Genomic DNA, 144,179 nt, shown 5'->3' with positions numbered 1-144,179 from the left:
ACTTGGGCTAGAAGTCCAGGCAGTAAACTCCAGCCACCAGCAACAGGAGCTCTGGGCTCTGAGGCTCCTGGTGGCTTTAGGCAGAAAGCCTGTTACACACGGGGCCTGGGGCCAGCCCTGTGTCTATGTTTAGGGAGCAGGGAGAGGACTAGGGTAGAGGCAGGCATGTGAAGGCAAGGGAATGGCCACGGAGGCTGCACAGGCGTGTCATTTTCTCTAGTCTCATCAATGACTCTACATGCTCCACGGCTTCCCATCATCATCATCATCATCATCATCATCAAAGTACCATGTGTGAATCACTTCCCATTTGTTCAGTTACCTCACACAAAACTCTGTAAGTCAGGAATTGTTATTATTCCCAGAAGGGGAAACTGAGGCTCAGTGAGGGTAAGTGACTTGCCAAAGGTCATACACCTAAGAAGTGGCAGAGCCACACTCTGGATCGAGGACTGATGGATCCCAAACTCTAGTAGTCGCTTGGAGGGTTAGGAGCACAGACTGTGGAAACAGATGCGCTACTTGTGTGACTGTGGACAAGTCTGTGATTCAGTTTTCTCACCTGTGAAATGGGGATGATGGTGATAAGAGAGCTACCTCATAGGGAAGTACTGAGTATCAAGTGAGCGACTGTAAAATATAACTTCAGGAGGAGGGTTGCTCGATTTAGCAAATCAAATATAGGATGCCCAGGTAAATCTGAATGTCAGTTAAACAGTGGATAATATTTGAATTTATTTGTTTATTTATTTTTTTTTGAGATGGAGTCTTGCTCTGTCGCCCAGGCTGGAGTGCAGTTGTGCGATCTTGGCTCACTGCAACCTCTGCCCGCTGGGTTCAAGCAATTCTCCTGCCTCAGCCTCCCTAGTAGCTGGGATCACAGACATGTGCTACCATGTCTAGCTAATTTTTATTTATTTATTTATTTATTTATTTTTTTTTGAGACGGAGTCTCGCTCTGTCGCCCAGGCTGGAGTGCAGTGGCGCGATCTCGGCTCACTGCAAGCTCTACCTCCCGGGTTCACGCCATTCTCCCGCCTCAGCCTCCGAGTAGCTGGGACTACAGGCACCCGCCACCACGCCCGGCTAGTTTTTTGTATTTTTAGTAGAGACGGGGTTTCACCATGTTAGCCAGGATGGTCTCGATCTCCTGACCTCGTGATCCACCCGCCTCGGCCTCCCAAAGTGCTGGGATTACAGGCTTGAGCCACCGCGCCCGGCCTAATTTTTCTATTTTTAATAGAAACAGGGTTTTGCCGTGTTGGCCAGGCTGGTCTTGTACTCCTGGTCTCGGGTGATCTGCCCACCTCGGCCTCCCAAAGTGCTGGGATTACAGGTGTGAGCCACTGTGCCTAGCCTATTTTATTTCTTTTTTAGACAGAGTCTCACTCTATTGCCTGGGGTGGAGTGTGACGGTGCAATCACGGCTCACTGCAGCCTCAATCTCCTGGGCTCAAGCGATTCTCCCACCTCAGTGTCCTGAGTAGCTGGGACTACCAGTGTGTGCCAGCATGCCCACCTAATTTTTGTATTTTTTTGTAGAATTAGGGTCTCGCCATGTTACCTAGGCTGGTCTCAAACCCCTGGACTCAACTGATCCTCCTGCCTCGGTGTTCCCAAAGCGTTGGAATTTCACGCATGAGCCACCATGCTCAACCAGATATTTTAGAAAAAAGTCTTACATTGTGTGGGGCATACCTGTGGTAAATATTATTTACGGATTAGCTGAAATTCAAATTTAACTGAGCATCTTTTCTTTTATGTGGCAACTGTGCTGAGGGGACTTCTCGAGGCAGCCTCCACCCATGCGCCTGGCTCGGGTGCAGGGCTGTAGCAGGGCCGTTTCTTCACTGTCGTCTCTGCCTCCAGGCTTCTGTTCCTGCAGTTTCATGCCCCCCTACCCCATGCCCTCTCCTGGCCTCTGGAGCCCTTCCTCACTTCTGGCCTCCTCTTTGTGATCTCCGGTAGTCTTCATGGTGAGTTCTTCCCTGACGGACTGCGCCTTGAGACTGGCTCACATAATTTAGTCCCTGATTATGCAGGTCATGTCCATTTGCTGTTTTTTTCAGGTGAGATACTCTACTCTCCCTAACTAGGCTCTAGTGCCTTTCAGGCAGGGACTGTATCCTCTGGGACCTGAGTGTGGATCGGTTTCAGTAAATCCCTGCTGCTTGAGTGGTTGTAGGAATGGAACCATTCCTCTTCCGGGAGCTGGCTAATGAGAGAGCCACTTTGGTTTTCTTCGTATGCTGTTGTGCTGCCAGAGCAAGCCAGCAAAGGCTTGACATCTGCAGGTCGCTCGCAGTCAGCCTCCTGTTGCCCAGCCCACAGCCTGTTTCACTTCTCTTTCTCACATAGGGGGGCGGCTTGGGCCGCAGCTTGTTTTTTCTCAGCCAACAAAGTAGCACCCAGAGTGAAAGGGAGCGCACCTCCCTTCAACTACAATAAGGAACTGACAACTGGCACAGAGACCCTTAGTATAGAACAGGAGGAGGGACACTGACAGGCACCTTTGTCACACCTCATCTCAGGTGGCATCACGGCTGTGCTGAGCAGCAGGGCCTGCCTGGCTCCTCTGCCTTGTCCCCTGGCCAGGTCGAGCCCTTGGATGGATACACTGACCTCTGATACTCCTTCCTTCCTACTCTTGTCCTGTCCCTTGCCTTGGCCAGGCAAGGGCCCGTGCAGAGCCATGGCTCCAGGCTGCCTTCGCCTGCACTTGTGCCGCTTTGCTGAAGCCTAATGTCTCGAGCTAGGGAGACACTCTCTGAGACCCACTGTTCTAAAGGTTCTGGGTCAACAGTTGGTGGTGATTCTGAGTGCTCCGTGGCCCTCAGATCCTGAATTTTCAGCAATCTAGAAAGACGAGGAATCCCAAGCCAGGATGATGCTCCTCTGCAGCCCCATTTATTATGCTGGCATCCCTGTGCCAGGTAGGATGTTAGATATGGGCTTTACAGGTGCAACTGGTAATCCTCTCTGGGGAGGCCCTGATTTTATCATGAGCAAGTGCATTGTGGGGGATACATAGAGTGGAAGAGCAAGTCTTTCCCTCAATGCCTTTATCATCTAATGTGAAACAAGTGCTTGCTTTGACAGCACATATACTAAAAAATTGGAATGATACAGAGAAGATTAGCATGGCCACTGTGCAAGAATGACATGCAAATTCATGAAGCATTCCATTAAAAAATTAAACTAATGTGAAACAAAATGCGAACAGGCAACCACTGCTCCTTTGTTATGTAAATGACCTATCCTCAGTACTGGGTTCTGTGGGTGCTCATTCCCCCAGTTGCTGGAGACATGGGTGGCTGATGGCTGCTCTTAGTTGAGTCCCTTTCCAGGAATTGCCCTCCTTGCTCAAGGTCACCCCTTTCCTGCAGGACAGCCCATGTTAAGGACTGGTCAATGCCCAGGTGTGGTCTGCTAGCTCCAATTCAGGGCAGCTCTGAAGGGCCATCCCAGCTCCAGAGCTCCCTGTGGGATCCTGGGATCGACTGAGGCTCCTCCCTCTGCTCCACCTTTTCCCTTCACTCCCCATCAGTGACAGATCCTGGGGCCATGCTCTGTATCCAGTCTCATCTCAGAATCTGTTTCCTCTGGGAACTCAAGAAATCTATTTGTCCCTAAATCTGGGGACACTAGTGCAGAGGATCAATGCTTCTGGAAGTCCGTGGAGTGTTCACATGGAGAAAGAAGCAAATCTGGCAGTAAAGGAGTCTGACTTCTTTTCCCACCCTCTCTGCACTGGCTCCCTGCTCCTGGAACCCAGGGAGTCCACTCAGAGGGCCTGCAGCTTTGACCCCGCCTATCTGCTCATCCCCCTTCCACCCATACTTGGTATTTCCACACCAACTCATGCCCCTTCACATCCTTCCTTGTCCTAACTAATGTCTAAGCTGTGACCTTTTGTCATTCCCATAAAAGTCACTGGGTAGATACCATCTTCAAGAAGAGATAAAAAGAGGCCAGGTGCCATGGCTTATACCTGTAATCCCAGCACTTTGGAAGGCCGAGGTGGCAGGACTACTTGAGCTCAGGAGTTCAAGACCATCCTGGGCAATATAGCGAGACCCTGTCTCCACTAAAAGTTAAATAGCTGAGTGTGGTGGCTCACACCTGTGGTCCCAGCTACTCAGGAGGCGGAGGCTGGAGGATGATCACTTGAGCCCAGGAGGTTGAGGCTGCAGTAAGCTGTGATTGTGCCACTGCACTCTAGCCTGGTGACACAGTGAGACCCTGTCTTGAAAACAAAAGCAAGGCCACGTATGGTGGCTCACGCCTGTAATCCCAGCACTCTGGCAGGCTAAGGCAGGCAGATCACCTAAGATCAGGAGTTCGACATCAGCCTGGCCAACGTGAGAAAACCCCACCTCTACTAAAAATATAGAAAATTAGCCGGGTGTGGTAGTGCACACCTGTAATCCCAGCTACTTGGGAGGCTGAGGTATGAGAATCACTTGAACCTAGGAGGTGGAGTTTGCATTGAGCTGAGATCGTGCCAATGTACTCCAGCCTGGGTGACACAGTGAGACTCTGTCTCAAAAACAAAAACAAAACAACAACAAAAAAAGAGATAAAAATAAAAGAACGTCTGGAAGAAAAATGACACTGAAACTCTGTATTGAATCTTGGTAGTGATCCCGATTAAGATGCTGTGGGAGTTAATTACAAGCAAAGAACCTCTTTAAGGTTAAACATGAAGTGCTCTAAGGAGTTCTGGATGTAAGAACCATTGTCCTTAATAAGAATGGCTGGTAGGTCTAATATAGGGAACTCACTGAAGGTAATCAGGGTAATTCTTAGTTATTCTAATGGCATAATTCCATTTGGTTGGGCAAATAGTAGGCATGCAACATATACTGAGAGAGGAAATGGGTGGGCGAGGCTGAACATTTATGTCAGGTGTTTCTTAATGAATAACACAGATGGTATCAGCTAATTTTGAGATTGTAAAGTTATTCCTACCATGTTCGGGTGAGACTTTTGCAAGCAGTGGCTTCTAACCACTTCCAAGTCCCCTAAGTCCTACAGAATATGAAAAATAAGGGTCTCTTTGGAAGATGTATGTTAGCTCAAATGTGCCCTGAAAGTTCCTGACCCTCCCAGTAATTAGTTTCTTCTCCCTTTGGAAGGGCACTATCCCTGAGCACCCTCCTCTCTCAAGCTCGGGCACGGATCAGTTTGCTCGCCTCTCTACAAGGCTCTCTCCACCCAGTGAACTCCACCAGGGCAGAGACCACGTGTCTTTATGTCCCTGACCACAGGGCCTGGCACCCTGGAGGTACTTCATAAATATTTATTGAGTGACCAAATAAATTACATGGCATGGGAATAATGGCGATTAATTTTAATTAGGATAAAACGACATTCTTCCAAAATTCTTGAAAGTGATCAAAATGAAACAGAAAGGCAGGCATCTATGCCAGTGGCAGCACACAAAACAAGACTGATTAGACAAGTGGAAAAAAAGATGTTTTCTGTGAATCTGGGTTCATTTTATTCTCATCATCTTTTCTGGAAACTGGGGCTTTCTGTATCTTTTTGACAGAGTGGAGGGCACTGAGTACAAAGAGCATAATGACTTTCTTTGTTTTACCGTAAGACTGACTTCTTCCCCCAGCTTTTAGATTTTGCCTGATTCTGATAAATAGGCAAAAACTGACAACTTAGATTCCCTCAACATCTTAGCTGTAGCTCCATTTACAAGAATTCAAAATGTATAACAGTAAGTCAACAGTAAACTCAACTGATTGATTTAGAGTTAATGCTTAGGTAAGACAGGTTTTTACATTCATTATATAACATCTTCTAGGAGTAAGTTATATACCTTTTAGTGTTTCCAAATATCAAAGTAATTTCAAAAGGGCATTCATGTGTATTTCACATTTAATATATTTTATTCCCCATGTTTCTCACTTCCCTTTCCCCCCCCCCCAGAAATGTCTGCTTCATCATGGCTTCAACTTTTTGTAACAGTTGAAAACTCTGGCCCGCATAATTTCTTTAAATAAAATCAAATATGCAAAGAAAAAGTTCTGGAAAAGAAAATAATAATAGCTAACATTTACTAACATTATCGAGATTTACTGAGTACCAGAGATAGTCTAAATATTTCATTCCTTTCTTTTTTTTCTTTTCTTTTTTTTTTTTTTCAGATGGAGTCTTGCTCTGTCTTGCAGTGTTGCAATCTCGGCTCACTCACTGCAACCTCCACCTCACAGGTTCAAGTGATCCTCCTGCCTCAGCCTCCCGAGTAGCTGGGACTACAGGTGCACACCACCACACCCGGCTAAGTTTTTTTGTATTTTTAGTAGAGACGGGGTTTCACCATGTTGGCCAGGCTGGTCTTGAACTCCTGACCTCAAGTGATCTGACAACCTTGGCCTCCCAAAGTGCTGGGATTACAGATGTGAGCCACTGCGTCCCGCTGTCACTCCTTACCTCATTGAATCTTCACAACAACTTCATGAGGTAGATGCTATTAAATTCAGCCCCACCTTGCAGGTGAGGCTCTTGCCCAAGGTCATGCTGGTATTAGGTGGTGGAGCTGGGATGAGAACTGTAGTCTGTAACACGGAGCCTGTGTACTTAAATACCCCAGGATCCTACCTGCCTCCCATGAGATAAGAGGGGGACACAGGAGTTCTTGCTTTAGCTCTGTCAGTGAGGACTCAGATCTTATTGCCTGTAAGATTTTCTATTGTGTTTGGCTGAGGCTGTTTGATCTGAGGCTGCTTGGCTGTGTTCATCCTCTGTGTTCAATGTAAAAGAAGAATCTGCTGCTTTCTCTTCTCTCTTTCTTTCTCTTTTCTGTATTTTGTTGCTTATATATTTTTGGGCTTTTTTATTGGATTCTCATCAAAAGAATATTCTACTTCTGCTTGGTAGACACTTGAACTTCTTTCCATCCCCTGCCCTCCCCTGCTACTCAGAGAGTGCCACCAAAAGCAATCAAGAGGTCAGAGGTCAATGGCAGGAATCAAAAGACACCAGCTTGGTCACCTAAACAATAGTTGTAGGTCAGATAATTGAAAACTGAAAGGGTAATAAAAACTTCTGCATCTGTGAACCAATTAATTAGGCCCCTGCGTGCCAAACATCTCAGATTTGGTGTGGGCAGAGCTGACAAAATGCTTTGCTAAGGTAAAACCATCACAGAGAGACAGAGCTTTCCAGAAAAAGACTTGGCATCTCAGAGACCGTCTATTATCCTGTTCATGTATCCCATTCACGATTCCAACCGATATTCGTGGTCTGCCTGCTGTGAGCAGGGCACAAGGAGGAGGGAGCAAAAGGCATTTTACCCATGAAGTCAGGGGACTTTAAAGACGGCCCTTTCTCCACTGGGGTAAATGGAGCATGACCTCAATGAGGCTGGGTGCCTACACCCTGTCACCTGTTTTCCCTCTTTCCATCAGCCATTCAAACTCGACTTGCTCAGCACGCAATCAGACACCCTCTCTACCTGCCTTTCCTGGACACAGAGTAAATTCTGTTCTGGAAAGAGAGGCTTTGTGCCCTGCCAACTCAGGGCAACCCACACGCCAAAAGTTAATCAGGTTTGGGCTCTGTATTTAGACTTTGGTTGTCCAAACTCCTTAAGTAACTTCCCGCCGAGGGGTTTCCTTATTAAGCAGCTGTCTCTACCTGCTAAACAGCCATTTGTTTCCTGCCTAAGAGTTAAGGGGACTCAGCGTTCCTGTGCATGATACCTGACTCTTTAGCACCAATTCACCGGTATTCATTCAACGGTGTTTGCTGAGTAAATAATAATAATAAATATATTCATATGTGTATTCATAAGAAGAGCAATGTACTTATAAAGAGAGGAAGATCATACAGCAAAAGATGGAAGGTTATGTGTGAACTGTTTTTTTTCTTTGTATTTCTCTGTAGTTAAAAAGTTTTCTGTGCTAGATTAATTTTAAAATTAGAAATAAAAATGTTATTTTATTTTATTTTTTGAGACAGGGTCTTGTCACCCAGGCTGGAGTGCAGTAATGTGATCATGGCTCACTGAAGCCTCAAACTCCTGGGCTCAGGTGATCCTCCCGCCTCACGCTCCCAAGTAGCTGGGACTGCAGGTGTGCACCACGACACCCAGTTAAAATGCTATTTTATAGTGTTATTGATCACTTAGATGAACAAAGCATGCTTCATAGTATTATGTAGAGATATACTTCTGCTTCTAGCCATAATTGAGAAGCAGGGACCAGATTTTCCCTCCCACCTAAAACAATTTAAAAACCAGACAAAATATATGAAAGAACTGTTTTCAGACATTGTACAACAGGCAATGCAGGACCATGAAAACTGAAAGAATGGAAACATATGAGGGGAAGCATGCAATCCCCCAGGATTACTACCTGGAGAGAGTTTTCGGTTCTTATTGCAGGGAGGAGGAACCCAAATGGAGCCCATTGTTGTCCTTGAGTTGAGGGAGAAGACTTCAGGGTTTGGGAAAGCCAAGGTGGCTGGAATTTGCAGGGTGGAGTAATGGAGAGGAGACAATGTCATGCACACACACGTACAGAGAGAAAGAAAGAAAACTGAAGATCTGAAGAGGGCTCCTCATGAGTTCTTCATCTGAGTATTAATCGGTGATTGTTTAAGAGGAAACAACCAGAGACTGGGAAAAGAATTACTCAAAAAGGACAGCAGGAACACCCACCAGAGCCCACACAGAGCTGGGAATAGTTTCTGCTCTTGCCAGCCAGAGTAGAAATACAGGCCACTGAGTAGAGTTCTCAAAAAGGTATTATCTCAGTGCAGGGATCCAATCAGGTCCAGCTGAGATAAAACTGTCCTGAGCCCCTTGAACAAAGCTTCAAATCCAGCCTTGAAAGGATCAAACTCTTTCTAAGTCATTTAACTGCATCCCATAGCAAAGTGCAAAAATATTTAAAGAAACACAAAAACTCCAGCACCCAAGAAGGTAAAACTGACAATGTCTAGCATCCAAGCAAAAATTACCAGGTAAGCAAAAAAGCAGGAAAAGATGACCCATCATGAGGAGAAAAACCAATCAATAGAAACAGACTCAGAAATGACACAGATGATGCAATGTGTAGACAAGAATATTAAAACAGCTATTATACTCCCAGTGTTCAAGACCGTAGAGAAAAATATGAGCTTGATAAAGTAGACATGGAAGCTATAAAAATGACCCAAATTGAACTTTCAGAGATGAAAAACATAATGTCTGGGATGAAATGATTATGCAAGAATAGAAAAATTAATTAAGATTTTCTGTCCTTAAGGGCCAAAAACAATCCAGTAGCACAGACACATTACCCATAAAAATGAGCATAAGAAGAGAAGCACCAGGAGAGAAGTGTCACTAACTCTTCCAGCTGAAGAGAAGTTAAATAGGGCTTCATGGAGAAGATAGCATTTGAGTTTGACCTTAAGGGCTTTCAATCAACAGAGACAAGGAGCAGTGTGGGCATTTCCTATGGACAGATTCACATAGGCAAAGCACAGAAAGGGAGAAACCCCCAGCAGGTCAATTGGACTAGGAGGTGAAGAGATTCATGTCTAGAAGCAGTGGGAGAGCAGGTTGAAAAATAATGCTAGCCACCATTTATTGAGCAATTACAATATTCCAGGCATTGCTCTAACTGCTTTATCTGCATATGCTTGCCTATCCTTGGCAATGTTATTGTTCAGCCTCATTTTGCAGCTAAGGAAATTGAGGCCCGGAGAAGTTAGATAATTTGCTCAAAAACACACTACTAGAAAGTGCAGTCTGGCTCTAGAGTTCAAGCCTGAGCTCTTAGGCACTATATTCTTCCTCCAGTGCTGCTGATCAAATAGGTTTGGGCCGGATTTATTTATAATTTTTTGTTGTTTTTGTTGTTGTTGCTGCTTCTGCTGGGGAAGCTTGAATACTAGGCTAAGGAAGTAAATTTTATTCTGGGAGGATGGGGTCCCACTGAAGTGTCATGGGTAGGGCACAGTAGATCTGTGAGGTGCTTTGGGAGAGTTCTTTGAGCTCAGTTGGAGGAGGGAAAGTCTCAAACTCAGGGAAACAATGCTGTGGGGTGGGGACTGCAAGAATCCAGGTGAATGGCAGGGAAGGCCAGAGCTAGAGGAGTGTAAGGGATGGGAGAAAGGGGATGGATGGGAAAGCGATTTTAAAGAAAGAATTCATCTTCTGCATGTGACTGGGATGAGGGTGTTGCCCAGGTCAGCAAGGCCTACATATAAATCAAAAAAAATGGAAGGTTGATGCTCTGTGACTGGAAGAAGACAGATGCTTGCCAGGGGATTCAGGAAGTGGAGCAGCCTCGGTTAGGGGCAAAGATGAAGACTCTGAGGCTGGCAGGAAGAGTTTGACGGGCTGAGGGCAAAGCTCTGGGGGCAGTGGGAATGGAGCTGGGAAGTGGGGGATTTGGGTGTCATCAGCAGCACTAAGTAGAGGCTTTGAGGGTAGAGGAGGAGGTCTGCAGTGTTGAGAAAGTGGAAATAAAAAGGAATCAGGAAAGATGTGACAAAGGGGAAGACAATGCAGTGAAAGGGCTGTGCAGACATTAGCTGGCAGAATTACAGGGGAAACCAGGGGTGCCTTGTCAGGGGAAGAATTCTCAAAGAGAATGAATGGTTGCTGTCACTATCCAGTGCTGCAGAGAGGAGTCAAAGGAAGCCAGGCACAAGGCCCCACAAGGCCATTGGTGCCATCTGGGGAGCCATCTCAGTGATGTCCCTAGTGGTGAAGGATTGGAGAGTGATGGAGAATAAGAAAACTGGAAGCACCAAAATTCCTCCGGGAAGAAATGAGGAGGCTAGGTCTGTTCCTTTAGGAGTAACAGGCTCAGAGACAGCTTATTTCGAATTTATTTTGTTTTTATTGTCATTTTCTCGAGGGCATTCATCCAGCTATTACTGCCATTGGACACTCTACTGGGCAATGCACGGGCAACCCTGAGCTTGTAGGAAGAGGCAGACAGGAGTCTGGCCAGAATTGTTGGTTCACGCCTGTCATCCCAGCATGTTGGGAGGCAGAGACGGGAGGATCACTTGAGATCAGGAGTTCAAGACCAGCCTGGGCAACATAGCGAGACCCCCATCTCTAAAAAAAAAAAACAACAGAGTCTCACTCTGTCACCTGGGCTGGAGTACAATGGCACCATCTTGGCTCACTGCAACTTCTGCCTCCCATGTTCAAGCAATTATCTTGCCTCAGTCTCCTGAGTAGCTGGGATTACAGGTGTCTGCCAGCATGCCCGGCTAATTTTTGTATTTCTGGTAGAGATGGGGTTTCACCATATTGGCCAGGCTGGTCTCGAACTCCTGACCTCCAGTGAACTGCCCACCTCCGCCTCCCAAAGTGTTGGAATTACACGCGTGAGCCACTGCACCTGGCCAACATTGGTTTTTCAATTAGCAGGGCATGGTGGTGCATGCCTGTAGTCCTCAGCCTGGGCAAGAGAGCAAGACCCTGTCTCAAAAAAAAAAAAAAAAAAAAGGAGTTCATGGGGAGCAGGAGATAAAAGGAACACAAGCAAGGGAAAGGGATATGAGATAGAGAGGGAGGGAGTTGTAAACCACAGGAGGGCTAGAGTGTTGCGTCTGAGAATAGAAAAGTCTGCAGGACAGGGTGCTTGGAGTGGATGAGGAAGGGCCTCCATTGGTCCTGTGGGCTGTGAGGGTCTCTAGGAAGCCTTTCCCGCCCACTAGACTCGCCCTAGGACTGTTGATGGAGTCCTCAGCACTGCTCGCTGGATGTATGGCTGTGCTCTGCGTGAATGAATGACGTCACCCATTCAGCCCAGCCTGCTCCACACGTGCTGTTTGTTGTTCTCGGGAGAGAGGGCGGTATCCAGCCCTAAGGTATTCCAGGGTGCAGGGAAAAGGCATGTCTGGGGCTGGAAAGAACTTGTCATTGCAAAATTTTCCTTGGGACGTGGAATTAAAAACTTTTGTCACTGACAAGGGTTTGCTCCTAATTTTCCAGAATGACTCAAATGTTTGCTTCAGACAATGACAGAGTGTATCTTGCTTGAATCATTGGATTTCTGTTATTTTTGTAAGATGTGGGTGGGCAATATGACTCAGTATTTTTCCAAGAGATGTGAAAATTATATTGCCTATTTTGGATCATTTCATACTGAGACCTGGAACATTTTTCTCAAATTTTAAATCTTGGAGCTTGGGGAATTTTTGTTTTTGCTTTGTCTTTCCGTCATATCAGATCTTTTCCAGATACAATTTTAAAGGAAAATTATTTAGCAATAGCTCTAAGTTATGAAGTATATTTTGAATGATACTTTATTTTTACTCAGTTAAAATAAAAGATGTGTTAAAGCTGGTGGTGTGTTTGCCATCCTAACAGCGAAAATATTAGAGAACGTGGGATTAGCTGGAGACTTGAAAGTCATCTAATTCAAAACTTTATCTGCTGTGTGAATGAATATCCTGAGACTAGTTTTCCAGCTTCTGCTTGGACAAACTGAGTTCCTTTTGAATGCATCAGATGATGGAGAGCTTGTTCATGCCAAATTAAAATCTGCCTCCCTGCAGCTTCCAAACCTGGGTTCCAGTCCTGACCCCTGGTCTATGTAAACCCCTATAGAATCATTCTGTAGCCGAATGATCATTTTTGAAATACAGCTGTATTTTCTTCTTGATAAGTCAGCAAGGATTCTTTTCCAGCAGTTTGTTTTGGGGCTTGTTTTTGTTTGCCATTAGTGCTAGGACAAGAGACTGGGGCTTCATGTCTCTGAGAAGGATAGGGCCCATAGGAAAAAGAAAGATGAGGCCAGGCATGGTGTCTCACACCTGTAATTCTAGCACTTTGGAAGGCTGAGGTGGGTGGATCACTTGAGGTTAGGAGTTGGACACCAGCCTAGGCAAAATGGTGAAACCTCATCTCTATTATTAATATAAATACAAAAAATTAGTCGGGCGTGGTGGCACAGGCCTGTAATCCCAGCTACTTAGGCGTCTGAGGCAGGAGAATCGCTTGAACCCAGGAGGTGGAGGCTGCAGTGAGCCAAGATCGCACCACTGCACTCCAGCCTGGGTGACAGAGTGAGAATCCACTTCAAAAAAAAAAAAAAAAAAAAAAAGAAAAGAAAAAAAGATGAGTCTAAGGGTATAATTCTTTTCTGATAGGTTTTAGTTGATAATGGTATTGTGGTTATATTCAGAAAAGAGTTCTTATCGGGCCAGGCACAGTGACTCACGCCTGTCATCTCAGCACTTTGGGAGGCCGAAGCAGGTGGGTCACATGAGGTCAGGAATTCGAGACCAGCCTGGCCAACATGGTGAAACCCTGTCTCTACTAAAAATACAAGAGTAGCTGGGTGTGGTGGCAGACACCTGTAATCCCAGCTACTCATGAGTCTGAGGCAAGAGAAATGCTTGAACTCAGGAGGCAGAGGCTGAAGTGAGCCGAGATCGCACTACTGCACGCCAGCCTGGGAGACAGAGCAAGACTATTTAAAAAAAGAAAAAAAGAAAGAAAGATGAGCCCAAGGGTGTAATTCTTTTCCGATAAGAAGCCTGGAAGGGAAAATGCAAGGTCCTTGCTCTGCACATTTATTGGTTTATGGAGCCTGCCAGAGTGAGCATAGAGAAGCCACCCACCCTACTTTTCCCCCAACCCTTGGGCTCAACCCCAGGTAGGAGTCATTGAGGGGCAGTGGAAACAGCCAGAGAGTTCTAGAGCAGAGGCAGAGGTACCACCAAGCTAATGAAGCTTAGGTTTCAGGGCCTCTCACTTGCTGGGGCTTCTTCCACTGTTCTAGGAGGGGTCCTAGCAATGAGGTTATATAATCTCATTAAAAAAAAATTCAAAAGGCAGCTAAAATGGCTCTCTCCTTCCAGTCTGACTTACTCTCTGTCACATTTATTCTCCTCTTAGTGCTGAACAAGTGACCATAGGCACTGTGGGCATCCAGCTAAGGAAATTCGAGTTGGGTTTCATTTTGTTTGGGTTTTGTGGAATGTATTTGTATAGATTGTCATCAAATCTGTGTATAGTTATGTTATGGCTAGCTGTCCTGGAGCAGGAATGACTACAAGGCAATGGTACACTAGCAAATGTTTCACAACCAGATCTATAGTGTTTGCTAATTTCCATGGTGTAAATACTCCCACTGTGGCCTATTCCAAGCTGTCCATGGCCACTGAATATGAAGTTGGGAAGAGCAGCACACCGGGGTATATAGTATTTCACCACATGAATCCAGTAGAATGTAAATAACCCCAGGAGCACAGTGACAGTAAAATGTAGTGAAATAATTGGGAAGAGACGAGTTTTGAGTATTTGTTATCTTCATTTTTAGTATTATTTAATTTTAACTTTACAAAATTTAATTAATAATGGCTATGTTTAACAACTGCCTCCAAAAATTCCTGAAAAGCTAACAATGGACCTTCATGAGCTAGAACGAGCCAGCTCTGGCACACCTCTGTAAGCCAGGACCCCTCCTCCGCTGTGGGATTCGATTCACCCGTGACATGAAAGTGGAGGGCAAGAGTTTGTAATTAGAGTTAGCAATGAGTCATTAGAAATAAAGTATGTGAACAATGAAGCAGAAGCAAGTTTTTAAATGTACAGAGCCAGAAGCTCACCTGTGCGAAATCCTTTCAGGCATCAGGTATGTACATTTGTACACAGAGGGTTTGATTCTCATTGGTGCCTAATCAAATGGAAGTTCTTGCCCATCAAGATTTTGCTTGATAATTAATTCTAGTGTATAGAATTACAAAATGTCCTATATATGAAGCCTTTTTTCTACTCCCAGCACAGATTATTTTTTAAATTTTGTCAGTGGTGTCTTAGTTATTACTATGGTTTGGATGACTGTCGCCTCTAAACGTCATGTTGAAATTTGACCACCAGTGTTGGAGATGGAGCCTGATTGGAGGCATTTGGGTTATGGGGCGGATCCCTCAGGAATAGATTAACACCCTTTCTGGATGGGGGAGTGAGTGAGTTCTTTTTTTTTTTTTTTTTTTTTTTTTTTTTTTTTTTTTTTTTGAGACGGAGTCTCGCTCTGTAGCCCAGGCTGGAGTGCAGTGGCCGGATCTCAGCTCACTGCAAGCTCCGCCTCCCGGGTTCACACCATTCTCCGGCCTCAGCCTCCCGAGTAGCTGGGACTACAGGCGCTGCCACCTCGCCCGGCTATTTTTTGTATTTCTTAGTAGAGACGGGGTTTCACCGTGTTAGCCAGGATGGTCTCGATCTCCTGACCTCGTGATCCGCCCATCTCGGCCTCCCAAAGTGCTGGGATTACAGGCTTGAGCCACCGCGCCCGGCCAAGTGAGTTCTTGCTCTATTAGTACCTACAAGAGCTGGTTGTTCAAAAAGAGCTTGGCACCTCCCCACCCACTCTTTCCAGCGTCCTCTCTCAGCATGTGATCTCTGCACACAACGGCTCCCCTTCACCTTCTGCCATGAGTGGAAGCAGCACGAGGCATGCTTCTTGTACAGCCTGTAGAACTGTAAGCCAAAGAAACCTCTTTTCTTTATAAATTACCCAGCTTCAGTTATTCCTCTGTAGCAACACAAATGAACTAAGACAGTTATCTATTGCTGCATTACAAATTACTCCAAAATTTAGTGGTTTGAAACCACAAATATTTATTATCTCACAGTTTCCTTGGGTCAGGAGTCTGGGCATGGCTTAGCTGAGTCTTCCAGCTCGGGGGCTCTTGCAAAGCTGCCGTCACATGTTTGCTGGGGCTGTCGTTGGCTTGACGTGGGGAGTGGGGTTCTTATCCAAGCTCACTCGTGGTTGTTGGCAGGATTCAGTTCCTTACGGGTTGTTGGACTGAGGGCCTCAGTTCCTCACTGGCTGTTGGCAGGATCCTTCATTTCCTTGCCATGTGGGCCTCTCCACAGGACATCTCACAGTTGCCAGCTTCTATCAAAGTGAGAAAGTAAAAGAGGAAGAGAGAGAAAGCAAGAGGGAAGCCACAGTCTTTTTGCAACCTAATCTCTTGCCAACTTATTCAGAATAAAACCACAGTCCTTCAAAAGGCCAAAAAGCCTACATGACCTGCCCATCCCCTTCCCTGTCTGACATCATCCCTTGTAATACTTCTCTTCGCCTTCTCCATTCCGGCCACTCTGGCCTCTTTGCTGTTCCTGGAACTCACCAGGCACACTCCTGCCCCAGGACCCTTGCACTTGCTATTCTGTCTGCAATACTCCCTCCAGATATCCATGTGGCCACTCCTTCATCACTTCCTTACCTTTAGTCATTTAGTCACGTTCTTGGTGATGCTTTCCCTGGTCACCCAGTTTTTAACTACAACATGTCATTCCGCCACCCTGGGCACTCCTTTGACCCTTTCCCTAACTGAAATATCTTTAGGACTTAACCACCCAGGATGTCAGCTTTCTGAGCTAGGATGAGAGTTCTATGAGAACTGTTTTTTGTTTTGTTTTCTTTGTTAAACTTTATGGCTACACCACCAGCTCCTAGAAGAGGGCCTAGGATGTGGTAGCGATTAATTCCTTTGATCTGCCAGTTTAGCAACCAGGAGATCATGAAAGAAAGTCCAGTTCATCCCGCCATACTGTATTCTACTGATCCCTCTCTCTCTTACTTTCTTTCTTGCTCAACTTAGTTTTAGTTTTAGAAAGAATGTGTGCACACAGAAAAATTAAAATGATGCAGAGAGGTATAAAATGCAAAAGAAACTTCACACTCCCCTCCCCAGATTCTTCCCTTAGTCCTACTTCCCAGAAGCTTCTGTTTTCAAGATTTCCTGTTTTATTTTTTTTGGTGGTTATTATAGAAACTGAAAGTTGCTTATACCTTTCTTTCTTGATTTATCAGTGCAGAATGTGTCTATTAATTCCCTGCTATGAAAATGAAGAATTTAGGCCAGTTGCGGTGGCTCACGCCTGTAATCCCAACACTTTGGGAGGCCACGGATGGGGGATCACTTGAGCTCAGGAGTTGAAGATCAGCCTGGGTAACATGGGTCAAAAAAAAAAATTAGTCTGGCGTGTTGGTGCATGCCTGTGGTCCTAGTTACTTGGGAGGCTGAGGTGGGAGGATTGCTTGAGTCAGGGAGGCAGAGGTTGCAGTGAGCTGAGATCATGCTACTGTACTCCAGCCTGGACAACAGAGTGAGACCCTGTCAAAAGAAAGAAAGAGGCCAGGCACAGTGGCTCATGCCTGTAATCCCAGCACTTTGGGAGGCTGAGGCAGGCGGATCATGAGGTCAGGAGATCGAGACCATCCTGGCTAACACGATGAAACCCCATCTCTAATAAAAATATAAAAAATTAGCCGGGCATAGTGGCAGGTGCCTGTAGTCCCAGCTACTCGGGAGGCTGAGGCAGGAGAATGGCGTGAATCCAGGAGGCGGAGCTTGCAGTGAGCCAAAATTGCGCCACTGCACTCCAGCCTGGGCAACAGACCAAGACTCCGTCTCAAAAAAAAAGAAAGAGAGAGGAAGGAAGGAAGGAAGGAAGGAAGGAAGGAAGGAAGGAAGGAAGGAAAAAAGGAAGGAAATTTAATGCATCTGTAATCACTCATTTTCCCTAATCAGTTTTTATTAGATATTTTGGTTCTTCTTTAGTTCTTCTATGGTATATTTTACAACTTCAAATAAAATACTAAGATCTTTATTTCTTAGTTTATCAAATTCTGGCAGTTCCTATTAACTCTCTCCTAAGGTAAATGAAGCAGTTTGCATACTTTTATTTATTTTCCCTTTCACCTGCCATTTCTTTATTAGACTTTTTTTTTTACATTATCAAGGTTTATAATATTTACATTCTGTTCTGTAACCATAATTATATTTTCCTGTGATTTGACTATAGATTGATTCTAAGAATAAAAATAATCTTAAAAGCTATTATAATATTATAATTATTTAAATATTAGTCACCATTGAACCAATAATGACTGATTCTACAGAGAAAAATGTAATCCAGTGTCATTAAAACTTAGAAGTGTAAGGAAAAATCACTTAAACATTAATACCTAAATAGCTCCCATTTTCCTCTTATCTTTTTTATTTCTAGGTCATTTTCAGGTACCACTGCTTCTGGTATTTCATGCCACATCCTTTCTTGGAGTCCTTATTCATCTTTCCAGAATGCCGAAATAATTTTTCAAGTAAATTTTCTAAATCCTTCAAGTCTAAAAATGTCTCTCTTTACTCCCTTGCCTTGATGGATGGTTTGTCTGAGTATAGAATTCTAGCTTCAAAGTCTTTGCTTCTCAGAACTTGGAAGCAGGGCTGCCTTCATTGGCATGAGAGCTGTGCGCTCCAAGAAAGAATGTGGCATGAAATACAACAGACACTGGTGGCTGAGAATGACCTAAAAATAAAGGGGCAAAAGAAAATAAGTGGCCCCATTCTTAGAAGGGCCCCATGCTTAGTTTAATGCCCTGTTGTTATCATTTTGAACTACTTAATAATTTTTGAAGAAGGGGTCCCACATTTTCATTTTCATGGAGCCCTACAACTTATAAAGTAGCCCTGTATTTATTTATTTATTTATTTATTTAGAGACAGAGTCTCGCTGTGTTGCCTAGGCTGAAGTGCAGAGGCACGATCTCGGCTCACTGCAACCTCTGCCTCCCAGGTTCAAGTGATCCTCCCTGCCCCCCTTGTAGCTGGGATTACAGGCAGGCGCCACCATGCCTGGCTAATTATTTTTTTTAGTAGAGATGGGGTTTCACCATGTTGGCCAGGCTGGTCTCGAACTCCTGACCTCAGGTGATCCACCTGTCTCGGCCTCCCAAAGTGTTGGAATTACAGGCGTGAGCCACCTGTTTCAAACACAGCCTAAAGTAGCCCTATTTGAAAGACATTCAAGCATCTAGCAAGGTCTGAAATAGATAACATGCTTTCTCCTGGAAACTTTTGATATGCATACACATAGATATTTTTAATCTTTAGGATTCTCAATTTTCACTAAGATGTCCCTAGCTATGGGGCTTATTACACTGTTCTTGCCATTCAGTGGGCCCTTTTACTCTGAAACTATTCATTTCATTCTTAAGCTTAGGTATTTTTCCCCCTGATCTTACTTCTTTGATATTTTATTTCCCTTCTCTGTTTTCTTTCCTTGTAGAATTAAAAGATAAATGTTGGACTTCCTTCATCTTTTATTGTCTCAATTTTTCTCTCATATCTTCCATTTCCTTGCTTTTTTGAGTTATGTTCTGGAAGATGTCCTTGGTTTTATTTTCCAAATCACTAATTTGGTCTCTAGCTTTGTTTATTCATTATTCAGCTCATTTGCTTTTTAAAAAATAAATTTGGCAGTCATATTGTTTAGGTTCCTCAAACTTTATGGGGAATGATCAAGTCTTCTTTTTCATAACAGCTTGTTCTTGTTGCTTGAAATTTGTGCTTAAGTTTCTCTGAGGTTGTTCATTATAATTATGAAAACAAAACAAAACAAAACAATTACTTCTCTTACTTTCCTGGATCATGTATCTTCCAGGGTGAGCTATTTCTTATTGTGTCTGTTTTTGAGGTTAGTTCTTTTTTATACTGCTGATTTTCCTCACATGTCTTTTTTTGTACTTTCGTGTTTATGATGTAAGTTTCTGCTTGTTAGTATGTAGCTGGGTTAGGCTTTTGCTGCAGTTTATCAACATGATTCTTCCCTGAATGGGAGCTCTGATTGTGGGATTTAGGTAAGTGGGTGAAGAGCATTTACAGGCATTTTGCCAGTGTACTACCTGGGAAGCCAGCCAGCAGGTTAGGGAACTCCTCAATTATCAAAGTAAGAAGGGATTTATTCTAGGAGAATAGAACCTTAGTCTATTTCTATCCTTGTCTTTTACTCCTCCTTCTTCTCTTCCTTTTTCATCTACTTCGTGTCTGTCATGGAGCCCTGGAGTTACCTTAAGCCCTGCTGTATTTCTCTTCCAGCTCTCAGCATCTTTAGGAGCTCCCCTCAGACACGTTACCCACTTTCTGTAGAGAGCAGTTCAAGCCTCCGCCTAGACCAGTGTTTTCAGTGTGATCCCAGACCAGTGGCATCAGCACGACCTGGGAACTTAGCAATGTGAATTCTCTGCCTCTCTGGGCCCTCCTGGAACTCTTAGGGTGGGGCTTAACAATCTGGGTTTGAATAAGCCCAAGAACAAGACCAGTGGCTTGAGAACTGGCCCTGGACAGAGCCCACTGCAGCTATAGCAACTCTGTTTCCGAGGTGTAGAGGGGAAGTACACTTGTTGTGGATGGTTCTAGAAGAGCTGTTTAGTGAGCTACCCTGGTGCTTGCCCTGTGGCTCACCCTTTGCCTTTAAGTTCATTGGCTGGAGCTTGATGTTTCTCTGAGGCTTTCTTTTCTTTTCTTGTTTTTTTTTTTTTTTTTTTTTTTTGAGACAGGACATCATTCTGTTGCCCAGGCTGGAGTGCAGTGGCATGAACACGGCTTGTGGCAGCCTCGACCTCCCGGGCTAAAGTGATCCTCCTGCCTCAGCCTCCCAGGGAGCTGGAACCATAGGCACGCTTCACCATGTCCAGCTAATTTTTAAATTTTTTGTAGAGACAGGCATCTCACTATGTTCCCCTGGCTCGTCTTGAACTCCTGGGTTCAAGTGATCCTCCCACCTCAACCTCCCAAAGTGCTGGGACTACAGGTGTGAGCCACTGTGCCCAGCCCTCTGAGGCTTTCTTGAGAAGACTCACAATTATTTTGGTGTGGTTTCTCTTTCTTTCTTTTTAATTGTTCAAATTCCATCTGCTTTTTTAAAAGCAGCAACTTAACCATAATAATATAAGGATATAATTAATAAATTCAATAGTACAAAATGGCTTATAATGAAAAAAGCAGTCTCTGCTTGCACACTGAACCCTTGCCCAGCCTCCCCACCCCCCTGCCACCCAGACTGACTCCCCAGTGGCACCTACTTTGAACTCCTTTAGCCATTTTCTTGTTATTTAACTCCATATTGCTCGATGAACTATTTATATGGCTCTTTCTCAATGTCTCAGTCTTGGACATTACCTACTGACTTCCAGTGATCGTTATTGAAGATTTCACTCTTTCATGCCCTCTTCTTTTTCCATCCTTCTCGATACAGTTATATTACATTTTTTTTTTGCGTGTGGTTTAGATTTATAGCCAGATTTTAAATGGGATTCACTAACAGAACCCATAATGTGCTGTGATTGTTTCCTTTCTCTTACAACTTTAATTAGTCCTAAAGTTAAAATTGACTTTTTAAAATTTGCTTATTTTTCTAAGGACTTCTTCATTAATATCCCCCAAATGCTCCTATATATCTGTCACACTGTTGTTAGTTATTTTTTCTAATGTTAAAAAGACTGTTTCAAACAATTTATCAGTATCATCATCATCATCATCATCATCATCATTTTGAGATGGGATTTTGCTCTGTCGCTCAGGCTGGAGTACAGTGGCGTGATCATGGCTCACTGTAGCCTCAAACTCCTGGGCTCAAGCAGTCCTTCTGCCTCGGCTTTGCGAAGCACTGGGATTACAGACATGAGCCACCACACTCTGCCTGTTTCATTATTTTTTTAATCCCTGGAGACCCTCCTTTTGGAGCCTTCCATCCTCTCCAATCTGAGATATTATTCTCTAGGTCTCTGCTCAGCTCTCGTCCTGGGGTTTCTTTTTAGCATTCTCCCATGTTTCATGGATCTTTGCAGGAAGTATTTAAGCAGCTCAGCATAAAATCGCCCTTCCTAGAATTGTACTACTAATTCCTGACCTTCTGTCCTAATCTCTGTGAGTAGGTCATTGTTTTGATATGTACAAGACAATTTACACCTAGTACCTAACTTTGTTCTTTTCTTAAAAAAAAAAAAACAAAAAAAACAGCTGTGCTGAGGTATACTCGATACACAATAAACTGCATGTAATGAGTTGGACAAGGCAATGAGTTTGGACATATGCATATTCCCATGAAACCATCACCACAATGAGGGTAATAGACATCTCCATCACCTCCAAAACTTTCCTTGTGTCCATTTGTCCTTGTGTCTTCTTGCCCAGGGAAGGTCATCCTACCCCTAACTTCTAGCTCCAGGATGGGGACTCTCATTCCTGCTCACAGACTTCCTTGAGCCCAGTGGGCACCTCAGATTCTTGAATTTATTGTCCCTTGGATTCCACGTCACTGTGCCCTCTTCAGTATATAGAGGAAAAATATAGACTGTGAAGTCACCCAGACCTGGGGTCAAATCTCACCTGCTCCTCTTACTAGCTGAATAACTAGGCAAACGAAGTCTTATTTTCCACATTAGAGAAACCAGGGATCATAATACCACTTGCATGAAGACTGTTGTAAGGATTAAATGGGACAATATATACTAAGCAGCTTGGAGAGTTCCTGGCACAGGAACTCTGTTTTCCATTCTCTATTATATTGTCTCCGATCCCATTGCCAACACAGCTTTTTCTGCGTTGTCATCTGGTTTTACCATTTCCTTTGGACAATGTTTATTTGTTTGTTTGTTTATTTATTTATTTATTGACAGGCTTACCCTTCTCCATGCATCCGCCCCTGGGTCTGATTCTCCAGCCCCAACTGCCTCCACCTCTCCCATACTTTGATACTTCCCTTTGGCCTCATTCAAGAACTTGGTCTAATTTTTTTTTTTTTTTTTTTTTTTTTTTTTACAGAGTCTCGCTCTGTCGCCCAGGCTGGAGTGCAGTGGCGCTATCTCGGCTCACTGCAACCTCTACGTCCCAGGTTGAAGCGATTCTCCTGCCTCAGTCTCCTGAGTAGCTGGGATTGCAGGTGCTTACCACCACATCCGGCTGATTTTTGTATTTTTAGTAGAGACGGGGTTTCACCATGTTGGCCAAACTGGTCTTGAACTCCTCACCTCAAGTGATCCGCCCGCCTTGCCCTCCCAAAGTGCTGAGATACAGATGTGAGCCACCCTACGCGGCCTGGTCTAATTTCAAACAGAACTTTTCTAGTCTGCCTAATCCTGCTACAAATAAGTGGGTCAAATCAATACTCAGTCACATGTCCATCTTTTTTGGTAGAGAGTATTTTCTAGCTCAAAGACGTCCACTGATAAGAGAGATGAAAACAAAATAGAAATGGAGCAATTTTGCTTTATCATCCACCAGTATCACACCATCTGCCCCAAGCATCATGCCTACACCTCTCTTGCTCTTTCTTCTCTTTCTAAATATAGATTAAAGAGTCCTTTTAGTTGTCCTTAACTTATTTTGGCAAGGCCCGGCTCATCCTAGGCTTTAATCTTCCTGACACCTTTTCTACAAGTCTGTGCTGCAATTCTGCGTTTGTTCTTGATAGAATGTCCCTTTCTCTAAGTCCTCTGAAAATCTTGGCTCTTCAGAGCTCCCTGTGTACCTCATGCTTAACCCTTTGCTCACTGTTTTACTAATCATTTTCTTTTTGTGTGTGTGTGACGGAGTCTGGCTCTGTCGCCTAGGCTGGAGAGCAGTGGCGCAATCTCGGCTCACTGCACGCTCCGCCTCCCGGGTTCACGTCATTCTCCTGCCTCAGCCTCCCGAGTAGCTGGGACTACAGGCGCCACCACCACGCCCGACTACTTTTTTTTTTTTTTTGTATTTTTAGTAGAGACGGGGTTTCACCGTGTTAGCCAGGATGATCTCGATCTCCCTGACCTCGTGATCCGCCCGTCTCGGCCTCCCCAAAGTGCTGGGCACGGTGGCTCATGCCTGTAATCTCCGTCTCAAAAAAATAAAATAATAAAAAAAATTAAAAAGCAGGAATGATTTTTGCCTTTTGTTTTCTTTTCCTTCCTCACTCCCTCCTTCCCTCTCTTCCTTCCTTCCTTCTTTCCTTCCTTCCCCTCCCCTCCCTCCCCTTGCTTCCTCCTTTTTCTTTCTTTCCATTTTGTTTCTTTTCTTTCCTTCCTTCCTTTTTCTCTTTCTTTCGCTTTCTTGCTTTCTTGCTCCTTCCTTCCTTCTTTCCTTCACTTTCCTCTCTTTCCTTCCTTTCCTTTCTTCTGTGTGTGTGTGTGTGTGTGTGTGTGTGTGTGTGTTTCTTTTTTGAGACGGAGTCTCACTCTGTCGCCCAGGCTGGAGTGCCGTGTTGCAAAGTTGGCTCACTGCAACCTCCACCTCCTCCACCATGCTCGGTTAATTTTTGTATTTTTAGTAGAGATGAGGTTTCACCATGTTGGCCGGGCTGGTCTTGGATTCTTGAACTTAAGTGATCTGCCATGCCTTTCATTTTCTCCATGACATCCAGCATCGTGCCTTACCTGAAACAGACCTCCATAAAATCCTATGAATCCAGTTTATCTATGTTACTACATGATAAAGTTGTCCTTTTCAATGTAATTGTTAAAATATCTTTAAACTTATTCTTTCTCAAACATATGGAAATACAAACTTCTTTCTCATAACTACCCCTGAATAATAGGGCTGACTATATATTAATGATGATTTTTAAGTACTTAAGCAAAAGATAGTTGGGAATTCTGAATTCTATCTCCTATATTATGAAGAAATATATTAATATTTAGTGGTATTTTACAGCTTTTGTGCAAATTAGAAAAAAAGTGAAAACTTTGAATTCCTATTGGTTTAATTTCTTAATTAGAACCTATAAAGGAATAAATCTTTGAGGCAATAAAATGAAGAGATAGGACTCACAATTTAATTAAATCTAAAGATTTATTAGGCCATAAATTAGTTATCCATGGGTAAAAAGCTTTATAAGACATATATGAGGATTTTAAAGACAATGTGCAATATCTGAAGTTATTACGTATATATTTAGTGCTGCAGTTTTCAAGTCACAAAAGAATTACTTGGCTGGGCACAGTGGCTTATATGTGTAATCCCAGCAATTTTTGAGGCTGAGACAGGAGGATCACTTGAGGCCAGTAGTTCAAGACCAGCCTGGGCAACATAGGGAGACCACCGTCTCTACAAAAAAAAAAAAAAAAAAAAAAAAAAAAAAAGCTGAGCGTGGTGGTGTGAGCCTGTAGTTCCAGCTACTACTACTGTGGAGGCTGAGGTGGGAAGATTGCACCACTGCACTCCAGCCTGAGCAACAGAGCAACACCTTGTCTCTAAAATAAAATAAAATAAAATAAAAAAAGAAAAGAAAAAAAGAATTATTCATCGTTTGGATTCAATATGAAAGATATTCTTTGAATTTTAAAAATATTGGCCGGGAGCAGTGGCTGATGCCTGTAATCCCAGCACTTTCGGAGGCTGAGGCAGGTGGATCACCTGAGGTCAAGAGTTCGAGACCTGCCTGGCCAACATGGCGAAACCCCATCTCTACTAGAAATACAAAAATTAGCCAGGTGTGGTGGTGCATGCCTGTAATCCCAGCTACTTGGGAGGTTGAGGCAGGAGAATCACTTGAACCTGGAAGGTGGAGGTTGCAGTGAGCCAAGATTGTGCCACACTCTAGCGTGGGTGTTGCTGTGAGACTCTGTCTCAAAAAAAAATTGTTTATTGATCATAAGGAGTGACTGTTGATTACCATCAATCAGAAACACGGATGAATCACCCCCAAAATAAGAATGGAAAAAAATTTATTAGAACATGCCCAGAATTTTCCATTATAGTATTTATCAACTTTTTCTTTATACTTATAATACTGCTAAACAGACTGCCTTCAGTGTTTAATAAATGTCTGTGGTTGTTGATATAGTAGGGTTTTTTCCACTGTCTCTCATTCAATCCCCTTTGAAGATACATATCTCAGCCTTATTTATTGATAAGTACTACCTTGATAATTTTGTTTGCCTCTTATAATGTGAAAAACCAAACATCTAACATTAAATAAATCAACAGAAGAATCTACTTGAATTGAGAGTAATATTTTCCTACATTTCTTGAAAGGTAAAATTTTTCCTATTTCATAAAGGGAGGTGATGAAGGACACAGAATTTCTTTCAATGTTTTGTCCTTTAGGACATCCTTTAGGACGAAACATTTTCTGATTAGCCCCAGTCTGGATTAGGTGTCCCTCCTCCATGCAGCTGCAGCTCTTTGTGTTTCTCTCCACCACGGTACTGAGTATATTAGGTTGCAGTTTCATATGTAATTGTCTATCTCTTTTGCAGAATGGGAGCCCTTGGAGAACAGAGAATGTGTCTTTGATCCCTGTGTGCTTAGCAACTATCATATGTTTATAGTGGACAATAATGACAAATGAATGGATGGATGAATGCATTTTACTTTTAAATTTAGCCAACCCCTCAGGCTAATAACAGATACACACACACACACACACACACACACACACACACACACACAGAGACATAATTTTCTGGATTTAATCATTATTAAACGATATGTTATTTACCCTACCAGGAGTTTTTGTTTTTGTTTTTGAGATGGAGTCTTGGTCTATCACCCAGGATGGAGTGCGGTGGCAGGATCTCGGCTCACTGCAACCTCCGCCTCCCAGGTTTGGCGATTCTCTTGCCTCAGCCTCCTGAGTAGTTGGGATTACAGGTGTGCACCACCACACCCAGCTAATTTTTGTATTTTTAGTAGAGATGGGGTTTCACCGTGTTGGTCAGGCTCGTCTTGAACTCCTGACCTCGTGATCTGCCCACCTCGGTCTCCCAAAGTGTTGGGATCACAGGCGTGAGTCACCACGCCCAACCTCCCACCAGGAATATCTTCCCAAGCTACAGTGAAGTGCCGCAGAATTCAAAATGGGAAACCACGACTAGGGCCCACATAACTATTTTTGAGTAACTGGGTTGGCATTTGAAACCCAGAGACTTTGTAGATAATGTATGGAATGGTGTTTTGATAGACCAAGGCAATATATAAATTCAAAGCATTTATGACCATGTGACAACTTTAAGTGCTAGATCCCTGATAGGTAAAACTTAAAAAAAAATTGAATAGCCTTTATGTTTAGAACAGTTTTACATTGACAGAAAAGAACATAGCACAGATGCACGTACCCAGTTGCCCCTATTATTAGTGTCTTACATTAGTCTGATATATTAATATTTGTTATGATTAATAAACTGATATTGATACATGTTCATAACTAAAGCCCATAATTTATTCAGATTCTCTTAGTTGTAACCTAATGTCCATTCTTTTTCCAGGATCCCAACTAGGACACCACATCACACTTGTCTTGTCTCCTTAGGTTCTTCTTGGCTGTGACAATTTCTCAGATTTGTCTTGTTTTTCACGACCTTGATAGTTTGAGGAATACTGATTGGATATTTTGAGAATGTCCCTCTGTGGAAATTTGTCCAGTTTTTTTCATGGATAGATTGGGGTAAATGTGGAACTTTTTATAGGAAGACAGTAGTTCTCAAATTTTTTCTGCTTCCACACTGATCACAAGTGTAGCGTACTCCCATGAGTAACATGTCTCATTAGATTAGGGATAGAGGGATGAGAGCACAGCCCTCAGAGGATTTAGGAGACTCTCTGGGTATGTATATATTAGTCTAAAAAAGTACCCTTTCCATCTCCATTTAGAAGAACTAGCCAGGCGTGGTGGCTCACACCTGTAATCCTAGCACTTTGGGTGGCTGAGGCAGGTGGATCACTTGAGGTTAGGAGTTCAAGACCAGCCTGGCCAACATGGTGAAACCCCATCTCTACTAAAAATACAAAAATTAGCCGGGCGTGGTGGTGAGCACCTGTAATCCCAGCTACTTGGGAGGTTGAGGCAGGAGAATTGCTTGAATCTGGGAGGCGGAGGTTGCAGTGAGCCGAGATTGCGCCACTGCACCACAGCCTGGGGGACAGAGAATCCCTTTAAAGAAAAAAAATTTACATCCTTATTTCATGATCCATTTAGGTTATAAAACTTAACAAAATAGTGGCTCCATAACATTTTGATCTCTGGAAGACATGCAACTTTAGAATATAACAAGAAAATAAACTATTGAGGTATTCAAAATAGGAAATAATCAATTATGAAAATATGATTTATTAAACTTCTGGCCAGACTCAAGAAAAAGTCTATATTTTTAAAATTTTTATTATGAAAAATGTCAAATAGTACAATAAACATCCACAGACATATAATTAGATTTAACAATTGTGAATATTGTTTGCTTCATTCATCTTTCTCCTCATCGTCTTCTTTTTTTTGCTGAATCTTTTAAAGCAAGTGCTGACATCATTTAAAAGCTTCAGCACGAGTCTTCTAAAAATGTCATTCTTCTACAAACCATGATAATGTATCATGCCAAAGAAAATCAGTGTTTCCTTAATTTCACCTAACATCCAGATTATATTAAAATTTCAAAATTATCCCTCAAACTGTCTTTTATAGCTGATATTTTAGAATCAGGATCCATCAAGCTTCATGAATTGTATTATTTAGTTACGTTTCTTAAGACTTTGATCTAGAAAAATGTTCCTCCCCTCTCTTGCCCTCTCTCTTTCTTTCTTCCGTGTTTTTTTTTTTTTTTTTTTTTTTTTGAGACCAGGTCTTGCTCTGTTGCCCAGGCTGGAGTGCAGTGGTGTGATCTTGGCTCACTGCAACCTCCTCCTCCTGGGTTCAAGCGACTCTCCTGCCTCAGCCTCCCGAGTTGCTGGGACTACAGGCATGCACCACCACACCTGGCTAATTTTTGTATTTTTAGTAGAGAAGGGGTTTCAGCAAGTTAGCCAGGCTGGTCTTGATCTCCTGACCTCGTGATCTACCTGCCTCAGCCTCCCAAAGTGCTGGGATTACAGGTGTGAGCCACCACGCTGGCCATCTCATTCCAGCTTTGACCTCCCAGGCTTGATCCGCCTGCCTCTGCCTTCTGAGTAGCTGGGATGACAGGTGCGTGCCATCATGCCTGGCTAATTTTTATTTTTTGTGGGGATGGGGTTTCACCATGTTGCCCAGGCTACACTCTTTGTTTTAAAAATGACAACTTTTATATAAACTAAGCTAGTGGTTTTGTGAAATGTTTCATATTTTGGATGAGTCTTATTTCCTTGTGGTATCATGCAACTTGTTGCTGCTCTATCTCCTGAATTTCCTGTCAACTGGAAATTAAGTCTTAAGGTTTAATTGTATTCAGGTTAAACATTTTTGGCAAGGATACTTTCTAAGTGATGTTATGTACTTTATACTATATCCTTTGTAATGCCTGGCTACATTGTGATTCACTGTCCTTACTAATGTCATTTATCTGCTTTGCTTTCCTTTATACTTTCTCGCCACTTTCATTAACATTTGCGCTTTGAATGTGTTCAACATGACAGTCCTCTTTAATAACATCTTAACCTCGGTCTGTCAGTTTAGAATTTCCCCGGCTCCTGGGGTAGAAGCAAAGAAAATCAGGCTGTGAACAAAGCTGCTAAGCTGTGTGTGTTGGGTCCTGCTTCCCTGACTGGACTCCACTCTTCTTCCTCCCAGCACCATGATGCAGTCTTTCAAGATCTACTCTCCATAGGCAATCTTTTCCACTCAGACATTATCCTTTTCCCTCCAGCGCAGTAAAATCAAAATTTCCCTGTCTTCCTACCACAACTTTAGCCAGGCTAGTTAGTTTGTGTAGTTAATCCCTGTTTTGTTAATCTGATGAACAGGTTACGGGGAGGATCAAGTACTATGTAAGAACAAATCACTCTCATTTAATGCATGTCAGTGGTTTAATGTAGCATTCCCAAAGTATATTCCCAAAATATGTTTTTTTTTTTCTTTTTTTTTGAGATGGAGTCTTACTCTGTCGCCCAGGCTGGAGTGCAGTGGTACGACGTCGGCTCACTGCAACCTCTGCCTACCAGGTTCAGGCGATTCTTCCACCTCAGACTCCCGAGTAGCTGGGATTGCAGGCACCTGCCATCATGCCCGGCTAATTTTTGTATTTTTGTGGAGATGGGGTTTCACCATGTTGGCCATGGCTGGTCTTGAACTTTTGACCTCAGGTGATCCATTCGCCTCGGTTTCCCAAGGTGTTGGGATTACAGGCGTGAGCCATTGCGCTTGGCCAGTATGTTTGTTTTCTAAGGAAGAGAACAGTAGATGCGGTTGTGGAGATAGACCAGTATAATTAGTAGTAGGAAGAATTGTTAGTTTGGAGCAAACATTCCTTGTCAGAGAAATGAGGTTATATGAACGAGTGGAGTGTTAAAAACAAACAGAACAGCCTAGATTTGATGTGAAAATTAAGACAGATTTGTGAGTATTGGAGAAACCATAAAGGGGAAAGGGAAAGGGAGTCCGACAGTCATTGGCAACTGATGCTGGCATGTAGCTGGGTGTCTTTAAGATATTTTTCCTTTTGAAATTCTATCCCTCACTTGTTTTTGAGATAATATTCTCCTAGTCTTCTCTCCTACTTCTTCAGCTGCTCTTCTCTATTATTATTAATGAACAAGTAGCAAAATAATTATTCATAATTAGTTAGTAGCTATATGGCTTATCATATACTAAGAATTGTGCAAAGTATGTTACTTTAATGCACCCAGCCCTGTGAAGCAGATATGCTTACCATTCCCATTAAAATGAGAAAACTAAAATCCAAGTGTTAATAAGTTGTCACAGAGAGAGTAGGTTGTGAATCCAAAGCCATGAGCTTAATTACGATGTATGGGGCTTGCCACTAAAATGTTGGCATTATCCAGAGTTCTAGCCTTAATCCCTTTCTTCCCAAGATCAAATCTTTGTGTTTACAATTTCTAGAACCTTTCCTTACAGATTTGTATGCCTTAGAGTGTTTTTATTCTTTACTGATCTCTTCATGTACTTTTAAAACTAGCCGCATTTCCAAACTGGAGATTAATTAAATAGACTGGGCAGAAATGCACAGAAGTGATGCTAGTATTCTCACCAAATCCTATCAGGTGGCACGTGATCTTGATTTGTCCCATTATTGATGGCACTTGATCATTTAAGATAGTATCTGCCAAGCTTCTTAACACTGAGAAGTTACTCTAGTTCCCTTTGTAATTAGGAAGAATTTTGTTGGGAGATACTTTGAAACTATGAAAATATTCCAATGCTTATCAAACTTTCAATTTATGTATTTCTTTACACAGGTATAGTTTCCTATATTATTCAATGGGTTATAGTACACAATTTATTTTAACGTTGAAGTACAGTTTGTCCTCGATTTGGCTGGTGTCCTTTAGACATGCCTCATTATTCTTTGAGCATGTCCTTATATTCTGATACTACAAGCTCCAGGCTCATCCTGTACTTTCTCTTCTCCAGTACTGGAATCAACTATTCTGCCAAGAAGAAAAATGAAGTGGAGATTGGTATTTAGAAGCCAAGACCTGGGCTAGCTGTTCTCATTGTTTTCCGGTGTCACTACTCCCAGATCTTCTCAGTGGACAGGGTATGTACATGTACACCTATATCTATTTCTACAAATAGTGATAGATTGATACCTCCATTACTAGTCCACCACCAAAGTTTCCTCTTTTCTTATTTGTAATTCTCTTCCTGAACATTGAGAAACCTGGCTCCCATTTTCCTTAACATATCGCCAATCATGTGTTGCATAATGACATTTCCATCAATGATGGACTGCATATTATGATGGTGCCCCATAAGATTATGATGTGATATTTTTACTATCCCTTTAATTTACTGGGAAATTTAGAAACACAATTTCTTACCACTGTGTTATAAATCCCTATGGAATTCAGCACAGTAGCATGCTATACAGCTCTGTAGCCTAGGAGTATGGGCTACATCATCTAGCCTAGGTGTGTAGTTAGCTATACCAAACAGGGTTGTAAGTACAGTCTATGGTGTTCACACGATGAAATTGCCTAACAATGCATTTCTCAGACTCACCTCTGCTGTTAAGCAACAGGACTGTATTTTTTTTTTTTTTTTTTTTTTTTGAGACGGAGTCTCGCTCTGTAGCCCAGGCTGGAGTGCAGTGGCGTGATCTTGGCTCACTGCAAGCTCCCTCTCCCGGTTTTGAGTGCTTCTCCTGCCTCAGCCTCCCAAGTAGCTAGGAATACAGGCACATGCCACCACAACCAGCTAATTTTTTGTATTTTTAGTAGGGACAGGGTTTCACTGTGTTGGCCAGGATGGTCTCAATCTCCTGACCTCGTGATCCGCCCGCCTGGGCCTCCCAAAGTGCTGGGATTACAGGCATGAGCCACCACGCCCGGCCAACACGACTGTATTTGATCAGTCCTCTTGTACACAACTGTATCAGTTTGTTCTTTCGTTGCTATAAAGAAATATCTAGGCCAGGTGTAGTGGCTCACACCTGTAATCCCAACACTTTGGGAGGCTGAGGCGGGTGGATCACCTGAGGTCAGGAGATTGAGACCAGCCTGGCCAACATGGTGAAACCCTGTCCCTGCTAAAAATGCAAAAATTTGCCAGGTGTGGTGGTGCACCTCTGTAATCCCAGATACTTGGGAGGCTGAGGCAAAATAATTCCTTGAACCCGGAAGGCAGAGGTTGCAGTGAGCCAAGATCGCACCACTATACCCCAGCCTGGGCAACAGTGAGACTGTGTCTCAAAAAAAAAAAAAAAAAAAAGAAAAGAAAAAAAGAAATATCTGAGGCCGAGTGCGGTGGCACACGACTGTAATCCCAGCACTTTGGGAGGCTGAGGCAGGATCACCTGAGGTCAGGAGTTCAAGACCAGCCTGAGCAACATGGTGAAACCCCTCTGTACCACAATTACAAAAATTAGACGGGCATGGTGGTAGGTGCCTGTAATCCCAGCTACTCAGGAGGCTGAGGCACAAGAATTGCTTGAACCTGGGAGGTAGAGGTTGCAGTGAGCTGAGATCGCACCACTGCACTCCAGCCTGAACGACAGAGCCAGACTCTGTCTCAAAAAAAAGACAGAAAAAGAAATATGAGACTGTGTAATTTGTAAAGGAAATGAGCTTAATTGGCTCGTGGAGGGCAGGCTGTACAGGAAGCATAATGCTGGCATCTGCTTGGCTTCTGGGGAGGCCTCAGGAAACTTATAATCATGGCTGAGGACAAACTGCATCACATGGCCGGGGCAGGAGCAAGAGAGGGAGGAGGTACCACATATTTTTCAATGACCAGATTTCTTGAGAAGTCACTCATTACCAGAGGGACAATACCAAGTGGATGGTATTAAACATTTCATGAGAAATCCACCCCCATGATCCAGTCACCTCCCACCAGTCCCCACCTCCATCCAACATTGGGGATTACAATTCAACATGAGATTTGGGTGGGGACACAGATCCAAATCTCTCATTGTTGCTGCTGCCTCCTCCTCTGCTTGGCTGCCTTCTTCACGCCCCTGCCTAGTCCCTCCATGTTAACATAGCAAGGCCAGGTGGCCCCCAGAGGACATCCCACACCAGGCTGCTTTGGTGCTCTTTAGCCAGACTCCAATAAGATAGCTTTGCCTGCCTTCTCTTCACTGCTGTATTGTCTCAACAACACACACCTTCTACAAAGTACATTTAAAAACACATCGTCTTTTTGCTCTTTATAAAACCTCTGTGAGGTAATTAAGGCATTACTATCCATAATTTTTATTTCAACAGATCATCAGGGATCTAGTTCAGGAGAAATGAAGTGACTGGCCCGAGGTCACACAGCTTCTAGAAAGCAGGACCTGAGTGCATGGGTCTTTCCACTCCAGCAATATGTGATGCCTATGCCAACATTACAGTAACTTCTTTTTTCTCCAGTAGAAATATGTTTCAAGCTTACTCAGTGTGTGGTCAACTATGATTTCCAGCCTTTCCTTTTCCTGCTATGTATGTGCCAAACAGTGATGTGATAGAAAAACGAATGGTTGCAGAACTGAGAAATTTAAAAACTTCGGTTACAGCTCTAATATATGAGACTTCAGGCAAGTTACTAGCTTTCCTCAGCTATAAAAAGGAGATTAGGCAGGACGCGGTGGCTCACGACTGTAGTCCCAACACTTTGGGAGGCCGAGACGGGCAGATCACTTGAGGTCAGGAGTTCAAGAACAGCCTGGCCAACATGGTGAAACCCCGTCTCTATTAAAAATACAAAAATGACCTTGGCGCGGTGGCACGTGCCTGTAATCCCAGCTACTTGGGACGCTGAGGCAGGAGGATCCCTTGAACCCGGGAGGTGGAAGTTGCAGTGAGCTGAGATCGCAGCACTGCACTCCAGCCTGGGCAACAAGAGCAAAACTCTGTCTCAAAAAAAGAAAGAAAGAAAGAAAGAAATAAAAAGAAAAACAAAAAAGAAAAGGATAATTAGATCAGCGACTCTTTGCCTGGCGGTGGGTGACAGACCAACACTTCTTCCTCCCCTAACAAAAATTACCTAGGGAGCTGTGAGAGCTTTCCCCACTGACAGAAATGCCAGCAGAAATTCAGCTGCAAATACTCAATTCATTAATCCTTAACATCACTTCCAATCCACATAGCTGTGATTCCAACGCAATCTTTTCTATTCAGTATTTGTCAGCTGTTTTTATTCTTCAGTTTATCACCTTACATTTGGCTCTCAATTTCATCCATTCAAAAATTACTGATGGCCCATTATGTGCGAAGTACCCTGCGCTCCGCTTTTTGTGGTATCCCTCTTCCGAGCGAGAAGTCGCTTAGAATTTTACCCCTATCTTCCCCACTTGGGAATCGGAAGGGTTCATAGCTAAGTCTTGTTATTTATAAGCACGCCGGTTCTTCTCCATCCCTCTCTCCACCAACCCCATTTCAAGGTTGGTCCCTCCCAACGGACGACAGTGATGAATTCCTCTTGGGGACAGCCCTCCCGCAACTAACAGTGGCTCCATCAACGCTCTGGTTTCCTTGCTGCTCGGTGGAAATCCGGGTGGGACGTTTTCCAAAGTTTGAGTGGATTCCACGGCACGTTCCTCCCCTCGGAAAGGCACAACCGGCTCGGCGTGTCAGCTCGGCGGGACCCACGCCGGTGCCGGGCCGCAGCTCCGGTTCTCGCTGGGCGGCTGCAGAGGGCTGAGCGATTCTCCTAGCGTCGCGAGGCGACCCGGGCAGGAGGAAACTTGCTCGCTTCCCCTCTTCGGGACGCGGCGCCTCGTCTGCCCTTGTGCACTCCGCAGGAACTTCCCCCGGCCTCTGCTCTCGCTCCGAAATAACCGAGCCGGCTCCTCGCACGCTCCCGCCGTCCTCCTCCGGCTGCGGCCGCGCGCCCGCCACCGCCACCACCGCCACCACCGCGCGTGTCCTCACGGGGCCTCGGCTCCCTCCGCCTCCGCAGCCGCCTGCGTGCCCTTCAACGGCTCCCTCCGCCCGGCCGTCGCGGAGAGGAGCGGGGAGCGCGCGCCGGCGCCAGAGACGTGCGCGAGACGCACGGCCCCGCGCCGAGCGCCGGAAGCAGCCGGGCCTGGGCCTCGCGCGTCGCGCGCGCCCCCTCCTCCCCCTCCGCCAGCCGCCGCGGCCTCGCGCGCGCGCACTAAAGCGCCGCCGCCGCCGCCGCCGCCGCCGCGGCTGCTGCAGGAGGCGGCGCTGGCTGGCGGCTGCGCTCGCTCCAGTCGGCGAGCGGAGCAGCGAGCGAGCGTGTGTGTGTTTTTTAAAGATGGCCGGAGCGGCGGCGGCGGTGGCCGCGGGAGCAGCAGCTGGAGCCGCCGCGGCAGCCGTGTCGGTGGCGGCTCTGGGCCGGGCCTCGGCGCCTCCGCCGCCCCCGCCCGTGTACTGTGTGTGCCGGCAGCCGTACGACGTGAACCGCTTCATGATCGAGTGCGATATCTGCAAGGACTGGTTCCACGGCAGGTAAATAAACCCCCTCCAGCCCCGCAGCCGCCACCGCCGGCCACCGACCAACCGCCGTCGCCGCCAGCCGCCCGCTACTCCCTCGGGCCGGGCCGCCGCGCCGCGCCCAGCTTTCAGGGGTCCCAGCGCCTAGCCCCCCGGCCGGGCAACGGGGCGCGCGGGGCCCCGGGCTCGCCGGGCGGGCTCCAGAGGGGAGCCGGGGGGCTCGCCCGGCCCGGGCGAAGAGTCGCCACAACAAACACGAACAAAGAGGGCCGGCGGAGAAGTTGGCAGGGGGAGCCTGGGGCGAGGGGACGCGGCCGGGCGGGCGCGGCGGGGGCGTCGGGCTGAGCGCCGGCCCGGCCCGCAGCCCCTCGCCAGCCCGGGCCGCCGCCGCCCCGCCCCACCGCGCCCGGGGCTCCGGCCCGGAGTCGCCGGCCGCCCCGCCGCTCTGCCCGGCTGGCCGACGCGCCTGCCTTCCTTCCGGGCGGCGATGGGCTCGCCCCGGCCCCGCGTCTCCTCCGCGCCGCGGGTCCCTGTCGCGCCCCCTTTCCCGTCTTTATCAAACTTCCTGGGCCGGTGGGACGGGGGCAGCGGCGGGCCCGAGAGGCGACCGCGCCAGCCAGCTCGGCGGGGCTCCGCGGAGTAAACAGAGCAACAGATGAGGTACTCGCTTTCGGGGACTTGAAAGGTACTGGGGAAGTTGGGGCCGGGCCCCCGGCGGGCGGCAGGTTGACCCGGGTCGTGGCCCTGGGCCCCCGCACACACCTGGGTCGCCGGGACTGGGGCAGATGGAGTGGGCGGCGGGGGCCCGAAGGGAACGCTTCTCCGGACCCCCTGCGTCGCCCTCGCGCCGCGGCTTAAACTTTACAAAGAGTGCAGTTGTCGCTCGAAGCCGGCGACACCGGGACCGCCTGCGGCTGTGCCCTGGGCGCCGGTGCCGGCGAACTTGAGTCGGCCGGGCGGACGCTGCCGGGCCGGCTGGCGGCGGCAGCGACAGCGGCGGACGCTGCCCTCTGATTCAGCCGCCGCCGCCGCCGCCGCGCTCCGGGTTTGACGTTTGAGAGCTCGGGCCGCCTCCGCAGCCAGGCCGCCGACTCGTGTGTTTTGTAATCAAAGTGTGAGGCTAATAAAGGGCGGCGCCACAGCCTCTTGACTCCGGCGTGGGAGGGATTCACAGGCATTTAAACAAAGAAACTAGTTGGGGTTGGGCTCCGAAAGTCCTTATTTGGGTGTTGTGGCAAAGCCTGCGGTCACCTTTAGTTGAAGCCGGTTTCCCGGGCCGCGTTTGGTGGTGTCTCTTGGCGAGAGCACGCTCACGAGTAATAGCAGATATGGTGACTGTGATTGTAGGAAGTGTCTTTTGATTGACAGCAGGACATTTAAATACAGCCTCCGCTTCCCCCTCCCCAATTTTATAGAAACACTACACGACCAGGCCAGATGCCTTAGTCTCCCTCTACTGGTCCAGGAAGAGAAAACCATGTAAATCACAATGTTCTTTGCAGTGTTTAGTGCTAGGTGTAGCTAAGTTTTACTTAATTTTCAAGTACAGTTTTCTTTAATCAGTTTTCAGGCTAGCCGGTTCTCACAACAGAAAACAAGACACAACAAATTATCACTTTAAAAGAAAGGCAGCGTCCTCGTTTTGTATAATCTTTAGCAGTCTTGTATATCCAATTCTATTTCCACATCCTGTTTCCATAACATATTTTACGCAACTAGAATAAAGATTATCCGAACATTTAAGTTCTATGTAGAACAAAATCAGAATCCCTGGTGATTATGTAAATGCTTATGTTTTTTCAAAGAACTATTTTTTGAAATTTGAGCGTTTTAAACTGCGTAAAAATTTTGTCTCGCCAGGCGCGGTGGCTCACGCCTGTAATCGCAGCACTTTGGGAGGCCGAGGCGGGTGGATCACGAGGTCAGGAGATCGAGACCATCCTGGCCAACATGGTGAAACCTGTGGCCAACATGGTGAAACCCGTCTCTACTAAAAATACAAAAATTAGCTGGGCGTGGTGGTGCGTGCCTGTAATCCCAGCTACTTGGGAGGCTGAGGCAGGAGAATCTCTTGAACCCGGGAGTGGGAGGTTGCAGTGAGCAGAGACTGCACCACTGCACTCCAGCCTGGCGACAGAGTGAGACTCCGTCTCAAAAGAAAAAAAAAAAGAAATTTGTCTCATTATGCAATGCAGATTTGATAGGCTACCGAATTTTAGACTAGAATTGTATTTATCTTAATTTAGGTCACTTGACACTATAACCATGAAAAGTCCCAGGTATTTGATGGAGAATTTTGTAATACATTTAAGTATACACTTGTAAATAGGGAAATTAAAGAGGAAATACAGAGGGCTTACCGGAAGAAGGGAGGGCAAGGCCAAAACAAATATGCCCTCTCTGCTTTGACACATAAATTCGTGTAACTTCATATCTGTGGAAGTGAGTCTAAAATAGGTTTTTTTGAGCCCAGGGTCTTTTTGACCATCAGTCCTTGAAACTTTTATGTGGTTCAGATGTCAAAAGTTAGAAAATTTAGCTATATTGTCCTACCCTACAAAAGCAGTATCTTTTTAATAAGTTTAATTCTTTTTTTTTTTTTTTTTGAGACGGAGCATTCATTGCTCTGTTGCCCAGGCTGTAGTGCAGTGGTGCAGTCTCTGTTCACTGCAAACTCCATCTCCCGGGTTCAGGTGTTTCTTCTGCCTCAGCCTCCCGAGTAGCTGTGATTACAGGTGCCTGCCACCACGCCTGGCTAATTTTTTTATTTTTAGTAGGGACAGGATTTCACCATGTTGGCCAGGCTGGTTTTGAACTCTTGACCTCAGGTGATCCGCCCCCCTCGGCCTCCCAAAGTGCTGGGATATCAGGTGTGAGCCACCATGCCAGGCCTACTAAGTTTAATTCTTAAGTATTGGTAATTTGGACTCTGAATGTTTTTCCCGTGGTATTTACTCTGATGTTTACTGTACCATGAAATGAGTGATTATTTTTTGGAACACAGCAAAATGTTCCTTTATATTAATTATTAAACAAATATCATTTGCTTCCGTGAGAATTGACCCCTAAAGGACTAAGATGTATCTTTACCATGCTTAGATTTCATTGAACCAGAGGTGGTCCATCTGTAGAGGAGCAAGGAAGAGTGGGAGGTTGGATACAGAGAATTGCCATTGCCTGGGTAATTTCTTGTTAACTTTATTTCTTCAAGTAGAAGGACTTTTTAAACTTGAGGAATCAGTGAATTTTGATATATATAAATTTTAGTTTACTCTGCCTGGCATTTCTGACATAAGGAAATCTGAAAAGTTGTTGCCCTAATTTCTTGTGACAGGGAAGGAAGGCCTGTCCTTGATGCTATTCTGTCAGGCTGCAGGGTGGATGGAACCAGCATCTTCCAGGTCTGATGCTGTCAAACTTTAGCTGCATACCAATTCCCATCTGTCCATCTGCCTAAGCCTTTTTGCAAGTGAGAAAAGAACACTTGCCAGGCAGGGTACAATGTGTAATTGAACTCTAGGTGCAGTGAGTTGAAGAATTAACAGGATTTAGCTGGGAATGTTCTGTCTAACCTAGAGATACAGTTCTTTCTCCCTGAGTTCTTGGTGGAAGTACCACCGGGAACATCTTTCCTGACAAGGCCCCGCTCCGTTATCTCCAGGCTGGATGTCTTTCTGTAATACTTTTATATCGTCATATGCAAAACTGTCTCACTGCCCTAATTGAATTGTATTAGAGTTTCTGTTTTCTTCCTGTTAGAATGTAAACAGCGTTGTTTATTAGTCTTTAATCACATTTTTTGAGTTGATAAAAGCAATATATTATAGAAAAATTGGAAAGTACAGAAAACTATAAAGAATACGAAAGTACGCATGTCTTCCAGTGATTACCACTATTTTATTAATAACGTGGTATGTGTATATGTATATTCTTTTTAAAAAATGAAATTTGAATTATTTCTGTGCATTCCATGTTACCTTTTTTTGTTAAAGTATACTTTTTCCTGTATCTTTAATGTTCTTTGAAAACTTTTTTAGTGGCTACATTGTGTTTGATTTCACAGAAGTACAATATATTTGAAAATAATTCCCCTGTTATTTACTTTGTTTACTACTTTTTCTTGTGTTTACTAATGATGATAAGATTGACATCCTAAACAAATTATTGTGGTCATTTAATTATTTCCTTAGAATAAATAAAACAAGTTAATACATATAAAACAGAAGAAGACCTGCCATGTACAATTTCTAAATAAGAAATTTCCTTGAATTAGTAATATTGGTCAAAGGGTATAGATGCTTATAGGCTTCTTGTGCCTGTTGCCAAACTGTCCTCCAGAAAGGTTATGCTGATTTATACTCTCGCCTGCAGTGCCCGCTTTCTAGTTCCCTGCATCCTCCCAATCTAAGGTATTATTAACCAGCCCTTACCAAAACAAGCAAAAACTGTTAAACTGTAGATGAGTCAGGATTACCACCAAAAGACGTACCCCAAACCTGTTCATGGCAGCATTTTTCATATTGTCTCCAGACTGTAACAACCTAAATGTCATCAGCAGTAGATTGGATACATTATAGTATAGTCATAAAATGGAATACCAAGCTATTAAAAAGAATGCACTATGGATGCACACAACATGAATGGATCTCACACATAATAAAGTTGAACACAGAAGCCCAGTACAAAAGAGCATACTGTTTGGCTCTGTTTATGTGAAGTTCAAGTACAGGCATAATTGGGGCTAGGAGTCAGAATAGGGTTTACCTTTTTGGGTGGGTATTGACTGAGAGGGAGTTTCTGAGGTGCAGGACATATATATATATATATATACACACACACACACATATATATATAGGTTTTTTTTTTTTTTTTTAAACCGAATCTTGTTCTGTTTCCAGGCTAGAGTGCAATGGCGCAATCTCGGCTTACTGCAACCTCCACCTCCGGGTTCAAATGATTCTCCTGCCTCAGCCTCCCAAGTAGCTGGGATTACAGGCGCTTGCCACCACGCCCGGCTAATTTTTTTTTTGTATTTTTAGTAGAGATGGGGTTTCACCATGTTAGCCAGAATGGTCTCCATCTCCTGACCTCGTGATCCATCCACCTCGGCCTCCCAAAGTGCTGGGATTACAGGTGTGAGCCACCGCGCCCCGCCATATTCTTTATCTTGCTCTTGGGTGGCGGTTGTATGAATGTGTACAGATGTAAAGATTTTGTTGAACTGCTTGTGCACTGAAGTCTTTTGTTGTTGTTGCGGGATGGGAGTCTCAGTATGTTGCCAACCCAGGCTGGTCTTGAACTCCTGAGTTCAAGCAATCCTCCTGCCTCAGCCTCTCGGGTAGCTGGGATTACAGATGTGCCATGCACCCTAAAAATTTGCCAATTTGTTAACTGACACAGTATTTTAAGATTTGTTTCTTGTTTCTGTCTTGAATGAGATTGCCTCTTGTGTTTAGTCATTGGGTATGATGTTGACTTGGCCAAGAGTTTGTAGTGTACCAGGTGCTAGGAATATAGTATATTTGTGCTAGAAATATAGCAATGAGCAAAACAAAGTCCTTGCTCTCTTGTGACTTACATTCTCGAAGGCAAAGAGAGATAAATATCGAATCTCACTTATCAAATGTTTTACAAAGTGCTTGGCACTGTTCTAATTAATTAGATGTTTGATTAACTCATTGAAATCTCACAGTCACCTTGTTGAGTAAGTGCTATTATTATCATCCCCATTTTACAGATGAGGAATCTGAGAGTTTTAGGGAGTTCAGTAACTTTCCCAGGATGGAAAAGCTGGAAGGTGAGAGAGCTAGCATCTGAGCTCAGGCATGCTGACTCCAGAGCTCATGCTGTCAAGCGGGTAGGTGGTACTGAGTCTCCTCTTCCTCCTTGGCTGCAGCCAGCTTCAGGAGGAGAATTAGATGTGACTTGTCTGTCTCTATCTCAGGGGTGCATAGGTGGGACAGTTGTGACAGGGTTCTGAAGAGAGATGCCTGTAAACATCTTCCGTTTTTTAAGTCAAAATTATTTTCTTTAATGTAAATATGTAAAATATTATTATAACTGCCTTGGGGACACAGTATTTATAAAATATTTATTTGAAAAGTTTTATAATTTAACTCTGCTTTTATCCTTGTTATAAATGGATTTTTTTTATTAGAGTGTATTTTGACTTCTTAAAATTGGTTAGGGATAGGAAATATTTTACAAATTCGTTTAATATACATTTCCCCATCATGATTAGTGTCATAAGCTTATTAAGTGAACATGTATCTTCCCATAAGAAAACAAAAAGCTCGTTTATTGACTTCTCAATTTCATTGTTTTGATATGATAGTTTATTATAGAATAATGAGTATTCGTGTGTTTCACTTATAAGAGTTTTATAATTTATACACAGTTTTGCTGTTTGAACCAAAAATGTTGTGATTATGGGAGGCTTATCTCAGGCTACTTGGAGGCACAGGACATAGTTCTCTCATAAACTTTTTAAAAACCATTAGTTAGGCTGGGTGCAGTGGCTCACGCTAATCCCAGCACTTTGGGAGGCTGAGGCGGGTGGATCACAAGGTAGGAGTTTGAGACCAGCCTGACCAACATGGTGAAACCCTGTCTCTACTAAAAATTCAAAAATTAGCTGGGCGTAGTGGCGTGCGCCTGTAATCCCAGCTACCCGGGAGGCTGAGGCAGGAGAGTCGCTTGAAACCGGGAGGCGGAGGTTGCAGTGAGCTGAGATCACGTCACTGCACTCCAGACTGGGCAACAGAGCGAGACTTCATCTCAGAAAACAAAACAAAACAAAACAAGACAAAAACCCATTAGTTTGGGGTATATTTCTGCTTGGAATGCTCTCCTGTTCTGTATTTTTAGGTATGAAATCTAGTTTTCTGATCATCCAAGGGGAGGAATGCTTTTATATTTAAAGATTTGAAGTGGAGGCTTATGAGTAAGAATAGAACAGGTATAGAATTTGGTTATAAAGTGAGCGTTGGTTGATTTGAGCAATTTAAATTTTGAGATAATTTGTGCAGCCTTTGAACAGCCAGTGCTAATCTTAACTACCACCAAGTTTCTGGTCTTTTTTGAAAATTATATTTTATTACTGTAGTGATTATTTTTTCCATTAATGAAAAGATGATTTTTCCCATTAATTGTAGGTTGAATTAATGGTAACTTGTATGATTTTGGTGTCTATATGTGTGAGCCCTGTTTCCTTTTTATTGGAGAATAGTGTCAGAAACCAAGGTCTGGCATTAGTGAGCTCATTGTTTCTAGGCCTTCTCAGAGGACAGAGCTAGGAAATACACTAATTGCACACATGCACACACATTGGTCTTTGTTTCTGTCTGTATATATTATGAACTGTAAGTTTCATAATGATATCTTTGAATCTAATATAACACCACAGGAGTCATTTTAGCTTTCCCCTTTCCTTACTTGTAACTTTTTTGTGCAACAGTGAGAAACTTAGCTGTCATTATCTACAACATATTTGTTCAGCCCTGTAAAGTACTCTAAGAATTTGCTAACCTATATTTTTGTGAGAAACAAATTTGCTAGCTAGATTAGGTATTCGTGTATATAGTACTTCTTTTATGCCTTTGGCCTTACAGTATCTAGTCAAAATACTGTTTTTCAAAGTTACTTAGGTCAGTTCTTTTCACCGGACTTTAATGTATGTCATTTACTGACAGGTTCATTTGCTACTACTTGTATTATATTTTGATGCCTCCTACATCCGGTTTTTTTTTTTTTTTTTTTTTTTTTGAGATAGAGGCTTGCTCTGTTGCCCAGACTGGAGTGCAGTGGTGTGATCGTGGCTCACTGCAGCCTCAGCCTCCCAGGCTCAGGTGAGGTGATCCTTCTGTCTCAGCCTCCTCAGTAGCTGGGATTATAGGCATGTGCCACTGTGCCCGGCTAATTTTTGTATTTTTTTTTTGTAGAAACGGAGTTTCACCATGTTGGCCAGGCTGGTCTTGAACTCCTGACCTCAGGTGATCTGCCCACCTTGGCCTCCCAAAGTGCTGGGATTACAGGCATGAGCCACCACGCCCGGCCTCGTATTGTTGAGATACAGCTTCAGGTTAGATTGCTAAAAGTAGGATTGCTTAGTCAAAAGATAAACGTATATGTTGTTTTATTAGGATTGCTAGATTTCTCTCTAGAATAGTTGGACCAGTTTGCATTCCCACCAACAGTGTGAGAGTGCCTTTTTCTCTAGATCCTTGTAATCAAGATGTGTTGTCATGTTTTTAATCTTTGTCAATCCAGTAAATGGAAAATGGTATCCATGTTTTAATCTGCATTTGTCTAATTATAAATGAGTTTGAACCTTTTTTTTTCTTAGTTTTAGGACCATATTCTTTCAAGAATCATCTGGTTACATTTTTTTTTTTTCCTGATTCTATCAAGCTTTTAGTCCTTTGTCCCTCAATATTTAAGCACTCTTTACATATTAGGGATACTAGCCATTCGTGGCAAATGTTCTAAATATTCTCTTCCAGCTTTCAGTTGTCTTTTGGTTTTGTTTATGGTAATTTTTTTGCCATGCAAAAATTTTTTTAAGAAATATGTAGTCATATTTATTAGTCTTTTATTGGTTCTGGATTTCGAGTCATAATTAGCAATCCTTTTCCACCTCAAGGTAAAGATAATTTTTTCCTGTGTTTTTTTTCTAATACTGGTATGATTTTATTTTTTAAGTTTCTAAATGGATCACTAATCCATTTGGATTTTATTTTTGTATATAATATGAAATAGAAATATAATTTTTTCTAAATAAAAACAAATTGTCCAGTTGTCCCAGTACTATTTATTGAAATGTCCATATTTGTCCCAGTGACTTAAGATGCCAAAACATATGTATATATAATAGTCGTTATGTCAAAGATTCTATATATACTTAGGTCTGTTTCTGCACTTTGTTTTATTCCACTGGTTGATTTGTTCATTCATGTGCCAGCACCACAGTGTTTTAATTACAGAGGCTTTTATAGTATGGTGTAAGTCTGATAAGACCTGTCCCATCCTTGTAGTTTATTGTATTTGTTTTCAGTGTTTTTCTGGTTATTCTTGCAGGTTTATTTTTTTATATGAACTTTAGTGTCAACCTGATTTCATTCAAAAGCATTGTTGGGATTTTTATTAGGGTTACATTAAACTTATGAGAGCTGATGTGTTTATAATATTGAGTCCTTCTCTCTGAGAATAGTATTACCTCTTTTATTTATATCTACTTTCGTGTCAGGTGTGTTTTGAATTTTTCTTTGTACAGATTTTACACATTTTAAAGATTATTCCTAAGTAATTTTCTTTTTTTTTTTTTTTTTGAGACGGAGTCTTGTTCTGTCACCCAGGCTGGAGTGCAGTGGCCAGATCTCGGCTCACTGCAAGCTCCGCCTCCTGGGTTCACGCCATTCTCCTGCCTCAGCCTCCCGAGTAGCTGGGACTACAGGCACCTGCCACCTCGCCCGGCTAGTTTTTTGTAATTTTTAGTAGAGACGGGGTTTCACCGTGTTAGCCAGGATGGTCTCGATCTCCTGACCTCGTGATCCGCCCGTCTCGGCCTCCCAAAGTGCTGGGATTACAGGCTTGAGCCACCGCGCCCGGCCCTAAGTAATTTTCTTTCTTAGTATTATAAATGAGATTTTCTTTACCATTTATTTGCTATTGGTTGTTTGTGTATATGAAGACTGTTTTTTTAAATGTTACTTTTATATCCTACTACTTTGCTGAAAAAATTATTTGAGTTGTATTATCATTTAGGGAACTGATATATAATATGCAAATAGAGAATTTCAGTACTTCTTTGCCCACTCTTATGCCTCTATTTGATTTCACTTATATAATTGCACAGGCTTATACCTCTAGTATAGTGTTGAATAGTGGTAGATAGTGGGTATACTTGCTTTATTCCTGATTTTAGTAGAAATGCCTCTAATATTTCCTCATTAAGGAAGATACTAGCTTTAGGACTAATTTGTCATATTAAGACAGTATTCCTCCAGGTGCAGTGGCTTATGCCTATAACCCCAGCACTTTTGGAGGCCCAAGGTGGGTGGATGGCATGAGTCCAGGAGTTTGAGACTAGCCTGGGCAACATGATGAGCCGCTGTCTCTACAAAAAATACAAAAATTAGCTGGGCATGGTGGGGTGTGCCTGTAGTCCCAGCTACTTGGAAGGCTGAGGCGGGAGGATTGCTTGAGCTTGGGAGGTTGAGGCTGCAGTGAGCCATGATGCCACCAATGCACTCCAGCCTGGGTGACACAGTGAGACTCTGCCTCAAAAAAAAAAAAGGAAAAAAGTATTCCTCAATTTTATTTAAGTAGTTTTATCATGAATGGATGTTGAGTTTTATCAAAGGCTCCTTTGGCATCTGTGGAGAGAATCGTATAGTTTTCTTCCTTAGATCTATTAATATGCATATACAGTAGCGTCCCCTCCTTATCTGAGGGAGACATGTGTTCCAAGACCCCCAATAGATGCCTGAAACTGTGGATAGTACTGAACTCTAAATATACCATGTTTTTGCCTTTACATGCATACCCATGACAAAGTTTAACTTATTAATGAGGCACACGGTAAGAAATTAACAACAATAACTGAATACAATAGAACATTACAACAGTGTGCTGTAATGAAACTTATATAGTGTGGTGGTAACTTTTGCAGTTTAAGGTGCAGCAGCAAAACTAGCATGAATTTCTTTTGCCTTCTTCACAATTTTATAGATAGAATCGTTCTTACCATAGATCTTAGGAACTCAACATACTGTTTTTTTGTTGTTGGTTTTTTTTTTTCCCCTTTCCTTAAATCAAGAACTTTTACTTTTACTTTTCACTTAAAGGAAGCACTTTATGGTTTCTCTTTGGCATATCTGCATTGCCAGCATCACACCAGCTTCACTGCTCTTGCGCTTCGGTGCCATTATTAAGTAAAATAACGGTTACCTGAACATAAGCATTGATACCCCGACAGTTGATCTCATAACTCAGAGACTTGTGGGCAGGTAGTAAAACAGTCTGGATACACAAGCAGAGGGATGATTCACATCTTAGATGGGATGGTGCAAGATTTCATCATGATGCTCAGGATGGCAGGCAGTTTGAAACCTAAGAATCGTCTATTTCTGGAATATTTCATTTAATGTTTTTGGACCTTGGCTGACCAATGGTACCTGAAACCTTGGAAAGTGAAACCACAGATAAGGAGGGGACTACTGTAACATACTTTTAAGTGTAGCTTAGCAACTATGAAGAACAACCTGGTGGGAAAATAGCCCTAACTACTTGGTTTACTATTGGATAATTAAGTTGTATCTTAAGGATGCTTTGTAGCTATATTTTAAAATATTATTCTGTTTTTAAACTTTAAAAAACACCACTGGCTGGGGTAGTTTTTAGAATAAAAGAAAATCAGCAAATATAAGTGACATAGAGTAACAAACACTGAACAGGTAAATGTATATAATAGGAGTCTCTAGAGCATTAATGATCCAGGAATTTCCCCAAAGCAGCATTTTCTAACCTGTGTTTTGTGAACCCCAGGGATATAAAGTATCCTGAGGTTCACTTATTTTAATTTGTCTTTTAAAAAGATGGTGAGTATTTTCCTTTTAAAATCAATTAGTTTGAGAACTTCTGAGGGTATATGAGTAAGCATACATGGCATTGTTGGTGGAAATCAGTCACCTGATTGATCTATCATTCAGTCGAATGTTGCCAGCCACCATGGTCTTCTCGACTTTTAATTTTTCTTAAAAAGAAAATACCAAACATATGTAGAAGTAGACCGAATAGTATCCTGTGCTTCCAGGTTCCATAAGCCTGCTTCAGTGAGTGTCAGTTCACTGCAAGTTTCATTACTACCCCGTTACCTAGCTACTTTGAAGCAAATTCCTGATGCTATATCATTATATCTATGAGTATTTCAGCATGTAAATCTAAAAGATAAGGCCTCAATTTAAAAAACCTATAATACCTTTATTACAATTAAAAATAGTTGACAATTTCTTAATAACATCAATATCTACTATCCACATTTCTAGTTGTCTCAAAAATGTCGTAACTTTTTTCACTATTTGTTTGAATCAAGATCTAAATAAGGTTCACACATGTGATTAGTTGCTCTATCTTGTAAGTTTCTTAATACATAGCAGTGATTCTCAACTAGATGAGATTTTGTCTCCCAGGGAACACTAGTCAATGTCTAGAGACATTTTTGATTTGGAAGTAGCAGAGTAGTTGCTACTGGCAGCTAGTAGGTAGAGGACAGGGATGCTACTAAACATTCTGCACTGATTAGCCCCACAGAAAGAATGATCTAGTCTAGAATCTCTATAGTGCTGTTGTTGAGAAACCCTGATCTATAGGTTTTTCTTTCAGGTCTTTAACCCTCTCCCCGCCCTTGCAAACTCTTTGTTGCACAAAGTGGTTGTTTATCCTAAAAATTTCCACTTTCTGGATTTTGCTGTTTACATGCCTGAAGAATCTTTTTGCTCCTCTCTTTCCTGTAAATTGGTAGTTGACTCTAGAGAAGCTTGATCAGATTCAGGTCCCCTTAAACCCCCAAAAATTTCATAGGAGAGTGGTGCAGACTTCTATCAGGAACCTAAGCAGAAGGCATAAAATGTCTGGTTGTTTCTCTTTTTGATATATTGGCTGCCATTGATCAATGCCAGTATCCATTCATAGCAGTTGCAGAATGATACCTTTATCATTATAATTATAAAATTTTATAACTGATAATTACAAAATTTCATTTTCATTTGTTACCTGTAGTACTTCTATAAAGAGAAAATTTTCTTTTATCTAGTCTTTGGTTATCTAGTTGTACAGTGTAGGAGAGGCAAAATTAAATGTTTGATTCTTTTCCATTATCACTGACTTTTTAAGTTAATTGATTAATTAACATCCTCATTGTTAAAGGATGAGAACTATTATTTAAAGCAATATAATTTAATGTGTAATATTGAGCAATATAGAGAAGTTGAAAGACAAATATATAGAAAGATCCATGTCTCCTTTGACCATACAAACTGCCATTAAAAAAACAAAACAAAGACTATCTGGTAAGAGGGCCAGGCACTGCCGCTCACACCTGTAATCCCAGTGCTTTGGGAGACCGAGGCAGGAGGATCACCTGAGGACAGGAGTTTGAGACTAGCTTGGGAAACATAGCAAGACCCCCATCTCTACAAAAAATAAATTAGCTGGGTGTGGTGGCATGTATCTGTAGTCCTAGCTACCCGGGAAGCTGAGGCTTGAGTGCAGGAATGTGAGGCTTCAGTGTGCTAAGATTGTGTGATCTTGCCACTGTACTCTAGCCTGGGTGATAGAGCAAGACTGTCTCTTAAAAAAGACCTGGCGCCGGGTGTGGTGGCTCACACCTGTAATCCCAGCACTTTGAGAGGCTGAGGCAGGCGGATCATGAGGTCGGGAGATTGAGACCATCCTGGCTAACACAGTGAGACCCCGTCTCTACTAAAAATACAAAAAATTAGTCAGGCGTGATGGTGAGCACCTGTAGTCCCAGGTACTTGAGAGGCTGACGCAGGAGAATGGCGTGAAGCCAGGAGGAGGAGCTTGCAGTGAGCGGAGATCATGCCACTGCACTCCAGCCTGGGCGACAGAGTGAGACTTTGTCTCAAAAAAAAAAAAAAAAAAAAAAAAAAAAGACTTGGCAAGAAATTCAAGCAATATAGAAAGGTTTAAAAAAAAAAAGCAAAAATCTTACTTTTTGTTTATTAAAATATCCTGGATATCTCAGAGAGCTTCTCGTATCAGCTTGTACAGATATCTCATTCTTTTTAATGGCTGCATAGAATTCCATTCTGTGGATTTACCATAGTTTAACTGGTCCTCTCTTGATGGATTCTTGAGTTGGTTTCTCTTTTGTTCTTACTACTTAACAATGCTGCAGGATATATATTTTTGTGTGTATGTTTATCTTTATTCTTGGTGAGCATTTGGGTATCCTTATGGTAAGTTTCTAGCATTATCCATTTTGAAATTGTTTTTATCTGTAGTCATATTTTAAAATTCATGTTCTGTTGATCAAAGACAAGTGTAAAGAATACTGATAATGAAATAGAAGTTTGAGCTTAAATATATTATACAAATTTAAGATTCTTATTTATTGGGGCTGTAAGTTGCATTCATCTTAACACAAAAATCAGTGTCAGAGAAAATAAAGTGATCTTATGTCCAATTTATATTTTTTTATGGGGAAGAGGGATAAAACACTCTCAGAATGTTTTGTTAACATCCTCTTCCTTTATAATTTAGAAATGCCATTTTTACTTGAGCACAAAACATAGGAATTTCAAACATCTAATATGGACTCCTGTTTATCAGTTAGTAATCTTTTTTTTTTTTTTTTGAGACGGAGTTTCGCTCTTTTTGCCCAGGCGGGAGTGCAATGGCATGATCTTGGCTCACCACAACCTCCGCCTCCTGGGTTCAAGCGATTGTTCTGCCTCAGCCTCCTGAGTAGCTGGGATTACAGGCACGCACCACCACACCCGGCTAATTTTGTATTTTTAGTAGAGACGGGATTTCTCCATGTTGGTCAGACTGGTCACAAACTCCCAATCTCAGGTAATCCACCCACCTCGGCCTCCCAAAGTGCTGGGATTACAGGCTTGAGCCACTGCGCCCAGCCTATCAGTTAGTAATTTTAAGTTTGACTTGTGCGGTAAAATCATGAAGTTGTGAAAGCTGGGGGATCTTACACCGTTATAGATGATTTGGTATTTTTAATGTGCAAAAACTGTTGTCAGGTGAGTATTCAGTATTTCACAAAGAAACTGGAATGTCCAGTGTGGACCTTTTGATGAATACAGTATCCCTTGAATACTTTAATATTAATAAATATTAAATGACTCACGCCTGTAATCCTAGCACTCTGGGAGGTTGAGATGGGTGGATCGTGAGGTCAGGAGATTGAGACTATCCTGGCCAACATGGTGAAACCCCATCTCTGCTAAAAATACAAAAAATTAGCTAGGCGTGGTGGCATGCCCCAGCTACTCGGGAGGCTGAGGCAGGAGAATCGCTGGAACCCAGGAGGCGGAGGTTGCAGTGAGCCAAGATCGTGCCACTGTACTCCAGCCTGGGTGACAGAGCAAGACTCCGTCTCCCCTGCAAAAAAAACAGAAAAACGAAACTAAAAAAGAAAATAAAATGGTCCTGGAGATGTGACCTGGAGATATTTCCGTTGTCTGGAACCCTACAGAATAGTTTAAAAAAAAAAAAAAAAAAGGTCAGAACATGAAACAGTTTTGATAGCATTTTAACTGACCTGGTCAGTGATGGTGTGGGACCACTGGTATCCTTGAAACAGGGGCTTTCTGGCCACTTTCCCTCAATGGCTTTGGAAACTCTGTGGGGACCACATGGGAGCTTTCCCCTCCAAGGACTGGGTTTGTGGGTTCATGGGTTTTTCCTCTTCTGTGTGAACTGCTAGAGTGCCTCACCTGTCACATACGCTACAGTGTAGACGTGTGGTTAGTCTTTACTACTTTTTGAAGGAATCATGGGGCGTAAACTATATGCAGATTATAGGAATTTTAGTCTTTTTACGTAATCTAACTTGTCACAGGTCTGATTCATATTCCTCTCTTACATTCTTCCTATTTCGGTACTTTTTTAAAGGCTAACTTTGTGTGCCTGGTGTTTTGAGTCACTTTCTTTTTTGTGCTAGCCTGTCCTTATTTTCTTTATATCAAAGGATCAGAGTTTTCTTTAGAGCCCATGGTGACTGGGTGAACACAGTCCCTTCTGTTTGGTTCAGGGACATTTTCCCTCATACCTGCTTTTCCAACCATCCAAATGCCAAGTAGTTAGCGCTGGACTCTACTGCCTTAATTTTTCTCTTCTTATCTTTGGCTTTGTGGGCATCCAGCCTGTAGTAGGAGAGGTCATACCCCAATCTGAACTTGATTTCTCAGTTTTCTCATTCTTTATCCCTTAAGCAATTGATTATTCTCCAAAGCTCCAAAGTCTCACACTGCTCTCACTCAGGATCACCTGTTGGTGCCACCCATCTCTTCAGGAGTGTTACCACCTCAGCCCCAGGGGAACTGCTACTTGATTTACCATGGTATTACATCCTGATAAGCCCATCATAAAGTTGAAAAATCCTAAATCGAACCATTGTAAATTGGAGACTGTCTGTGCTGTGCTTATCTCTTGCGGGTCTGCAGTGTGTTTTGTTTTGCAGCCCTACCCCTCACCCCAGGGCAGCTGCTGATTCAGTCACCACCTCAGACCTTCTGAGAAGACAGAACAAAGAAAGACCCTGATACAAGCTTCTTCTGACTTCAAGTAATGTTAGGATATGAGTCACTTTTCTTCTCTTTCCTTTCCTTCCTCTCCACTGCATCAATGATTTTTTAGTTTCGTTTGCCACCATCACGTGTCGGGCTTTCATTGGCCACTATCACAGTTTCTACCATATCAGTGTAACACTTTTGATACTTAATATTTTCTTTAAAACTGCTTTAAATGGATTTTCGTTTTAAAAATTTACTTGCCTTAAACAGAGGTATCTGCTAAATCGTGTTAGTGATGCTCACGCTACATTTTAATAGGTATAAGAAAATATATATTTATTGAAATAAAAAATATTATCTAAAACGTGCGCCTGTAAGATTGTCAGAAGGGTAATGATGATTGTTGATAGGCTAGTAGACACAGAGAAAGGGTACAGGTTTTTTTTAATGGAAGTCAAGGATTGAAGAACTTAAATAAGCAAATGAGAATGGCTATACAAAGCAGGAGGCTCAGCAGAATTTGTCCCACTGCCAGGACAAACTTCCCTGGCCTTCAATTTCCCATAAAGCTGCCCTGTTGGCAGTGATAGTGCTGATTGCATCTGGATCCCATCAGGTCCAGCCATTATTGTGGTTACACAGGTCCTGAGGTCCTCTTGATTCCTCCCTGTTTTCCTGGTGACATTGCCTATTCCAGGGATGTGAGAAACTGCCCACAGCCTCAGGACGTTCCTCAGTATGAATAGCAAGATTGGGTGAATTGATGATCAACTTCTCAGGAATCTCATCTTCCTAGCAGGCCTCAAGCCTGCTTGAAGTCTGTTCCTCCAGATATGCATAACGCTACACTTTGGGCCAAAGTTTGCCTTAGTGTTGAAACGTGTGTTCAAATTTAGGAAATTCCTGGAAACAATTTCAAGAAGAAAAGGCAACTGCTAAGTCGTGTAGATTGTGGTCTTTGGTGTAGTTGGAAATTATCTTTAGGTGTATTAGATCCCATCTACTCATCCATTCAAGGACCTGGCTTCAACAGTTGTATCCCTACCTCATCATTTTTTTTGTTAGCATGCTAATTGTATGCATATATCCTTTATTTTAATTTTTAATTTTTATTTTTTTTTCGAGATGGAGTCTTGCTCTGTTGCCCAGGCTGGAGTGCAGTGGCATGAACTCGGCTCACCGCAATCTCTGCCTCCCGGGTTCAAGCGATTCTCCTGCCTCAACCTCCGGAGTAGTTGGGATTACAGGTGTGTGCCACCACGCCTGGCTAATTTTTTTTTGTATTTTTAGTAGAGACAGGGTTTCATCATGTTGGCCAGGCCAGTCTTAAACTCCCGACCTCAAGTGATAACGCCCACCTTGGCCTCCCCACGTGTGGGATTACAGGCATGAGTCACCAAGCCTGGCCTGTATCTTTTATTAAAAAAACAAAAACAAAAACCCTTTTCTTCACATCCCTTTTCAGCTGCAGCCCTGTTTCTTTGCTACCTTTATAGCAAAATTAATCAAGTTGTTCCTACTTGCTGTTTCCAGTTTTTTGGTTTTTTTCCTCTCCTAGGAAATGAGAGCGGTCCCATTTTCTCTTTTACTCAATCCAATCAGGCTTTCATTGTTACCACTCTATTGAAACAGTTCTTTTCAAAGTTATCAGTGAGCATCACCTAACTTGGCGTCTGGGGAACCCCTGTGCTGATTTTCCTTCTGCTTTGCTACCCCTCCTTCTCAGTTCTTAGTGCAATTCCTTCTCGTCTCCCTGATCTTTTACTGCTGGGTACCCCACGGTAACTCAGTAGTTTTTCCAGCACTCATCTGTTTTCTTTCGTAGCTCTCTCCCCTGAACTCTAGTCTTGAATATAAATTGTCAACTTCAGGTCTCCACTTGGATGAATAGTAGGTTGGCCAACTTTGAGTGTATGCAGAATCAAACCCCACAACTCCCTCCCTTCTTGATCATCACTGCTGCTCCTATAGTCCTCTTCATTTCACTTAACGGCAGTCCTTCATGTTGTTCAGGGCAGAATCTTTGGAGTCATCCTTGATTCTTCTCTCATAATCTGCACTAAATTCTTTGGCCAAATCCTGTTCGCTTACTTTCAGAATGTCACTACTACTGGTTGCCTTCATCACTATCCTTTTGTAAGATGGGCTTATTGAAGTAGCCTCCTACTGGTCCCCCTCCATCTGCCCTCCAGAAACCGGAGTGGTGCTTTTAACATGTAAGTCAATACTTAAATGAACTTTAGTGGAACACTTGTCCTCTTAAGGAAAAAGTCTCTGAAAATTCCCTGCTCATTGCCACAATTTCTTCCTTCCTTTTTAAATAGTTCCTGAAGTACTTCTTTCTCTGGGGAACGTCTCTTAAGATAGCTAAGATATTTTAATCCCTTTTGCCGAAAAGACTATTGCCCTTTTTCCACCTGCTTCAACATTTCAATTGCTATTATTATTTTTTGAGACAGAGTCTTGCGCTGTGGCCCAGGCTGGAGTACAGTGGTGTGACCTCGGTTCACTGCAACATCTGCCTTCTTGGTTCAAGGAGTTCTCCTGTCTTGGCCTCTCAAGTAGCTGGGATTACAGGTGCGCACCACCACACCTGACTAATTTTTATATATATATATATATTTTTGGTAGAGACAGAGTTTTGTCCTGTTGGCCAGGCTGGTCTGGAACTCCTGACCTCAAGTGATCCACCCACCTCGGCCTCCCAAAGTGCTGGGATTACAGACGTGAGCCACCACCCCCTGTCTCAATTATTTATTTCTTTGTTTGTTGATTGATTAATTAGAGTCTTACTCTGTTGACCAGGCTGGAGTGTTGTTGCATAATCACAGCTCACTGCAGCCTTGACCTCCCAGGCTCAAGCAATCCTCACACTTCAGCCTCCCAAGTGGCTGGGACTACAGGCGTGCACCAACAAGCCCAGCTAATTTTTAAATATTTTTGTAGAGTCAGAGTCTCAGTATGTTGCCCAGGCTGGTCTTGAACTCCTGGGCTCAGGTGACCCTCCCACCTCGGCCTCCCAAGGCCAGGTTTACAGGCATGGGCCACTGTGCCTGGCCTCAGTGTTTTACATAATGGTCCAGTCTCTTAAGGGATTCATGGTAGCTGAGCCTACCCTAGTTCAGCCTAAAGCTGAGGCTACCCTCAGCGGTGGGACAAAAGAATTCACCAATTTTATTCATGTCTTTAGAACTGTCACACAGTGAGTTGCTAGAAATAATTATTTTTCCCTCTGGAGAATTCCTAAGATCTAAAGATGGTTCTTTTCCTCCTATACAGATCGATTGTGGATTTCCTTATCAAGTTGAACAATTTTGTTCTTGATCTTTGTTCAGTAATTATTAAATATTACCCAAGTATTATTTACTTAACCTGTACCTATTTACCTATAACTATTTATTATACCATTTTGCGTATATTCTTGTTCAGTGTTTATCCCTGAGAGGATGCTGGGCTAAGAGAATAGAGAAGATGGTGAGTATGAAGATGAGCATATCTCTACAATAAATGTGAAAGTTAAGGGTGTGTGCATGAGAGGTTTGGGAGACTAGGCTTGTACATATGCAGCAGGCTCTGTAGGAGCCCCACCCGGATCCCCTGGCTTTCTCTATTTCCATCTCTGTCTCTGTCTCTGTCTGGGGGAATACTTCTTGCTGAAAGCACCTGATACTTGGCCTGAGGGCGTTCTCTGGCTGCAGCAGCTCAGCAGCTTGTACTTGAAGCGGGTCTGAAATGCTAGGGCATTATGCCTCTGGGATAGCCCTCATCCGTTATCTATTGGGAGATAGTAAATAAATACCTAACTTCCTCTCCCTTTGGGTGGGACCTTTCTGAAGCCCCTTATACTTAGTCTTCCAAATGTCCCCAAGGCTACCTCCCTTTCTGTGACTTACTTTTCCATTCACTTACCCGTGCTTCCAGGGATTACTTCCCATGTGAATGCCTGCAATCCTATCTCAGGTTCTGCTTAAGGGGGACTCCGACCTTAAACCAGTAGGTAAATTGTTAATGAAAAGAAAGATCATAAGCAAGAGATACGGGATTTGAAAATAGAGTTTGGATTTCATTGATAACAGGTTTTTCACATGATGATAGTGTTTGTGTCTTAACGCCTGTATAATTATATGATTTCATTTACCTATATCTGTGTGCAAAATGTATTACGAACATGGCTGTCAAAGTCATTGAATAGATATCTGGTCCTGCTACCTTCAAGGTTATTTGTGATATGATTTTAATTTGAAGCTGTTTGTTGTTGTTTTATTTCTCCCTTCCTTTAGAATCCCTTCTTTTTCAAAACACTAGAAACCTTCCATTATGGTAAGTAACCTTTTGCATGAGAACTGTTGCAATGAGGTGTTAACATTTTGCAGATTAATTGGCATATAAGAAAACTAGCAATCACTTTACCATCTTTGGGGAATGATACGGTCTACCTAAATAAGATTTTCCTATAACTGAAAGTTCTACTTGTGAAATGTAGCTGTCCTCAGAAAAGTTACTTAGGAGATTAAACTGCTTTAAATAGTGTAGTATTCTATTAAGAGCATGTCTGTCAAAATCCTTCTAAAAAGAGTTGACATATAATTTCGTTGACTAAGTATCATGGACCTCAGTTATCTTCTGTGCCGTGTGGGCTGCTGGACTGTTTGGGCGCTAAATTGCCCCATACCAGTTGCCATTTATTGATAGTGTTTTATCTCCTTCCTTGCGATTCTTTTTTCCTGTTGCCTGTTAGTTCTGCTTTGAGCAACTCCCACTGTCTCCTTCTAATTTTGTTTTCTTAACTAGAGCAAAATAAGATTTCCACGTGGGATTAGGCAACAGGTCTTCTTAAATTGCCACTCCGTATTCTGATACACTGGTGACAAAAGGATGACCCTAGCCAGGAATGGAGTCAAGCTGTGCAAAAGGGATTTGGCAAATATCACTTAAATAAACCTGACAGGCAAGGTTGGAATTTTTGAAATCAGAGTGCATGTGGTGCTAGATTATATCTTTGAATTCTTACCCTAGGATAGAAGCTATGCCTGGTGGGTAAGGGTAGCCCTGGCTTCCGGGTAATTTTATTTAGAAGAAAATCATATGGCTGGCTTAGAGATATGTTATATCTTGCTTCTTATGTAGGTCTTGTATTTTGATCTACATAAGAAGATTTGACTCGGTCATTAGACTTCAGCCTAGAAAGTGCCCTACAAATACTTGTTAATTATGTTGTAATAAGGGTAATTGGAGACAATTTGTATCTTTTGAGGTTAAAAAGATAGTTTTAGAAAGTTTTAGTGTTTTATCAGTTATTGACTTCTTTGGTTCATATGCATTCATTAACATGCTTTGTTAGTATTCAGTAAATGCTTGGTAATGCTGTCACCATTTTAGTCCCCTGTGTTGATAAAGGGGTGGTTTTACTATACACTTGGTTTATTGGTACTTTGTACCAATTGTAAAATTGCAAAACATTAAAAATGTTTTAATTTTCTAAATTTAAATCATAAAATTGTAACAATTATAATTATAAAAACAAATTTATAATAAACTCTTCACAGCTGGGAATTCTGAAAATTAGCTTCTAAGGCAATTTTCCAAGGTGGAAAATAATAACCCATGAAGTGTTTTGTGGGGGAAAAATAAGAGAGAGAGAGAAAGACCTGAGGTTGGGTACAGTATTTATCACTTATGCTTGATCCCCATCATGGAAATTCAAAGTGCTCATTAACTTGTTGAATTCACTGAGAAGTATTGCTGGTAAATAAAGGTGATTCGATCTCAGCCCAGTGTCTCCCTTAAGTTTCTCTTATGAACTGTGGAATCTTTTTTGTGAATAACTTTGACTCCTGCAGGACACTGTTTTTTGTCTTTTTTTTTAATTTTAAGAGACAGAGTCTTACTTTGTCTCACAGGCTGGAGTGCAGCAGTGTAGTCATAGCTCACTGCAGCCTCAAACTCCCGGGCTCAAGCAATCTTCCCACCTTAGCATCCATCCTGAGTAGCTGGGGCTACAGGTACATGCCACCTAGACCTGGCTAATTTTTAAAAACTTTTTTTTTTTTTTTGGTAGAGACGGGGGGTCTCATTATGCCCAGGCTGGTCTTGAACTTCTGGCTTCAAGAAGTCCTCCCGCCTTAGCTTCCCAAAGTGCTGGGATTTTTAGACGTGAGCTACTGTGCCTGTCCAGGGCACTTAAAAAAAATGCTTTTTAAGAGAATGCTATAGAGCCAGTCCTTGCTTTGCAGGGTTCTGGTGTGCACTGATTTCAGTTACCATTAGATAACAACACTAGTTACCCAGGATTCAAATTTCAGTCACCATGGTCTGTTACCTATGAATGCATAAAGTACAGACTCTTCTGCCAGCTCTTCAGTATGCAGATCAGAAATCACTGCAAAAATAACAGGCACGCGTCTGTTCTTCAGTTTACACACAGACAGGAGAGCGTGTTATGCTGCCTCCTTGTCTCTCAGTATAAAGTTACATGACCTATTAGCAAAATAGATAATCGAAAGTGGGAAGTGGCCAGTAAAGATGAAACAGCAACAAAGAAACAAAAAGTGATAACCCTGGAAGTAAAATCCCATTGAGCATAAATGGAGTAATAAAATAAGTAACTGACAATGGGAACGCTGCCACTGCCACCATTTGTGGAACTCTAGACAGCCAGAGGCACTTAGTGAAGGCATGCTAAATGGCATAATGTTTTAAATTATAGTGTACTAAAGAAGTATTAGTTTTTACTATTTTTTCATTTCTCTACATATTATACCAACAGTAAGAGAGTTCTTAATGCTTTGACAAACATTTTTAAAGATCCCCAGAACAATTGTAATTTCTCCCATTGATTATTAAAATCACTTGGTGTGATTTCAGCTTGCATGGTTACTTTTATGGTCCTGCTCTACCGTGCAAAGCAAGGACCACCTATATTTTTCTTACATTTGCCAGTCATTGATCATGTGACCTTTCATGGAAATTAAGAATTACAAAATGGCCAGGACTTTGGGAGGCCGAGGCGGGCGGATCACAAGGACAGGAGATCAAGACCTTCCTGGCCAACATGGTGAAACCCTGTCTCTACTAAAAATATAAAAATTAGCTGAGTGTGGTGGCACGTGCCTATAATCCCAGCAATTCGGGAAGCTGAGGCATGAGAATCGCTTGAACCCAGGAGGCAGAGGTTGAAGTGAGCCGAGCCTGGTGACAGAGTAAGACCCCGTCTCAAAAAAAAAAAAAAAGGAATTACAAAATGGACTTTGGGGAACCTATAATGACAAATTATCTTTTGAATGGATCCAACATATGAATATGTTAAAAATCCTTCTTACACTTTATATACTTTACATATTGCCCTGACTTTTATGCTTTGAAATAGAATGGTCCAGAGCTTGCTGTTGACCTTTCCTGGCAACTCAGTGCCACCTATTTTGCTATTGATGGATACTTCTGATTTGTAATTGTATTGGAATTCTTTTTTTTTTTTTTTTTTTGAGACAAGAGTCTCACTCTGTTGCCCAGGCTGGAGTGCAGTAGGATGATCTCAGCTCATATTGTCAGCTGCGCCTCCCAGGTTCAAGTGGTTCTCGTGCCTCAGCCTCCCAAGTAGCTGGTATTAAAAGTGTGCGCCACCACAGCCAGCTAACTTTTGTATTTTTAGTAGAGTTGGGGTTTTACCTTGTTGCCCAGGCTGGTTTTGAACTCTTGGCCTCAAGTAGTCTGTCCTCCTTGGCCTCCCAGAGTGCTAGGATTACAGGTGTGGGCCACCACTTCTAGCCATGTATTAAAATTCATTGAGATCTCTGGGTCATATATAAATTTCCACATAGGATATTTGTTACCAGTTATGACAAGATTTTTGTGGTTCAGACCCCTACTCTAACTCATCGTTCATCAAGAATGAAAAAACTTGCTTAGGATATTAAGTTCTCCTTAGAATGCTACCTTAGTTTCTGTTCTAGCAGAGAAGCTTTTAATATGAATGCTTTCTCTTGGCTTGACTTGGCTTGGTTTGTGATGTGTTTATTCCCCTTAGATACAGGCCCTGAAGACTATTTACGAGATGAGAAAGGTTAGTAGGAAAACTAGATCTACTTGATTTGCCTTAGTTGACTCTTGTCCATTGTAGTTGATTCATCACTAAGTGTCCTAGATATATAAGTTTTTGCTGTTGTCTTTTATTCCAGGGTGTGATCTCTTATTCCTGTATATATTCAATCTTCTATAGGTTTCATTAGGCCCTAGAAAATATAGTTTTCCCTTCTATACTTGCAATGGGAAATAAAACTGTCAGCTGGATTGGAGAGTTTTAGATGATTATTCATCTTTAAATATCATATTTATTTTGTTTATAATTCATTTGTCTTCTTTTACTAGAAGAATATCAGATTCCTAATGTCAGATTAAGATAGGGACATTTAGGAACTACATGAAAGGAAAAGTAAATGGACATAATATATACATTTGTGATGAATAATAATACATTTGAATAATATATGCATTTGTTTCTGTACAAGAGGATTATACTTGCCTGACTGTGTCCTTTTTCATTGAAAAAATGTATGGACATTTCAGAATAAATTCTTGAAAGAAAAAATAATTAGTTCTATACTGTCCCCCTCACATTCGTTTTCTATCCCTTTGTATTTGCAAAATTTGTATTTAAATGGGCTCCAAGATGGTAGCTCAAACGAATGTCTCCCTGATGTTCTTGGCATTCCTGCTTTGTGTCAATCAGTAAATATTTTGTGAGAATCCACTGTGTAATCAGCTTTAGGTAGATCTGTGGGCAGTGGGAAATTCTGAATTAAATATTACCCATGTCTTTAAGGAGCTTAAAATCCAACGAAGCTTTCATAGGAAGACACTGTAAATTTGGTGTCTTACTAGCCATTATGCTAGAGTTTTAGATCAGTACTTCCTCAGTGCCGTTTCTCTGCTGAGATTGCTGCAAAAGAATCACCTGGGGAACTTGTTAAGAACAGAGATTATTGTGGCCTGGCACGGTGGCTTATGCCTGTAATCCCAGCAGTTTGGGAGGCCGAGGCGAGTGGATCACCTGAGGTCAGGAGTTCGAAACCAGCCTGGCCAACATGGTGAAACCCCATCTGTGCTAAAAATACAAAAAATTAGCTGGGCCTGGTGGCTCATGCCTGTAATCCTAGCTGCTTGGGAGGCTGAGGCAGGAAAATTGCTTGAACCTGGGAGGTGGAGGTTGCAGTGAGCTGAGATTGTGCCATGGCACTCCAGCCTGGGCAACAAGAGTGAAACTCCATCTCAAAAAAAAAACAAAGCAGAGATTATTGGGCCACACTCATTAACTTTCCCTGTAGATGAAAGGTGGGGCTCAGGAATGTGTTTTCCTTTTTAAAAATAAACAATATACACTGCTGATTTCAAAAGGTATAGAGAAGGTTCTATGGTGAAAAGCAATTCTCTTCTCCATTCTATATCTATTCAGTTTTCTTTCCCAGAGGCAACTGCTGTTACCAATTTCTTGCATGTCCTTCCAGAAATATACCTTGCATTTACAAACATAGGGATGGGGGGATCACATACAAACTGTTATGCCCCTGGCTTTTGTTGCTTTACAGCAAGCGTATCTTGGAGATCTTTCCATATTCCTACTTACAGAGCTGCATCATTCATTTGAAAGGCTGCCTTGTAGCAGCTTATAAAAGCTCTATAGGGGATTCTAACACACAGCCAGGTTTCGGAGCCACAGATAGACTGAGTGTTAAAGGGATTTAGAAAGTTTTCAGTGTGTTAATTCCTTATGTCTTGCGCTTCATGAGGAACTGGACTCAGTAACATTTCATTGTACTTCTTGGTACTAACAAGCTTTTGTATAATGTTTCTTATAGAATTCATCAGTCAAAAATATGTGAAGGTAGTAGGGTGTATTTATTTCTTTATTGTTGAGACCCTGTGTGGTGGTCAAAGCAGCTAGAAACAGGAAGGTTTTCCCATTTTCCATCTCTGGGCTCAAGGTGCTTAGTGCTGTTTCACCTTTCCTTAGTGTTAAGGGAGGTGGGAATGGATAGAGAAGATAGAAAGCAGGTAGTAAATTACACCATAAAACTTGCTCTGCCAAAGGAATTATTTTTCTCTATGCGTCTTTCACTCTGATACCGTATTTAAGAGATGCATGTAAATATTCACATCTGTTGTAGAACTTCACATACATACTGTTATGTATTTACACACTTTAGATATATATTATGGATAGCATACTTGTTGCCTTTGTTAACTTGAAAACATTGCCAAGGAAACCTTTATGAAATTGATACTGTTTATCATCATGGCAAGTTTTATCTTCCCTAAGACGAGTTACAAAGTTCTTATCAAATTCTCATATCATATTCATTTTGGGATGACATTTATTTGCTGTATCCAAGTTTATAAATAAAAGAATAGTCTTTATCTCCACGAAAATAGCAGATATACTGGGAACTGTTTGTATCCTAATTTCCTTAGTCTCTGTAGACATTCCTCATACCCAGCTAGCTAGGCAGAAAGTAGGCTGAGGAGTAAGAGAGTTCTGTTCACCACAGGACAGTGAAAAGTAAATATATTTAGCTCCTTGAATATTTCAGAAATGTAAAGCACCTCCTCCTTCTTTAGAACATTCTAATAAAAATTATTACCTTCATGAAATAATGAGTTGTGCTTATTTGTAAGGATGCATTCACCATTTGCATTTGTCGGTTACTCTGTGTCCAAGATGTCAGACAGTAAAGAGCAAAATAACAAGAATTTATGTACTCGAAGCAAATAATGTATCACCATACAAATCATATTGCTGTGTATATTTCACATATTCATTGTGGGACAAATTTAATTAGAAGCTTGTCAACAGGATTTTTAGCTTTTTGAGGGGTATGTTTTGTACCACTGAGTGCACATCTTGGCTCTTCAACCCCTTATTTCCTCTCATGTTCTTTGATCAATTCCTTTTTATACTCTCTTTCTCCCTTCACCCTTATTAACATACATTCTTTTAGTCAGCTGGTTGGAAATAACTCTGGAAGCCCTGGGACAGTTGGAAGCATGAGCCCTGCTGTTGGAAGTAGGAAAAGTGAACCATAAGTGAACCTTAAGAGATTATTGTGAACCAAAGGAATTTCGTTCAGAGTATGCATTTAGTTCAGACCCCTTAAGCATATAGTGTGCCACTAAACGGCTTTAATGTGTCAATTATATAATCTTCACAAAAGTGGAAACATGCCATGAAGAAAACATGCTCAGTTTATAAAGAAAGCATTTAATTTTGTGAGAACAGTTTTATGTCAGCAAGAAAATAATAGAAGTTGGGTTTTTCTGAGCCACACATTTAATCATAACATTACCAGTTTGATTTTTCACTGGAAATAATTCATACAAATTATAAATTTTTACATTAGCTGATATCTGGTAATGAAGTGATATATCTCAGGGTTAAAACATTGTATGAAACTATTAACAATTTAAAAGTGAAAATGCCAGTTGGCATTCTAGTATTTTTAGTAAGAATGTCAACTTATTAAGCTGATTAGTAAGCCTTATTTTTACTGGCTAGCAAAATAAGAATTTTGGACAACAAAACCATTGTTCTGTAGTTTCATTCTAAGCCTTTTATGTATATTAATTTTCGTAAAAACCCTTTGAGGGAGTTGCTGTTACTATTTCCCGTCTTTACAGATGAGGAGACCAAAAAAAAAAAAAAAAAAAAAAAAAAAAAAAAAAACCCAGATAAAGTTACCCGAAGTCACACAGCTTACTAAGTGGGTTAGCTAGGATTCTAACACAGGCAGACTGACTCTAGAGAGATTGATTTTTCTCAAGTCCACCATCTGAAATTAATTAAAAATGGAAAACACACTCCCTGTTTTTTTCTTGAAGCATAGCCATTTGAGTGCCTGGTATGTGCTCTAAAGAGACATTCTTGAAGAAAAAAAATATAAAGCCCAATCACAAAAGCCTAGTTCCTGTTTGGGTTCAAACCTCATAGCTAATAAGCTGTTGATTAGGGCATCGTTGGCTGACTGGAACCTGGTAGAGCCATGATAATAATAATAATAGCTGCTGTTTATGACTTAGTATGTTTACTGTGCCATTGCTTACTGTAGGCTTAGTCCCATGCTTTACATACTGACATACATTGTCCTGCTTAATCCCAGGGGAATGCCTGCTCCTCAGGCAGGTGAAGAAACTTGCTCCAAGTCAAAACAAGTAGAGCTGGAAATCAAATCAAGTCTTTCTAATTCTGCAATCTATGCATCCCATTGAAGCCAGTTGATACTTGTTTATCTGGTATCATGGAAGTAGTAGACTGAAGAGACCTTGCCTCTCCTATAGCTGTTTCCCTAGACCTAAACTGACCCCAGAATCAAGATAGGAAAGGAAACATGAAGAGCAAGCTGTCAGCTATCCTCTGTATTCCCGAAGTTTATTCACTTCAAAGGCCACTCCCCATCCTCCTTTGTTAATAGGACTTTAGGGGTACACAATGACTCAGTCCTCTCATTATGTCACATGTCACAATGAAGAAATTGAGTAGTTAGGTGCTTTGGATGAAAAGGTAAATTTCTGATACACAGGTGAAAACTTGAAGCAAAATTTCAGATGTATGAATTTCATTACCACAGCCTTCTACTGTCTAAGGAAAGATGAAAGTTGTACTTTACATGTTGAAAGATCTTTCCCTTTTTATCAACTGTTGCCTTTAGTTCCTGTAGAAAATTCTTTAAAAAATTCAAACAGAATAGAATTTTAAAAAACTTTGCCACAATGTATTGGTTTTCAAGTAAGGTTGCAGCACAGTTAATAGTCAACAAAAATTTACTGTGATCATCTGGTACTTGGTATTGCGAGAGAAATCTTAAGGAGCTCAGTTCAGGGAACAGCAGGGTATAAAAATTGCTCAATATTAAACAGTGTTAGGCCATAAATCAGTGGAAATGTGTTTGTTTATTTTTTCCCTACTCTCTTCTTTTGATAGGAAATGTGTATCAGTAAAATGTCAAAGGACTTTCTGTGGTGTGATTAAGTGAAATATCATCAAGGAGGAGGAATTTGGGGCTTTGAAGACTAGGTAGTGTAAGATTGTTCAGTGAAGAATGGGGAGAGTATCTGAAGCAAGAGGAATATCTAATGAAGTCCACTGACAGTAAGATCTGAAAGAATTTGGCCACCCACTCTTCTAACACCAAGAGTAGAGAATATAAATGAGAGTATTATCCGAGAGGAAAAAAGAGGATGTTTGGCTGATCCTAGGGAATTTCGGTTAGTCATTAATTCAATTCAGTTCTCATCAAGTGTCAAAAAAAAAAAAAAATGCCAGCTTAGCAACAATTTCAGAAGATTAAGACAATGGAAAGTGCTAAAGTTGTCACTGCCCCACTCACCAAATGGCAGTGAGGCTGTTGTATAGATGGAAGCTATTCAGCAAAGGTCAGATTGTCACCCTGTAGGAAAACACCTCCCTTGTGCCCTCACACACAAAGTGGTCTAATAAACTGAACATTTTGCTGTTAGGAAAAAGTGTGACAGTCTGTATATGAAGGAAAGTTTTACAAGAGAAATAAATGGAGTGAAAGAGACTGAAGAAGGTTATGTGTCAGGTTTGAAAGTGATTCTTAGAAAATTTGCTTTCAGAGTTGTGCATTTTGTGTGTCCTACTGCATTTGCTTTTAACATATCTGTTATAGCTATCATGATTCTAGCAATTTTTTAGTAGGGAGGCAGTGAGTGAAGGATGGAGTGGGTGATCAAGAGAATGGGGAGAAGTTATGCCTCCCTCTGAGAGAGAAACGGAAGTGTAGGCAGTAGTTCCTTTTGGTTCCTTTCAAAGACCTGAGATAATTCTTGGTTTAGGAACGTTAACTTTTTGTGTTTAATTTTATTTTTTAAAATTATATTTTGTATGGTTAATTTAAATGGACTGTTTTTCAGATTTACTGGTTTACCAGATTTACTGTTTTTATTGATATACCAAATTTACTATTGTGTTGAAATTCAAAATAAATGTAGCTATAAATGTTTTACCAGTTGATTAGAACTGACCCAAACCTGAAGCCTTCACTGACATTTAATAAAACATTATATAGGGTGAGGTGGGATGATGAGTAGACACTAGAGAGAGGAACTCATACATCATTGAAGATTAATAGTCATGTTTAGCCTGAGGTGTTCTTAACCAATTGAAATGTCCCTTTCTCCCCTTTTTTCCCTAACCCTCGTGGGAGTCATTCTGATTTATGTATCTTAGATGTTCATGGGGAGTTTATGATATACTGATTTAGATTTTTCAGGACACATCTAACATTTTTTTCTCTAATTCTTTTGGTGTCACAACACTTCTTAGGAGTGAGGAATGTGGCCATGGTCAAGGTGAGACGAGACAAACCAGGAGTTTCTATAGAAAAAGTACCAACTTGGCATCTTTTAACATTGAGTTTCTGTTTTGGTGGGAGTATGTAGCACCTATTTCTTTTGACACTTAATGAACCTTGCATTTAAAATCAGGGAAGTTTGGTTTTGAACTTGTTTTATTGAATGCAGAGATAGCTCTCATGCATCTTTTCACTTATCTGCAGTGATCTTTTTGTTGCCCCACTTTAGCCACACACTGTTTCCACACTTGAATCTTACCACTGTTATAGATGATGCTACCTCAGAAATGCCAGATTCTGAACATTCTACTCTTTGGGCATAATCTCTCCTCCTTATAGGTCAGTTGCTCAAGCATGCCGTGGACTTAGTGCTGGGAGCCATTGAGACCCCTCAGATCATCTCACCATTTTCTCACTACCTTCTGTCGTCACATCTTTTTTGACCGCTTACATTTCACGGGTATCTTTTAATTTCCTTGTAAATATCAGGAACTCCTTTTCTGGTCTTTACCTACAAAAACCCCAACTCTGGATGAATCCAGTTTCCTACTCTGGGTCTGCACCACATGGGTGAACATTGTTGAAAAAAAAAATCACATAAATACATAGAAATGGTTTTGTATTAGGCTGTTTTTGCATCATTATACCTGAGGCTGAGTCATTTATAAAAAAGAAGTTTAATTGATTCTTGGTTCTATAGGCTGTACAGGAAGCATGTTGCTGGCATCTGCTCCTGGTGAGGCCTCAGGAAGCTTTCAATCATGGCAGAAGGCAAAGGGGGAGTAGGTGCACCCATGGTGAGAACAGGTGCGAGAATGGGAGGGAGGTGCCATACATTTTTAAACCAGATCTCATGAGAACTCACTGACTATCCCTAGGACAGCACAAGACATTCCTGAGGGAATCTGCCCCCATGACCCAAACAGTTCCCACCAGGCTCCACCCCCAACATTGTGGATTACATTTCAGCATGCGGGGTGTGTGTGTTGGGGGGGCGGTGGGGACAGACATCCAAACTGTATCAGGTTTGGAATTCATTGTCTGTCTGGAATCTCAGGTGGATTTGGACTCTCAACACTAGCTAGCAATGTTATTGTGTTTCTTAGTCTTTCGTTCTACAGATCAACCCTTTTATACTTCCCTCTCTACCTTTTTCCATACTCCGCTGAGTGTCTCACACTAAACTTAGCTGAGAAAAATAGAAGCCGTTAGACTGTAGTATGAAGACTAGTTTATCTTCTTTTTCGTTTGTCCTGTGTGCTTTTGGTGTCAGATCTAAAAAACCATATTCTGATCCAAGCACTTGAAGACTTACTCTTTTTTTTTTTTTAATTTTTATGTATTTTTTGAGACGGAGTCTTGCTCTGTTGCCCAGGCTGGAGTGCAGTGGCTCGATCTTGGCTCACTGCAAGCTCCGCCTGCCGGGTTCACGCCATTCTCCTGCCTCAGCCTCCCCACTTGCCACCATGCCTGGCTAATTTTTTTGTATTTTTAGTAGAGACGAGGTTTCACCATGTTAGCCAGGATGGTCTCGATCTCCAGACCTTGTGATCCGCCCGCCTCAGTCTCCCAAAGTGCTGGGATTACAGGCGTGAGCCACTGTGCCCAGCCGAAGACTTACTCTTATGCTTTATTTCAAGAGTTTTATAGTGTTAGCTCTTATCTTTATCATCCGAGTTAATTTTTCTATATGGTGTGTGATAGAGGTCCAAACACATTCTTCTGCATGTATGTTGTCCCATACCATTTGTTGAACAGACTCTTCTTTCCCCCTTGAATGATCTTGAGACTCTTGCCAAAAATCGATTGGCCACAAATGTAAGAGTTTATTTCTGGACTCTCAGTTCTATTTGGTGTGTCTGTCCTTATGCCAGTACCACACTGTCTAGATTACCATAGCTTTGTTAAGTAGGTTTGAAGTCGGGAAGTGTGAATCCTCCATCCAGTGATTCTTAACCTTTTCTTTGGGTTACAGGAAACTTTTTGAGTTTCTTTTTTTTTTTTTTTTTTTGAGACGGAGTCTCGCTCTGTCGCCCAGGCTGGAGTGCAGTGGCGTGATCTCGGCTCACTGCAAGCTCCGCCTCCCGGGTTCACGCCATTCTCCTGCCTCAGCCTCCCGAGTAGCTGGGACTACAGGCGCCCACAACCGCGCCCGGCTAATTTTTTGTATTTTTAGTAGAGACGGGGTTTCACCGAGGTCTCGATCTCCTGACCTTGTGATCCGCCCGCCTCGGCCTCCCAAAGTGCTGGGATTACAGGCGTGAGCCACCGCACCCGGCCGAGTTTCTTATAAGAAACTGTGGACCAAGGGAATTGTATGTAAAGATATATAAAATTTTGTATAACATTTATGTATTGAATTGGAAATTTATAGTCTTTCAGTTAAAAAATGAATTTCTAAACAATTAACATATTTACCTTTTGCTTTCTATGGGAAAAGTGATGTAAATTCAAATTGGACAAATAAACTTGTGTTCTACTCAAAAGCAAAATGTAATAGCTTGATTTAGTTATGTGGATTCAGTATTCAAGCAGCAATGTCATGTTATTTGTTAACATCTTTTGGTTTTGACCTTTTGGGATTGCGGCAAGCTCTACGCAGACTCTCAAAGACTTGACAGTAGCAAGTGTCCTAGAGTTCTCTCAGGTGCGAGTGGGCTTGTTTTTGCATATCCAGAGGCCTCTGATATATTGCTCTTGATATTTTGTTGTGGTTATTAGATTAATACATTTCAAGATTTTTGCCTAATTTTTTACATGGTTGTGGATAGAATTTTAATTGTGAAATTTAGTATTTTAATTGTGTATTAATTGTGTATTGTGTGTTTTTATTTAGTATTTTAATTGTGGAATAAGAATAGAGGAAGTGTGTCTAAAACATACATCTAGAGTTTAATCAATAATTATAAAATATATACCCATGTAATAATCATCTAGAACCTCAGGACACCACTTGCCATCCTTTCTAGATGACAGTCCTGAGAGGAAACCACTGTCCTTTCAAGATCCATCTCTTCCTTGTTTTTTAAGATAGCTTTATTATCCCTAAACAGTATACTTCAGCTTTCCCTAGTTCTGAGTTTTCTGCATACATAGAAATATGTACTCTTTTATGTCTTTTTAAAATTTAACTCAATGTTGATTAACTTGTAGAATTCATTCATTTATTGTGTTTTTTTATTTTTATTACCATATAGAGTTCTGTTATGAGAATATACTGTATCCATTTTATTATTTATAGACTTCACAAATAATGATTCTATAAGCAGCTCTGTATAGGTAGGTATCCTGGTGCACATGTGCCTGAGTTACTTTCAGTTGTGTTTACCTAAAAAAGGATTTGCTTGGTCATGGAATAATCATAGAGCGTATGATTCTTCAGCTTTAGTGCAAAATTGTTTTCCAACATGGCTGTATCAAACTCTCAGTTTAAAGTTCCTATTGCCCCACATCATCTTCAACACATGGTATCATCAGGCTTTTTAGTTTTAGCGGGTCTTTTGGGTATGTCGTGGTATTTATTGTGCTTTTAGTTTATATTTCCCCCAGTTATAAGGTTGTACACCTTTTTATGTGTGATTCGGCCACTTAGAGTTCCTTTTATGATGTGCCTATCCAAGTATTTTGTTCATTTTTCTATTTTTTTTTTTTTTTTTTGTATTGATTTGTAGGAGTTCAGTATATTCTGGGTATAATTCCTTTGGTGGCCACCTGTATTGTAATGTCTTCTGCTACTCTGGCTTATCATTTCAGTCTTTATAGTTTAATGAATTGGAGTTTATTTTAATATGGCTGAAGTTACCAGTTTTCACCTTTATGGACAGTGCTTTTTGTGTTTTAAGACAATCCTTCCTGTCATAAAGTCATAAAGATATTTTCTATATTACGTTATACAACCTTTGTACTTTGTGTTTTATGTGTGTTTAGGTTTATCATCTACTTTGGAATAAATTTTTATGTTATGAGATAGATGTCTAATTTTATTTTACTTCCTTTAAAGAGATATATAAATATTTCTTTTTATATATAAATATATATCATTTATGGATATATAAAATATCAAGCATATTTTGTACAAATATCTTTTATATAAATATGTGTATGTTTCTTTTTATTTTAACAAAGATATATATATATATATATTTTTTTTTTTTTTTTTTTTTTTGACAGAGTGTCACTGTATCGCCCAGGCTAGAGTGCAGTGGTGTGATCTTGGTTCACTGCAACCTCCGCCTCCTGGGTTCAAGCGATTCTCCTGCCTCAGCCTCCCAAGTAGCTGGGATTACAGACATGCGGCAACATGTCTGGCTAATTTTTGTGTTTTTAGAAGAGGTAGGGTTTCGCCATGTTGGCCAGGCTGGTCTCAAACGCCTGACCTCAAGTGATCTGCCCACCTTGGCCTCCAAGAGTGCTGGGATTACAGACATAAGCTACCCCGCCAGGCCAATATATCTTTTTTAAAATAAAAAGATACATGTATATAAGATGTTGATATAAAAGCTATATAAAAAGTGTCCAGGACCTTATATTGAAAAGTTTGTTCTTGCTGTATGCTCTTCCGTGCCCTCCTGTTACACACGAGTGCACACATATACATGGATCTGGTTTTGGGCACTGGCATCTGTTTCATATTGCCTTGATTCCTAGAGCTTTAGAATAAGTCTTGATACTTCGTAGAGTTTTAGGGTGGTGGGTTTGTTTTGTTTTTGTTTTTGTTTTCTGTGAATGCTTTGCATATTCTTGGCCCTGTACATTTCCATATTAATTTTAGAACCAGTTTGTCAGGTTCTACTGATCTGGATTGGAATTAAATTGAATCTATAAATCACTTTGAGGAGAATTAATATCTTTACATGATTGCACCTCAAACCCATGGTCGTGATGTATATCTCCCTTTATTTAGGTTTTCTTTAAAGTCTCTCAGTAATATTTTATACTTTACCCTAAAGAAGCCTTGCATAGTTTTTGTTAAATTTATTCCAGTGTACTTGACCTTTTTTTTTTTTGAGATGGAGTCTTGCTCTGTCTCCCAGGCTGGAGTGCAGTGGCGCCATCTCCGCTCACTGCAAGCTCCGCCTCCCAGGTTCACGTCATTCTGCCTCAGCCTCCCGAGTAGCTGGGACTACAGGCGCCCGCCACCACGCCGGGCTAATTTTTTGTATTTTTAGTAGGGATGGGGTTTCACCGTGTTAGTCAGGATGGTCTCGATCTCCTGACCTCATGATCTGCCCATCTTGGCCTCCCAATGTACTTGACATTTTTATGCAGTTGTACATGGTATGTTATTTCACTTTTTAGCTTTATATCGTTGGTATATGGAACTAGGTTTTTCTATATACTAATCTTTAGCAATCTTTTTCTCGATTCTTATGATTTGTCTATAGATTCTTTTGCATTTTCTGCTTGCGTAACCATAGCATTTGCAGATGACAGCTTTTTTTCTAATCCCTATACCTTTTAATTCTTTTCCTTATTTTACTGTACCAGTTCAATCCTCTAGCACAGTGTTCACCGGAAGTAGTAATAGGAGGTGTTCTTGGTTTTTTTTTTTTTTTTTGAGATGAAGTCTCACTCTGTCACCTACTGCAACCTCTGCCGCCCAGGTTCAAGCAATTCTCCTGCCTCAGCCTCCCAAGTAGCTGGGATTACAGGTGCCTGCCATCGTGCCCGGCTGATTTTTGTAGTTTTAGTAGAGATGGGGTTTCACCATGTTGGCCAGGCTGATCTTGAACTCCTGATCTCATGATGCACCCGCCTTGGCCTCCCAAAGTGCTCGGATTACAGGCATGAGCCAACACACCCAGCCGCTGTGTTCTTAATCTCAGAACGACTGCTTCATGTTATTTGCATAGGATATTTTAGAAGTATCCTTTTCCAGATTATGGAAGTATCCTCTAAGCTAGCTAAGAGGTTTTATTGTTTACTTTTTAATCCTACGTAAATGTTGAATTTTATCAAATACTTGTCCTGAATCTTTTTAAGTGGTCATATGATTTTTTTTTCCTTTAATCTAATAATGTGGTAAGTTTCACTGATTAAGATTTTTAGTGTTAAAAACCATCTTGTATTCCTGTGATAGACCCAACTTGGTATTTGCATCTTTACTCATAAATGAGGGTGACCTATAATTCTTTCCAAGTTTTGGTACCAAGAACTTATGCTGTCAGGAAATGAGTTAGGAAGCAAATCCTTTTTTGCTGCTCTCTGGAGTAAATTTGATATAATATTAGATTTATTTGTTCCTTGAATATTTGATAGAACTTGCATTTTTTAAGGTTTTTTGTCTATTCTTTTTGTAACTTCTTGAGGTAGATACGTAGCTTATTAATTTCAGCCTCTTTTTTTCTAACAGATGCATTTAGAGCTATATGTTTCTGTTTACAAGTTCTTCATCCCACAAGTTGTGTCATATTGTATTATCGTGGTTCACATTTTAATATATCTTTTGACTCATTTTATTGACATTTTATAACAGGTGACATTTACATAATGGTTGAGGATTTTATGACTTATTTTGTTGTTTCTGATGTCTCTACTGCTGCTAGGAGAGAATTACTTTGAGTATAATATATTCTCCCTCATGCTCACTTAGCAAGTTTGTAGAGAACAGAATAAAATTTATCTTTATATGTGTTTCTCTGCTCTACAAAAATGTGTTGGTGAGGCGGTTGTACATTTCTCAGCTAAATTCCATCCACTGTATTATAGTTAAGTGAATATTTTCAACTTACTTACATATTGATTTTGTTTTTCTTTGTCTTAGCTGTGTTGGAGTAGAAGAACATCATGCTGTTGACATTGACCTGTATCACTGTCCCAACTGTGCAGTTTTACACGGTTCCTCCTTGAGTAAGTACTAGATGCTTAAATAAAAATTGACATTTCAGAAAAATCGAGATTTCAAATTTACATGTACATGTTGATACTTTAATGATACTCTGACGAGTTATATTATATCCATCAAGAACTGTAGGGACAGATTTTGCTCAAGGTATTTAGGTTGTTGTTTTTGTCTCATTAAGTCAAAAGATTAAGGGGGAGAATGTACTGTCAGTCTTAATTGCCAGTGCAGAGTCCCCAAACTCAACTACATAGTTTGGTATCTTTCAATTTGAGAAGTGTGGTAAAGTAAAATTTTTCTGTTTCTGGAATCTGATTTCGCTTGTTTTGCTCTCTTCACAAATAGAAGATCTTCAGTAGTATTTTGGGAGAGTATGCAGAATAAGACTTCAATACACTCATATGCCTTATATTTTAAGGAGAAAATGAGAGCGTTGATAAGCTAAAATATTACTTATATTTTCTGAATTTGGTTGCTATATTGAGTATGGCCTGGAGTCCTGCCCAGCCATCCTCTCTGCCTGAAACCCCTTTCTGAGATCTGAGGAAGTAGAGATACAAGGACACACCAGACCGTGTTTCTGACCACACTCTTGTTTCTAAGAAGGGAGAGCAAAGCCAGGGAACCCTCAGGCATCTTTTGGAGTGGACCAACATCACACTTAAAATGATATGTATTTTCAGCTTTTTACAGATGCTTCAGAATCTTTTACAGATGCTTCAGAAGAATACATTGAAATATTGCTATTGTGCAAATATGAGAGAAAAAGGCTTGGATTATGTTATAATTTTTTTTTTTTTTTTTTAATTCGAGACAGGGTCTTGCTCTGTCACCTATGCTGGAGTGCAGTGGTGCTATCATAGCTCACTGTAGCCTTGACCCCCTGGGCTTAAGTGATCCTCCTGCCTCAACCTCTGGAGTAGCTGGGACCACAGGCATGCTTCACCACGCGCAGTTAATTTTTTGATATTTTGTAAAGACAAGGTCTCACTTTGTTGCCCAGGCTGGTCTCGAACTCTGCCTCAGACTCTCAGAAGTGCTGTGATGACAGGCATGAACCACCGCACCTGGCCTTTAATAACTATTTTGACATTTTAGGCTGCAGACTAGCACTTTTATATTCACAGAATTAAAGGGAAAACTATAGGCTTTGTCATTTTAAAACCTTTGCCTGAACATACCTTGATATACACACTTGGTGGGTTGGTTTTAGGTAACTTACATGACCTCTTTATTTTACATGCAGCTTTTTCCCTAGTAGTTTTTTCCAATAGAGTAGACATTTATATAGAGTTATATTTTTTCAAAAGAGACTTACTGGCAACTGACTGCTCATTTGTTTTGTTAGAAATATTAGTAATGTTTCTAATGTCTTTGTAAGATACTTTAAAAATTTAAGCTAATTGAATACATTAAAGTATTTCCTTTTAAAATAGAGGCTATTCCTTTTGTTAAGTATACAGCATAAAACTTGAGGTTAGCAAATTGGTAGAACTGTTACATGTGTAATTGACTAGTTTATTGTCATAAATGTTTTTAAATGATCTTTCTCTGGCTAGCACTGAGTATGTGATATATAACTTGAAATAATTGTTGACTGGGAGTAACTCTTGGAGAAAGTAAATAAATAATATGGTGTTGTTATCTCAAGGGAGACTTAACTAAAATTTATAGCAGTTTTAGTTTAGAATTTAAGTATATAGTCCCAAAATGAAATAATTTGAATTTAACTTCTGTGAAATATTAAGTTACTATGAGGCAGAATAATGTGATACACTGCATTATTTATTTTTCCTATATGATTTAATTTTGTAAAAAACGTGTTATACTCACTAAATTGATTACACAATCCATAATGGATCGCGACTTCACTGTGAATAATTATGCTTCAGAGAGAAGTTTGCCTATGCTTCTCATCCCTGAAGAACGTAAGACCAGGCATTGGCTATCTTCTGGGCAGACGTCCAACTCTGAGTACTTGCAGGGAAAATGCCCAAAATCCAGTCATCTGTTTTATCTTGATTTAAGGCTCACCTTCCCTCCTCCTCCACTTCTACTCGCAACTTGGTTAATCCCTTTTGATCCCTTTCCCTCTGCTATTAAGCCTTTTTTTTTTTTAATTCATTTTTTTATTTTTTGAGACGGAGTCTTGCTCTGTCGCCCAGGCTGGAGTGCAGTAGCGCAGTCTTGGCTCACTGCAACCTCTGCCTCACAGGTTCAAGCAATTCTTCTGCCTCAGCCTCCCGAGTAGCTGGGATTACAGGTGTGTGCCACCATGCCTGGCTAATTTTTGTATTTTTAGTAGAGATGGAGTTTCACCGTGTTGGCCAGGCTGGTCTCGCCTCGGGCTCTCAAAGTGCTGAGATTACAGGCGTGAGCCACTGCGCCAGGCCTATTAAGCCTGTCTTACTTGCTACCTGGGTTTCCTGTTGGTTTCAGAGATCCCCAGGAGTCCTTATTATTGATACCATTTAGCCAGTATAATAACTACTTAATATGGTGAATTTAGACTTGACCCTCTTAATGGGAATTAAGAACTCTATTTGAGGGCAGGTATCAAAAAACAGCCAAATAACTTAAATATATATTCTCTATCTTCTTTAGGCACATGCAATCCAAACACAAAATTTTCTCCTTTCCCTTTAACCATTACTAAAATATTCCTTCACTAGCCTCCTTCCTTTAAGAAATTCAGTCAGCTGTTATACAGTGGCTGATTTTATGATTAGCATGTTGGCCCAATAGGACAATTGTATCCTTCTGTTAACCTCCTCCAAGTCAGCACATTTAAAAGGAAATGATAGTGATTGGCAGCTTATTATATGGTAGGCACTATAGTGGGTAAGTAAGTACTTGACCTATGTTGTCTTCTTCGATATTTATAACAACCCCGTGTGAGAAATGAGAAAAATGATCTAGCTAGCCCTTTTATGTAGCTATTTGGCAGAGTTGGAGTTTGAATCCCTAGCCATCTAATTCCAAAGCTGATGCACTTCACTGATTAATCTCTTCTGCAAAAATGAAAATTAACTACTGGGGTTGCTGAGGTAGGAGGATTGCTTGAGCCCAGGAGCTCGAGGCTGCAGTGAACTGTGATTGCGCCACTGTACTCCAGCCTGGGTGACAGAGGGAGACCCTGTCTTAAAAAAGAAAGAAAATTTTAAAATGCAGTATCATACTTTACCTATCAAATGGACTGCTTTAAAAAAAAAAAAAGTACTTTTGCCCATTGTTTACCCAGGGGTATGAAATACGGTTCTTGTATAGTACTGGTAAGGAAAGTAAGTTACTAGTACCACTTTTTTGGAAGCAGTTTTGTAATATGTAGCAATTATCTTTAAAATGTTGATCTTTCTTCTAGCATTTCTTAGAATTTATTCTGAGGAATTAATCAGGGAAACATATACAAACATGAATCTCAACTTTGAAGAAAGATTCAGAATGAACTAAATACTTAAGAATCAAAGAAATGATTATAATATGGTATATCTACATCTTAAAATTGTAGTCTGTTTTAAATATTTAATAAGGAGAAAATGCTTGTGATATAATAAGAAAGATAAGCAGGATAAACATTGTGATCCCAGTTGAAGATAAAATGGAGTTATGGGCTGGGCTTGGTGGCTCACACCCGTAGTCCCAGCACTTTGGGAGGCCAAGGTGGGTGGATCACAAGGTCAGGAGATTGAGACCATCCTGGCCAACATGGTGAAACCCCATCTCTACTAAAATACAAAAAAAAAACACTAAAAGCCGAGTGTGGTGGTGCACGCCTGTAGTCCCAGCTACTCGGGAGGCTGAGGCACGGGAATTGCTTGAACCTGGGAGGCAGAGGTTTCTATGAGCCGAGATCGTGCCATTGTCCTCCAGCCTGGCAACAGGGTAAGACTCCATCTCAAAAAAAAGAAATGGAGTTGTGTATCTATATATAGCTGAAAAAAATCTGGAATTAAATACACTCAAATTTTAGGAGTGATTTTAAATGAGAAAAAATAACATGCAAAGGATGCCTCAATGGAATTTCCTAGGAAGTTTGCTTTGTGATTCTAAATTTTTCTTGTGAGTTTTTTGGTTTTTTTGGGTTTTTTTAGTGGAACTTGACCTCTTCCATATTGAAGATTTGGCTGCCATAAGTTACTTGGGAATCTTGTTTTAGACTCTTAGATAGGAATAAGCCTGATTTCCACCTTTATTAATTATTGTGACTTCTTATTCACGTGAGGACCCAATGTTTTTGTATTACTATGATCTTTGTAAGGCAGGAAAGGTTTAAAATAACTTGGAATCATAAAGTTGTTTTCCCCAAAACATTATTGTTACGAAAATGTTCAAACATATAGGAAAAATTGGATGAATTTTACAGCAAGCACCTATAAGCCTTATCATCTAGATTCTACTGTTATTAACATTTTCATTATATGCTTTACCACATGTCTATCCATGTAACTGTTCTGTCTACCCATCTTACTTTTTTGGATGCATTTCTAAATAAATTGCAGACGTCAGTACATTTTCCAGACTCATAGAGGTTTTAGGCTTAAGAGTAATTTTCAAGCTTAAAAAAAAAATTAAAACTGAAATTGTACATTGATAGAACGCACAAGAGCTGTAGGTAGTGCCAGTCTGCTGGAAAGAGGAATGAGGTCCAGAGATTAACCCTTGGCTTTTTCTCCATCGCCCCTTTGTGAAGGGTTCTTCCACACAGTTTGAAAATTAGCAGTTTAATCCACCGCTTAATTCCTACATTGAGGAATCTGGATCCAGCGGTGTTAAGTGACCTGCCCAAGGTTGCAGAGAAAGCTATTGGCTGAACTAGGAATCAAATCCAAGTCTTCTGATTTCGATTGCTGTGACTACTCAAGGTCATAGTCTTCCAGAGCTGTAGAATTACAGGGTCTTAGCATTGGAATGAATGAAGTTATTTATTTTGTCATCCTACCCGTCTTTCTTTAATTATGACTCAGTCACCTGCTCTTTTTTATGTCAGTATAACTGTGCTTATTTGGGGATAAGTCTTCACATGAAAGAGGGAGGAATGATGCTATTAGAATAGATTTCTTATGTGAGATGAAGGCCCTGTCCTGAGAAGATGATTTGGATTATCTGGATAATCATTAGGACCTAATGTTCTGATGAAAATCATAATTGTATATAATTTGGAAATTGTATAGTATCTGTAAGTGTGGACATTATAAAAGGCTCCATCTGCTGATTTGAATTCCTTGCTTTAATTTTAAATATTTTGAAATAAAAAGAGTAGGTTTTAAAAATCCACAGTTAATTGTCTCTAATTGCAGCATTACATTAAGCAAAATTCTCAGGCCTGGAAATGCATTAAAAACTTGAGTGTTTTCAACCCCTCCATCCTCAGGATAAAACACTAAGGCTTGGGGCTGGTTGCAGAGCAGCCTTAGGACCCTGGGACCAAGGGGCAGACCCTGCCCAAGGATGCAGGCCTAAGCCGGGCCTCACACTCACAGTGTAAATGTCTCTCTGGCCACCATGCGTTACATGTACCTGTGTATATATGTGGGGAGGCTGTGCACACGAGCGAGGGGTGAGTGGCCATGGCTGTGGGCAGCATCCACACGGTTAGCCGTGCATGCACTTTGTGGCCCCTTTGCAAGGGGCGGAGGGTACTGGAAGTGGGAGGGGGCAAGGTCTGCTATCAGGAGTTACTGTAAAAACAAGAACTGGAAGCTGGTGTTTCTGGTACTGGGTAAAATGATTCTACCTCTGGGGATAAGGATCCACATTCGCTCTATTACGATGGGCTCTTTCACCCCACTCCTAGTCCCCTGGGCGTGGGAGCAAAATTGTGATCTTTCCTAGGAGTTTGAATGCCCCATATTTGTGTCCTCGCCAGCTCTTTGGCCACCTTTCAAGCCCCGGTGTTCAAGCTCAGAGAGGATGAAGGGGCATCTGGAGGGTCCACGAGATGGGGCCCTCACCAAATGCCTTGGCCGCCGGCCGGCAGCCCTCTGTGATGTGTGTGCAGAGTGAACAGAGGACTCAGGTTTTAGAGGAGCTAGTGCAGAGCACCCTCATCCTGTAGAGTTCATGCACTCCCCATCCGTGCTACCTACCTCCCCATTTCTGTTTCGGTTTTAAGACAATGAAGCAGCATTCACTGGGTGTAACATGAAGGGATAAAAACGAAGGAGAAAGAGTTGGGGATGGGATGTCTAAGGCAGGAGTTGACATCAGGCAACCAGAGAAATGAGTTTTGGGGAGGGACACAACTCCCATCCCAGTTTCCTTCCCATGGCTGCATGTTAAGATGGATGCATGGAGAGACCATCTGCCTGGCTCCCTGTCTTCATTCTCCACGCAGCCTGGTGATGGCAGGCCTGGGTTTGGATTTCAGAATCCGAGCTCCGGGCTCCACTCATGTGGCAGCAAGACCGCTTTGTTCCAGTGTTTAGAAACACACCTGTATTTGATTCTCAACCATGGGAGCACTCGCTGCACTGGTGGGAGGTGGTTGGGAAAGTTGCAGGAAAACCTTTGTCTTCCATCCTTCCGACCCATGGTGGAAATTCACGCCATGGATTTTTAATGGATCTTTTGTTTTAGGCAGCTGGGAATAGACATGGTACTTACCTTAGAGTTTTCCAATTTATCTCAATTTTATATGGCTTGTGATTCATTTTCTTAATCCAAATATATATAAACGTGTGTGGTCTTAAAAACAAACAAAAAAAACTCGAATGTTTTTAATGTATTTACAATTGTTATTTCTGATTATGTTGGATATAATGATTAGAAAGCATATAGTATCACCAGTTACCAAAATCATTTTTTTTTAAATCTTTTAAAAATCCAGTGAAAAAGAGGAGGAACTGGCACAGGCATGACTACACAGAAATTGATGATGGTTCCAAACCAGTGCAAGCTGGAACTAGAACTTTCATTAAGGAATTACGCTCTCGAGTCTTCCCAAGGTATGGAAACTTACTCTGATAAAAGAAAACGTAAGAATGTAAGAATGTCGTCTCATAGAGTGGTATTACGTAAAGGCAATGTTTTCAAACTTAGGCTGCAACCCATTATTGTCCTCAGCCACCTTTTCACCTTTTTACTTCCTTAATGAAATGGAAAAGTATCAGTACATTCCAAGTAATAGGTGGAAGTAAGTAAGCATATTTTCTTGGAACTTTTGTTACATGTATATGCACACTGGGTCACCCTATAAAAACATTTAGGTGTGGGCCACAGTCCAAAAAGTTTGAAATACGCTAACCTGAGGGAGTTGTTCCCAGTACTTGGTTCCTTATGATATGCAGCTGCTGCCTGTTTTTTTTTCTTTTGCCTCACCTTCTCCTGTTTTCCCAACTCTGCTTTTTCTCCATTGCTTTTATATGCATCTTTGCCCTAGGTCCACCAGAAGCACACACAACCACTGCAGGAGTGGGCTTTTTGATTTTTAAAAAAATAATGGAATATATTTGAGTTGTCTGGCTCAAAGAGAGTCGAAAGCATTATAAAGCATTTAATCATGCTAATTTGGATCATTTCCTACTCACTGCCTGACATCTATTTCAAGTGATAATGCTTAATAGACTTTTACACAAGATCATAGCCAGGCTTGTTAAAGAGGGGAAGCACAATTTAAATTTAAATCACAGTATCACATGCAGCTTATTATGGAATTATTTCAGATCCTGAAATGATAAAACCCCTGCTATTTCTCCTTAGTCTTTAGAATTCCTCTCTAGCCCCCTGCCCCTTAATCCTTACACAGAAACATAATGATAAGCATCATTGGCTTATCATTCAGGTCTGTTGAGAGACAGAAAGAACACATATTTAAAATGTAGTGTTTCCACATGATTTTTGTGGTGTTAAATACCCTATTCTCAAATATTCTTTTTTATCAGTTTCCAAGTTGTAGGAGAAATGTTCGCATGTTTTCTTTTTTATTGGCTCATGCTTGATTGGTTTGGCACCTAGGCCCAAAGTTTTCAGTCTGGTTCTGTTGGTGGGCCTGCGAGAGGTTTGTGAGCTCCCTAAAATGAATGGTATGTATAATTTAGTGTCAGTTGGGAGTGTCCATTTCTCAGGGAGAGGAGCTATAGCTTTCTTTTTTTTCCAAATAGGTTTCTGACACAAAAATGTAGTGTTAGAAACACTGGCCTAATAATTTATGTGACTTTACTGCCAGTGACCACAAATGAGAACAGGTTATAGAGATGATCACAAATGTCCGAAATGTAATTACCATTAGTTCGGGATCTTTGGGTTTTAATGCCATAAAGCTTTATATCATTTCAAACCATAGTAGAATAGCAATAATTGTTAAATTACACATACTCAATATGATTAACACAGAAGCGTATAAAGTGAATGAGTTATCTTTCCCCTCCCCTATTTTAAGACTTAGTGTAAGTTTTTTGAGACCCTTTTCTACATAAAAACATTAAAACATTTGTGTATATGGATGTATGGATATATATATAATGTTCTTAAAATGGGATTATGTTATGCATAGTGTTGTACAATTTGCCTTTTTTACTCTTATATTTCAGATATCCTTCCATACCTATGCATAGATTTACCTCACTTCCTAAATGCTGTGTAGTATGCAGTAATCTATAGGTACCATAATTTGCTTAACCATCCCCATATGATATATGTTTAGTTTGTCTCCAGATTTTCCTCTTGCAAAAAATGTACCTATATTTTAAACACTTGTCATTATATATGTTTGATCAAAAGAGGAAGTAAAACACCAAACATTTGAGATCAGGGAATACAAGTGATTTAAAATTCTTCTTTAGATTGAAGTTGAAGGAATTATTTAATCCTCAGAGGTTGGGGGAAGGAGGGACAGTTGTGGATGCTTATTGGGGAAACTGAGAGGTAATACAGAGCTCCAGTTCAGTAGATGAGTCAAGTGAAGAAGAACAAGAATATCTAGGAGAGGACTCTTAGTTTTCTTAGGCCTCAGACTTGCCGTTGCCTTATGGAGAGGATTGGAAGATGGGAGCCCAGTAATTCGGAGAACCAGCATCTGCTTTTTCTCCTGTCTTCTTGCCACCTAGGCAGCAGGTGACATCAGATAGTTAAGATCTGATTGTAGAAGTGGAGACTATTGTGTTTTAACCTTTAAGGCAAGTGTCACACTTAGTTTTGAATGTATAGCAGCTATATCCTGCGAGCAATTGGGAGGTAAAAACTGGAATGCCCCATTGGAAGAGATCTGGTGGGCAAAGGGACAAACTACACTTACGTTAATGTAATGCCTGTAATCTGTTGGTCATCAGAGAGGGCAACTGGAGATCCAACCATTCTTGGCTTAAAGTTACTACCTGGTATTAAGACTTATTAGGCCCAGTGCGGTGGCTCACACCTGTATTCCCAGTACTTTGGGAGGCCAAGGTGGGTGGATCACAAGGTCAGAAGATGAAGACCATCCTGGCTAACACAGTGAAACCCATCTCTACTAAAAATACAAAAAATTAGCTGGTCGTGGTGGCAGGCACCTGTAGTCCCAGCTACTCGGGAGGCTGAGGCAGGAGAATGTCCTGAACCCAGGAGGCGGAGCTTGCAATGAGCTGAGATCGTGCCACCGCACTCCAGCCTGGGCAACAGAGCGAGACTCCATCTCAAAAAAAAGACTTACTAAATACTGGTTATAACGGATCATTTAAATCGGTAGTTTTCAATGGGAGCGTTTTGGACACTTGTCTCAGTGGGCAGGGACCAGGGATGCTAGTCATCTTCCAGTATGCAGAATAAGAATTAATTGTTCTGTGTTCCATTAGACTTCAGATAGTTGTATAGAATTTTATAGTCAGATAAAATCTGACTAGTTTTTGTTTTTATTTATTTATGTATTTATTTATTTTTGAGATGGAGTTTTGCTCTTGTCACACAGGCTGGAGTGCAGTGGCGCAATCTCCGTCTCCCAGGTTCAAGCGATTCTTCTGCCTCAGCCTCTCAAGTAGCTGGGATTACAGATGCCCACCACCACACCCAGCTAATTTTTGTATTTTTAGTAGAGACGAGGTTTCACCATGTTGGTCAGGCTGGTCTCGAACTCCTGATCTTAGGTGATCCACTCACCTCAGCCTCCCAAAGTGCTGGAAATTACAGACGTGAGCCACCGCGTCTGGCCTGACTAGTTTTTATTCTAATGCACACTCTACCTTTTGTTCTCCCAAATTTCTACACAGCCTGTATCAAGTGGCTTCTGGTGTTTCTACTTAACTTAAATCTAACCATTCATTACAACTAGTTGTAAGCATCCTATTATTTTATTATGTCTTCTAGTGTAGTTTACATACTGAAATACAGGTTGAGTATTCCTTATCCAAAAAGCTAAGGAACAGAAGTGTTTCAGAAACGATTTCAGACTCTTTTTTTTTTTTTTTTTGATTTTGGAACATTTGCATTATACTTAGCAACTGAGCATCCCTAATCTGAAAATCTGAAATGCTCCAATAAGCACTTCCTTTGAGCATCATATCAACACTCAAAACATTTTGGATTTTGGAACATTTTAGAGTTTGTATTTTTGGATTAGGGATACTCAACTTGTACATATTTTACTATAAACTAGGTTGGGTTTTTCTTTTTGCATTTAGAGCACTTTATATATATTTCTAATTATATGTATTGAATTATGTATATTACATTATAAATTTTAGTTTAGGATAGCAAAGGGAGATTTATAAAACATTTGTCATTAAAAGAAGAATGAGATATGATAGGTTAAGATCCAGTGATATAGATAATCCAGTATATGAATTAACCCATCACCACAGTATTTTTTTTAAACTGAACTTACCAATAAAAATGACATTTTTATTCTTATGTTTTTCCTTAGTGCCGATGAAATAATTGTAAAGATGCATGGCAGCCAGCTGACACAAAGATATCTGGAGAAACATGGATTTGATGTCCCTATTATGGTCCCTAAATTAGATGATCTAGGACTCAGGCTCCCTCCACCTACATTTTCTGTGATGGATGTGGAACGTTATGTAGGTACGAACTTTATTTCTTTAAGTACCTGGGAAAACGTGGTGAAAGTAAAAATGATAGTCCTGGTAATATTAAAGGTTAAATGAAGAAATGTCAATTTAGTTTAGTTTTCTGCTCAGAAAAATGAGACTCAGTATCATCTATATGGAAAACTAATTTTTCTCAGCAGACCTACAGCTGCCAGAAAAACAGAATGACACATTTTGCTTGTTCCTATTTACTCAGCCTCATCCTGCTGCTTTCTTTTGTGCCATTAAGTTTTCTGATACTTGCTTAGGGAAAATCATTACTGAGGGATAGATATAGATACCAGGAAGAAGATACTGGAAAATTTGATTGATTGTAGGCATCTGTAGAATACAGGTGCAAAATTCCCCAGATCCCAATATACCAGCTGCACAGTTAGTCCTCTATAGTCTGCTTTGTGACCTGCTGTTGCTTCGAGGAAAGGTGGTAAAAAGAGCAGATCATTTTCAATCCTGTTTTTATAGTAATGACTTGGTGAATATTGCCATTTAATGATGTCTGGACTTAATTTGTGATTTTGAAAATTTCCCAAAGAAACAGAAAGACATGAGAAATAAAGGGGGAAACCCTTTACTCCTTGCCACGTTGTTGACATTTTCAGTCATTTCATTCATTCTCATCATATTTATAGATAAAGCAGACTATATGTAGATGTTACTCCTTGTCAGCAGTAGATTAGATCCCAAATCTATTCTGACTCAAAATTGTATATTTACTACATTATCTCCTCAGCATGGAATATCTAAGAACTTGTCCCTTTATTGAGCCATTGGTTAATAATTCTCATAGATTATTGTTTCACTGAGGAAATCTATCTAAATATTGTAACTTCACATTCAGCTAAATTTGAGTATTTGACAAGTACGAGGATGGGGCTAAGGATTAACCTGAACCTATTTGCATAGATAACAACTGTAAAACAAATAGCTAGTGTAATACATGTGCAGGAAAAAAATGCTCAAACTGCTTGATAGCTAACTTTTTGGTACTGCAGAGCACTTCAGTTAAATACTATGAACAGAACTGTGTTACTTCCTGAAGATAAAGAAGTCTATAAGGCAAGACTTTCTAAACCTATATGAAGTTGCATTAAAGTAAGAAAATGGCATTTATTTGCTTTTTTATTTCAAATTGGTTAAGTATTACCATATTTTGAATTCTACCTTATCCCATAGTCCATTGTCAAACTATTTGTGCCTCCTAGTGTAGCAGTGCAGTGGTCTGTAAACATTACCTCATGGATTTATACGAAAACTATAAATTAATCACAATTTGGAACTCAGGCCTTCGGACACTGGTACTAATGTGAACTGATTTTTGCTTCCCAATCACTAATTTTTTCTTGAAGGAGAATATTAGAAGACAATACCAGGAGGGCAGAAAATACCCTGGTCAACTTGCATGCTAATTCCCCAATGAGTCATGTGTTTTTTTTGAAATAATAGCCTTAGAATATTTTAAGTGTTACAAAAGTGAAAGGGAAAAGTCAATCTCCCCACTTTATGCCTGAGAAAACTGAAATCCAGAAAATGTTGCACAATTTCTACATGCCAATGTAATGTATTTTTTGTCATTATGAGCTGTACACCAAGATATCATTGCTATACAGAAAGCTTTATAAGCCGTATACATTTTTATGTTTGGTGTAAATTATGCAACTCTGTCTCACTGCTTTCCTTTTCCTCTGAAAAATTGTCCCTTTTTTCCTGAAAGGTCCAATTGAACTTGGGAAATTAAGAGTATAGGGAAAATCTTTGTCTAGACTACATAGTTTTATACTTGGTTTAAATATCATACTAAGTTAAGATATTTTTTGATTAGGGCATCTGCTGATGTAACTCTTAAAAGTCCAATAAGAAGACTGTAATTTTTCTCTGCAGGTGGTGACAAAGTGATAGATGTCATTGATGTGGCGAGACAGGCAGACAGCAAGATGACACTTCACAATTATGTTAAATACTTCATGAATCCTAACAGACCAAAAGTGTTAAATGTGATCAGCCTTGAATTTTCAGATACAAAGTGAGTAGTTCTCGGCATTTTGGTTTAGCATTCTGAGTGTTAGCTAAATGTAGTTTAATGATGTATTTATTTTAGGAAGAAACATAGTTGTGACTTCTAAAGTTGTCCAGTGGTAGCAGTGTTATAAATTTTGCATTGGGACGCTCAGAGATGTTTAGAAATAAGATGTATTTTAAATTTGTGGCTGGGCACGGTGGCTTATGCCTGTAATCCCAGCGTTTTGGGAGGCCAAGGTGGGTGGATTGCTTGATGCCAGGAGTTCAAAACCAGCCTGGCCAACATGGTGTAACCCCTTCTCTACTAAAAATACAAAAATCAACTGGGTGTGATGGCACATGCCTGTAATCCCAGCTACTCAGAGAGGCTGAGGCACGAGAATCTCTTGAACCTGGCAGGACAGAGTTTGCAGTGAGCCGAGATCACGCCACCGCACTCCAGCCTAGGCAACAGAGCAAGACTGAGTCTCAAAAACAAAAAACATGTATTTTAAACTTTTAAGTGTTGTTGTTAACCTAAAGTTCCATTTAATTATTTGGTTTGGGAATAGATGGGAGAAGCAGTTTTTAAGAATTTTTAATTTGCATGATGTGGGTATGTGTGTGTGTTTCTTTTTTAAAAGGATGTCTGAATTGGTGGAGGTCCCTGATATAGCCAAAAAACTTTCCTGGGTAGAAAATTATTGGCCAGATGATTCAGTCTTTCCCAAGCCGTTTGTTCAGAAATATTGCTTAATGGGAGTTCAAGACAGCTATACAGATTTCCACATTGACTTCGGTGGAACTTCAGTCTGGTACCATGTCCTCTGGGTAAGATTGGGGTATTTTTTGTTCTCTCACTGACAAACAGATAGCCCTAGTTTTTCAGTGGTATACTCATTTCTTATAAATGTTACTTGTAAAAGGGGAAGTGGTTTTTTTTGTTTGTTTGTTTTTGTTTTTACTTTTTAACCAGGAACTCTCACTTTGCCTTTAAACGTACGATTTTTAAAAAAAATCTCAAATAATGGAAGAGCCTTGACTTCTAAATTTATATTAGATTTACTTTCTGCCCTCATCTTTTAAGTTGGTTTCTTTTAGGCTTTTGTCTCTTTTTGATTCTTTTCCCCCTAGTTAATTATCCTTTAATCCCTGAATTAAACATCTATGAAGGAGCAAAATTACAGTAATAATTGCTTCTGGCCTTAATGTTGGGCTAGGATAGCTTGTTGGATAAGTCAGGAATGCCATAAAAATACCAGTTCTTGGCTGGGTGTGGTGGCTTACACCCATAATCCCAGCACTTTGAGAGCAGGCCAACCCGGGAAAATTATTTGAGCCCAAGAGTTCAAGACCAGCCTGAGCAACATAGTGAGACCCTGTCTCTAAAAATAAAAATAAAAAAAGGAGCCAGGCATGATGGCTCATCCCTGTAGTCACAGCTACTCAAGAGGCTAAGGCAGGAGGATCACTTGAGCCCAGGAAGTTGAGGCCGCAGTGCGCTGTGATTGCACCACTGCACTCCAGCCTGGGCAACAGAATGAGACTCTATCTCAAAAAACCGAACAAACAAAAAACCAATTCTTTTCAATTTATATTCACCTTGCTTTATCTAGAGCTGCATTGTTCAAAACAGTTAGCACTAGCCATGTGTGACTAAATTTAAATGATTAAAATGGAATGTAATTAAAAATTCAGTTCCTTGTTTATACTAGGCACATTTCAAGTGCTCAGTAGCCACATGTGGCTAATGACTACTGTATTGGTTAGCACAGATACAAAACATTTCCATCATCACAGAAAGTTCTATTGCAGAGTACTGATGTAGAAACTCAGTCTTCATCTATATCAAATGCTTGTGCCTCAGCAATGTTCTGGGCTATATTTGATGCTGGGTCCTTGGGTTCCTTTTTTTTTTTTTTTTTTTTTTTCGTGAAGAAGCAAAGAATTAGTTTATTAAAGGAAGTTTATTTATAGATTTTTAAAAATAATCATTATGCTATGGATCTTAGTAGAAAGGGCAAAGCTTGCAGAGATGACTGTGGGCCTGTCAACACATATTTACTTCTCTACTTGACAATGAGAGGAGGTCAGTGGGATGTTTGTGCTTCTCTGCCTTCCTGTCTTGCAGCTATTTCTTCAACACTACTTTATTGACTCCTTGTCAGTCGAGGAGGGGGAGCTTTAAACATGAAAATGTTTACTAAGGGCAATAGCTACTGATCAGGTGTGTGAAATACGTCTTTTGAACCTAAAAAAAATCTGATAATTATTTAATTTAATTTGTATCCTTGTATTGGGAAATTGCATCAATGTAGGCTAGCCTAAGTGTGGCTTTTCCTTTTTCAAAAATAGTGTGATACTTCCTTTTAGGGTGAGAAGATTTTTTATTTAATAAAGCCAGCAGATGAAAATTTGGCACGTTATGAATCTTGGAGTTCCTCTGTGACCCAGAGTGAGGTGTTCTTTGGAGATAAGGTGGATAAATGCTACAAATGTGTCGTAAAGCAGGGACATACCTTATTTGTTCCTACAGGTAAGGTTTTCATCCCATCCCCTACTCACCATCGTTGATACTCAGTCACATAGAGTTGGCTTCTAATTAGAACCTCTGGCTTTAACATGTTTGGAAAGTAGTTTTTATGACATTTTTTTTTTTTTTTGAGACGGAGTCTCGCTCTGTCGCCCAGGCTGGAGTGCAGTGGCCGGATCTCAGCTCACTGCAAGCTCCGCCTCCCTCAAGCCTGTAATCCCAGCACTTTGGGAGGCCGAGACGGGCGGGTCACGAGGTCAGGAGACATTTGTTAAGAAATAATTCTGATCTTGGACTTTTTAGGTTTTGTTCCTTAGAGGTTTTCTCTTCTAGTTAGGACTTCTTTTGGCATTGTATTTATATCATTTGCCTTCATTTTTATTTTTATTGAGAAAAAATTCACATACCATAATATTCACCCTTTTAAAGTTTACAACTCAGCGGTTTTTAGTAGATTAATAAAGTTGGGCAAACAAATGTCATAAAAACTACTTTCCAAACATGTTAAAGCCAGAGGTTCTAATTAAAAGCCAACTACTAATTCTAGAACATTTTCCTTGTCTCAAAAAGGAACCCCGTACTCTTTAGCAGTTACTTTGCATTCCCACCTCCCCTGAGCCCCTGGCAACCACGAATGTACTTTCTGTCACTGTGGATTTGCCTCTTTGGATACTTTATGTAGATGGAATCATACAACATGTGGGCTGTTGCATCTAGCTTCTTTCACTTAGCCTATTATCTTCTAGGCTCATCCATGTTGTAGCATGTATCATTACTTCATCTTTTCATGGCCCAGTAATGTTCCATTGTGGGATATACAGGTTGAGCATTCCAAATCCAAAAGTCTAAAACCTGAACTGCTCCACAATTGAAAGCTTTTGAGCATCTGCATGACCCTCAAGAGGAAATGCTTACTGAGGCATTTTGGATTTTGGATTTTCAGATTAGGGATGCTCAGCTGGTAAGTATATAATGCAAATATTCCAAGATCCAAAAAAAAATCAGTACTTCTGGTTCCAAGCATTTTGGATAAGGGGTACTCAGCTTTACCCTCTTTTGTTTATCCATTTACCAGTTGGTGGACATTGGGTTGTTTCCACATTTTGGCTGTTTGAATAGTGCTGCTTTGAACATTTGTATACAATTTTTTATGTGGAGGTATGTTTTCATTTCTCTTGGGTAAATATAGCTTGTAGTAGAATTGCTGCATTACGTGGTTTAACTACAGTTAACTTCTTGAGGAATTGGTGACCTGTTCTCCAAATAGCTGCACCATTTTACGTTCCCACCAGCCGTGTATTTGGAGTCCAGTTTCTCCACACCCTCACCAGTGCTGTAATTGCCTTCTATTCTAGTGGTGTGATGTGTCATGATTTGAATTTGCATTTCCATAATGAGTAATGATGCTCAGCATTTTTCTTGTTGGGCATTTGCATATTCTCTTTGGAGAAATGTCTATTCAAACCCTTTGCTCATTTTAAAATAGGGTTATTTGTCCTTTTTAATTGTTGAGTTTGTAAGCATTCTTTATTCTATGTACTAGACCCATATCAGTATGTATGATTTGCAAATATTTGCTCCCATTTTGTGGGTTATCTGCTCACTTTGTTGATAATGTCCTTTGATGCACGAAAGTTTTTAATTTTGGTAGTCTTAACTATGGTTAGCTCTCCATTGCTGTTAAAGACCAAGCCTGTAAGAATCTGGGCTGCTGTCCTAGGACAGTTAGGAGGCGAAGGGTGTGTCCTGAGAGACCCTCAAAGAAAGGATTGAGTATCAGTCTTAGCTGTAGTCTCAGGTATAGGTATCAGGTCTGTCATTTTGAGATGTAAATGAATGTAGAGTATAGACTGTCCAGACCAGTGGTTTTGAGAATTGTGTGCTGGTTTTGGTGACCCTAATGACTGTAGAGTTCACAGGGATCTGTCTCCACAGGCCCTGCTGAAAGCCTTGCCTCTGGTGTATATAATAATAATAGTGTGTTGAACAAATGAAGACATGCCTTAGAACTACCAGAATATTTGCCTAGATAAGTATCAGTATTTTCATTGTGAATGGACTGATTCACATTGTGAATGCCCCTCCCTTAAATCTTCCTACTTCTTGCTTTTATATTAAGTATTTTGTTGTACCTTCTTCAAAATCATAAATTGACATTCATAGAATAATGTTTTTTATTGATTTAATATCCTAACTAGAATATAAAGAAATTAAAAGGTGATTTATAATGAAATGCTATTTCAGTATGTGCCTGTTTAGGCACAGCAGCATTAGAGAAGACAATGAAATGGTAATTGCATAAGGAAGGAAATCAATCTAAGTGTGTGTTAGTGGCAACACAAATTCTATCAGTAGCAGTGGTGTAGGTACTGATACTTCCTGGAATATCAGAATCACCTGGAGGACTGGTTACAGCACAGATTGCTGGACCTCATGGCCAAGGTTCAGATTCTGTGGAGCTGGAGTGGGCCTGAGAATGTGCATTTCTAACAAGTTCTTGGCTGATTCAGGTACTGCTGGTATGGGGACCATATTTGGAGAACCACTGCTGTAGGCAAAGTGATTTTTTTTCCCAAGGTAGTCAGCAACTGACAAGCTTTCAAACAAACTACAGTACAATTTTTGTATTTCAGGAAATTGTGCCAAAACCGTGAAAAAATACTGTGTGTGCATGTCTGTATATACAGATATATATAATATATAATAATGGAGTTCTAATTTCTAGGCTGAGATAGTTAATAGGACAGGCTTTGTACCTATATGAATGCGCAGGAAAATTTGACAGTCGCGAGTGATGCAGGACAATTTCATTTTGTGTGGAACTGTCTCACATGTTGCACTCCTGGCTCCCACTCACAAAATGCCAGTAGTGCTCCCAGATCATTGAGACAATCAGAAAAGCCCCTAAACGTTCCAAAACATCCTGAACAGGCAGTACTGCCGCTATTGAGAACCACTGATGTGTAGGATTTGGAGTTGGCACAGACTTCTAATTTGTGGTTTCAAGGTCAAGCTCAAGGCTTTGTGCCTTTGAGCACAGAAATGGGCACACTTGAAAGTGAGTCCTTTGAGGGTTTTTGTTTTGTGTTACAGTTCAGTGAGGGGTCAAAAGATGAAAAATAAAAAGAAAATGGGATTTGTGTATTTTAAAAGCTAATTTGCATACAAATATGTTTGTATATATTTATTTCTGGTGAAGTCTTTAAGTCTGCCAACACTTTTTTCAAAAGTTAGATGTCATGTCTTAGAAATGGTTCTCACTTTGTAAGCATTTGTATGGGAATACAAAATATCATTTTTTGGCAACTCCTATATTTGTAGGACCATAACCCTTCATAATTAAATGTGGGTGATCTACCTTTTCCTTCTTACAGAGTCAGGTCTCAGGTTGACTCCTGATCCTCCTCTGCTTAGTCCTTTCAGGGCACTGATTTCAGGATGACACCAGGACGATGGAGTGTCCCACCAATCCTCGTGTGTTCTCTAATGGAAAATGTGCTTTTCTAAATCAAACCAGATTTGGCTGGTCTGAGAGTAAAATCTTTAATATAAAGTTGGGTTGTGTTTTTAAACTAAAAAACAAAAACAGGCTGGGCACAGTGGCTCACGCCTTAATTTCAGCACTTTGGGAGGCCAAGGTGAGAGGATCACTTGAGGCCAGGAATTTGAGACTAGCCTGGGCAACAAACTGAGACCCCATCTCTATTTTTAAAAGGAAAAAAGCAAATACACTAAGAACTACAAAAACCTTCACCTTATTTCTCAAACTCAGCATAGAGCCTACCATATAATAGGCATTTAATAAATATTTAATTAAATCTATGTATTATAATAAACATTAACTTCTCTAGCACTGAAATATGAAATAAACTGATACTGATATTTTGAGTTACTTCACAGGTAGATATCCTATTTGGTTTACATTTTGAAAAATGACTGCTTTATATATTTTTAACCATTTCAGGGTGGATCCATGCTGTGCTCACTTCTCAGGACTGTATGGCTTTTGGGGGGAACTTCCTACACAACCTTAACATTGGCATGCAGCTCAGGTTTGTGTCAGCATTTAAATGACCTTTTATCCTTTTTAAAAATAGGATACTCTTTTTTTTTAACTTAAAAAAAATCAATAGCATGTTTTATTTGAGATTCCATGGAAATAGTCCCTGAGATATTAATAATAATAAGAGCTTTTAACAAAAGTAGTATTTTAAAATTTTGCCAGGGGGATACTTGCATTTCAAATCTAAAACAACAACAACAAAAAAGGAACTTACTCAGATAATACTCCAAATTTCAAAATTTTGTGAAAATGTATGTGTTCTCCCTTGGCTATTTTTGCAGTGAGGGAGATGAACAAAATCTAGTCAGACTGAGATGTGACATATGGTACTAGAAAAAAGCAACCCTAAGTTAGGACTACTATTGAAACACCTGCTTTAATTTTGCTGTAGGTAAAGGATTAATAGCTGTTTCTCCTCTGTATGAGAATTTGACCTTTGTATAACTCTCTTCCCCTGATAGTCTAATGAGTGTTGACTTTTACTAGGTAACACTGCTTATGGTAAAAATGATTCCTGATTGATAAACTGCATCAGGACTGGGAGAACTAGAAATACCTAGTAGGGAGCCATGTCTTTGGACTTGCCTGAATGTGGTAACTCTTGTAACTTGACACACTCATAGAGATTCCTAGAAGCTATGCATCTGTGTGTGGCGTTATTACAAGAGATAGTGGCTCTTTCAGGGCATAAGGCTTTAAGCAGCTTTAAACAGCTCCCACACCTACCAAGTGTGGATCTTGTCTTTTTGTACCTGAGCTGTCCCTGAGGGAGGGATGGCTCCTGTGTAATTCGTGCCAACTGTGGTCTTGAGCTGGAATACCTAGTTGAGCCTAAATAAAACTTTTGGGTGAGTATTGCACTGTTGTGGATACATGGAGCTGTTTTCTGAAACACACAGTTTTATTTTTTGTAGTAGAACCCTCGTAAAAATCTCTTTTGTTAAAACTAGGATACACATCCAAAGGTGTGATCTTGATCTTCTGTGAAGTCCATTACAATTCTTAAGTATACCGTAAAATTCCTTAAAGTCAGAACCTGGATAAGATCACAATTCAGTCTTGTCCAAATGTGATGTTGCTAAGAAATGTAAAATACTTCATTGGTCTTATATATCATGACCTGCTTATTTTCAAGTTGGTTATTTTTATCTAACTTTGAAATGCTAATATTAATATTAAATATTTCTTCAAATTCATTTAGGTGTTACGAGATGGAGAAAAGGCTAAAAACACCAGATCTTTTCAAATTCCCTTTCTTTGAAGCCATATGTTGGTTCGTAGCCAAAAACTTGCTGGAAACCCTGAAAGGTAATTAATAATTTACATATTTGTATATGATATGATGCATATTGTTTGTCAGTTTGCTCATAGCCACCTTACAGAAAGAGTCCCTTTTCTAGTAGAGTATGGATGTCACTCCTATTTTGTTTTTTAAATATATGGTTTTCCCCCATCCAGGAACCTTTTTAGCAAGTTAGAGTCTCTAGTCCATAACCTGACAATCCATGTTCTTAAAAATTTGTTATAAAAGACCTGGATCAGAACAATGTAGGTAATATTAGAAATGTTCATTCCATCTAGTACTCTAGAAGCCTGCACACATTATCAAGCATGTAACAGTGCCTAACTCTCAAAAATACAGTTTATTTCAAGAGACTGTTACCTAACATATGTTCCCAAAATTTCCTTTTAAGAAAGCAAACTAGGCTGGGCGCAATGGTTCACTTCAGTAATCCCAGCACTTTGGGAGGCCAAGGCAGGCGGATCACCTGAGGTCAGGAGTTCAAGACCAACCTGGCCAACATGGTGAAACCCCGTCTCTACTAAAAAAAATACAAAAATTAGCCGGGCATGCCTGTAATGCCAGCTACTTGGGAGGCTGAGGCAGGGAGAATTACTTGAACCCAGGAGGCAGAGGTTGCATTGAGCCGAGATCATGCAATGGTGACAGAGCAAAACTTTGTCTCTTCCCCCCGCCTTAAAAAAAAGTTCATGATTCTGTAGTTGAAGAAAAAAAACCTTTTTTGAACTTGTCTTTATATTTGAACTCACTTTTTAAAAGGTGGAATTTCAGACTTTGATGTTTTAATATTTTGGTTTATAATCTTTGAGCACTCAAGTTGGAGACTGATGTCACTTGCTTCTATTTCCTGCTTTTCATCCTCTTGTGCTAGTGAGAATAGTTTGTCTGCTTTTTGTGTTGTCTAACTTTTGTAGTCAGTTTGTAAATAGTGCTACTATTATAATTGACAACTCTCAGAATAGACATAAACGGATTAAACAGTAAAGTTTATTCTGAACATTTGCTTCTTTTTCCATTTTAAAGTTAAACAAGAAGAAAAGGTAAAATGAAAAGAAATAACCAAAAATTTACTTCCCAAGATAGGATGTACAGAACTAAAATGATAAAACTCATATAACAATGGTACCCTAAACCCCCCACCTCACAGCATAGCGCAGAGATGTCCTGGCAGCGCTTCTGGTCTATGGGATGGGGGTAGAATCCCATGCATGAGAAGGGGACAGGTCCTTTCTTCACAAGACCAGTTTTTGCTCCAGAAATGAATCCTTATCATGAATCGCTGATGCATTCAGTGTTTTCAGTTATTTTTCTTGGCTGTAGGAATGTCACAGTGGACTGTACAGTTGTCATACGTAGTTTTCAGTAAAATACTGGACAATAGAGTTTATAGTCTCCTATTTAAGTGCAAGCCTAGACAGACAGGAACACTTTTATATACTCATAAAAACACAAGTTTCCTCGTTTTGTGGAAATAAATCCCAATTATTGAACCTTCTGGTTAAGAGGTTGGCAATTCTATACTTGGTTCAGGGTACTTTCTCCCCTCTTTTCTCTCTTCCTGTCCTAAGACTCCAAGTTCCTGTCTTGTGGTTAGCTAGGAGAAACTATCCACGAACACACACACACACACACACACACCCCCCCTGTACTCCTGGAGTGATGCACAGTGGTCTTTTTTTCCACTAATGTCTAAGAGAAGCTCATTCTTTAACTTCTTAAAACAAATTAAGAGCTTTATCTGAAAGACAAAATTTTGCCATTGCTCGTGAAGCCACAGGAGCAATTTGCTTAGTCTTAGAACTGTTTAAGTCTTTGTGTTAGGCCATCAAAAGTTCAGAAACATTGAGGTCTGATTGAAAGCATGACTCTGTACATTAAAGACTTTTTAAAAAAGGATTATTAGGAAAGGGTATTTGTAGGTTGTTTTAAGATGTTTCATTTTATTAGCCAGATCAGTATAGAATACCTGGCAATCACAGTGATTCAATCCAGTCTCATCAAGGCAAAAGCCAAATGATCATTATAGCAATTGCCATCGTTTTCATCCTGGAAACAGGAATAGTGGTCTTGTGACCCCAAATTATGTTGTTCTTTTATCCGTAACCTTTTTACTTTACATTATGGCCTATTGTTTGCCAGCTCTCAGACTGTTCTAAGGCTTCTATGGTGGGTTAAATGAGGTTGAATCATCTGAAACTCTTTACTGTGTTTCATGTCAGTGATAGTAAAACAGTGAACCAGTTTGGATTTGTGTAAGGAAATTAGCCACTGTGCAGAAGCAAAATCCTTCATTTCAACTTAGCTGAATTTTGGACCACATCTAATATATTTTGTTTGTTTTAGATTATCACAATTTGATTAAAAAACTCAAAACATTTTTGTTTATGTGTATTTATATTTGCTTTACTCTGTTATTAAACTAGTCGATTATATAGATCACACACAAGTTCATACTGTGTAAAGAATAAGGCTGTTATTACTCAGGTAACCACTACCCAAATTAAGCAAAAACAGCCTTGCCAATACCTTAGAAATGCTCTGTTACCTTTTTCATTACACCTTTTTGCTTCTCTTCTAGAGATAACCATTATCCTGACTTTTGTGATAATCCTTTTCTTCAGTTTTACCAGACCTATGTTATAAACTAAAATAATTTAATTTTCAGCATTTGTAAACTTCCTATGAATAAATTCATACTGGTATTCTCTTGTAACCTTTTACTCAGCATTGTTTGTGAGATTCATCCATGTTTTTGTGTGTGCCTGTAGTTCTTTTTCATTGCTAGAGTATTCTGTTGTATGAATATACTGTGAGAGAGAGAGAGAGATATATATATATATATATGTTATATATATATATATGTTTTTTATATATATATACACATACACTGATTCTGCAAGTTTGACGTTTTGGAGTTATTTTTGGTTTTTGGCAATTATGGAAGATGCTGCTAAGAAGTTCTTGTCTTTGTCACCTAGTGCAAGAATTACTCCAGGAAACAGGCCTAATTGCTAGGTCATAGATAGAATTTAGTAGTTGCTGCCAAATTGTTTCCAATTCCCATTTCCATGGCAGGGCAAACAAGTTCCCAAAGCTCTATGCTCTGGCCAACACTTGGTATTGTTAGGTTATAATTTTTGCAAATCTCATGGATATAAAGTAGTATTCTTTGTGCTTTTAATGTGCATTTCCCTGATTATTAATGGAATCGGGTAGTTTTCTTCATATGTGTATAGGCCTTTTGGATTTTCTCTTTAACTGAAGGACAAAATTTCTTAAATTTAAAATAGTATTTTTTCAACTTTTATGGTTAGTGCTTTCTGTGCCTTGTTTAAGTAGTTCTTTCTTATCCCTAGGTCTTGCAGAGATCCTTGTTTTCTAAAAGCTTTTACTTGTGTTTTGCATTTAGGCCTTTAACTCACTTGGAATTGATCTTTTTCTTTTTCTTTCTTTTTTTTTTTTTTAATGGATGGTGGGAGTATATTTTCACTTGCTTTCGTGTAAATATCCACTTGTCCCAGCACCATATTTTGAGTAATCCATTCTTTTTCTGTTCTTCATAAACACCGCTCGTCTCCTGTATCGTGTGTTGATACCTGTGTAGGTCTTGGGACATAAACACACATACTCACCCACCCTTCTGTTCCAGTGGGCTAGCAGTCTGTCTCTCCACCAAGCACACACTCTTATTAACCTTTGGTAAGACTTGATATCTGGTAGGTCCTCCTTCTTCAAGTATGTCTTCGTTTTTCTTTCCCCTTTCATTTTTATATAAATTTTTGAGTTACCCTATTACAAGCCAATACCACCCTACCAAACGCAACCAAACAAGTAAATAATAACGTGGAGGTTTTTTTTCTTTTGAAGGTGTTAACTCTAGAGATCAATTTGGGCAAAATTTGATGTCAGTAAATACTGAGTTTTCTAAAAATGACATGGAACATCTCTGTTTATTTAGATCTTTAATGTCTTTTGGCATTTCTTATTTTTTCTTCTAAAAATTTTGCATAGATATCTCTTGCTAGATTTATTCCAAAGTAGTTCTTTTTTTAGTGCTATTATAAAAACACATATCATTGTATTAGTCTGTTCTTGCATTGCTATAAAGAAATACCTGAGACTGGGTAATTTATAAAGAAAAGAAGTTTGATTGGCTCAGGGTTCCTCAGGCTCTATAGGAAGCACGATGCTGGCATCTGCTTAGCTTCTGGGGAGGCCTCAGGAGACACAACCGTGGTGGAAGGCAAAGGGGGAACAGGAGCAAGATAGGGTGAAGTGGGAGGTGCTGCACACTTTAAAACAACCAGATCTCACAAGAACTCAACTGTCACAAGAACAACACCAAGAGGATGGTGCAAAACCATTCATGAAAGATCCAGCCCCATGATCAAATCACCTCCCACCAGGCCCCACCTGTAACATTTGGGGATTACAATTGAACATGAGATTTGGGTGGGGATGCAGATCTAAACCATATCAGTCATTACTATATATATACATATGGTTGAACTCACATGACATTTCTGTTTTTTACTTCAACTATAGTCAAATATTAGCAATTTCATATGGTTCAACTTACTAACCATGTGATACTGGAATATAGAAGCAGTTACTTTTTATACTGGTTTTAGCAACCTTGTTAAAATCTATTCTTTAATCATTTATCTGAGGCTTTTGTTTGATTCTCTAATACACAGTCATATACATCCACGTTGAATAATGACAGTCTTGTTCCTTCTTTTCTAATATTTATATCTTTTGTTTTTTTTTTCATTGCTTTACTGGGTTGTCTAGGACCTCCAGGGAAATAGTGAATAGAAATGGCAAAGGTGGGCAGCTCTATCTTTGTTCTCAGTCTCAGAAGGAAAGCTTTCAATCTTTTGCCATTATTACCTTTGTTGTAGGCTTTTTGTTGATAACCTTTATCAAATGCTTGTCTATTCTAAGCTAGCTAAGAGGTTGTTTTTTTCCTTTCTTTTAAAAAATGATCAGTAGTAGTTTAATTTTTATCAAAAGCTTTGCCTGCGTATATGAAAAGCTCCATGATTTTTCTTCTTTAACCTTTTAATTTAGTGGTTATATTAATTTATTTTCTATTATTAACTCAACCTATAATTTTTATATACTTAGGTTAGTATATTGTTTGTATTCTATCTATATGCTTATATTTTATATATTCTATATGTAACTGTGTATTACATATGGGTGTGTGCGTGTGTGCATTTGTTTGATTTTGGCATATGAGTGAAATTGGCTTGTGCTTTGTTTTCTCAGACTGTCCTTGTTAGATTTTGGTATAAAAGTTATGCTAGCCGGCCGGGCGCGGTGGCTCAGGCCTGTAATCCCAGCACTTTGGGAGGCCGAGACGGGCGGATCACGAGGTCAGGAGATCGAGACCCTCCTGGCAGACACGGTGAAACCCCATCTCTACTAAAAATACAAAAAATTAGCCGGGCGAGGTGGCAGGCGCCTGTAATCCCAGCTACTCTGGAGGCTGAGGCAGGAGAATGGCGTAAACCTAGGAGGCGGAGCTTGCAGTGAGCCGAGATCCCGCCACTGCACTCCAGCCTGGGCGACAGAGCGAGACTCCATCTCAAAAAAAAAAAAAAAAAGTTATGCTAGCCTTAGACAAAATGTTGGGATTGTTCCTTCTGTTTCTGATCTCTGGAGAAGTTTGTGTACAATTGGAAAGATTTCTTTTTTGAATGACTAATAGAACTCACTGATGATCTGGGTCTATAGTTTTCTTTGTGGGAAGATTTTTGACTGCTGAGTCAATATCTTTAGTGATTAAATGACCATAAAGGTTTACCAGATAATTATTGAGTTCATTTGTATAAATTATTTTCTTAAAATGTATCTAGAAATTACATCTAAAATTTGACATTTGTTGGCATAAAGTTCTTCATGTTATCCTCTTACCTACTGAATATCTGTGGCATTTGTAATGACATTGTTTCTATTCTCCATACTGGATATTCGTGCCTGTTTTCTCTTTATATTAATTTTGTTGGTTTTTTTAAAGAACTTGTTTGAGGCTCTGTTTGCTGTTTTGTTAATTTTTGCTTATTATTTTTATCCTTTTTTTTTGGTATTAAAACTTTTTTGTGGGTCTTCAGTTCATTAATTTTCAGCCTTCTAACATAAATATTTAAAGCTGTGCATTTCCCTGTATGTATAGTATACAACACATTTTGATATGTTTTCGTTATTTAACCAACATATTGTCTGATTTCCAGTGTTTTTCTTTGATCCAAATGTTGGTCTATTTTTTACTATCTGCATTTCTTAATTTCTAAACATAGAGGCTTTCTTTAGCTTACCTATAGATCTTGGACTTTGATGAGACTTGTTTATGGTCCTGGAATATGGTTGAATTTTGTAAGTGTTCTGTGTGTGTTTGAAAAGAATGTGTATTCTGCAGTTGCTGGGTACGATATTCCATTCATGGCCATTGAATCAACTTTATATTGTTCAAATTGAATATATGCCTACTGATTTTTTTGTTTTTGGTTCACTTTATCTCTTACCAAGAGAAATATTTGAAAATCTTCCGCTGTGATTGTGGAGTTATTTCTCCATGTAGTTCTGTCTAGTTATTGTTTTCTATATTTTCATATTGTGTTATTTAGTACAAATTCTAAGTGGTTACATATGTCTTTCTGGTGAATTGAATCCTTGGTCATTATGAAATAACCCTTTATTAATGACAGTTACACCCCCTTTCTTTTGGACTCTTGGTATCTTTTCCCCATCCTTTTATTTTAAACCTTTCTATATTTTTAAATATGGTATGTATGCATATTTAGCTTGTTTAAAAATCTGGCCAGATACAGCGGCTCACACCTATAATCCCAGCACTTTGGAAGGCCAGGGCTCAAGGACTGCTTGAAGCCAGGAGTTTGAGACCAGCCTGAGCAAAATACTGAGACCCCATCTCTACACAAAACAATTAAATCCAGTGAAATGGTCTTTCTTTTTACTGGAGTATTTAGTAAATTACACTTAATGTAATTCTGTTTCTTTTTCTTGTCTTTTTGGATTGATCGTTTCATATTTCACTTTTTTATCTTTTTATTAATTTGGAAGTTGGATAGTTTTATATTTGGTGGTTACTCAAAATCTGAAGTTAATCCTTTTAACTTGAGAACATTTTAACTTTTTTTTTCTCACCCCATTCCCGTTCCTACAGAACTGAGAGAAGATGGTTTCCAGCCTCAAGCTTACCTAGTACAGGGAGTGAAAGCACTGCATACTGCTTTAAAATTATGGATGAAAAAAGAAGTAAGTTGTTTCGACAGTGAAATCACTGTGTTTTATGTTGCAAGATTAGGAAAACAGAGTCCTTGTGCTATTTTGACAGCACATGTGAATGCCAGTAGTAGAGGGAATAGAAATCATGCTTTATATACAACCTCCATTTTATTATTCAGTATATACAAATGTACTGGTTTCTGTTATGAGAATAAAGTATTTAGATATTTCTTTAATCTTTGATCTGGAAAAGAAACTAATTAAAGTATATTTAGGAAATTGACTAAGAAATGAACATATAGATATGGAATAATAATAAATAACATTGAGCTCTTATAGTTGTGCTGTAGTGTGCTGAGAGCACTGTGCTTTGTCTTTATAAACATAATCTCATTTAATCCTCAAAGCCAACTGTGTGAGGTCTAGGTGCTATTGGTACCACAATTCTACATATGGGAAAGCCAGGGTTCAGAGTTAAGTAACTTGCCCAAGAGAACTGGTCAAGTTAGGACTTAAAACTTAGATCTCTGGGACTGCAAAGCCTATGCTCTTTACCACTCTGCTAGATTTATGTAGAAGTGAAGGAAAGGAGAGTCCAAATTTCAAGCATGAGCTTTCCATTTTCATGAAAATATGAGCTAGTTGTTTGCATTTGAATCCCACCACCTCCAGATCTTCATTTAGAATTAGTGTTTCCTTCCCTTATGCATCCATGCTGTATTTCTTGTGCCTATGGGCTTAAAACAAATGTTTATAAAGTAATATATTCGTGTTTCTTTCAACTGGGTCTGTGAGCTCTTGAACAGGGACTGTCTTTCTCATCTTTATTATAACTCCGTGGAACTTTGCACATAATACGATACATGCATATGTGAGCTGATGAAAATACATGTCTATATTTTCTTTTTTTTTTTTTTTAACAGAGTCTCAATCTGTTGCCCAGGCTGGAGTGCAGTGGTGCGATCTCGGCTCACTGCAACCTCCACCTCCTGGGTTCGAGTGATTCTCCTGCCTCAGCCTCTTAAGTAGTTGGGACTACAGGTGCGTGCCACCACGCCCAGCTAATTTTTGTATTTTTTAGTAGAAATGAGATTTCGCCATGTTGGCCAGGCTGGTCTTGAGCTCCTGACCTCAGGTGATCCACCCACCTTGGCCTCCCAAAGTGCTGGGATTACAGTCATGAGCCACTGCACCTGGCTGTGTCCGTATTTATTTCTTGATTGTCCCCTTGAAATAAAAATCTTGCTCTTAAGAAATACTGGGAGACAGTAATTAATAGGTTACTGTCTCAATAATTTTATACTCCCTTTTCACTGTATTATCATTGCTTCATATCTACCAGAGCACAACCCTGTGGAAGTATTCAGGAAAATAAAAATCATGTCCTCCACTGTGAAAGACCTTATTGTCTAGGTGACAAGGAAAGCCATAAGCAAATTTAAAACTGTTTAACAAGATAAAAATAAAATAAAGCATATGTTGCCAAAACGGTATAATTTGTATCCTACTGAAGGCTTTAGATGTGTGATTCTCAAATTTGTGACTTTATCACTTTATCAGAATTGCCTTTAGAGCTTTTTTTTTTTTTTTTTTTTGAGACGGAGTCTCACTCTTGTGCAGGCTAGAGTGCAGTGGCACAATCTCTGCTCACTGCAGCCTTTGCTTCCTGGGTTCAAGTGATTCTCCTATCTCAGCCTCCCGAGTAGCTGGGATTCCACGCCCGGCTAATTTTTATATTTTTAGTAGAGACGGGATTTCACCATGTTGGCCAGGCTGGTCTGGAACTCCTGACCTCAGGTGATCCGCCAGCCTCAACCTCCCAAAGTGCTGGGTTTACAGGTGTGAGTCACCGTGCCCAGCCTTCCCCTTTCCTATTGATGGGATCTCTTCTATTTTGCTTTTGCCTATTAAAAGAAAAAAAAGTACAAAAATGTATTCAAATTAGACTTCCCAAGAGAAACTAGGATTCCTTTAGTGTCTGTGTTCTCCTTAAAAATCCTTATGCATTATGAATTAAATGTTAAGCTTAATTGGTTACTTTACTAATTAGTAGTAGTAGTTAGAATTACAGTAGGCTTTGAGGAGTAGAGTACAAGGTTACTACTCAATATAAAGCAAAATTAACTGTGAGACAAGTCTGTTTTCAACATAGTCTAAGAGGATTTTGTATGTTAATGAGAATCTCCTTAGAAGGCATTATACCAGCTACACAAACTCTGAAACCTGGCTTATTAGTATTTGGTGATGTCTGTAACAGTCTAGAGAATCCAAAAATTGGTTTAGTAAATTTGTTTTTACATATTAAAGTGTAAATAACTTTGGTTTTCTTATTTTTATTAATCCAAATACAGCTTGTATCTGAACATGCCTTTGAAATTCCAGACAATGTTAGACCTGGACACCTTATTAAAGAACTTTCTAAAGTAATTCGAGCAATAGAGGTAAGAGTAGAAACTGTCATGTAAATGCTTGGTTATTATCTGCTTTGAGAAGCAAATGGATCTATCCCCACTCTACAAGTATTTCAAAACTCTTACACACTTAGAAGAAATATAATGAGCTGAGTATTTGGAGGTATCTCAGGTTTTCAGGCTACTGAAGTCCTTGAGAGAAATTTGTAATATTGTATTCTCATGAAGTAATAAGGAAACAGTTACCAGGTTACTTTAGGATACTTAAAAAAATAAAAAATATGAGTATAAACAGTAGAACTTTTAGATCCAATTAATTTCAGCTACCCAGAGAGGAATACATGTTTGTATCATTAGAACAAGAGAAGAAATGTAAGGTGAGTGAGTCAAGCTAGGGAAGCTGGGATGGAGAGAGGGATGTTAAGCAGTAGAGTGGGGCAAGGAGATGCTTAGGTAAATGCCCTTTAATAAAAGCTCAGAAAATCTGATTAGATATTTTAATTTATTAAGAGCTGTTCTTGGTGTTTAAGAAAGGGTGTTTTAAAGTAATTCTTCAAGAAGGTTGTTCTGTTAGTGTCTAGCTTAAATTGAGAGGAAATTAGGTGGAGGAATGGAGGCCAGCTGATGATTTAACAGCTTATATTAGGTCTGTGTTTGGAGAATGAAAAGAGGTATACATTTACAAAATATTAAAATGCTTGGTTTAATATCAATGGATAGAATATGTAATTCTCTGTGTTCAGATACAGGAGAAAAATATGTTCTGTTTTTAAAGTGTTATAGTAATCACATTTAAATTGGTTTAGTGTCAAAAGTCATATATCTGATCTTAAATATATATGTAAGTTTATACATATATAAATATCATGCATGATAACCAAAATGAAGAATAAACTTACAATGAAAGGTGTGATTCTATATAAAAAAACTATAAATCTTTACTTATAGAAGTAAAACAATAGTTAAATAAATGGGAGTGTCATCTCTGAAAATGTCAATCAACTCTAAATTAGTATTACAAATTTAAAGTGGTAGAATACACTTGGAAGAATAATTAGACTGTCCCAGAGAGCAGCCAGTCCAGGATGGATCAGGGGAATGAAAGGATCCATATTTGTTATGACCTGAAATTCAAGTTTAGCTGGGTGTCTTATACTTTATCTGGCAATCCTATCCAGGAAGGATGTCTCCAGAGAAAAATATAAAATTATTAGATCACCAAATGTGTTTGAATGTTTGTATTCTTCTAGTGGATAATTTGGGAATCAATTAGTGATTGAATAAGGGAATGTAATGACAATATGTTATGTGTCACTGAGTTAATAATTTTTACTGAGTCCAATTTACTGAATATTGAAGGAAAGGGAGGTATGTGCATGTTTAAGAGAGATGTGTAAGGATTAAGACTTCATCTTGCATGATAGGAATTCAGTAATATCTGAAGCTGAAAACAGTATAAACATGTCATTTTATAATTTGGAGGCAAATAACTGGAGGGAAAACTATTTAGAAGAGTTGGAAGTCCTGGCTATATACCTAGAAGAATTGATAGCAGTGACTCAAACAGGTATTTGTGCATCAATGTTGATAGCAGCATTATCTGCAGTAGCCAGAAGGTAGACCAAGCAACCCAGGTGTCCATCAGCAGGTGAATAGATAAAGTGTGGTACATACTCACAGTGGAATACTACTCAGCCTTATAAAAGAAGGAAATGCTGACTGGGAGGGTTCCAAGATGGCCAAATGGGAACAGCTCCAGTGTATAGTTCCCAGCGTGAGTGACGCAGAAGATGGGTGATTTCTGCATTTCCAACGGAGGTACTGGGTTCCTCTTACTGGGGCTTGTTGGACAGTGGGTGCAGCCCACGGAGCGTGAACTGAAGCAGGGCAGGGCATTGCCTCACCTGGGAAGTGCAAGAGGTTGGGGAATTCCCTTTCCTAGCTAAAGGAAGCCATGACAGATGGTACCTGGAAAATCAGGACACTCCCACCCTAATACTGCGCTTTTCCAATGGTCTTAGCAAACAGCACATGAGGACATTATATCCTGTGCCTGGCTTGGAGGGTCCCACGCTCACGGAGTCTTGCTCACCGCTAGCACAGCAGTCTGAGATTGAACTGCAGGGCGGCAACGAGGCTAGGGGAGGGGCGTCTGCCATTGCTGAGACTCACTAGGTAAACAGAGCTGCCAGGAAGCTCAAACTGGGTGGAGCCCACCACAGCTCATGGAGGCCTGCCTGCCTCTGTAGACTCCACCTCTGGGGGCAGGGGATAGCTGAACAAAAGGAGCAGAAACTTCTGCAGACTTAAACGTCCCTGTCCAACAGCTTTGAAGAGAGTAGTGGTTCTCCCAGCATGGAGTTTGAGATCTGAGAATGGACAGACTGCCTCCTCAAGTGGGTCCCTGACCCCGGAGTAGCCTAACTGGGAGACACCTCCCAGTAGGGGGTGACTGACACCTCATACAGCTGGGTGCCTCTCTGAGATGAAGCTTCCAGAGGAAGGATCAGGCAGCAACATTTGCTGTTCTGCAATATTTGCTGTTCTGCAGCCTCCGTTTGTGATACCCAGGCAAACAGGGTCTGGAGTGGACATCCAGCAAACTCCAACAGACCTGCAGCTGAGGGTCCTGACTGTTAGAAGGAAAACTAACAAACATGAAGGACATCCACACCAAAACCCCATCTCTAGGTCACCATCATGAAAGACCAAGGGTAGATAAAACCACAAAGATGGGGAGAAAACAGAGCAGAAAAGCTGAAAATTCCAAAAATCAGAGCACCTCTTCACCTCCAAAGGAATGCAGCTCCTTGCTAGCAATGGAACAAAGCTGGACGAAGAAAGACTTTTGACGAGTTGACAGAAGTAGGCCTCAGAAGATCGGTAATAACAAACTTCTCCAAGCTAAAGGAGGATGTTCGAACCCATCACAAAGATGCTAAAAATCTTGAAAAAAGATTAGATGAATGGCTAACTAGAATAACCAGCATAGAGAAGACGTTAAATGACCTGATGGAGCTGAAAACCATGGCCCGACAACTGTGTGACGCATGCACAAGTTTCAGGAGCCGAATCGATCAACTGGAAGAAAGGGTATCAGTGATTGAAAATCAGATGAATGAAATGAAGTGAGAAGAGAAGTTTAGAGAAAAAAGAGTAAAAAGGAACGAACAAAGCCTCCAAGAAATGTGGGACTATGTGAAAAGAGCAAATCTACGTCTGATTGGTGTACCTGAAAGTGAAGGGGAGAATGGAACCAAGTTGGAAAATGCTTTTCAGGATATTATCCAGGAGAAGTTCCCCAACCTAGCAAGGCAGGCCAACATTCAAACTCAGGAAATACAGAGAATGCCACAAAGATACTCCTCGAGAAGATCAACTCCAAGACCCATAATTGTCAGATTCTCCAAAGTTGAAATGAAGGAAAAAAGTTAAGGGCAGCCAGAGAGAAAGGTCAGATTAACCGCAAAGGGAAGCCCATCAGACTAATAGCGGATCTCTTGGCAGAAACTCTATAAGCCAGAAGAGAGTGGGAGCCAATATTCAACATTCTTAAAGAAAAGATTTTTCAACCCAGAATTTCATATCCAACCAAACTAAGTTTCATAAGTGAAGGAGAAATAAAATCCTTTACAGACAAGCAAATGCTGAGAGATTTTGTCACTACCAGGCCTGCCCTACAAGAGTTCCTGCAGGAAGCACTAAACATGGAAAGGAACAACCAGTACCAGCCACTGCAAAAACATGCCAAAATGTAAAGACCATTGATGCTAGGAAGGAACTGCATCAACTAATGAGCAAAATAACCAGCTGACATCATAATGACAGGATCAAATTCACACATAACAATATTAACCTTAAATGTAAATGTCCTAAATCCTCCAATTAAAAGACATAGACTGGCAAATTGGATAGAGTCAAGACCCATCAGTGTGCTGTATTCAGGAGACCCATCTCACATGCAGAGACACACATAGGCTCAAAATAAAGGGATGGAGGCAGATCTACCAAGCAAATGGAAAACAAACAAACAAAAAAAGGCAGGGGTTGCAATCCTACTCTCTGATAAAACAGACTTTGAACCAACAAAGATCAAAAGAGACAAAGAAGGCCATTACATAATGGTAAAGGGATAAATTCAACAAGAAGAACTAAGTATCCTAAATATATATGCACCCAGTACAGGAGCACCCAGATTCATAAAGCAAGTACTTAGAGACCTACAAAAAGACTTCAACTCCCACACAATAATAATGGGAGACTTTAACACGCCACTGTCAACATTAGACAGATCAACGAGACAGAAAGTTAAAAAAGATATCCAGGACTTGAACTCAGCTCTGCACCAAGCAGACCTAATAGACATCTACAGAACTCTCCACCCCAAATCAACAGAATATACGTTCTTCTTAGCACCACATCACACTTACTCCAAAATTGACCACATAGTTGGAAGTAAAGCACTCCTCGGCAAATGTAAAAGAACAGAAGCTATAACAAACTGTCTGTCAGACCACAATGCAATGAGATTAGAACTCAGGATTAAGAAACTCACTCAAAACTGCACAACTACATGGAAACTGAACAACCTGCTCCTGAATGACTACTGGGTACATAATGAAATGAAGGCAGAAATAAAGATGTTCTTTGAAACCAATGAGAACGAAGACACAACATACCAGAATCTCTGGGACACATTTAAAGCAGTGTGTAGAGGGAAATTTATAGCACTAAATGGTCACAAGAGAAAGCAGGAAAGATCTAAAATTGATACCCTAACATCACAATTAAAAGAACTAGAGAAGCAAGAGCAAACAAATTCAAAAGCTAGCAGAAGGCAAGAAATAACTTAAGATCAGAGCAGAACTGAAGGAGATAGAGACACAAAAAAACCCTTCAAAGAATCAATGAATCCAGGAACTGGTTGTTTGAAAAGATCAACAAAATTGATAGACCGCTAGCAAGACTAATAAAGAAGAAAAGCGGAGAGGCAATAAAAAATGATAAAAGGGATATCACCACCAATCCCATGGAAATACAAACTACCATCATAGAATACTATAAACACCTCTACACAAATAAACTAGAAAATCTAGAAGAAATGGATACATTCCTGGACACATACACCCTCCCAAGACTAAACCAGGAAGAAATTGAATCCCTGAATAGACCAATAACAGGCTCTGAAATTGAGGCAATAATTAATAACCTACCAACCAAAAAAAGTCCAGGACCAGATGGATTCACAGCCGAATTCTACCAGAGGTACAAAGAGGAGCTGGTACCATTCCTTCTGAAAATATTCCAATCAATAGAAAAAGAGGGAATCCTCCCTAACTAATTTTATGAGGCCAGTATTATCCTGATACCAAAGCCTGGCAGAGACACAACAAAAAAAATTTTAGACCAATATCCCTGATGAACATGGATGCAAAAATCCTCAATAAAATACTGGCAAACCAAATCCAGCAGCACATCAAAAAGCTTATCCAACATGATCAAGTTGGCTTCCTCCCTGGGATGCAAAGCTGTTCAACATAAGCAAATCAGTAAATGTAATCCATCATATAAACAGAACCAAAGACAAAAACCACATGATTATCTCAATAGATGCAGAAAAGGCCTTTCACAAAATTCAACAGCCCTTCATGCTAAAAACTCTCAGTAAATTCGGTATTGATGGAACGTATCTCAAAATAATAAGAGCTATTTATGACTGACCCACAGCCAATATCGTACTGAATGTGCAAAAACTGGAAGCATTCCCTTTGAAAACTGGCACAAGACAGGGATGCCCTCTCTCACCACTCCTATTCAACATAGTATTGGAAGTTCTGGTCAGGGCAATCAGGCAGGAGAAAGAAAGAAAGGGTATTCAGTTAGGAAAAGAGAAAGTCAAATTGTCCCTTTTTGCAGAGACATGATTTAGAAAACCCCATTGTCTCAGCCCAAAATCTCCTTAAGCTGATAAGCAACTTCAGCAAAGTCTCAGGATACAAAATCAATGTGCAAAAATCACAAGCATTCCTATACACCAATAACAGACAAACAGAGAGCCAAATCATGAGTGAACTCCCATTCACAGTTGCTTCAAATAGAATAAAGTACCTAGGAATCCAACTTACAAGGAATGTGAAGGACCTCTTCAAGGAGAACTACAAACCACTGCTCAACGAAATAAAAGACAACACAAACAAATGGAAGAACATTCCATGCTCATGGATAGAAAGAATCAGTATCATGAAAATGGTACTTTTTTTTTTTTTTTTTTTTTTTTTTTTTTTTTTTTTACCAAAACAGAGATGTAGACTAATGGAACAGAACAGAGCCCTCAGAATTAATACCACACATCTACAACCATCTGATCTTTGACAAACCTGACAGAAACAAGAAATGGGGAAAGGATTCCGTATTTAATAAATGGTGCTCAGGAAAATTGGCTCATATGTAGAAAGCTGAAACTGGATCTCTTCCTTACACCTTATGTGAAATTTAATTCAAAATGGATTAAAGACTTAAATGTTAGACCTAAAACCATAAAAACCCTAGAAGAAAACCTAGGCAGTTACATTCAGGCATAGGCATGGGCTAGGACTTCATGACTAAAACACCATAAGCAATGGCAACAAAAGCCAGAATTGACAAATGGAATCTAATTAAACTAAAGAGCTTCTGCAGAGCAAAAGAAACTACCATCAGAGGGAACAGGCAACCTACAAAATGGGAGAAAAATTTTGTAATCTACCCATCTGACAAAGGGCTAATATCCAGAATCTACAAAGAACTTAAACAAATTGACGAGAAAAAATCAGCCCCATCAAAAAGTGGGCAAAGGATATGAACAGATACTTCTCAAAAGAAGACATTTATGCAGCAAACAGACACATGAAAAAATGCTCATCATCACTGGCCATCAGAGAAGTGCAAATCAAAACCACAATGAGATACCATCTCACACCAGTTGGACTGGTGATCATTAAAAAGTCAGGAAACAGCAGGTGCTGGAGAGGATGTGGAGAAATAGGAACACTTTTACACTGTTGGTGGAACTGTAAACTAGTTCAACCATTGTGGAAGACAGTGTGGTGATTCCTTAAGGATCTAGAACTAGAAATACCATTTGACCCAGCCATCCCATTACTGGGTGTATACCTAAAGGATTATAAATCATGCTGCTATAAAGACACATGCACACATATGTTTATTGTGGCACTATTCACAATAGCAAAGACTTGGAACCCACCCAAATGTCCGTCAATGATAGACTGGATTAAGAAAATGTGGCACATACACACTATGAAACACTATGCAGCCATAAAAAAGGATGAGTTCATGTCCTTTGTAGGGACATGGATGAAGCTGGAAACCATCATTCTGAGCAAACTGTCGCAAGGACAGAAAACCAAATACCGCATGTTCTCACTCATAGGTGGGAATTGAACAATGGGAACACTTGGACGCAGGGTAGAGAACATCACACATTGGGACCTGTCGTGGGGTGGGGGTAAAGGAGAGGGATAGCTTTAGGAGATATACCTAATGTAAATGACGAGTTAATGGGTGCAGCACACCAACATGGCACGTGTATACATATGTAACAAACCTGCATGTCGTGCACATGTACCCTAGAACTTAAAGTATAATAAAAATTAAAACGAAGGGAATGCTGACACATGCTACAGCGTGGATGAACCTTGAAGATATTTTGCTAAGTGAAGTAAGCCAGTCACCAAAGGACAAATCTTATAAAATTCCACTTATATGAGGTTCCTAGAGGTGTCAAATTCATAGAGAACGCAAGTAGAATCATAGTTGCTAGGGGTTGGTGGGAAGGGAGAATGGGAAATTATTGTGTACTGGGTACAGTTTCAGTTTGTGCAGATGAGAAAGTTCTGGAGATGGATGGCAGTGATGGTTGCACAACACTGTGACTCTACTTAATGCCACTAAACTGTACACTTAAAAATTGTTAAAATGGCAGATTTTATGTTTATGTTACCACAGTAAAAAATTTTGCAAGTGGTTGCCTCTGGAGAATGAGAGTCAGGGATGGGGAAGAGGAGACTGCTATTTTTCATGATATGCTTATAGAATGATTTTTAAAACTACATAGATGTATCATTTTGTTTTAAAAAGTAATTAATTTATTCAAATATGTACGTGAAAAGAATGTTCGTTGTCGGAAAGAACAGCAGCCTAAATGGCTACCAGTAAGTATTAGGTCAGAAAATTAAGCTATATCCATACAGTAGAATGCAACACAGCCTTTAATAAGATATTGAAAATCAAGGCCCACTGCAGTGGCTAATTTAACACCTGTAATCCCAGCACTTTGGGAAGCTGAGGCAGGTGGATCCCCTGAGCTCAGGAGTTCAAGACCAGCCTGGGCAACATGGCAAATCCCTGTCTCTAAAACATTAGCCTGGTGCAGTGGTGTGCGCCTGTAGTCCCAGCTACTTGGGAGGCTAAGGTAGGAGGATTGCTTGAGCCCAGGAGGCAGAGATTGCAGTGAGACAAGATTGCACCACTGCACTTCACACACTGCAGCCTGGGTGACAAGAGCGAGACCCTGACTCAAAAAAAAAAAAAAAAAAAAATCAAATATGTTCACGTATATTATGTTGGGGAGAGAAGGGATATAAAGGTCTCAGCAAAGCTTTTTGAATCTCAGGGTTTAGTCTTTTTTGTGTTTATATGGTTAAACTGAATGGTTTTTGTTTTCTAAAATATTTTTATGGATGACTAGTTAGTCATGTATGTATGTAGTAGCCTTCTCATAAAAATACTCTGATTTTAATTCTTAAAGGAGGAAAACGGCAAACCAGTTAAATCTCAGGGAATTCCTACTGTGTGTCCAGTTTCACGATCCTCAAATGAAGCAACTTCCCCATACCATTCCCGAAGAAAGATGAGGAAACTTCGAGATCATAATGTCCGAACTCCTTCTAACCTAGACATCCTAGAGCTCCACACAAGGGAGGTCCTCAAAAGATTAGAGATGTGTCCATGGGAAGAGGCAAGTATTATGTTTCATGACAACAAAAAGAAACTTGGCTGTTCCTTAAAGTCTTTAAAGGCTTAATAAGAGAATATAGTCTGACTGTTGTTGATATCTAATCTTGGCTGCAGCATTGTAGAGATCAACCAGTAGTTATGCCTGTGACAGGGAGCGGTGCTAAATCTTTCTAGGTTTTAGTGTAGAATTTGAATGAATAGACCTCATTCGATTGCTGATACGTTTATTGAGTCTTTAGCAAGTACCACTTCCTCTTCTAGGCTCTGGAGAACATTGTGAGCAAAACTTAAGTCCCTGCCCCTCATGAAGCTTCCATCCTAGTTCAAGCTGGAAGGATGGGGAGACAGAGACATATACTAAAATAATACAATTTCAGATGATAAGTGTTACTTTAAAAACCCAAAACAATAGAACAACAGAATAAAGAGGGATGAGGTAAAGCTGGCTGCCTTAGCTAAGGTGGTCAGAGAGTCTCTCAGGTTTGAACCGACAGCTGAATAACAAATAGGAAGAAGTCAAATGGTCACTCGGTGGTTGGAGGAATCACATTACAGGCAGAGGAAGAGCAAATGCTGAAAGCCTCTGCTTGAGCCAGCAGTCAGCCTGGAGGACTGTTAGACTGGGAGACTGTCAGACGAAACTCTTAAACTTTGTGAAGTGCTGGCCTACTGGACAAAGGAGAAAGTGGAAGGCAGTAATGAGATCAGTGTAGCACCTTTGCAGAACATGGTAGTGACTTTCTAGTGAGCTCTGCATCATCCATACTTTTACATCCCAAGTAGGGGATAAGCAACCATTTTAAATGAGTAAGATCGAAGAACCAGGTGCTGTGGTGTGGGCCTGTAGTCCCAGCTACTTAGGAGACTAAGTCAGGAGGATCATTTAAGCCCAGGAGTTTAAGGCCAACATAGCTAGATCCTGGCTTTTTAAAAAAAAAAAAACAAAAAACCCATATATAAAAAACTTTCTTAAATATTTTAAATTGTATGTAATTATATTGTTTTAAAATTATGTTGTTCTAAACTGTAATCATCAGAGAAGATTAAGCTTATTATGAAAGGTTCTATTTATTATTAAGGGAAAAATCACTATGAAAAGGAAGTCTTTTTTCTACATTAAAAACCAGCTACTACCTTTATGTCGCATGGTGACCCTTGTTCGTAGTGGTAGCAGCGTGGTGACCTGTAAGTTGCTGACTCGGTATTAGATGAAGGATGGGTGAATGGAAAGGCCCAGTAGCTAGCACTTTAGCAGGAAGAAGCAAGGGGAAGAGAGCTAAAATACTCTGAGGCAGCACTTCTCCAGTTTTTCAGCTTTCTGTAAGAATGACATTTCTTTGAATTCACTTTATGCATATTTTATGTTTTACTTTCTAGAATGCATTTCATGGTTAATGGCCCTCCAGAAAGATGAGCCATACTCTTGCTTTGGCTTTAGGAACTCTGGAGTGCCATACTGCTGCATATCCCCAAGCCCAGGTGGCTGCCTGTATCTTTGAGATGCAGAACCATGGGGGAGGTGGTGGTATACTGTATTCTTTCAGTCAAGCAGGGCTACCTGAAGGTGGATGGTAAGTAAGTTCTGCTTTTATATCTTCAGGACATCTTGAGCTCTAAACTGAATGGAAAATTCAACAAACATCTCCAACCATCTTCCACGGTACCTGAATGGAGAGCGAAAGATAATGATCTACGATTACTGCTGACAAATGGAAGAATAATTAAGTATGTAAAGTAAATCAGAGTATCAAATAGATTAATTTTCATTGGGTTTCCTTTGTTCATTTAACCCAGTGATCCTCAACCCTTTTGGCACCAGGGACCGGTTTTGTGGAAGACAATTGTTTCTCAGCCAGGGAATGGTTTTGGGATTAAACTATTCCACCTCAGATCATCAGGCATTAGATTCTCATAAGGAGTGTGTAACCCTTGGACATATGGTTCACGCTCCTGTGACAATCTAATGCTGCCACTGATCTGACAGGAGACAGAGCTCAGGTGGTAATGCTCACTGGCCCACTAACTATCCTCCTGCTGTGCGGCCCAGTTCCTCACAAGCCATGGACTGGTACCAGTCTATGGCCCAGGGGTTGGGGATCCCTGTTTAATCTGTAGTGAGCTCAGTGGCTCACACCCGTAATTCCAAGTTGATTTGGGAGTCTGAGGTGGGAAGATCTCTGCGACTAGGAGTTTGAAACTAGCCTGGGCAACTTAGCGAGACTCCATCTCTACAAAAAACTAAAACTAAATTAGCTGGGTGTGGTGGCCATGCCTGTAGTCCTGGCTGCTTGAGAAACTGAGGTGAGAGGATCGCTCGAGCCCAGGAGTTCAAAGTTACAGTGAGCTATGATTGCACCACTACACTGCAGCCAGGGCAACAGAGCAAGACCCTGTCTCAAAAAACAAACAAAAAACAAACCTCAGATCCCTAGTACATACTATTGCACAGTTGATTGAAATATGGGGACAATGTTTCCATTCTCTACTCTTTGTAAATTAAGGGAGGGGGAATAAATACTGTTTGGCTAGAGTCTTGCACTATATTCTAACTTGATTATATTTCCTTCTTGATACAGAGATGAAAGACAGCCCTTTGCAGATCAGAGTCTTTATACAGCAGATAGTGAAAATGAAGAGGATAAAAGAAGGACAAAAAAGGCAAAAATGAAGATAGAAGAGCGTTCAAGAATAGAGGGAGTAGAAAATGAAGAATCTCAAAAACCACTGAACAGTATGTTTTAATGGTTAAAGATCTTTTCATTACTAATATAATATGTAAAGTAACTTGCTAATTTTGAAGTTCTTAAGTTTATAATAGCAGAAAAGTTTTGTGTCCCTAAAACTGTCTTGAAAAATCTGAAGTATGTCTGAGTAGTTCACCCATCAGAGAAGTGCTGAACATGAATGCCCAGTGAGGTGTAGTGGCCAGGCATGGTGTTCTCAGTGAGGGGGATGTATGTGGATTAGGGATGCACTCCTCTAGTCAGTTTTTAAAGAGTCGCTTGAAAGCTCATGCATATTATAGGCCTCTACTCCCCAAAATAAGAGTTTCAAGTTTAATTTAATTTTACATATAACTTCAGGTACCATGTATATGGTTTTCAGAATTAGGAAGTATATATGATTAGCTAATCTGAAGCTGTTAGTAATCCATGTATTGTGGTTTTAATTGATTACTTGTTGACAAGAAGGTCTTTACTGGGTTATTAATTGGTTATCATCAGTATGGCAAAATAGTAACACTCCTTCTCCTTAAGGTCTTTCTTCTTTGAGTTAAGCCTTAATTTCTCAACATATTTCAGGATCTCTGTATTCCTTTCTATTTTAAAAAGTAGTTCGAATGAATATTTTGGTACTTGACAAATAAATGTTTCAGATAACTAACATTTAATCCATGTTGAACACCCCAGTTCCTGCTAATTTGAGTAAAATTGGCACTGCTGTAGTTGGTGACTCTGCCTTTGCACACATGCCAGGTGCTAATCAATAGGAATCCATCGAACCATTGCTCTATGTCAGTGCCTCATGAAAGAGAAAGCCCAGTTTATAAGCATGTTGAATTCACTATCTACGTGAATGCTTTTTTTTTTTTGAGATGGAGTCTCACGCTGTCGCCCAGGCTGGAGTGCAGTGGCCGGATCTCAGCTCACTGCAAGCTCCGCCTCCCGGGTTTACGCCATTCTCCTGCCTCAGCCTCCCGAGTAGCTGGGACTACAGACACCCGCCACCTCGCCCAGCTAGTTTTTTGTATTTTTTTGGTAGAGACGGGGTTTCACCGTGTTAGCCAGGATGGTCTCGATCTCCTGACCTTGTGATCCGCCCGTCTCGGCCTCCCAAAGTGCTGGGATTACAGGCTTGAGCCACCGCGCCCTGCCATGAATGCTTTTTATGTTTGGGAAAGTTATCTTTTTGTTTTCTAATGATACAACTAATGCAAAAGGAGAAGTGTGAAACGCATCTAGTAGCTAATTTTAGTTTCAACATTTTTCTTCTGGAAAGAAATATAAAACAGTCAATGTATCCAAATAAGGAATATATAATTATGGAAATACCACACTTAATATTTGAGAATATACTTCAGTCTGTATCTTGGCCAATTATGGAGAAAGACCTTAAGGGGAGAAAGAATAAAGAAAATAAAAGTGAAAAAGGAAGGTAGAGCAAGAGATTGAGAGACATCACAAGCTGGGTGGACTTTAAATATCACTTTGTCACCTTGTTCATCATAGTCAAATGACTTTCTATTTTTCTCTCATCTTTTCATTCTTTTTCAGGGTTTTTTACACGTGTGAAATCAGAACTCAGGAGTAGATCATCCGGATATTCTGATATTTCTGAGTCAGAAGACTCTGGACCCGAGTGCACTGCACTGGTACGCCTGAGACCCCGTGGCTTGTACGTTATTTGATGGAAAGATGAGCATCACGTAACTTCTCCTGGAAGGAAGGCAAATGACAGCTTTTCTCAAAGCTTGTCTCTCTGACTTATGTAGCCCAGGGTCTTCTGTGGTGGTCAGTGTACACACACGCCATCATGTGACCATTCACATTTGAGACATAGAGCTTTTGTCTGATTTTGGAAAGGGTAGAGGGAGAGACTCCTTTGCTTATACTATCCTTGTTTCATATTTCTCATGGATTATGTTTTATTTTACCTTGAAGCTTATACTGTGTATTTTTTTAAGGTAGTATGTTCAGCTAGTTAATAGAGATTATCATTTTTTTCCATGTGAAATACAGAAATAATTCCATGATAATTAAGATTCTGACTTTCCCTAGATGTATAAAATCTTTTTGGACTAATTTATACAGACTTGGTCAATTTCTTATGTAGCTTTGTTTCGTGTAATTACTATCTCAGAAAAATAACTTTACCACTGAAGAGTCTGAAAGTTCAGGTGATGAAAAGAAACAAGAAATAACATCCAACTTTAAGGAGGAATCTAATGTGATGAGGAACTTCCTTCAAAAGAGCCAGAAGCCATCTAGAAGTGAAATTCCAATTAAAAGGTAGGCTTGCTGATAGTAGTAAGTCTTACTATATTGTAAGAAATACTATGAAAATTTTTTTTAGTTTTACATTTTACCAAAAATGTCATCAGAAAAAATAGACTCCGTTTTTGTGTCATCTCCTCTTTAGGGAATGTCCTACCTCGACGAGCACAGAGGAAGAAGCTATTCAGGGCATGCTGTCTATGGCAGGGTTGCACTATTCCACTTGTTTACAAAGGCAGATACAAAGCACAGACTGCAGTGGTGAAAGAAACTCTCTCCAGGATCCCAGCAGCTGCCATAGCAGTAACCCTGAGGTTAGGCAGTTGTATCGCTATCATAAACCAGTGGAATGTGGTAAGAAACATAAAATATCCGTCTCTAAAAAGTAACATATGGTGCCCAACTTAATGGCTCAATAATCCTCATTTAGGTTAGAGATTATGAATAAGCATCTTTAGTTGGAAATGTGTTAAGAAGGTTGACCAAAAAAAAAAGCACAATGCTGACATATCATGTAAGATGGAAGCAGAAGACCTCAAAATGTAAATTACTTGGGATTGACAATTGCGTTCACTAGCATCATTCTTCCATTGTTACTGCAAGCTAGTTAGTATTATTTCCCTTTTACAGACAGGTTGATCAGAGTGGAAGGAGTGTTTTGGTGCCTTAAATGGTCAACTAAGCTTGAACAATCAGCCCTTTTTCCTTTTATGAGAGGAAAAACAAGTTTTGAACTGTTTCTTTCTGATTGAGGCTATTCTTTCTCCTACTTGAAAAGAAAGTATTAGGAAAAGAGAATGGACTCAGTGGCAGTGTTAGGCATGCCACATAGTGTTTTCTTCTTTGTGCCTTTAAAGAAAATGTTTGTATCCCAAAAAGCCTGAGGACAACTGGGGAGAAAATAGTACTATATTAAAATTGAATGCTTATATAATAATTGTGTTTGATCCTACCCGAGGAGCCTGACATCCATTTCACTGAAATAATTTTTATTTATTTATTTATTTATTTATTTATTTATTTATTTATTTTGAGACTGTCTCACTCTGTTGCCCAGGCTGGAATGCAGTGGCACAAATATGGCTCACTGTAACCTCAACCTCCAGGGCTCAAGCAGTCTTCCTGTCTCAGCCTCCCAAGTAGCTGGAACTACAGATATATGTCACCACACCTGGCTAATTTTTTGATATTTTGTAGAGACAGGGTCTCAACTATGTTGCCCAGACTGGTCTCCAACTCCTGAGCTCAGGTGATCCTCCTGCCTCTGCTTTCCAAAGTGCTGAGATTACAGGTGTGAGCCACCATGCCTGGTTATTTCACTTAATTCTTAAAACAATACTTGTAGGTAAAATTACTCCCATTTTACTGGTAAAGGAAATAAGACTTAGTAAAACTAATTTAACTTAACTTGTCCGTACTTCGCATAGCTATTATTCAGTGGTATTGGAATTTGAAGCCAGGACCATCTGATCTCAAAGTCTTTGCTTATTGTATAAGAGGAAATTGAAGTTTGGAGAGAAAGTTGCCTAAAGTTGCGTTGGTAATGGAATAACTCAATTTCAAATCTGGGTTTGCCTGTTTTTCTACTGCACCATTTTGTCTTCCTTTAGTCCTTTGAACACTTTCATGGAAATACTGCAAAATTCAGGCAAATACCTGCCTTTATTCTATGTGGAAAAATGTACCATTTTTAGAGAGAATTATTGCATTGGTTTTACATATACAATAGGTGGCCATAGAATTTGATTCTATATCGCTGGGCGCAGTAGTTCATGCCTGTAATCCCAGCACTTTGGGAGGCTGAGACGGGCGGATCACCTGAGGTTGGAAGTTCAAGACCAGCCTGACCAACAAGGAGAAACCCCATCTCTACTAAACATACAAGAATTAGCTGGGTGTGGTGGCACATGTCTGTAATCCTAGCTTACTTGGGAGGCTGAGGCAGGAGAACTGCTTGAACCTGGGAGGTGGAGGTTGCAGTGAGCCGAGATCACGCCATTGCGCTCCAGCCTGGGCAATAAGAGCGAAACTCTGTCTCAAAAAAAAAAAAAAAAAAAAAATTGATTGTAGATCTTCCAGCATGTAGCCCAAAACCCATCATATAAAGACGGTCTTTGAGGCTGGTCTGAGTGTGGTGGTGTTTATAACTAATTGATCACAAACAATTATAGATTTATTTGTTCCTTCTCCATCTCACTGCTTCACTTGTCTAGCGAATGAATGAATAAATGAAGACAGTCTTTGAGAGAATCAAAAGAATTAGCATAATAGGTTATGAGCTGGTGACTTTTTGTTTTTGAGAGGGAAAGACATATAGTGAAGGTAAAGGTATGCAAATAAGTATCTAAAGAGTTAATGTGTTTTTAAATAAAATGTCAACATAAATTTGCTTTTTTTTTTCACCCCCAAGATGGAATCTCACTCTGTTGCCTAGGCTGGAATGCAGTGGCATGATTTCAGCTCACTGCAACCTCTACCTCCTGAGTTCAAGTGATTCTTGTGCCTCAGCCTCCCAAGTAGCTGAGATTACAGTCGTCTGCCACCACACCCAACTAAATTTTGTATTTTTAATAGAGATGGGATTTCACCATGTTGGCCAGGCTGGTCTTGAACTCCTGACCTCAAGTGATTCACCTGCCTCGGCCTCCCAGAGTGTTGGGATTACAGGCATGAGCCACCGCACCCAGCCTGCTTTCATTTTTAAGCATTAGGCTAATTTTGTCATTTCATATCAAGTTTGTGCAAAGTTAATTAAACTAAAACTTCTCTTTAGGATACCATGTCAAGACTGAAGATCCAGACTTGAGGACTTCCTCCTGGATTAAACAGTTTGATACTTCCAGATTTAATCCTCAGGTATATTCAAAGTTTGAAACGTTAAAAGGAGATTTTAAATGGTCATTAACGTAGTTTTTGCTTTCTTTTTTAAAACTGTAACAACCAGTTATCAACTGCTAGATCTAGGCAGCCAAAAAATTACAGTTAAATGCACATTTGAACAATTGTCCATTTTGAGAGATGCCGAAATGATGACTAACATAAGGCTCATGGATAGAATGCCATCTGGAAAAAAATAATTTATTCAAGGAAGCAGTTAAACCACTGGCTGCCAACTTTGCCCTGTAGGTTATATCGGTTAGATTGAAATATTCAAGGAAAAGAAGAATATCATATCTTTTTAATCTCTGATCTGTTTCTTGAACAGTTTTGGATACCAAATTTCTTTGAGCATTTGATGAAAGTTACAGATTATCTTTCTGTCAAAAACATCCATGATAAACACAACTTTTGCTTACATTACTCACCATTTGTGCTACTACCACCCCCTCTTGCCCCAGACCATTCATTGATTCCAGATGAAGAACCGTTGCTATAAGAGAAAAACCTGGATGTTTTAGGATCCCAGAATATTAATGCTTATGCCAAACAAAATGAGCCCAAAGTAGCAGTTTTGAAAAAACTAAAACTTTACCAGCAGCACCGAACAAGGAAAGTGATACAACCTTTTGCTGCAAACGCTGGAAAACGGCAACCAAAGAAAGAAAGTTCTCATGTGGCACTGTGGGGCCCCAAACCCCTCTACCCTAAGCACACGTAAGAAAGAAAGTATATCAGCAAAGGCAGAAATATTGCCTCTAGTTCTCCTTTAAGTGAAGAAACATTTGTGGGTGAGAAGAGAAGGAGGGAAGAGGAGACAGGGGAACTTGAGTCGACTGTTTAAGAAGTGAAGGGGAAATCTCTTGTGAATAAAGCTTTCACATAGCACTGAAAGACCTCAGCAGAAGTGAAAAGGGCCTCCTGGGTTTTGCCATCTTCCAGAGCCCTGGGTTGACTGGAGGAATGGACTACAATCCCTGCAGGAGGAGATATCTGTGTATATAGACAGAAAAGACTCTACCCCTAAATATGGAACATCATGAATCTCTGAGTAGTGGAATTATGGGTGGTTTTTATTAATTTTTTAAAATTTGGCTTATCTATATTTTTTAAATATTTAAGCAATTACTTTTTTTTTTTTTTTGGAGACGGAGTCTCGCTCTGTTGCCCAGGCTGGAGTGCAGTGGCCGGATCTCAGCTCACTGCAAGCTCCGCCTCCTGGGTCTACGCCATTCTCCTGCCTCAGCCTCCCGAGTAGCTGGGACTACAGGCGCCCGCCACCTCACCCGGCTAGTTTTTTGTATTTTTTAGTAGAGACGGGGTTTCACTGTGTTAGCCAGGATGGCCTCGATCTCCTGACCTCGTGATCCGCCCGTCTCGGCCTCCCAAAGTGCTGGGATTACAGGCTTGAGCCACCGCGCCCGGCCAGCAATTACTTTTATAAGAAGAAGAGGCAAGTTTTGTTTTTTTTTTTAAAGGAAGGCTTTGTGAGTATACGTTCTTTGACTAGACGTATACATTCCAGAGTCAAAGGTCATAAGAAATCTCATTATACTTTTCAGTATATAATTTTATAGTGCCTCACTGTAGCTGGTCATAAAGTTTATCACTTATTAACACTATAGGATTCATTACATAATGTAAGCTATTATTTAAATCTGGCTGTTCTTTTTATAATTGTTTTTGAAAATAAATGAAAACATAGAGGACGGATGATTAGCATAATGAAAACTGGTTTCATGAAACATTCACACTGTAGTGTACTCTGTTCACATCTAGTCTGTTCCTTTCTCTTTTTAATGCTGATTATGACACTCTCAGTTAATTTCAAGACTCACCAATCAGTAGCGTTTTTTTGCCCCCTGAAAGTTTACTCAATAGTCTTAAGAGACTGAAAGAGTGGTTGTAGTAAAAGGAAAACACCAAGCTTGGGACTCTGGATCTAAGGATTTCCTAGCAAAAAAATACAGTGGAGATGAACCTGACAAAAGATAGATTCTAAAAAAGAACATGGCACATGAGAGGTCCAAGGGAGCTGTGACGTGTCAAGGAAGTGGGAGATCCGTTCCCCCAGCTCAGGGTCCCTGTGTGGCATGTGCTCACTGAGCGGAGTAGCAAGTAGGGCGTGTTGCCTGTTTACATTGTTTTCTCTCACTCTCTCTCTTGCCGCCTTAACTTACGATGCAACTTCAAGACCCGAGTCCTTCAGAGCTACTGAGATGACATGATGCGGGAGTGGTCATCTGTGGCTAATAGATGTTAAGAAAATCAGAATTCAGTAGTTTGTTTCTTCTCTTACTTGACTTTGCCAATGCATAGAGAGCTTAAATACCTCATTTAAACCCTAAAAATTCAGCCTCATTTCCTTCCTCCTCCTTCAGGATCTAAGTAGAAGCCAGAAATGCATCAAAAAGGAAGGTTCATCAGAAATTAGTCAGAGGGTACAAAGTAGGAATTATGTGGACAGCAGCGGCTCAAGCCTTCAGAATGGAAAGTATATGCAGAATTCAAACCTGACTTCGGGAACATGCCAGCTAAGTAATGGCAGTCTAAGCCCAGAAAGGCCAGTTAGTGAAACTTCCTTCTCCGTGCCCCTTCACCCCACCAAGAGACCGGCATCAAATCCACCACCTATCAGCAACCAAGCAACAAAAGGTAACTTTCACACACGTATAGAGGAAGTATATTTCTGACTGTATGTGATGGTCATCGTGGCAGTTGAGGTGTAGTCTCTACACTCAAGTTGTTCAACATCTCATGCATCGTGATGCCAGTATACACAAGCTACTACAGGAACAAAGAAAAAGGATCCCCAAATCAGCTCTGAGGAGCAAAAGACATCCTAAAATCAGATGCTCAGGGATTAGCCAGGCTGAATTGGGGAAAGTGACAAAATAGACAGCTTTGAAGGCAGAGGATTGAGCCTGAGGCAGGGCACAAAGGGGAGAAACAGGATATGGGGTATTTGTGAAGTGGTAGTCTGTTTTGTTGCCTAAGCATAGTGTAATGCAGGATAGGGAAGAACCCAGGCTGAAGAGCAGGTAGACCAGACGGTGGGAAGGCCTTGGGAGTCTTGTGAGGGCCTAGTGTGCTGAGGTGGAAGGGTTTTAAACAGCGGAAGTCTAGAAGTACGACTTTGTCCATGCAGAACACCTGAGGGCTGGCTTCCCATAAAGAAAGCTCCCCCTGTAGTCTTCCAGGGGCTCTCTTAAGTGTGCTTTTCATTGTTATTTACACTTCTTTTGGTGTTTTATAGGTAAACGTCCAAAAAAAGGAATGGCAACAGCCAAACAACGTCTTGGGAAGATCCTTAAGTTGAACAGAAATGGCCATGCACGTTTCTTTGTGTGACAGAGCTGCCGTTGCAGCCATTCTTCCCTTTGGAGACCAGTCTAGGGGTGCAGGAGCCTGGAGCTTCCGCTGTCCCCTTGCCTGGAGCAGTTTGTGTGTATAGTAAGAACACTGCCCGAAGAACAGAATGAACCCGATGCTGCATTTTCACTGTGCCACACCCACTCAGCAATAACCATTTTGGACCTGGTGGGGGAGAGGAGGAAGGAGGGTAGAACCTTAAAAAGAGACCTCGAACTGGAAAGGGTCTCTTGTCAGGGCTTGAATTTTATTTTGTTGTTGGTAGTGTCTTGATGTATTTTCAGTGGTAGGGTAAAGAATTATCAATAATTTATTTAACAGATTTTTTTTTAAAGTTAACAGCTTTTAAATTCTTTTTTTAAAGCTATTTATTTGGAAGATTTCTGGAGAAATATCTCACTAATTTAGATGTAAGAATGTGAAGGTTTTTAAATTATTTTTGATAGTGTGTGTGTTACATGTGGGGAAGAGCCACAGTAACAGTAACTAGTCTGGACTCTTAAATTTGATATTCAGGTTAAAGTCTTAAACAGGGATTTGATGCATTAATTATTTTAAATTAAGATGTATATGAAAATCATTTTATTTTATATATTTCATGTGTTTTTTATAAGCTATTAGCTTCGCTTTTGCTAACATCCAAGGTGCATACTGTTATCCAGGTTGATTACCTTATATCCCACCTTCCCTCTGCACTCCCTATCATTTTGTGATGACCCAGTGAGACTCTTCTCTTTGCAGGGAAATACTTTCTTAGCCAATGTGTAAGAACTCCATAAAAGATCCCTCATTTCTCATTTCGTTTGACATTGTGATTTTCTTCTCAATATTAAAAAAAATAGGCTTTTGCATTTTCATTTCTGCTGATGATATCTGGGTCCCAAAGAGAACAGCTTTAATATCTTTTTCCTACTTGTGGGAAAAGTATTATAAGTTTGGTTAAATTGTCATGTTTATAGTTTTTCCAAATACATTTGTAACTACAACAGGCCTTCTCCGTACTGCTGGTGTTGGACAACAGGACTGACACCTGCTGCGGAGGTTATATCTTATGATGCTTTTATTCTCCATACCTGATTTGTTGGAAAATGTTATTTGACTTAGGATATTCAAATCTGCATAATAAGCCGTAATATAATAGGATTAATACTACATTAAGTTGTATAGAAGCAAGCATGTTGGAATAGCTCTTTTGTGTGTATTTACTTTTTTTATTTCTTAATTTTCAAAGAATTACTTAAGATATGGATTTGGAGTAAAATAGGTGCTTTTGGCAGTTTCTTCTATCTATCCTAACCTGACCAGTGCATATTGAGGTTAAGTATCTGGTTAAACTTTAAGGTAATCACTTATTTCCTTTATGTATGATTTTTACTAAATGCCAGTTTTCAGTTGCTTTTAGTAGCTTCTATTTTCCCTTTTTTCCCTCAATGGCATAAAAATAAGTGATTTCTGGGGATGAGGCAGAAATGTTCCCAAGTCTGACAATAGAGCATTTTACAAATTCCTACAAAGAAAATACAGACAAATAGATAAAATTTATTTTTATGGAGAAGAAGTATGGCCGTATTGTGGATTGTCTTTTTTTACTCAGCAAGATAGCAGGACTTACCCTTCTCTATTAAGTATCACTTGAATTGCTAAGAAGAAAAAAGTCTGTACCATCATCTTTCATGGTTGCATTCAAATGTGTATTTTCAAAGAGAAATACTTCTTAGTGTCCCCATTCCAAAATGTCATGGGATAAATATGAAATAGTTTATGAAGTAGCCTTTCTGGTTCAGAGTGACTGGACCAAAGTCTGAATCTTATCTGGGTATCAGGAAAAATAATTTTTATGGAAATCCTCAGTGTCTATTAACAACCCGTGTAAACCCTGTCTACACTATGCCAAAACCAGTGGAAAGATGGGTAGAGTCATCTTATCTCAGGATGTCAAATATCTGGGTTTGACTGATTCTCCTACCTTCCCACACAGTGTATTCTTGTGATGTGTTGGTTTTCTGTAGATCCTGAGTTGGTGTTACAATAGTCATGTTTTTATTTGAGGTTAAGAAATAAGAGGTATAAGAGCTATAATTTCCTTTTCCTGTTATATTATGATCTGGGTTTTCTTTTTTCCTTTATGTTTTTCACAACTCTGAATATTTTCAGTTTATTTAGCCACAAAAATTAAAATGAAAATTTATTTTTATGAATTAAAATGAAATTTAATTTATTTTTATGAATTAAAATTGTGGCCAGTATCCACTGTGTCCTTAGGCTGAGAAGTACTAATTTTGAGTAGCCTGTATGTGGAATTCTAAAGTGAAGGTACTGTGGATTCATTTTTAGTAGTTTTAGCCCCTTAAGTGTGGCTAGGTTAGAAAACTTTCAGCAAGGTAATAGAAGCACTTGAATAGAATCCATGTATCTTTTTCTGAATTGGTGAAAATTCAGCCATTGATCTGGTGACTCCTAGTCAAACCTCTTATAACATTACTGGCCGTGATGCATCCCTTTATCTCATGGAAATGACTGAACTTTGTGGTAACTGCTGCCAGTACCTGGGCTTTATTAACAGTAATAGAGAACCTCATTTATACCATACAGACACAGCAACTTAGGAAGACAGCATTGATAGCATTTAGCTAGTCGTAAGCAAATACAAATATGTAAAATTGAAAATCATGATTTAACATATGCAGCTTTAATAATAGTAATAGATGATAATTTTCCTGTATTGTTTCAAATAAGTGACTGTTCAGCTGGGATCCACTGGATTATAATTCACAATGTCACATAATATTATGCTTTTCAATATTGATGAATGATGTAAACAATATAAAGTTGGCAGTTTGTAGTAGTTCAGTATCCTAGAAATACGTTGAACTTCGTAAGTATCAGTTCATTTTTAAGCATACAGAATTAAAGATTCTGACTGAACTCATAAACTCAGAGGAAACAAGCCCATCTTTATCACTAATTACTTAGCTTGAATACTTTTCTATTTTTAAATAATCCTAATTATTGCCTTTTCAATATAGTCTACTGTATTTATTCATATGGGATCAACAGGTATTTATCAAACATCTACTGTGTGCCCAGCACTACCTAGTACTGTGGGGGAAGATAAAGTTGCAGTTGTGGTCTCTGCCCTTGAAGGTATCTTCTCCAGGAAATTAGCAGTATTATTTTCACTTCTAAGCAAATGTGAGCAAAAGAGGACCCCTGTTCATTAAAAAACATCCTGAGGGCTGGGCGCCGTGGCTCATGTCTGTAATCCCAACACTTTGGGAGGCCGAGGCAGGCGGATCACAAGGTCAGGAGTTCAAGACCAGCCTGGCCAATATAGTGAAACCCCATGTCTACTAAAAATACAAAAATTAGCTGGGCATGGTGGCAGGTGCCTGTAATCCCAGCTACTCGGGAGGCTGAGGCAGGAGAATCACTTGAACCTGGGAGGCAGAGGTTGCAGTGAGCCGAGATCGTGCCATTGCACTCCAGCCTGGGCAACGGAGCGAGACTCTGTCTCCAAAAAAAAAAAAAAAAAATTCCTAACTTTTTTAGTTTCAACTGAGATATGCCACTGTAGAAGTGAAAGTAATTTCACATTTAAGAAATGCTTCAACTTGGTAATTAATATGGTCATACAGGGACTTGGTATAGCATGCAAGGAAGCAGAAGACCTGGGCTTTTGTCCAAGTTCTGCCACTTAGTTATCAGCTGTGTTGTAACCTTGAATAAGTCACTTACTCTTTCTGACTCTTAGTTTCCTCATTTGTAAATTTGGATTAAAGTGTTTATTATGATAATCAACTAAGAAAAACAATCTATTAACACTTCATACATACAGAGAACTTATCATTAAGTTAAAACTGGTAATTAACGAATGCACCTTTATATATATTTTTAAATGAAAACTAATACTATTCATGGTGTTTATTTTATATCAAATATATGCCTAGAGGCATGCTACTTTAAAAATCCGAGGAATCTCCAACAAGGTGCTGGATTAAAATCAGAATTCGTGCTTGAAGTGGAAGAAAAATGAGGTTGTTTATGGATAAGAGAGTGACAATGTGTATCCTCAAGTACGTTAAGATGATTTAACTGAAAGATGGCTTTAGGTTTTTCTTGAAGAATTAGGAAAGTACCATCCCCACAGATTCTGCATACTCTTCAGGTACTATATAAAGGTGAAGGAAGTCATGGAATTAAAATGACTTAGAAACTCCCCAGGGAACTTGTCAGGCGAATGAGGTGGTTAGAAGGGTGAGAATGCACAAAGACAGCTGCTCTGGGTTGGGTAACAACAGCTTGCTTGGTAGAGAGAAGCTACTGTAGGAAAGGAGGCTCCACCAGACGTCTGCAACAGACAAGATTCTTTCTGCCTTTTTCAAAAGATGCTCTCTGCAGCAGTAAGACTATAGGTAGAGTTGATTGGAATAATCATGTGACCCAGTATGCTACTGCTAGGCGTAATTATCAAAAATTCATTTTTCTCATTAAATATTAATACAGAGAGAAGCTAGAGCTCACCAGTCTTTTCCTGGTGTCCTAGACCCTCCTCTAAAGCAGTCTTGGGGAGCTTGAGCCTCAGATCTTTAGCCTAGACAGAGTGTCGCTGGTAAAGAAAGGAGACACAGTTGAAACCCAGAGTGGGCAGTGATTTGCGTGGGGAGACACAGTGGATCTGGGGCCTCTGACACTTTGCTTCCTAAAACAGTCCCCGGTTTTTGGCTTGCCCTATGGGATGATTTGCTGTGCTTCCTTGAAACCAGGTGGAAAGAAAGGGGAAGAATTAATTTTCTCATTCTGTTGCTGTTGAACGTAATGTAATCTTAATACTGTAGCCTTCCTAGAAGCCCTTCCCTCTTTTCCATGCTATAAAGTCAAATATTTGATACCCTTAGCATAAATTTTAAAAATTAAGGTCATTAGGAAGCAAATGTCTAATTCCAAAGCAATTAGCTTGTTGTGACTGACTGTGATTTTATTCTTCTATAGTATTTTTTCCCTCATTTTAATTGAGAGAAAATAATACTCTTTTGCAATATCCTTAGATTCTCCCCCTCACCCTGGTGCCCCTTCTAGTGTCTTGAGACTTTGTCTTAACAAGTATAACGTTACATTTTGTTGTTAAAACCTTTTCGAAACTATATTCAGTGATTCTTCCAAGTTTATCTGCTCTGCACTATTTCACTAATAAATCCTGGCTACCACGTAGCCCTTGACCTCCAAGTAGTTTACCTATGCAAGACCTGTGACACTCTGAATTCACTTCTCTTTCTTTCAGAAACTAGTCATAAATGGAGCTTAATTATAAAGGTAAAACTTGTCTCCAGCCAGTTTTATTTTGACCAGTTCCTTTTCAAAATGTCAGCTGTTTTCTCCAAGATTTTTCACCAAAACAGTGATCATAAGTGCTCAAAAATATAATACTTTGCAGGCATAAAATAACCCAGACATACTCTCATATTTCTTTGATGTATTTTGGTTGGTAAAACTTACCAGCATTAAATGTAAAATATAATGAGGAGTTAATTCCTTACCTAGTATCATTTCTTCCTTCTAAGATTCATAAGTAACCATTTATTTTTACAAAACTATATAACTTCCACATTATAGTCAGGAACCTGAGGTGTAACTTGCTAAGTGAACCCCAAGGTTATTTTATCTTGCAAAAGAAACCTAAACCAAACTAAGGGCCTTACAGTTTACAGTTAGACTGAATCAAAAGCTATAACCTCAGTTTTTCCAAAAACAGCTTCTGACTGCAAAAGCAAGTCATACAGTTGTTAGGTATGAAATAGCACTGATCAGGAAATGCATCTTCACAGATGGGATTTCCTTCAGAAAAGACTTTTCTACTTTTAATATAAATTAAGCCATAACAGTTTCATGCTGTGGAAAGAGGGTGAAAAGGTTCATTTTAAGAGATTATATAATATGAACTTTCACATTTACTGTGAAATGTCTAACTTTGCCAGTGCTTCAGCAAGGTTTTTTGGGGGGTGATGGGGAGGGGTAGTATTGGTTTTAGGGGTTTCAAATCTGTGAAATTTGGAGAGGGGACAGTTGTTGGCTCTGGTATTTACTAGTTTTGTAGGAACGTTTTGCTAGCCTGACTGACTTTTCTTACTGATTTTTATGCCCACGGTCTGAGGGGACTGTTCTCCTTGTTTGGGGTGTCTGCGGAATAGTGTCTCGTCTGTTTGTATAGGCAGTCAGTGTGTGTGACGTGTGTCCTTTCAGTCCGGAAGCCCACTGTGTGACAATGGCATGGGGTGTGGCTGGGAGGTGGGGTGCTGAAGCTTGAAGAGCATTTCTTTGCTGATTCATAACAGTATTTCCCATCTTTTGCCTGCAGGCAGGGAAAGTGTACAGTATTTATTTTGTTTCTGTTTTACTTTAAATTTGTAAGTCTTTAAGTAGCTTACATTGATTATTATAGGGGAGGACAAGTGACTTGTTTAAAGTTGTATTTAGTATTCTTTCCAATTTCTGTATTTTAAAATATTGAAATTAAAATTGTATTACTTCTGTTTTGATTTTTTTAGCACTCAGTGTATTTTTTGCTCATTTTGTTTGAAAGTATAAATGTTGAAACTTGTATAAAATGCGTCCTTGAAAGAAAAAGAATCGGAATTCTATATCTAATTCTGACTTTCTGTTCCCTTTTTCTGCTTCTTGAATCGTGGGAAATTATTTAAGAATGTGAAAAACTGGGTTCAGCGTCTGCTCCTTAATCTTTCTGAAGACTTCAGTGTGAAAAGTAATTGTCTTATTTTATTAGCAGTATTGCTGGGGATGAGTGATTGCTCAAAGAGAGGGAAGAATACAAAAGTATAATTGGCAAGATGAGGCTGAAACATAGAAACGGATGTAGGTACTTGGTGATGAACACACATCCCACAAATATTTCCTAACACCTGCAGTACAGTAGGCACTGTTTTAGCACTAAGGCTGCAGGAGTGAGCAAAGCCAAGTCCCAGGCCTCAAGGAGCTTGTGTGAGACACGAAAGGCAAGGGAGAGCCAGGGGTGGTGTGGTGGCCTGGCTGGCTGGTGAAGGTGGGAGTGTTAAGTGCACCCTCCGTGAGGAAGATGAGCTCAGTTTTGGACCCAGGATCTGAGAGAGAGATGATAGGGACCAGGAAAAAGATCTGGCCTCAGAGGAGATGAGATGAGATGAGAGAGGAACTCTGGATTAGGAAGGAAGGAGCCCTGCAGGCATCACTTCCAGGGCAGAAGAGAAGCCTAAGAAGGAGACCAAGTGGGCAGGAAGTGTGTTCCCGAGGAGAAACTGAGCTCAGAGTCCCAGAAACCAAGTAACCAGAAGGACCAAAGACCATGCCCTCCCTCCCTCTAATATCTGCACAAGAACAGGGACGCCAAAGCCTGCACACCTAAACACATTTCCACCACTAAACGGTATCCACAAAAGCAGTTTGCATCTCTTGTGTCTGTTTTCATGAAATTGGTTGAAACCTAAAGCTGAACAAATCTGCTCCTTTTGTGAAAATCCATATACTCTTTGTAAATCTGGGTTGTCTGCCCTTCCCGAAGCTCATATGTAATGAAACAATGATCAGGACCTACTCTCCTTAGACTTTTCAGCTGATTATTGTGGTTTCACAGCAGTGAGATGGCATGAGACACATCACTGTGGGATGTTGATGATAAATGTCAATTATTTTAGAGTAGGAAGGATCAAATGCTATGTTACAGATGGGATTTGAAACAGGAGCCCTTACTATCTTTTATTTCATTCCATTTGAGTACTTACTGTGTGCAAGGATGTTTTTATTTCTTTCTCAAAATAACCCGGCAAGGTGGGTACTACATTCCTCATCCTACAGATGCATCCGATGCTCCGAGGGGTCAGTGACATTTCCAGGTTCGTATGAATACAGGCATTTTCAGTCTGTCTGACTCTAAAGACTCTTCTAAACTGTTTCTCTGCGTATTTTTAATGATATACTTTTAATTAAGGAAGGAATAGATGGTCCTTAGGAATGGTTTGTGTTCTAAAAATTTCTTTGCAGGCGCAACCCACTTTGGGTTAAAAATGTAGTTTCTTGTGGAGGTTTTTTGTCACTCAGCTAACCTCTCTGAGTCCACTTTCCCAGCATCTGGGCACACTGAAGAAACGCTGGTCATCATCTAGAATTGAGCTCACCTTCTAGTGAATAACAGGCTGTAAATAAGTGACATGTGAGAAATGCTGTTAGGATACAGGAACCAAATGTGGATTTCCAGAGGCTCAGAGCTGGCATATGAGTAGAGGGCATGCGCGGTGCACCCCTTCTACCCCTTTTGCTGGACCTAACTGTGGCCCCATGGGGCAGCGCAGCAGCCTCCCTCACAGCCTTGCCCACCCGGGCCGCTCCCTCCTCTCCTGCCCTCCACACTGAAGCCACATCCTGCCCCATCTTCTGCCCCAGCTCTGAAGGTGGTCAGCCCAGGTAAGGAGGAGAGGAAAAGGTCCTGCTCTGCCCACCATCGCTGATCCTGGGGTGCTGCCTTCCCATGTCTTGCAGAAGCACCATCCACATCTTCCTCTTGATCCACTCCTGGGCTCAAGTCTCTGCTTCCCTTGTCCAGACTCTTCCCAGCCTCCATCTTCCAAAATGCCTTTACACTTTATAAAGTGCCAATTCTGAAATTTTATAAATTCAGAAGTTTACAGAAATCCTTCTATGCCAGAGTTGAGAAAAGAAAAAATAAGGGCTCTACGAGTGAAAAGTAATATGTGTAAATTCCCTACATTTTTGTTTTGTCTTTTTAAGGCAAATACAACCTGAGACAAAAGATTTGCAATAACAGTAAGAAATAGTATTTGACCCTCTCCTATGCTTATTTATTTATTTATTTATTTATTTATTTATTTATTTATTTGAGACAGAGTGTCCCTCTGTCGCCCAGGCTGGTGCAATCTTGGCTCACTGCAGCCTCCACCTCCTGGGTTCAAGTGGTTCTTGTGCCTCAGCCTCCCAAGTAGCTGGGACTACAGGCGTGCATCACCATGCCCGGCTAATTTGTGTGTGTGTGTGTGTGTGTGTTTGTTTTTTTAGTAGAGATGGGATTTCGCTATGTTGGCCAGGCTGGTCTTGAACTCCTGGCCTAAAACAATCCACCCACCTTGGCCTCCCAAAGTGCTGGGGTTGCAGGTGTGAGTCACCACCCCCAGCTTCCTACACTTATTCTAGAAGCTGTCTTGCTGTTTCTGGGTGCCCTGGAGGAGTCTCGCACATCATATATCAATCCCACCACCATCCTCCCACCCCCTACTTATCACAACCTCCAATTTCAGTTTTCCCATCCCACCTCTAATCTTTGCAAATTTTGGAGGTTTTTTCTGAGACAGGATCTTACTGTGTTGCCCAGGCAGGAGTGCAGTGGTGCAGTCACGGCTTACTCCAGCCTCAACCTGGGCTCAAGCCATCCTCTCACCTCAGTCTCCCAAGATGCTGGGACCACAGGCGTGCACCACCACACCCAGCTAATTTTCAATTTTTTTGTAAAGATGGGGCCTCACTGGTTGCCCAGCCTGGTCTCGAACTCCTGGGTCCAAGCAATCTTCCTGCCTTAGCCTTCCAAAGTGCTGAAATTACAGGTGTGAGCCACTGCACCCAGCCCAAATTTTTGTCTCTTAGCCTTTGGGACCTGTATTAGGGTTCTCTAGAGGGACAGAACTAAAGAAGATAGATTGGATGGATGGAGGAAGGGAGGGATGGAGGGAGGGAGGGAGGGATGGATGGATGGATGGATGGATGGGTGGATGGGTGGGTGGATGGATGGATGGATGGATGGATGGATGGATGGATGGATGGATGGATGATAGTTTATTAAGTATTAACTCAGTATCACAAGGTCCCACAATAGGCCGTCTGAAAGCTGGGGAGCAAGGAGAACCTGTCTGAATTCTAAGACTGAAGAACGTGGAGTCCGATGTTCAAGGGCAGGAAGCATCCAGCACGGGAGAAAGATGTAGGCTGGGAGACTAGGCCAGTCTATTCAACGTTTTTCTGCCTGCTTTATCTTCTAGCCGTGCTGGCAGCTGATTAGATGGTGCCCACTAGATTAAGGATGGGTCTGCCTATCACCTTTGGACTTGTGAGTCTTCATTCTAACCTGTTAGACTCCATGGAATCCGAGGGCTAGGAACACAGACTGCAATCAGTCAAGTGGGCTAAATTCTGGCTCTACCTTTACTAACTGGTCCTAGGCAAGTTATATAACCTTGCTGTGCCTCAGTTTTCTGCGACATACTTATCTACCTCACTTGGCTGTTGAGGGATTAAATAAATGAAAACATATGGCGCACTCAAGGACAGTGCCTGGCACAAGGAGACACTGACTGCTAGCCATCAGATCAACCTCTCTGTGATGCTGTATAGAATGCCATCTGAGTTCTACCAGCTGCCAACCAATGTACTTACATTACTGCAACGAGTGTCAACAAGATTTGACTAAAGGCAGGGCATCCACAAGACAGCGAAGGGGACAGCAGGCTAAGGGGACAGAATCCTACTGGAGAAGGAAGCCAGAGTCCAGACATAAGCCTGAGAAAGTGCAGAAATCCTGGGACATGGGCTAGGGAGCCTGAGGTATATTTAAGTTTCCGGAATAAGGCTACCAGCTGGTTAACAATGGCTGGTTACCTCTGGGAGGATGGGAATCGGAAGGGAGAGAGAACTGAGGTTGGGGATTTTCACACTTCTTTTATGTTTTGTGTAATTAAGAGAGACAAATGTGTTCTACTGTGAGGTATGTGTTAACTGCGCCCAAGACACACTAATCACACCATCATACTTGTGCACAGCCCGCGAGAAATCTGCCTGCCCCTGGCGTGCTGCACTGACAGCCCGGTGGAATGGGGTGGGTCAGGGCTGGTGAATGGGGAACGGTAAATCCCAGGGAGCTTGGCTGCCAAGCGCTCCCTTCTCCCCTGCTCTCTACCGTGTTTGGCTTCTATTCCTCCCCTTTTCACTTTTTTGGTTACTTTTCCATGTTTCGTCCGTCTTTCCTACCAGCTTGAGTTTAAGGCTAGTACTGGTATTCTCTTATCATCAGCACTTCCCACTCAGTTTAGTACAAATCTCAAAATAACATTGAGTAAACCCATGAACATGGATATTCCTCATGCACTCTCTCTCCCTTTCCCCACCCCTGTGCACTCTTTGCTCTCCCTCTGGCAGTCATATGGGATGGGGGGAGTGGAAGAGATAGGGTAAAAGAGAAATGGAGAACAATGGGGAAAGAACCCTTTACAATTGGAGAATTCTGCCAACTATTAAGAACTGTAGAAATTCACCAATATGGTGTTAAAAAGAATGAGTGTTTCAGGTTTCTTTATGAGAAAAAGGAGGAGTAGATTTTCCTTTAATGAGATAAATTGTGTGAATGAGCTGGATTAAAAATATATACACCTCACTTAGAACCTAAAACTTAAATTTTTTATTGTACTTGCTTTGCAAACTTTATATAGGTGTGCTTTGCTTTGAAAATATCAAATACAGTCATGGTTAATGCATAAAACTAAAACAGATCAATAAAGTGGTATCAAGTTATGAAAGGACTTTGGCCACCTGCAGATGACACAGAACAGTATTTTCAGAGCTCATGAAGAAGACCTACATGGTTACTGGGCTCTGCTTTAACTTCTGGGCAGTGATGCTTAGGGAAGCAGTTGCTCAGTGGTGCAGGAGGGCTTGTCTTGTAAGACCACAGGCAGCCCCAGAGTGGACAAAGATGTGAGTCTGGGCTGGTCAGGGAGAGAAGCCTGGCAGAAAGCAGAGTGAGCAGAACGCAAGCTCCCGCCTTGATTCCTGCAGTCCACCTGAATGGAGGCAGCTTGCACTTCGGTATCTGGTTCCAACTCCCCACCTTCAGTCCAAAAATGTGCTTCCCTGTGAATGGGCCTCGACAATCTTTAGTTGCCCAGGCCAGGAGTCTGGGTGATCTCAGATCCTCCCTCTTCTCACCACAACCAGTGACCCTCAAAGGCCTGCTGGCTCATCCTCACGTGCCTCAGTCCACCTGCTCCTGGCCTTGCTTCAGCTCTCACTGGAACTCTTGGGATCGAGACCAAAATCCTTAATATGGTGAATGAGTCAGATGTAGCTTGAGCTGTGAGGGAGAGAAAACCCAGAACACAAATGGCTTAAACAAGATAGAAGGCAGGAGATAGGTGTTCCAGGACCGAAACCACTTCTGGAGGGAGTCAGGGCCAGGATCTCTGCTCGCCTGCCGTCGCTGGCACATGGCTTCACCTCACCATCCCAGATGGCTGCATGCAGCTTGCAGCCTGCAGGGGGAGGAAGGGTGACCCTGTAATCACTTTATTGTCTAATTTCTCCATTCTTGAGAGACTTAAAAGCCTAGACTGTGGAGGTCACAAGATTCGAGCAACCTAATGTCTGGCTGGCCTTGACAAGCTACTTCATCCCTCCTAATTGAGTCTTTCTTCAGCTCTGATGTAGGTATAATAGTAATTCATACTAAACATGGTGGTTATGAAAAGTAGATGAGATAATCCACAGAGCTAGCATTGTGCCTGGCACATGTGCAATAAATGTAGTAGTGATTTTTTTTTTTTTTTTGAGACGGAGTCTCACTCTATTGCCCAGGCTGGAGTCCAGTGGCACCATCTCAGCTCACTGCAACCTCCGTTTCCCGGGTTCAAGTGTTGAATATTTGATATTTGTCACCACGATGCGGTGGTTTGTCTGGGGTGGAGACACCGTCCCCCGTCCGCTGTGGGGTTTGTCTGCAGTGGAGACGCTCCCCGACGTCTGCTATGGGGTAGCCCCTTGGCAGCTGCTTCCTGTTGCTCTCTGAGTCACCACACGCTTTACATCAGGTCTCTTCCTGGGGCTCTGCGACACTGCTGTCTGTGGTCTGCCGCCTCGCTGGCCGCAGGTGAGAGCACGTGAGAGGCAGGAAAGGCCACGTATCTCTGCCTGCTTCTCCCCGAGGTCCCACGGTGCTCTCACAGAGTGAGGGTGCCAGGCCTCTCCAAAGGGTCTGAGCATTGAAAGGAATTGTGAGAAAATGTTTAATTTGTCCACTCAATCAGATGATTCCTCATAATCTAAGGGAAAATGAACCTGCTTAAGAACAGCCCAGGCCCTGGCCTTCCTTCTATTTCAGGACCTTCTCTCTGCTTTTGGTCTGTTCTCTGCCAGGATACCCTGGAAAACGCAGATGGCACCTCCAGCTGTCTGTCTGGGGAGTTTAAGGTTATTTACAGGCCGGGCGTGGTGGCTCACGCCTGTAATCCCAGCGCTTTGGGAGGCCAAGGCTGGCGGATCACAAGGTCCAGAGATCGCGACCATCCTGGCTAACACGGTGAAACCCCGTCTACATTTAAAAAAATACAAAAAATTAGCCTGGCGTGGTGGTGGGCGCCTGTAGTCCCAGCTACTCAGGAGGCTGAGGCAGGAGAATGGCGTGAACCCAGGAGGTGGAGCTTGCAGTGAGCTGAGATTGCACCACTGCACTCCAGCCTGGGCGACAGAGCAAGACTCTGTCTAATAATAATAATAATAATAATAAATAAATAAATAAAAGATTATTTACAATGGGCTGGGCGCGGTAGCTCACGCCTGTAATCCCAGCACTTCGGGAGGCCAAGGCAGGTGGATCATCAGGTCAGGAGTCTGAGACCAGCCTGACCAATATGGTGAAACCCCGTCTCTACTAAAAATACAAAAAGTAGCCAGGCGCAGTGGCACGCACCTATAATCCCAGCTACTCAGGAGGCTGAGGCAGGAGAATCGCTTGAACCCAGGAGGTGGAGATAGCAGTGAGCTGAGGTTGCGCCACTGTACTCCAGCCTGGGCAACAGAGTGAGACTCTGTCTCAAAGAGAAGAAGATTATTTACAATGGAGTGAAATGGAGGGAGCAGGAGTTACAGAAAGCAAAAAGGGATGGGGCAGCATCCTGGGGTTAGCAGCAAAGAGGAGCCCTTACCCCCACTGAAGGTCTGGGGAAGGGAGAAGTTACCAGAATGCTGAGGAAGAGCTGTGTGGAACTGGCCTCCGGACAGGAGCTGTGGCCCCTGGCACAAGGATATGACCAGCCACTCAAGGAAAAGCCCGGGATCTCTGCGCCCATCCGCACTCTCCTCTCTGATCACCTGCCATCTCCTGGCATGGATGGGTCTCCGTGGAAGAGAGCTGGGGATGCCTCTGACCCCATCCATCGAGGTCAGCTTCTGGGAACACCAGGCAGGGTACAGGAGAATGGAAAGTGGACCTAGAGGGGCAGATGGAAACTCAGCAGCACAAATCCTCAACTCAAAATCTCCACACCCACCTCTTAGGAAAACCAGCCCCTTCTACCAAGAAGGACTGATTTCACTCTACAACGCAGCCTTCAATCATCAGCCACAATCACCCAGCGATTCCCCGAAGTCTGTTATTCAGTCAAGACGAATAATGTTGGAGGGTGGAGGGCAGGAAGGTGAACTTTGGCCAATCTGTGGGGTAGGGGAGGGACCTTGGCACTCCAAAGACTGGTTCCTTCTCAGCTCTTCTTGCCAATGGGAGGTGAAGATCTGCCTGTTCTCTTCTTCCCATCTCGGCTCACTGCAACCTCTGCCTCCTAGTTCAAGCAATTCTTCTGCCTCAACCTCCTGAGTGGCTGGGATTACAGTCGTGTACCACCACGCCTGAATAATTTTTGTATTTTTAGTAGAGCTGGGGTTTCACTTTGTTGGCCAGGCTGGTCTCGAACTCCTGACCTTAAGTGATCCACCTGTCTCAGCCTCCCAAAGTGCTGGGATTACAGGTGGGAGCCACTGAGCCTGGCCTAAATTTCCTCCTCTTACAAGGACACCTGTCATTGAATTAGGGCCCACTCTAATTACTTATTTTTAATTTAATTACATCTTTACAGACCCCCACCTTCAAATACAATTACATTCCAAGGTACCAGGGATTAGGACTTCAACGTAGGAATTTGGGGAGCAGGGAACACAATTCCATCTCTAACACTACTGGCTCAAGTACATACATATATATTCCCGAGACTGACACTCTCAGGATAGTTGATAAAGCCATGATAAAAACAGAAGCCATCTTTCTTTCTACCACATTATTTGTGGAGATCCTCTGGCCACAGCAGTGATGGCCAGTGCATGAGAGATAGGGTTCCTTACAGAGCCATCAGCCTGCCCACGACCTCCAAACGATCGCTTTAACTTAGGCTGGATGCAATCTGCAAGCAGGGCTTCTAGCCCCACTCAAGGCCAGTGCAAGTCCCCAGGGATTAATATGGGCTCCACCTGGGTGGTGGGATGATGGGTGATGTTTGTTACTTTTTCTTTCCTCAAATATTTACTGAATATCAGGTACTGAACTAGGTAGGCCAGGGGTGGGGGGTCCATGGGAAAAAGGCAGGGTCCCTTCTGTCAGAGTGGAGGTTACAGCAAAGGAAACAAGTAATGTGCTAGAGTTGTCATTGCAACAACTCTGAAGTCTGGTCCCAGGGGTCACACACTGTCCCAGTCCTGGCATCAAGCCTCGGGCAGCAGTGCAGACTTACCCTTCCCTCTGTGGGGATTATCTCCACCCATGAGTGATGTTCCTGTGACTAGACCCACAGAGCACACTGTGGACATCATCTGCTCTGTCGAGATGCCTTTGGGTTCCTTTTGCCCTGCGGGTATGCCCGTCTGCAAGTTTTGCTTCTAAGGCCTACATCAAAACTCTTCAGAGACCTGCCCTTGGGCTACTGGATCCACTTTGTCCAGGTGCAAATGCAGGTGCAGAGAGCCAGAAGGACCTAGGACTTTACTTCTGCCCCCATGCACACTCCCCTGCAGGCCTTTGCCAATACTGGATGGATGACCAGTGCAGTGATATGACAGCCTAGAGGAAGGACAAACTTGGGGAGATGTACAGTCGATCCCCATTATTTGCAGATTCTGTATGTGCAAATTTGCATAAGCATTAAAATTTATCTGTAACCCCCAAATCAATATGCATGGTGTTTTCACTGTCATTTTTGGACATACTCAGAGCAGTCAAAAAAATTGAGTGCACAACTCCAGCTGAGGTTGAGCAAGGCAACCTTCTTGTCTTGTTTCAGCTATCATGACAAGTGTCCTTTTTGAGATCTATTTAGTGCTGCATTTTTTGCATTGTTGGGATTTTTGTGGATGTTTTTGCTGTTTACAATGGCTCCTCAGAGTAGTGCTGAAGTACTGTGCGGTGTTCCTAAGTTTGGGAAGGCTATGATGTACCTCACAGAGAAAACACATGTGTTAGGTAAGCTTTCTTCAGGCATGAGTTATAGTGCCGTCATCCGTGAGGTCAATGCTAATGAATTAACACTATCTATTAAAGAAAGTGTCTCTAAATAGAAAAACACATGAAACAAGGTTGTGTATTGATCAGTTGACAAGTATGTGATCAGACACTCACAGGAACCTAGACCTGTATTTCCCCTAGGAGCAATGGATCACTTTCACTAAGTGTCCACAGCAACTTTACAGAACACAACAGCTACCAAAGAACAGGAGAACACTATACATTCCAGAGGTCCCCTTTGTTTTCAGGCTAAGGCTGGGACGTTGCTTGTCTTCTCCCTGTTACCTCCCTGGCTTCTCCCACTCTTACACCAGCTTCTCCTGGGAGCACTTCCTTAATAGAGAACTTGCACAAGAATCGACATCTCAAAGTGAGCTTTAGAGAACTGGACCCAAAACAGAAAGGAAGCGTGCTTCTCTCTTTGCTCCAGGAAGTTCCTTACCCCTGTTAAAACTGACCCCCCCTCTTCCTCAGAGACCAGCCCAGTACAATGTGGGGTACTGCGAGGGCAGTCATGGTCAAGCTACAAAATAACAAGGTCTTACTCTGTGATCCTTCAGACAATAGACTCCCACATTTGTTATGGCGGCCCTAGGAGATGAATTCAGCGTTCAGGAGAAGATATGATCTACTTGTCTCTGAGATTGGAAGAGCAGCATATGCACTAATACATAATGCACATAATACATAGTAAAGAGGGGTTCCACAGTGATTCCTCCCAGAACAAATAAGGTCCGCCCCAAGGTGACTGCGGTCTTTCCATAAACAGCACAGGGACATTTTTGAAACAACAGATTCACTCCTTAAATAATGATTTCATTTCCTCATAACCAAACTTGTATCACATTTCAAATAAACTCTCTGATCACCATCTTCTATCTCCAAACTCTTTTACTTTATATGTCTTCATTGTTATTTGTATACTTTTCTTAATAAACAATCTGTCTTTATTGTGTATTAATTTATTATGTATTGTGTCTTCCTTAGCTTTTCTGTACCACTGCAACCACGTTTTGATTTATTTCAGATTTCCAATCCCTGACCTTTCACACTGTCTCTTATACTTTCTTTGCCTTCTCTTTCCTTCCATGCCCAGATTGGTTCCATAATCTACTAAAACAATTGCCCCTTTGCAAAGGCCCTCAAAACATGCCTTGGTCTCCCTCCACTGAATGCAAAAGCCAGAACCCCAATCCATGTTGAACCTAACTTCTTTGCAACTCAGAAGCAATTGACCTCTGTTTGGAAAAAACACCAATCACATAATTGACTGACTGCTTTAACTTTAATGTATGATCTTCAAGCTTAAACAGGACTTACCATTGTCTGGTAATCCTACGTTTTGCTGGTAGAGTTGGTCTTTTCATCGGAGACAACTGGATCATATCTTCTGCTTTCCTACCCCTCACTGCAGCCCCACCTGGCTGGTGATCTTCCTTCACATCTCACTGAGAAAACAGAAAGCTGAATTAGTTACCTGAGGCTGCTATGATGGTTAATACTGAGTGTCAGCTTGACTGGATTGACGGATGCAAAGTATTAATCCTGGGTGTGTCTGTGAGGGTGTTGCCAAAGGAGATTAACATTTGAGTCAGTGGGCTGGGAAAGGCAGACCCACCCTTAATCTAGTGGGCACAATCTAATCAGCTGTCAGGGAATATAAAGCAGGCAGAAAAAACGTGAAGAGGCAAGACTGGCCTAGCCTCCCAGCCTACATCTTTCTCCTGTGCTGGATGCTTCCTGCCCTCAAGCATCGGACTCCAAGTTCTTCAGTTTTGGGACTCAAACTGGCTGTCCTTGCTCCTCAAGCTTGCAGACAGCCTATTGTGGGAACTTGTGACTTTTATATATAATATTTATATATATAATATAAAAGTATTAGCTTTTATATATAATACTTTTATTAAGTATTAACATATATATAACTAGAACTGTCCCTCTAGAGAACTGTGACCAATACAGCTGCTGTAACAAATTCCCATACACTGGGCTTGAAACAACAGACATTGATTCTCTCACAGTTCTGTGGGCTAGAAGTCCAAAATCAAGGTGTCAGCAGGGCCATTCTTCCTCTGAAATCTCCAGGGAAGAATCCTTCCTCGCCTCTGCCAGCTTCTGGTGACTGCCATTGATCAGTCATGTTCCTTGATTTGTATGCATCGTTCCAATCTCTGCCTCTGTTGTCACCTGGCCTTCATCCTTTGTGCCTGTCTCTGTGCTCAAATTTCCTTCTTCTTCTAAGGCACCCATCATTGGATTAGGGTTCACCCTAATACACGATGACCTCACCTTAACTTGATTACACCTGCAAAGACTCCACTTACAAATAAGGTCACATTCATAGATTCTGGATGGACATGAATTTTGGGTGGAGGAATTTTGGGAGGAACACTAACCAAATATAAAGGCCTTCCCTCATCTTACCAAGGCTAGATACAAACCTACTGACAAATGCTACACCCTTCCTTTCTGTCTTACCTGAGTTATGAAAAACACAGGTCCTTACCAACAGGAGGGCAGGTCCTTGTCCCTATCAACATGAATCCCCCAATTTATGGGCAGTATGTTCCCTCTTTGTTGCTGCAGTTACCTCCTCACCTAACGTCAACAATGTCCCCACTAGATCATTTCCAGCAGAATGAAACTATGCATTAAGGCAAAAGATAGGCTGGGTACAATGACTCACACTTGTAATCTCAGCACTTTGGGAGGTTGAGGCAGACAGATTACCTGAGGTCAGGAGTTCGAGACCAGCCTGGCCAACATGGCAGGTCACTGGATTATAGTATTGCCCTTCTATATCCTTGCTGATCTTTTGTCTAGTTTTTTATTCATTATTGAAAGTAGATATTAAAGCCTCCAACTATTATTGTTGAATTGTCTATTTCTTCTTTCAGTTCTGTCAGTTTTTGCTTCATGTATTTTGGGACTCTGTTGTTAAGTGCATATAATTTATATTTATTATGAATTTTTGGTAGACTGATTCTTTGATCATTATAAAACCTCCTTTATCTCCAGTAAGAATTTTTATCTTATGTCTATTTTGTCTGATATTAGTATAAGCACTCCGGCCCTCTTTTGGTTACCATTTGTATGGCATATTTTTTCCATCCTTTTACTTTCTTTCTTTTTTCTTTTAATTAATTATACTTTAAGTTCTAGGGTACATGTGCACAACATGCAGGTTTGTTACATATGAATACATGTTCCATGTTGGTGTGCTGCACCCATTAACTCGTCATTTACATTAGGTATATCTCCTAATGCTATCCCTCCCCCCTGCCCCCACCCCATGACAGGCCCTGGTGTGTGATGTTCCCCTTCCTGTGTCCAAGTGTTCTCATTGTTCAATTCCCACCTATGAGTGAGAACATGTGGCATTTGGTTTTCTGTTCTTGCGATAGTTTGCTGAGAATGATGGTTTCCAGCTGCATCCATATCCCTACAAAGGACATGAACACATCCTTTTTTATGGCTGCATAGTATTCCATGGTGTATATGTGCCATGTTTTCTTAATCCAGTCTGTCATTGATGGACATTTGGGTTGCTTCCAAATCTTTGCTATTGTGAATAGTGCCACAATAAACATATGTGTGCATGTGTCTTTATAGCAGTATGATTTATAATCCTTAGGGTATATACCCAGTAATGGGTTGGCTGGGTCAAATGGTATTTCTAGTTCTAGATCCTTGAGGAATCACCACACTGTCTTTCACAATGGTTGAAAGAGTTTGCAGTCCCAACAACAGTGTAAAAGTGTTCCTATTTCTCCACATCCTCTCCAGCATCTGTTGTTTCCTGACTTTTTAATGATCGCCATTCTAACTGGTGTGAGATGGTATCTCATTGTGGTTTTGATTTGCATTTCTCTGATGACCAGTGATGATGAGCATTTTTTCATGTGTCTGTTGGCTGCATAAATGTCTTCTTTTGAGAAGTGTCTGTTCATATCCTTTGCCCACTTTTTCATGGGGTTGTTTGTTTTTCTCTTGTAAATTTGTTTGAGTTCTTTGTA

The 144,179-nt window shown here is 40.8% G+C and overlaps 1 protein-coding gene and 1 non-coding gene across 5 annotated transcripts; both read left to right on the top strand.

Moving 5' to 3' along the window:
• The first annotated feature begins 3,083 nt into the window (after positions 1-3,083).
• Positions 3,084-3,192, top strand: LOC123572570 (U6 spliceosomal RNA). Its single transcript, XR_006697140.1, has one exon. It is a non-coding gene; the product is annotated as a U6 spliceosomal RNA (small nuclear RNA).
• A 32,136-nt stretch (positions 3,193-35,328) lies between these two features.
• On the top strand, positions 35,329-127,225 carry KDM7A (lysine demethylase 7A). Of its 4 annotated transcripts, none has more exons than XR_012432927.1 (20): positions 35,329-35,568; positions 72,948-73,033; positions 79,852-79,969; positions 83,857-84,017; positions 85,922-86,063; positions 86,683-86,869; positions 88,412-88,574; positions 92,536-92,623; positions 93,836-93,942; positions 101,130-101,221; positions 103,543-103,632; positions 112,409-112,618; positions 114,218-114,342; positions 115,194-115,348; positions 116,892-117,012; positions 117,478-117,626; positions 117,757-117,965; positions 120,385-120,467; positions 122,870-123,143; positions 123,745-127,225. XR_012432927.1 is itself a non-coding variant. In XM_015448136.4 (20 exons), the coding sequence occupies exons 1-20, from the start codon at positions 35,375-35,377 to the stop codon at positions 123,837-123,839; spliced, it is 2,826 nt and encodes a 941-aa protein (XP_015303622.2). In that variant the 5' UTR covers positions 35,329-35,374; the 3' UTR covers positions 123,840-127,225. The 4 variants fall into 4 exon arrangements, 3 of the variants coding, with proteins under 3 accessions (XP_015303622.2, XP_065398743.1, XP_073892237.1); XM_015448136.4 differs by having other exon boundaries at positions 116,892-116,989; XM_065542671.2 differs by lacking the exon at positions 35,329-35,568 and adding an exon at positions 35,978-36,213 and having other exon boundaries at positions 116,892-116,989.
• The last annotated feature ends 16,954 nt before the right edge of the window (positions 127,226-144,179 follow it).

Source organism: Macaca fascicularis, chromosome 3, assembly GCF_037993035.2.
Source record: "Macaca fascicularis isolate 582-1 chromosome 3, T2T-MFA8v1.1".
Taxonomy (NCBI): Eukaryota; Metazoa; Chordata; class Mammalia; order Primates; family Cercopithecidae; genus Macaca; species Macaca fascicularis.
This window is presented reverse-complemented; position numbering and strand designations above follow the sequence as displayed.

Bases quoted from the DNA above. Each gene is read 5' to 3' on its own strand.
- KDM7A (XM_015448136.4), top strand. From the start codon at position 35,375: ATGGCCGGAGCGGCGGCGGCGGTGGCCGCGGGAGCAGCAGCTGGAGCC. The intron at 73,034-79,851 runs GTAAGTACTAGA...TTAAAAATCCAG, and splicing joins TTTACACGGTTCCTCCTTGA to TGAAAAAGAGGAGGAACTGG. The intron at 112,619-114,217 runs GCAAGTATTATG...TTATATCTTCAG, and splicing joins AGATGTGTCCATGGGAAGAG to GACATCTTGAGCTCTAAACT.